The following is a 144,179-nucleotide window of genomic DNA, read 5'->3' as shown; positions in this document are numbered from 1 at the left end:
AGTTCAGTGGGGTGATTAACTTTCAACCCACATATCAACTGCTTTCATCACCAATATTTGAACTGACACCTCAACTCCTTTCAGTACTTAAACTTCAATTGACACTTCAAACCCTTTGAGTGCTTAAACTGCTGACTGGCATTAGACGTAAAATTCTGAGGTGCAGAATTGTCCAATATGCATGTAATGTAATGCATGTAAGGGGTTACAAGATGATTAAAGGAGTAAAAAAGAAAAAGTACATTTCTGTTTCACAAAATTAATTAAAAAAATGTATTTTTCTCCACTTGTCAAGTAGATAATGTTTTTTTTAAGGTGTGACAGGCTGGAAAGGTTGGGAACCACTGATTAAGACTATAGAGGAGACAATAAAGGATAATTGAAGTTTACTACAAATGTGATCTTATTTTTGTAGTTTTGCTCATCCTTCTTATCAGTAATGATAATACTGTACTTAATTGCATCACAGAAAATAAGTCAGAAGAGTCAACATGACAACCAGATAATCAGACAGGATGTAAACAAACCAACAGGTTAGTTAAACTTATTTGGAAGTGAAAACAATGGTAAAATTATTACCCAAACTGTCTGTTTTAAACATCCATCAGTTTACAGGCCCGCTTCCTGCTTCAGGTTTGACCTACTTACTGTATCTGTGCGTGTTCAATGAGGGATTATTAGTGACATTTCAGGTGCGCTCACTCTCAGTTTGTCCTCCATAATCTGGATAAATTGTTGGCTTGTTTACAACCGGTCTGTCTTACTTTGTTGTTGCGATGACTAGAAAATTAAGATTAAGTAATTAAGTTGAATTGTCCTTTAAAATAACTTAAATAGGACAGTTCTGCTATTCTCTTTTAAAGCATTGGGAGCATCTTTTCTCATGCCGATGTGTTGCTCCCTCTGTGGGCTGGGAAACATTACCTCACTTGCTGGTTTTGAAATCACAATGCAATGAATAAAGTCTAAACTCTAATGTTTTGGAAACCAGACTGCTTGTCTTGTCTTGAAAAGTTGCCATTTGGATGAAAGCACTGATATGTATTGTACACATGAATTACTCCCTGCATGCGCATACACATGCACCCAAACACGACCAGCACACCCACATTGACAGCTAAACCACACATAAACATTCACACAGCAGGAGGTCTTTTCAGGTTCAGGGAAAACAAAAGTTTTAAGAGGGAAACATGGGAGCCATTAAGTGTTAAAACAGTGAGAACACAACTTTCTGGCTTCAAAGGCCTGTTTCAGATTGCTTCGTCTCCAGGCCCGATTTTTGAAAGAGATGATATTCAGTAACGTGATTACTGCACTTCACTGTGAGGCTGATGATTTTCCAAAGCACCACAGGCACTTTTTTCAGTTGTTTTCAATGGTTTGGTCACAGCAGGTGTCTGGCTCCAATCAACGAATGGACAAGTTGTCTTGTCTTGTCTCAACATTTCAATGTGAAAATATCTCTTCAAACAGGCACCGCACTGCACCATTACAACTCTGTACCTTTTTTTCATCTAAGCCATCAACCTGTCTCTTAGACCCCATCCCAACTAGGCTGCTTGAAGAAGTTTTACCCTTAGTTAACACTTCTTTACTAGATATGATCAATCTGTCTTTATTAACAGGCTATTTACCACGGTTATCTAAAGATATAGTTACTCTAGATGGCACTGACCTGGCCTCCAGCACCACCGTAAGGAATCTCTGAGTTATCTTAGTCCTTTAACTCCCACATGAAACAAACTTCAAGGACTGCCTTTTTTCACTTACGTAACATTGCAAAAATCAGGCACATCCTGTCTCAAAAAGTTGCAGAAAAACTAGTCCATGCATTTATTACTTCTAGGTGGATTATTGCAATTCATTACTATCAGGCTGCCCGAATAAGTCCCTTAAGACTCTCCAGTTGATCCAGAATGCTGCGGTACATGTACTGACAAGAACTAGGAAAAGAGATCAAATTTCTCCAATATTAGCTTCTCTGCACTGGCTCCCTGTAAAATCCAGATTAGAATTTAAAATCCTTCTCCTCACCTACAAAGCTCTTGATGGTCAGTTACCATTGTATCCACAAGTAACCCTGCATTCTGGGAGTGCAGTGTTCCAGTGGGATAATAGTACTATGAGCTCTTTAAGATATGATGGATTCATTGTTAACATGTACAAACTGAGATGAATCTGATAGATAGGATTTAAACCAGCTTAATGCGGTTCCTTTAATGCCAATTAAATGTTACGGTCTCTGTAATAAGATGTGATGGTCAATGGTGTCTACATCTAACAAGACAAGTACAGAGACAAGTCCATTGTCTGATGCAATTAAAAAGTCATTTGTAATTTTCATCATTGCTGTCTCTGTGCTATGATGCACTCTAAACCCTGACTGAAAATCCTCAAATAAACTATTGTTATGTAGAAAGTCACAAAACTGATTGGTGACTGCTTTCTCAAGGATCTTAGATCTTATATACAACACTTTCTACCAAAATAATGGATGGTGACCTTTGACCCTAACCATCCCCTGACCCCGTCCCCTCTAGTCCCAGCCAATGAGAGAATAGGGGGTGGAGTTAGTCGTAGCCAATGAGAGAAGAGGGGTGGAGTTAGCCAGAACCAATGACAGGATTTGGGTGCCGCTACTGTGAGCCAATGAGAGAGGAGAAGGTGGAGTTAGCCAGAACCAATGAGAGAAAAGAAGGTGGAATTAGTATTAGCCAATGATTGGATTCGATGAAAATAAAAGGAGAACATAGAGTTAGTCTAAATCATTGAAAAAAACTAAAGATGACCAAGAGAACCGCAGACTTGTGGGTGATCAGCGAGACGCCTGTGACGTTCTACCAAGACTCGACACCAGGGGGAGCACCCAAGGAACGGCTATCTGTGCTGGATCCAGATGCCTCCAGCCAACACACTTCAGGAGGAATGGACTTTAGAAGCGGGAGGTGTCTGGGGGTATGTGTTCAACTATAGCTTAAATGAACTTTGTTTTCACCCTCGTTGGAGGAAGGGGAACCTTTTGTACCCCTGACTGTCAAAGCAAAGCTCACATTAACGGACGGGGCGGTGTTAAATCTGTTTGCTTCAAATGATCTCAGAGGTAGCATCGTACGACAAACAGCAGCGCAGCAGCAAAAAATGCGACAAAAGAAAAACAGACGCAAACAATTGCACGGATGAAAAAGGAGTTTCCGCCTCAACCCATGTGTAACCTCAAAAAAATTGTATCCAGCACCGTTTGGGAGATAAGAAGAAGCTCAGTCTCCGGCAGATGGTTCTACCCTTCAAGTGACGGCTTGAAGACCTCGTTTGGGTCTTTCTTTGTCTTGGAGTATTTCAATTCTGAATGCGTCATTCTCAATTGTGGAATTGAGAATGACTTCCGGATGGGAGCCGAAATGTCTTGATTCTGAAAACAGTGTCCAGATGATTACGACTGAAACCTTTTCTACGATTACCCTAAAAGCATCTTGCAATTTTTAGAAAACCGCTGTGAATCTATTTTATACGCCAACCAACAGTTTCAACACATTCTGTCTATGCCATGCATTCAGCATTGTGTTTATTATTTATGCCACAGAGCCTGTGGTCTATCTTTTGAAAATGTGCTGTCTTTGTATCAAGAAGATGTTATGAAAAATGATGCTATGGTATCAAAATGTGTGAAAAAATAGTAGCGTTGTATGAGGCTGCAAAGACCGGGATCTTTTCACCACACTGTCTGTTCTTTACAAATGTTTAAAGGTTGTTAGAACTTAGAAATAAAGATGGATCAGGAGATGGAGAAGGTTTTGCAGCACCTCGTTAGCAGTTTCGTCCAGCGTTACTTGTTTGTCTTCTCGCTGATCTTCTTGCTCCCCAGATTCTTTGGCTAGAGTCAAAGTGATACGACGGTCTTCTTTCTCATCTTGTTTGAGCAAAGCTAGGTATCTTTGCAGCAGAGCATTGTATTTTTTTATTTTTTCATGGGTGTTCAAACCGTTTTCATTTAACACATCCCTCATTATTACATCCAAATCATTTTCGGCCGTACGTCTCATCGTTTCCCTGGTGTTGGGAGCAGAAGCTACAGACTGACGGCTTAGCTGTTGAGGCGGAATCAAAAACATCTTTTGACTCATGATTTATCTTCTAATAAGCCCTCCAAGCAGCTCTGCAAAGATCAGCACCACCGCTGACAGCAAAAGTAAAAGAAAACCTCCAGACTGTTTTCTCAGAGCCTGATGTTTGGTTTTTAGGTTTTCTTTTTTATTGGCCAACAACCTAATTTTCTTTTGTATTCTGAGTTTTTTTATATTGAGCTGAGGTCAGGGGAATGTTTCCTTTTAAGGAGAGCTCGCACAGAGACTGAAGAATGTCCGATGAACAATGGTTGAGAATATCTTCATGTTTCCGAGGCGTGGCGTGACATAAAGCGTGTAGTAAAGGCGCGTTTCTTTTTAAACGTGCCAACATGCTGGATCAGGACTTGGATTTAGGTAGATAAACAATGGGCCACTGATGGGGGAGTATTCCTGTCCTTAGTCTGTATTGTTCTCGGCACCTGGGTGTGAGATCAATGATTAAATACCCGTGAGGATCTTTGGTAGCGTCTTCAAAACTTTCTAATAAAAAGGCTTTTCGTCCGGGAAACATTTGTTGCACTAATATATTCATCTGTAAGTGTCTCGAGGGTTTTTAAACAGTACCAGATAATTACTGTTTAAACTGATGGTGCGGCTGTGTTTACCTTGATGAAAAAGATTTTAAGTCAGCATCATGACAGACATGTTCTTGTGATGTCTGTGTGGTGTAAAAATTCTGACTGGTTTTCATCATCAAAAGAAGGAGGCAGGCCCTCTTTTGCAGTTCAGCATACAATGGTTGAAACAATGTAAAAATCCATGCATTGTTATCAGGCAGTATATCCATCACATGATTACAGTTTTTCAAAACAGTCTTGCCACAGCCATTTGGTCCCGTGACCAGACAGGAAAAAGACACTTTCAGTCTGGGGTCAAAGTCAATTACTTCGGATGAAAACATTTTCTCCTCAATAACCAAAAGGCAATGTTTGTCCTAGACTCAGCAGCCGTCTCTTATCATGTACAACTCTGAACTTTTTTTGGAATGATGTGTTTTTTAGAAGGAAGCCTTTCTTATCTCGCACAATACTGTGCTGAGGGATTTCAATCACCGCCCTCTCGCCAGAGTTGAAAAACATAATCCTGAACCAGGTCTTTGACGCTATCAAAGTTGACCCTTTCACAGCATTGGTGCATCTGCATAATGCCTTTTAAGTGTAAAACAACCTTGTTGTTTCGAGATTGGTAAGCATAACTTTTTGGACGTGCAGCCACAAATTCTTTGATGCTATCTCTCCCTAACTCGTCTGACAAATACACGGGTAACACGAAGCTTCCTGTTTACCTTTCAGAAAAGTGTGCATATAGTCGACAAATATAGAATCACTCTGTCTATCAAAGTGCCATACCTCAGTTATTTCAGCTATCTGATAGTCCCAGAGGATTGGCATAGTTGGTGTTACAGTATGGATAGAGAGATGTCATATCTACATAAGAGATTGTCTCAACTTTATAGCAGAGGTACATCCTCCGAACAAAGCTTCGCGGGGTGACAATGGCTGTGGAGCATTATATTGTTTGAGAAACTCCTTCAACCCCTGATGAGATTTCTTCAACATCATCCATGTATGCTCACGCATGATGATGTGTTTTACTTCGTGCACAGCTTCTAACTCAAGGAATTTCTCCTCAAAGCTCACCTGCAATTCTCCGAAGGGACGGCCCATCAGAGGACAGGTGTCGTGTGCTTGATAGCAAATTAAACAGCTGTGATAGAAACATCCTGTAAAGAGTTTCCCTTCGGGGATCAATAAAGTATTTCTGATCCTAGAAACTCATAGAAACAACATATTTCACTGCAGCGATCTCAGCATACCCATCTACAAAGAATCGCCTCAACTGTTTTTCCCCCTTATTTAAAGCATGTTGGATAGGGATGTCACGGGTGTGTGACAACCACTCACGCCGTTCTCGTTGACGTAGGTTTCAAAATCATAAAACACCACTATTTCATTTATGTTCAGAGGGTAATGTTTGGATGTAGCACTGATGAACCTCTCTCTCACAGTCAAAGATCAATTTCTCAACGCATATTTTACATTTCACATACTTGTGTTGTTTACCATTACCGTTCATGGCACAGTAGTACAGCCTTGCACATTTGGTAAATTTTTTGTACAAGGCACAAGTGCTGTCGTATGTTTGACCTCTCAATCTCTCTGTAGGTTCTTTGTGTTTGGTCAAACAGAAAGGTGAGCGACATGTTCTGTTGCATTGGTCACACACAACAGGTTGACATGGTCTCCATGTACAACCAGGGTCAAAGCATAAAATGCAACGATCGTCGCAAGTATGGCACAACACGCTCTTAAAACCTGTAAAGCAGTGCTCACAAACATAAGGCGAACTTAGAAAGGCTTTGAGATTTTAAACTGCATAGTAGTGATTTTGGAAGAGAAACAAAATCAGGGTTTTACTCCGTCTTGGGCTATCTGTCAAGAATTTGCAGAGAGCCCTGTCATCCTCGGTTCTGTAAAACACTACAATTTTACAGTCCAATGTCCTTTAAAATTTTGGGATGTCACTAAAGGTTACAGCAGTCTGATCGTCTAACCCTACTTCATTTTGAATCTGCCTACCGCGTTCAAGGGCTTCTTTATCGCTTATATCGGGTTGTAATAGATGAGCCAGACAGATGGCAAAACAGTCGCAGTCTAGCATTTTCCCCAGAATTCGTTTCCCACTACCCCTAAGGTTCTGGATCACTTCCATGATAAGTTCTAGCTGACCATTGGCCATAACGGCCCAGGTGGACTGCACAACACAGAATAAAAGCCTTTCAAAGTCAGCAAGGCTGGGGAGCTCGTCATTCTGTAAGACGGCCGAGATGTTAATATGGAAATTTTGCCCGCGCAGCTCTAACTGCACCACATCTCGAGGAGTCACATATGCCAATGCTTGCTGTAGCAATGCATCCGCTTGTTGCAAAGTTGTGTTGTAATATACACCGTAGTCCACTACTCCATCTGCGTTAAGTGGGGTTGGGAAGTTTGATTTGATTATTTTCAAATCGACTTCGCCGCACAACACTTTGTTGTGGTGAAATATGAGCACCTCCTTGCTGCACAGGTGGACTGGGTATGCTGAGATCGATATGGTTTGTGAGTGACTGAGGGTCTGATAAAGCAGGGCTTTGTTCAAGCTGGGCGTTAGTTATTCTGAATGGTTCGTCTAGTGATGATAAAAATCTGAAACAGTTTACAAATCGCATTTACAAATTCTCATGGTGTACACATCATTTCTGACACATGAGCCAAAAGGCTCTAGACATCAGAACCAACTGCTGGCATGTAGTTCTGCAACACCTTTGACGATCTGGACCTGGGTCTGTTTGCTGGAGACAAAAAAGAGAGAGAGCGAGAGTGAAACAAAGAGAAACATTAACTTCATAAAGGGACAGACCTCATAAACACAACCGTCCTCATGAACACAACTGTCCCCATAAGGTTGATATTTAAACAGACAGACAGACCTCATAAACGTGTGTGTGTGTGAGTGAGTGAGTGAGTGAGTGAGTGAATGAGTGTGTGTGTGTGTGTGTGTGTGTGTCACAACTTGCTGAGAAGACAAAGGGTAAGGACCTGGAAACAGCAGTTTGCAAATGCAAAAACCCTAGAAATTCACCTTTATAACAGCTTATCCCTATATATAAACACCAAGATAATACTTATGAGAAACACTGAAGAGCTATAACTCAAACCAACAGCAATAATAGGTTATAAAAACCAGAGAATCAAAAATACCTTATGAGAGCCAACTTTGTAGAAATTACATTTTAAAGCACTACTCTTTAAATTCATACGTACACAACCTTAGAAAATCACCTTTATAACACCTTATCCCTATATATAAACACCAAGATAATACTTATGAGAAACACTGAAGAGCTATAACTCAAACCAATGGCAATAATAGCTTATAACAACCAGAGAATCACAAACACCTTCCACGGAAATTACATTTTACAACACAGCCTCTTTAGTTTCGCGTGCAAACCTTCCGTGTTTGCTTATGATGTTAAATGAGAGAAAAGGAGAGAAAAGGAAGGGTACATGTGTTCCCTGCTGAATTATTACATTTATAAGGCAGAAATAAGCCTGATTGAATAGTCTCACAATGCATTGTAAAACAATTTAAAAACAAATAGACTTACAGCAGTTCTGTAGGGTAAAACAGGAAAATATAACCCCTGAGGTGGGTAGACAACGGCCTTGATTAACCCAAAGTAGCATTGAGGTTCTTTGAAATCTCTGTAGATGATTTCGGGGTGTCCTAGAGGGTAAGGAAAGTTGCAGTTGATGTAGGGATACAAGGATGTCACATCTACGTACTGTACAGTTTCATTAGGTGCTGCCGTGTACCTCAACCTCACGGGGCACGTCCTACTGCCGTACAAAGCATTGCGGGGTGAAAGAGGTTGAGGAGCATTGTAACGCTTGAGAAAATCTTTCAACCCCTGATGGGATTTTTTCATCTCTGTCGATGTATGGTCTCTCATAACGATCACCTTGACCCCGTGGACAGACTGTTATGTCTGTAATTTCTCCTCACAAGCCACATGCAACTCTTCAAAGGCAGTACCAATCAGAGGACAGGTGTTATGAGATTGAACAACGAGAACAACCTAGAAACTCCCACACAGATTTCACCCCTTTGATCTTGGTGTAGCCGTCTGCAAAATACTGCCACAGCTGTTTTTCCCCCGCATTTAATGCGTGTTGAATGCGTTTTGAATTGGTGCCTGTAATCATCGGGCGATGGCATCGCTAGGCTTTTAGGAAGTAGGAAGGTGGTGACAAACACCATCATGCACGCAGAAGCAATGGTGGAGCGGCTTAAAGGGTCTACGCCCATCTCTTCGATATACCCATTCCTGAAAAGTGTACAACCCTTAGTGAGAATGTCGACATTGTTTTGACAATAACAATGTAAGACTGAGGCGACGGGTAGGAGCCTATGTAGAAACAAACAGGCCTCAGAGCTAAAACCGTGAGGAAAATACCCCTTAATATTATCTCCAAAACCGAGGGCTTTTGGCATGTTGGCTAAATGCATGGAAAGAAAGGATAGTGAGTCAATGTATTTTTGTTGGAAATGTTGATCCGACAATAAAATGACTTTGTTTCCCTGCATGGTGACAGAAGGTTTTAAATCCTGCTCGATCATGGTGTTAAGAAGGAGGTAGCTGTCAAAACCTTTGGCATTTTGTGAGATAAACACCATGTTTTTGTTCAAAGGTCTCCTGAAATGTAGGAGAAACTTAATGGCACAATCTACACCCCAAGCATTCCACCTTACACCATTCAACATTTTTGTGCATAGCAAAAAAGGGACGTGAACACTGTTTTCATTGCCAAATGTTTTAAAATCATAGAACACCAATTTTTGTTTCTGGCAGTAACGTTTGTATGTAACACTGGTGCACCTCAGTCTCGTCTGTAGAGTCAGAGGATCATTTCTCCCCACAGATTTTACATTTCATTGGTTGGCATTTGTGTTGTTTACTGTTGCCGTTCATTGCTGTGTAGTACAGTCTCGTGCATTTTTTACATTTTTTATACAGCTCGCAGTTACTGACGTGTTTCTGAGCCAGTACAGTAGTGATTTTGGACTAGAAATAAAATTTGCCCCCAGGAGTTTTTCAAACATCATCAGCCTGTAAGATGACTGAGACGTTACACAGATGCTCGCCCCTCAACTCCCATTGTATCACGTCTTAACGTTTTGCCTGTGAGAAGGCTTTTTATAACAACTCATCTACACATTGCAATGTACCATTATAATATAAGGCATAATTGGTTACGCCATTGGGAGGAGGAGGAGGGAATCTCAAAACCTGTCTTATTTCATCGTTGTTAAATCTACTTTGCAACACAACCCTCGGTTGTGAGGAATCGTTGTTGGTGCTTTGATCCACATTTCCCCCTCGCTGTTTTGACTGAACAGATTGCTGTATCGACGGACTGATGGACACAGAGGTTGACATTAATTGTTCGACAGCGTTGTTTACGCCACCCAAGGGGTCTGGGGAGGCGGAGGAGATTAAAGGGTCCGTGGTTTGTAAGTTTTCAAGTAAAGGGAGAGCATTGTTTATGGGATTCAGAGGGTCTGAGAATTGATCTGTGATTGGTTCAAAGTTGGAGAGGGTTTCAGTTTGTTTATTGCATGCTGTAATGGATCAAGTTCAAGCCTATTGGTTTGTTTTCATCCATGATCCCATTAAAAGTCAACACATCACAGTGGTATAAATGATTCACCCATAACATCAACACATTACATTTTACAATGAATGATACATCCGTAGAAATCAACAACTTCCATCTTAAATGATAAAACATCAACACATTACAAATCATGACCACTATATACACCTAAGATATCATACCCTGATCCAATATTGGTCCTGTTCCCTGGAAAGAAGCAGAGATTAGCCATAGTGTGTATGTGAGAGAGAGAGAGAGAGAGAGAGAGAGAGAGAGAGAGAGAGAGAGAGAGAAAGAAAGAAAGAAAGAAAGAAAGAAAGAAAGAAAGAAAGAAAGAAAGAAAGAAAGGAAGGGGTGGGGTGGGGGTTGACGCCTCTGCGTGTGTGTGAGAGAGAGAAAGAGTGTGATGGTCACAATATTGAAACAGCATTTTAAAGATTTAGGCAAAGATTTAACAATTAGGTAATTGTAGATAGGCCTACATCCTCACACATCTACAGGAGCAATAATATGAATAATTATCTGAATACTTCTTCCACCATCCTGTGTGTGTGTGTGTGTGTGTGTGTGTGTGTGTGTGTGTGTGTGTATTGAGCAACGGATAAACACAGGCAATGATACAGACTGAGACGTTTGGTATTACATTTGCAGGGTTAAATTATATATGATGTATGTATGTATATATTTAAAAGACTTACTTAAAAAGTAGGCCTGCTTACCTTATCAGGCAATTCAGTCAGTGTTAAAATGTCACTGTGAGATGAATGTGTCTCTATAAAAGACTTAACGCCTTTTAGATCTGAGATGAAACACATAAACAGAATACAAACTAAAATGAGTACAGAGTGCAGATTAAGTATTACAATACAAACACACCATTTTGTGAAGGCAGTTGACTCACTGTGTGTGTGTGTGTGTGTGTGTGTGTGTGTGTGTGTGTGTGTGTGAGAGAGAGAGGGGTGTTACTCACGTGTGTGTATGTACTCACAGTCTTCTCACTGCTTGTTTAACCACAGGGACAGAGACACAGGATGGATATCCCAAAATCTGACTATTTAAAGGAACTTTCACAACACATAATTATAAAACAAAGGTATGAAGCCTATTAAAGGAGAAGACATGCAGAAGTGAACGTGTGTTGAATCCATTTCTCTTGCGCCCTCTCATTGAACTGATATTTAGGACCACCTCGCATTTCGGATAGGTCAGAGGTCAGGGGACAGACGCTGGTATGAACATTTATAAATGCTTCCAAGCCATGAAAATGTTAATGTGTAATCAGGATCACTTTCAAGAATATGTGATTATACATTTTTGTAGTAAAATACAACTCTTTTCTCCTAAGTTAGTACTGGATGCTCAAGTACTCAATGCATAGCTGTCAGAGCACCTAAAGGTACTAATGGCTGTTTAGAAATTATGCCTTAAGGCTTATGCCTGCTTGACCCTAACCCTAGCCCATATGTCACTTGAATTTCCCACGTTATACTGTTTATTATTATATATTGCAATTTTTTTGATCCAGCATGACACTTGCTTGCGTCTGTGTGTGTGTGTGAGAGAGAGAGAGAGACAGAGAGAGAGAGAGAGAGAGAGAGGAAGGGGTTTGAGTCAAATTCCTCACTCACAGTCATTTGAGCAGAGAACAGAGAAAGAGAGAGGAGGCATTTTGGAAGAGAGGAGAAAATCTGACTATTTGAAATAGCATTTTTCCTAAGTGACTTTCCTAAGAGGGACAATGAAGGTAAGTGTTTGACAAAGTGATCCAAAGCTTACCAAGTTTTACCATGTTAAATTGCATTGTCTAACTCATGGTTCTTCTCATTGTATTTTCTCAAGGTGCTGAAGCAGTGCTGGATTCATCAACAAAACCAGATCCTGAACAACTGTGACACAGGGACACAGACTATTTAATTCAACTTCATGAGTCATCGAATCCATTCATCGAATCCAATCAAGGGCTCATGCTAACTCCACCTTCTCTTCTCTCATTGGCTTTGTTTTTATTATCTTCTTTTTAGAGGGGCAATAGAGTCAGGTGTCGTTCGCAGTGAACCTGCAGCATAATCAACAAGATGATCAGTTTGGGAGGGGCTGAAATTAGCATGGGAGTCCTCTGTTATTTTGAGACATAGCACTGAATTAAATACAGATGGGATCGCTTCCTTAAATTTTGCTACAGCACTATCAGACAGACATCTAGTGTAGGAATGTTTGCCTAATGACGTGTAGTCCAGTAATAGGAGTTCAACAGTTATTATATAATAGTTTGTTAAAAAAGGATTCTGTGGAAAGACTGTTAAATGTTCAATTTCAATGCCATATACCAGAACAAGGTCGAGGGTGTGGTTAAAACAGTGAGTGGGTTTATGTACACTCTGACAGAAGCCAATCAAATCTAATAATGAGATAAACACAGTACTAAGGCTATCATTATCAATGTCCGCATGAATATTAAAATCACCTACAATAATTATTAGTTATCTGTTTTAAGGACTCAATTTCAAAATTTAGAATAAGGACCAGGAGCGTGGTACACTATAACAAATAGAATTGGCAGTAGTGTTTTCCAGGTCGGGTGCAAAACTAATGACATTTCCATTAGCCTCGGCTACACTTTGTGTTTAGCATGCTAACACGCTAAACTAAGTTGATACGGTAAACATTATACCTGCTAAACATCAGCATGTTGGCATTGTTATTGTGAGCATTGCATGTTAGCATGCTGATGTTAGTATTTAGCTTAAAGCACTGCTGTACAGCCTCACAGAGCTGCTAGCATGACTCTAGACTCTCAAGTCTTCTTAAAATCATAAGAAGCAGGTTCAACACAGTCAGTGTTACAATTGCACACTGTGTAAATTAAATTGTACCTTGGTTTTTGTTATGTAGTGTGTAGCAGTTAATGTGTTCACACTTGAAAAATAATAAAATTAAGTATACTTAAAGGTGTCTGTCTGCAGAATAAAATCATTTAATTTTTGCATGTGATGTTGATGTTGTCCAACAATCAACTGCGGAAAGTAATTTTGCTCAGTGCTGTACTCAAGTACTATTATTTGCTATAGTTACTACTTTTCAGGATTAAAATTACATACAAAACATATGATCATTATTGATTCAACCACCAAGCAGAAAATAAATTTGTGAAAATTAGCTCAACCCAGACCAGCTATAACATTAAGATGCAGCACTTAAATGCACTAATAGTACAGTATATTAATAATGATAATCATAGAAGATATAATCATTGACCACTCACATTGACATTTTTGTCTGCCTAATAAGTATATTCAGTCGGTAATACTTTCGTACTTTTACTCAAGTAAATTTATAAATGCAGCCCTTTTACTTGTAACAGAGTATTTTTTTTACATTGTGGCACTGTCAGAACAACATTCAACCACATACACACTCATGACTGTAGCCTGTCTGACCAGAGAACAGTGCTGATTTGAGACCAGATGACACATTGACCCATTGCTCAGAAAGACTATCCTATAACTAGAAAACCACAAGCTTCATCCAAGTTGTCATTAGTAGGTTCACTCCAAAGTTGACTAGCCCAGATGGTTAAGACTGATTGATTATTGTTTCTAAATTTAGATTAGAAAACAACATGTATTCCTGCCAGCACCCTGTGAGAGTGGCCCAGTACCAGATATCCTTGTTTGTTCTCTTTATCCCCATTCATATCATAGCCATAATCCAAACAAGCTGTTGACAAAAACGCAAGGGGACAACAAACACAAGAATGGCACAGGAGAGAAGGCAACAGAGTCATTAAAAGCTTAGGGTAAGGGTTAGGTAAAGCGTTTTTGGTTCCTGGTAAAGTGCACCTTTAATGGTGACCTCATGCCACACAAGTAGACATTTATAAAAACTCCAACTAATAAAACTATCACAAATGTTTACATAATCCTTCTCAGAGCTTCAGCCCTCTCTGTCAAATTACATTACCTATCTTCTCGAACTGATATCCTATGCTGGACAAGGGTCTGTTTCAACAGGAAACATATATGTAGATGATATTCAGTTCTACTTTTCCTTGAACCCTTTAACACCCACTTCCCTTTTGTGGTAGGCTGCCATTTTGATTGTTAGACTCTTTTGATGAATATCGACATTCATTTTGAAAGAAATGATTATATTGTTTGACTTTGAATGTAGGGAGAAACCACATTTTTGAGGGCGTTCATTGTGAAAAAAAAGCAAAAGTCAGTCTATCCACAACTCCAAATTAATGCTAATGCTGCTGCTGGATGTGTAAATAGGCAACTACGTTGTCATATTAACTTGAGCGTAAGGTGATATATGTCACTGTTGTGTTTTCAGCTTGTTCCACTGCCCTCAAGTGGCCAAGAAATCAATTAATGCAGCTTCAATATCGGAAGTATGGTAAACTATTCTTGAAAAAGTAACCTGACTGGCTTAAAATATTAAGTTCAGTAGAAACAACTTTATTATATTTGTGCAATTGTTTTGTTGGCTTCAGCTTTGTCACCCTGTCTTATTTTAAGTTACAGTATACATACCAGCATGTATGTTTTTATAGTATGGGAGACTCTGAACTGGTGGATAGTTGCCATGGTTAGACTCTACCACTGGTGGGACGAAGACAAAAATATACATATACGAAAACATATTAGGACCAGAACAATCGAAAGCACTTACTGCACTTTGAGTTCTGCCTACAGAGAGAAAGAGTTTCCAATGCTGCAGTCTTATATTCCACAGAGATGGTAATCAGATTGAAGTCTATATATTGAAATACCTTATTCAATGTCATATTCTGTCTTAATGCAGGTGTTGAGTGTATGAGTCTGATTAAAACTTTCCACATGTGAAACAGTTCTGTTTTGTAAAGAGCTCTCCTCACTGTGGCCTCAGACACTTGGAAGCCTCACCTGTTCCTTCTTACCCATGGAGAAAGAGAAAGGTATTTGTTACACTCAGCTATATTACTCCTAAGCCTCTGGCTTTATAGAGCAAAGAACGCAGGGCCAATGCAGAGATGGTTTTTATATTTGTAGAGAGGAGTGTGTGGATCAAAGCAAGGCCGGCGGCTGTGGGTTGCAGGTGACTGGGGAAAGAAAATATGTTTCATTACAGCATTCCAGGGCCAGGCAGGGAGCATAGAAACAGAATGAATAGAAGGGATACAAGGTACAAATTTACAACACAAGGTTGTATAATGAAATTAGTTTGTAGTCCCTTCATGCTACACACATAGAACATAACATCTAAATAAATTAATATTAAAATAGCATATAAAATAAATACAATAAAATAAAACAATATATACAGTTATTTATATACATATATACATACATGTAAACACCCAGGAAATAATTCTGCAGCGCATTTTTTTTAATTTGCGTCTGATGGAATGTGAACAGCAGATAGAGATAGTGATGATTATATGATTTACATCTTCACATAAAAAGTTCGACATTTGTGAGACAGTGTCCATCCACTTTTCCTGTGTTTGAGCACCAAGCATCATCGATGTAAACACAGAGTCCTCCTCCTTTCATCTTGCCGGAGTCTTGCGCTCCTTTAACTCAGAACACGGTTCGCCCATTGAGTGCTTGATCCTGGATGTTGATGAAGCAGGTCTCTGTAAAGATGTGGGCACAACAGTTTCTGATTTCCATTGCTTGGCCAGAGTCCCATTTCGTCCAGACCAGACATTAGCCAGGAGCAGTCTTAAGTCCAAGCTGGGCCAGCATGGCTCCTATCCCGGCTGTCTTTCCTCTCCTCCTGTGCGATCACAGCAGCCACCATAGTGCCTGCCTGGTCCGGTTGATTTGGCTCAAGGTCCATTGTACTGTAGGTATGCTTTAACTAACAAGGACCACTCCAGTAAACATGTGGATTTAGGTCTATGATGAGGCTCTTTTTTCCTGAATATTTCCGGGTAGCTATGCTAATCGGATTGATTCTGAATGTGGGGAAAGGTGGACTGGAAAATGGGCCGATCATGAATGTGTTTGTCGACTGCGTCAGGTTCGGAGATGGCTGACTGCAAGTTGTGGCATGTGTGTAGGAGGAGGAGCAATATAACCCTGGTTGTATTGCTGCAGGTTTCCAGCGGCTTGGGATGCAAAGAGGATGTGGTAGGAATAAAACCCATTGCCGCCAAATTGCAAGGCCAGGTCGAGGATCACTGAAAGATAATCATTCAGCTCTGACCTGCGGTCGGGGAAGGCGGAGCAAATGGTGACATGGTACAGGGAGAATGAGAAAGCAAATTTGGCTGCCGTGAGTTCTTTGGAACAGGTAGTAGATAGGAGCTGTGGTGGCCAAAGAAGATGGGATGGGAAAAGTAGGAGTAAGAGAGGATGCTAGGGTGGAGGGATGCATGTATTATCATTAGTGAAGCCTGGGGTAAAATAGAGGAGGAATGAGAAACAGAGGGAGCTGGTAAAGGGTTTGATACAACATGGCCCTCTGAGAGGGCTGATGTGGAGGACTGGGCTTCATCGGCCGTGACGTCATCGACGTTGCTCCAGACGCAATGCCGTGAACCTTGAAGTGCTTGGGAAGCTCGGCGAGGGAGAGTGGTGTTTTGCTGAGAGTCTGTAAGTCATTGGAAAAGTTTGGATTTATTGTCGGAGTGGCAGAAAGTGTTGTTTCAATGGCTGAGCGCTTGCTTCAGGCGAGTGACTGTCTACTGGGAGTGGAAGGACCATTGGTGTGATGGCGGGGGTGAATATGGGTTGCGATGGCTTTGCCTGTCGGATCTCGAGCAGGTCAGGGAGAGGCGAATGGAAAAGTCCGTCGAACGCCCAAGCCAGGATCTTCCTCTGGAGCTGCTGGGAGGTGTAGGCCCGACGTTATTGGAGAGCCTGGAGCACCGGGAAATGTGGATTGCTGAATGCAGCTGGGGTTGCTGACGAGGTTGGACAGTGGGATAGGGAAGACTTCGGGATTTAGTTGGTCTTCGTCAAACAGGTCTCTATCAGACGGTTTGAGAAGGAGCTTGTGGTCCATTGTTTTAAGGTAAATGGGTTTTTTTGTTGAGCTAGTCTGTGACAGGCCATGTGAAAACTGGGGAAGTGAATGGATGAGGTGTGCTTAAGTACTTTGTGTGCTGAAATTGGATGAGTCCTAGGGATGATCTTGAATCTAGTTCTAAACTTCATTTAATCCAAACTCCGGCTTCCTTTTCCAATGACAACGATGATGTATTACTCCCATAGGTAGGCAAATACGTGTTTCAGCAATAAAGCTGAAAAAAGAAAAATAACAGATGAAAAAAATAATGTAACTAGCGGAGTTTGAAGGAGCTACAGGCCGCAGCATCTGAATGCGCAGTCGTTATGGCTTGTTAAGGTTAACGGTAGATAATATAAGTAACTCAAAGGTGTTATTGATAACATTGATAACATCCAGCACTCCCCTTTCCCCCTTCCATTCCATTCCAGTTGTTGGGCCTTGCCTAGCCTCACCATGTGTGATGGACAAAAGACAGGCCTACCTGGAAAAGCCAAAGCCTTCACTAAGAGGCTTTTGACTTAAAAACAAAGAACAGACAATAGGAAGGTGCCAAGCCGACACAACCGTTAATTCACACCTGAATGTGAAAGTGAGACAAGATCTTGTTTGAACCCAACGCAAGACTTTAGTCAAATCTAAACAACAGACTCCTATTGGATGAGACGCGCGAGACAGCACATGAAATCTGAGTGCACAGCTATGACGACACCAACTCTATAAAGCCATTTTCACAGTAACCCGTTTATTAAAGGAGGCACATCACGTCTCTCTCCATGGTAACTGCCGTTACCACAAGAAGATGCTTTTCACATGAGCTTTAATTTCCCTAGGAAGAGTCTTAACTCGCTGGACTGTTTTGTGTTTGCTGAACACTTTTTCGATCCTAATCGTTTACTCCCCATAACGATCCCTTACCTGCAGAAGGAAGAGACACAGACTGACCATTTCTGTGTGTAACTGTGTGTTTTATAACTGTGTGTTATTTTAAGTTTCATTGTTGTGAATTGTGCTTTGTTTTTTGGAAAGGTGATGGGCTGCTGCGTCCGAATTGCTGTGTTTTTCTTTGTGTTAAGCACATTCCATTTTGTATCGGTACCACGCTGTTGGGCCATTTTAACTGTGTTAGCTTTAGCCACTGTGGGAGCTAATAACTGTGCTTTATCAAACTAAGGTCCAGTAACACGGCCATTGTATGAAAGTCTACTGCTGGATTACTGTGTGATAAAGGGACAGTTATTACGCTTTCCCACAGCATTTGAGATTCCTTGTGTCTTACTCTGTGTGCTTTCCTCTCTCTTCTCTCTCCACTAACTCACACACCTTTACACGTACATTTACACACTTACACATATCTCAAACGGCCCAGATAACGTGGTAGTTTAGCCAGCTAAGCTGCATGTTATTTTGAGGACAAATAGAGTTTTAGCTCTATCCCTTTATTTAAGATTCGTGGGTCTGTCCGCCATTTGGCTTTGTGTGTGACGGCCACCCACGTGGCCGCCACCTTCCTTGCACCCCCGTCTCTATTGTCCCACACACACACCCACACATATCTTATATTCTTGCTCATTGTTGTATGCTCGTTGTGTTTAGACTAGACAATAGTGGTTGTTGATCGAAGTTATTGATTGTTAATCAGTGCTGAGGTTAAATAAATGCTATTGTATCTTTTAAAGAGCAGTTGCCTGTGGTTATTGCGTGTACATGTTGTGATAACAGCTGGTTGCGACCGTCAGTGCTCGGATCTCACCCTTCACTGTTCTCCCTTTTAATGTAAGATAGTATCTTAATTATCAACATTTTTAAGTGGACAGCCACCTTTGAGACTGTTTTTCACATTTGGTTATTGGTCCCTGATCCCAGGGTGGTGCCCCGTAATTATTAATCTATATTAATAATTTTGAGAATATTTTAATTTTATTATATTAATATTCCTACATATCTTTGATATTTCTGCTAATAACCAAACTTGCCCTACCTGAATCCCAACACAGTGGTTGCCAGTCCATTGCACAACCTGCACATTTCATGGTCAAGAAGAGTGAGACTCAGACTCAGTCATATCAAGTGCTAAATCTTTTGTGATAGAGTAATGAATTAATTTTGCAACATACAGCTATACATTAGCTATAGATTTAGGTTGCTTTGCGGTGGTGTTTCATGTAACATTATCTATGGTAATTTTAGGATATGGCTAGCTAGCTTTAGGTAACCCTTTTCCCCCCATCATTTAATAGGGGCCCTATATTACAACACTTACCGTAAAATGACATTTCAATTATCCTTACAGGCAAGACATTAGGTAAATATTAAATTTTAATCTAATCAAACAGTACAGTGCAGTACAATGTAGGGATGCTATTAAAACCCACAGCACACAATATTAGACAAACAGCTACAGTAAAAGTTGGCGTTAGCTAGCGTTAGTGTTAGCGTAGTGTTGACCTAACATTAGTCAAAGTGTTTTCTTGCTGAAAACAAATCTCATAGCAGATTATAAAAAACAGCTGAGTGCCACACAGCAACAATGGCTACAGGGAGAAAGGACGACTGTAAGATCATATAAGTATTTTCAGATTTTTATATTAAAGTGAATACCATAGCCGTTGAGCTCAATGCAGCTGGCTACATGGCTAGCTAGCCACAACTACCTCAGCTAAGTGTCTCCTAATAGGGCTAACATTAGACTCCTACATGAGATGACACCCAATGACATGTCACGTTTTGGATCTAAACACTATAATGAGCAGATTACAGTACTTCTGAACTTTCATTTACCTTTGACATGACACAGTGGTAGTATAATGGGATCCCATTGTGAGAATGACCAATGTGAGAATCAAAAACTTAAATGAAGATTGCTTGTCTATTATATTAATACCATGTTTAAACTTTTGTACACACACACACACACAGGGCATGAGGTTTAACAATTCAAGTGTTGTCCTGCAGACTTGCTGACTGCAGGGAAAAGTTGATTAGCTGTTTCAAACAGGCTTACACTTATACAAAGAAACAGGGAGATCAGAAAGAACATCATGTACTGAGGACAGTATGTATTGTAATGACCATGAGAGGAAAAGTATCAGTTTTGTGGAACGAAGCAGAGACTTTAGCAACTTACAAACAGAGGAAGTGTAGGATTCCTCCACCAGGGCGCTGTCTCCACACGAAGGGTGGACTCGTGTGCCAAGAGGCTGGACCAGCCTGTGCACCACCGAAGGAAGAGCTACGTCTAAACCACAGCTCCTCCCCACCTCTGGAGAAACCTATCAGATAGTTGTACATTCTCATTTAAAACTCTGTGTAATGTTAAGAAAACCTTTCTTTTTTAGGATGATAGCTACAGATTAACTGTGGTTTTCTGAATAGAAAAGATCCTTGTACAAGATGCTTCTGATCCTCCAATGCTTTAATAAATGCCAAATTAAGGAATAGCTTCTCTCCAGACTTTTCTTTTGCAAACAAACGAACGCGCTGACACCATCTTTTCATAAGTGGACCAGTCCGTCACTGGACCGGACGGACCAGTGACTGGTCAGTCAACTTGCCCTGCATAAAATTGTAATGGCCCCAGGCCATTGGTTATGTCGGACCCTGGCCCACATCTAAATCCCCTCTGATACACATCTTCGTTATAACGTTACATTGTTTGAGGGAACTATAACGGGTAACTGGACGCAACCGTCACTAATGCTATCGTAGCTCCTCAGAGATTGAAGCTATTGAAGTTATTTTTCTAATTTTGACAATCTAACTGGTAACAGCACATTAGTTAAGGTTTTAAGGACTATGGCTGCCGATAGTTGTTATTTATTTTGTTTAAATATGCAGAACTGTAATTTTATGGGTTATTGTTGTTCGGACGGTTAAGCTAAGATAGCATATATATGCTAACGTCAGTGTCTGTTTTCTCCACACTAACTGGCAGCTATACCATGTGATATGTGCCCTTATACTATTGCCTCACAAGCCTTGTTAGAAGCAGGAACCAAACGTCAAACATTTCACACAGAGCTAAGCAAAACAGCTGGTGCTACACTGAGTGACTACTAACGGTAAGACACTGAGGTGATTATAAAAATGATGAAAGAAATACTATAAACAAAAACGAAAGGTAAATACAATAACAATATGTACAAAGCTAACTGTGAAAAGTGAAGTAACTAACTTAAAGATGAAAAAGCACTGTAAGGTGATCACTAAGGTTGGAGGCGAAGGTAAAGTTAGAGATGACAGGAAGTAAACAGACGTGCAGTTCATAAAATGGATATATGTCATGCTAAATTGTGCAGCCATGTATCGCCAAAGTCTTCTTGGCTTCACAAACCCGTGGACAACTTCCCTTGTGGCAATTGTTGTTAAAACAAACACATTTGTGGATGTGTTTCCTAATAAGATAAGATAAAATAAATCACTTTGCCAATTGCAACACTTCCGTTCTGGTAGATCGCCTTGATTGCCCTTATGGATTCTCCTATGTGGGGAGAACAAAAAGGAGATTTAAAGACAGACTGGGGGAACAGTAAACTGCTATTCACATAAAAAAATCCAAACAGTGCTATGGCCATTCATTACCATCAGGCGGGACACGGGAGCCCCTCTTAGGTATGACTTCCCTGGTTAAGTCATACCTAACCATATAAGAGGTGGCGATAGACTAAAAAAACTCCTCCAACAAGAAACATTTTGGATTGTCACACTAAAGGTCACTAAGCCTCCCCGACTGAATGATGAGGTCAATTTCCTGCCGTTTCTCTAATATCCTTTGGCTTCCTTTGTGCTCATATTATCCCCAGTAGTTGGAAGCTAATGTGAAAACGTTACCATTTGCTTATTTAAACATTACATCTATTGTTCAGTGACTATGATCAACTAATACCTATGGTACTTTTAAACTCTAATACTATCATGTAACTCACTTTAGCATAATATAATATCTTTCGATCTGTTGTTTCACAGCGAGTTTATTTGTACATATGTATAAAACTTCTTTGCTTGTTATTTTTTGCTTGTTTTTTTGTTGTTATTTTTCATATATAATTATATTTTATACTTTATTGAAATTAATTGAATTCATTCATAGTATGTGAAGTTGGTTTCACACAATTTTGACATGGACATATATTTTTTTAAACATTTTTTCACTCTATGGGATATTTTTGGTTATTAGTATTTGTTGGGGTTTTTTTTTAAGAATTTATATATTTTCGCTTTATGTGAATCACTTACTGCTTTAGTAGACTTATTCCCTATTTATTGAAATGTATTCATACTTCTATTACTGCTGTACAATATCCACTGTCTCATAATAATCTCAATAAGCTACACTTTACTTGACAGTTCATCCATTATTACTTACTACTTGTATTATTACATTGTATTATTATACCGTACATACTTATCATCAACCGGTAAATCCACTTTGTACTTTACACTTATTTTAATTTTATTATTATATCCACTTTGTACTTAACTTATCTTGCCTGTATTATAGTGTATTATATTCTGATTTGTTTAGAACTTCTGTTCCTGTGTGCACTGACGTGACAGTGAGCAGCTGTAACAAAAGAGTTTCCCCTCGGGGATCAATACAGTATTTCTGATACTGATTCTGATATATTTCTTTGACATATGTATGGGCCCATGGTATTATTTTAGCGCACTCTGTGGGTTATGTACCAGCATATCGGCATATAATTCAGACTGATTTTGTGCTTGTCAGACCCTGATGAAGACCCAAAATCGATACGCATTGGTCTATTTGATTGCCTAATGCTCAAAGAATACATTTATAATATTACTCAATCTAAAGACGGAGTGCCTTGTTTTTTTTTCCACGGTTGTCTGCACCACCCTATGTCTAGCAAGACTTCCTGGATTCTGTTTTTTGTATTTTTACCTGCCCCACCAAAGAGCACCTGTTGGATCAGCTATCGGAGCCATTCAGCGCTTCCTTCTTCTGTTGTAAACTATTGATCGTATTTATTTTGTATGTTGCTCTATTTTTTGTAAATGTCACAATAAAAGGATAGCTTTTTTGTAATAATGTCCTATTACTACTTTTATTGTTGTATTGTATTCATGTTTACAGTATTTTCAGTGCTGCTATCATTAACACTACAGTTTGATTATTACTACTGTGTTACACTAAAGGTACTGTTACCATCCATCCATTACCTATATCTGCTTATCCTGTGCAGGGTCACAGAGCTAGAGCCTATCCAAGCTCACTTTGTTCATGAGGTGGGGGACCGTACCCCCTAGACCAGTTGCTATTCTATCACAAGGCTGACACATGTAGATAGATCAAATCTACAGGCAAATTAGAAACTCAAACAAAGCTAACCTGCATGTCTTTGGACTGAAAACCAGCACAGATGCAGAAACTCTTTCCAAAAGAAACTTTCCAAAAGAAAAAAGAAAAAGACTGCTAACCCTACATCCCTAAAAAAGCCCAAATATAACACTTTATTCATAATAGATAAATACATTAGGAAGTAAATAATGTAACATAAGAAAAAAAGAAAAGAAAATTTACATGCAAATTGTGCCCTCTTCTTTCCACTCTATATTGATATAACTATGGAATCTTGATTATAAGATTGTAAGAGCAGGAGAACAATATACAGTATGTGTAGAACGACGACTGTGGATTTTGACCCCATCACTTAGATTGGAAGTGCTTTAGGAAGGGATCTATTAACGGCCAGGAGGACAGCAGGACTGATTACAGCAAGCAAAACCTGTTTCAATGTACATATGGGAACCTGAGTATTGTTTTAAGGTATTGATAATTGATAGGGGGCATCTCTTCATGATGTGTACTTGTAGTTGTGATAGCCATACATTCTACTGATAATACTTCTGTACATAAAAAATTAAAGGCAGGACTTTATAGTGCTTTGACACAGTGGTATTGCTACTTTTAAAGAATCTGAATACTTCCAACAATGAAAAGCGCTGCTACTAGAAGTGCCACTACAGCCACAGCTACTAATTCCACTGTTGCCAAAACAAAATACCTGGTCTGTACTGCATATTCTATGGTGTGGAATAGCTGCCTGCCTGTCTCACATGTGCACAGAGAGGCAGCGGAGGAGAACATGTGCTTTGAGTTTACAGAGCCTTTAGAGTTGAGGCCAGTTGGAGCAGAGAAACGAGGCATAAAGAAAGGAGAGGAGAAATGCCAGGGTTGGCTTGGCTTTAGGTGTGTGTGAAGACAGAGATCTGGGATGTTTCATCTCTGTTTCCATCAGTGTGCAAACAGTGGTTTGTGTCCATCTCTTGTGCAAAAATGTGATCAAATAATTCACCCTCATTATTCAGGATATTTTGTATTTTTGGAAGATGTTATGGAATATCTATTGTTATGTACAGCAGTGAAGAATATTGCAGCCCAGATGTGCAGTCAAGATGTTTGGGCCATTGTGAACAGAGGACAAGTTGATACATCACAAGCTCAGTCCCCATTCTGTATACTAGAAAGATTAATTTAAAACTGCTTACTTTACAAACAGGGACCCACACACAGTTTGTACACATTTTCAATATACATTACATGGCCAAAAGTATGTGGACATCTGAACAATATCCCCATTAATGGCTATTATTGTGCTGCTAAAACAGCCTCCACTCTTTTGGTTTCAGGCTTTCCAACAGATGTTGAACCTGGCTGCAGGGGTGTACTCCCATTCAAACACGAGCATTAGTGAGGTGCAACACTAATGTTGGGCGATAAGGCCTGGCTCGCAGTCAGTGTTCCAGTTCATCACAAAGGTGTTGGATCAAACCATTTATTTACGGAGCTGGCATTGAGCATGGGGTCATTAACATATTACAACTGGAAAGGGACAAACACAAACTGTTGACACAAAGTTGGACAAACGTCTAAAATGTATGCTGGAGCAGTAAGAGTTGCCTTAAAGGCATAGTACAACATTTTAGGAAATACGTTCATTTGCTTTCTTTGCAAGGAGGTTAATATCAATCTCATGTTTGTGTAGTAAGTACAGAGCTTCATACTTAACACACAAAGAAACAAGTATTTTGGACAGCAGAGAGATGACAGGAAACAAGGGGAGAGAGAGATAGGGAATGACATGCAACAAAGGTCATGGTCAGGACCTTAATCCTTCAGCCACAGGGGCGCTTCAACGCAGACATGAAATTGATATTGATCTTTTCATCTAACTCTCAGGAAGAAAGTGAATAAGAGTTCCTTTAATTGGAACTAAGGGGCCAAGACAGAATCATGAAAAACAGCCCCAGACAACTCTGCCTTCTAGAAATTACATTCATATCCTACTAATTTGCTATAGCAAATACATTTTGAAAGGAACACAATTCATATTTTCTATCAACATAATGAGGAAACATTTTAATGGACGCATCTGCCAAGTTGCAAAAAATTCATACAGAATGTTTTTCCTTACAATGTATTTCATTTGTTTTTACGACAATATCCACTCTTACAATCTGCATCATGTTGTTTTTTATGGTTCTGTTTGGACTCTCAAAGCACTTGGTTAAGGTTCGGAAACGATCCTTGTCTTGGTTAAATATTGATTTAGGATTTTCAGAAACCTTACACAAAAAGAAAAGTGCACATAATTGTAACTGAGCTGGTTGCTGTGTGATGGCAGTTAATACTCAACACATACAAAACAAGACAACCTTCCAATATCCACAGGTGGTTCAAATAAAGACAAAATGGATAATCAAAGCCTTGATCTGTTCTCTGGTATCATCTAACAGATTGATATTGCACTCTTTGACAGCGTGTGTTCTAACATCTGAACTCTTTAAAATACATGTGTCCAAAAAAGTGAAATACCACGCATCATGTGTAGGGAGGGTGGTTGTTTCCAGTAGCAACAATTGTTTCAGCAGCTATGCCAGCTGAAGCTGCAATATGATGGTAAGCTATAAGAATATCTGGATCTGTGTCATTTAGAGACCTTTTCTCCCTCTTTTGATCATTGTGGTCAAACAGTGTCAAACATTCAAGTCTCAGTGAAGATAATTATGTAAAAAGTTTTATTTGAGTTGAAAGCAATCCAATCACTGACTGATTTATCCCCACTGCTATTAAGGCTGTAGAAAGGTGCAATGAACATTGCAGCAGCGTCTGAGGGGCAAGCTAGATTTCACAAAAGGACACATTATGAACTACTGTACACTCCCCTAATGGTTCATGCACTTAATTATGTTTCAGTGGTCAGAATAATCCCTAGTGGCCTGAGGAAGGCAAACATGTTGATACATGTGGGGTACATTTTTGTAATGTACTGGGACTAAATTTATTAATCACTTTTTACTCTTAACCATCCATTTGGAATTGAACTTCGTATGCCACACCCTAGCATGCATGCAGGCATACTGTACCTGTTTAAAATGACACATTTACTGTGTGTTATTCTGTTACTCTTTTAAAGATAAATGTTTTAATAATTGGAACTAAAATACAGTCTGCATTCATTCAATGCAATTAATGGAAGCGTGTGCAGTAAGTATAATAAACAATATTGTTAATGTTAAATAATGACTTTGGAACAAATTCTATGAACCTAATCAGGCAATAGGACATACAGCTTCTATAAATCTGTTGGTTTGATACTAAACAAGTTATTTTTGACTGCTTGTAGGCCTATAGAACATATTACTCTCCTTTGATTGTGATTATATTTTGACTTTTGTTGCTCACTGATAGGTCTCCCTTGACAGGGCTGGATTCACCCCCTAGTAGGGTTCAAGGTTCATTTATTCATCATTATACAACACAGGGTTGTACAATGAAATGCAAGCTGTAGTCCCTTCATGCTACACCCCCCCCCCCCCAAAAAGAAAAACAAAACAGAAAAAAATATTTCAGGTGGAGAGCAGAGGATGAATTGAATGAATACCACAGCCTGAGGAAAGAAGCTCCTCTGTAGTCTGGTGGTACAACAGCGGATACTTCCGTATCACTTGCCAGACGGCAGGTGAACAGGCTGTGGCTGGGGTGGGTATTGTCTTAGTATTCTTTGGGCTCTGCACAGACCAACTCACCTCTCTGATATCACTGATGCTCGGTAGATGGGTACCAATGATGTTCTGGGAAATTTGTATCACCCACTGGAGAGCCTTCCTGTTCTGGGCTGTGCACATCCCATGGCAGTTTGTGATGTTTCCACTCAGGATGCTTTCTATTGCTCCTCTGTAAAAGTTAACAAGAACTTTGCATGAAAAATGCACCATGTAAGCTTCATTTTTAACTCAGGACCCCTCTACAAGATAGAGCTTCATGATTAGGTAATGATGCAGGTGTTGCTTTAAAGTTCCTATCGTTTCAGATTATAATGTACTTTGGTGGTGCATACCGCATCAACAAACACATTTGCAATAAATCAAATTACCACAAACTAATTGCCACATAGTGAACAACTGCCCCAGGGCCTTTGCCCTATTGGTAAGCCCATCTTGTCCCTTGAAAAAGTGTTTGTTCGTCTTAAACAGGAACAAATCGGTCCACATAAAGTATACAATGAAGGTTAAATAATAAAAGATGTTGTATTTTATTTTGTGTTTTGTTTGTAATTTTTAAAGTCACTTAATTTTTTCTTAATTGTGTTTTTGAGAGCAGTAAAGCATTCTGTTAAATAACCCTCCCAAGAGACCACAATTTGATAGACGTTTCGGCATCAGAAACTGCACACACTTGAAAATGACAAAACTGGAACTCGTTCTAAAATTTGAAATACTCATTATCCATTAAGGATTAAAGAACTCTGCCTGGGGATCTCAGGCAGGCAAACTCAGTGTCCTCTTTTAAATCTATTCTTAAAACTCACTTTATTCTTATGGCTTTTTCTTAACTGATGGTATTTGTTGTAACTATTTAAATTATTTTAGCTTGTTTTATCTCTTATGTTTTTGGATCTTATTGACTTTTATTATTGCTTTTAATGTAAAGCACTTTGTAACTTTGTTTTTGAAAGGTGCTATATAAATAAGCATCTGATTCTGAACCCATCTGTGATCCAAAGTGATTTGTTCTTAAACAAAATGTCTATGTTATTCCAAATAAGATACCTTTGTGGTGAGAAGTTGTGCTTATATACAAATACCAGACTAGAAGGACCTACTTATGGAATACAGATAATTTTACACGGAGTCTGTCTACATTATAATTACAACTTAAAATAAAGCTCAAGCCACCGAAACAAGAGAAAATGTACTGGGGAAAACAATTCGGGATTGAAATAGGATTTAGAAGAAAATGCTTAGCCCATTTAATTTTTAAGGTATTATTTACTTACCAGGAAATTAAGCCCTCCAGATAGATAATTATTCATAACAACACTTTTTTTTATATAATGAATGAATCCGATTTTTCCAGATAAAGTTAAAGAGCATCTGGTCAACAGCTTTAATGGTTTTGCTGTCAAGATGTAAAGAAAGAGCTGCATATGTGAGCCATGTTAAATCTAGGGGTCTTGCCATGTTTCATTTTGATTAAGCTATTTCCATTAACATACAAAGTTTTAATAGCCTTACAGAAAAAATCGCCTAATGTTTCTAGGGAGTGAAAGATGAATTGATGTTGGACTGTATCAAAGGCATATCAATGTCCAAGACAAGTCTAATATTATTAGAAATATGTCTATTTCTTCTAAAGCCTGACAGTGTCTCATTGATAATTGTGTCCAGGACTGCTTTATTTCTCTTGGCAAACATCAGAGCAATCATTTTAGAATCATTATTGAGCAGACAAATAGGTCTCCGATTATCAATGAGAAGCGCATCTTTTTTGGGCTTGGGAATCAATGTAATCAGACCTTGAGTGAGGCTAGGAGGAAAAGCATTATTTTCTCTGCTTTCAGAGAAAACCTGTAGCAGAAATGGGGCTAGCTGGATTGAAAAAGATGTATAAAATTCTGCAGTTATGCCATCAGTCAGGAGTTTTATTGTTCTTAAGTAGGCTATTAGAGTCAACAACCTCCTGATGCCAAGTAGGGTGTCACAGTGATTTTTTTTATCAGTTATGTCAATAGAGTTCAAATCCTTTACTCAATTTAGAAATAAAGTTGTGGCCTCTTTATTGTACTTTGAAGTATACACGTTACAATCGAAGTTACAGCAGACATTTGAAATGAGCTTGGCATTACCAGTGATGACACCATTAGTGGAATAATTACTTGCCGCCTCGTGTTGGATGACGTCACATCACGTTCGCCTGCCCTTTCTCGTCGTGCGCGAGCTCGACAGTCCAAAGTATAAAGTAGTGCGAGCGCCTTAACTGGGGGAAAAAAAGTATAGTCTACAGAGAGGGAGACACACAGAAACGCACCCTCACGTGTGCAGACACATATCTAGCCGTACAACGGAATACAGGCCCAGGTGTGTACATGTACACACGGAAAAGTGGACATCTTTACAACTTAATTAAGGAGTAAATATCCGAAAATGGAGTGGGAGTTATGGATTTAAAGCGTAGAGGACTTGAAATGGGCGGTCTGCTGGTGGTGTTTCTGCTGTGGAGCTGCTTGCTGTCGGCGGTTGACGGTACGTTGACTTTTTGTTCACAACATGGATCCTTAGGGAACAAGGACTGTGGAGCCACCAGGATGAAAAGAAATATAAGAACGTAGGACGTAATAGTTAACATGTTGTGCTCCAGTTTTATCTGTGTGCTTCACTCCCCCATAATGTTCCCCACATTGAGACGAAGTAGAACGCTAGCTGTGATTCCTTGTCTGAAAGTTGAGGTTTTTATGTCCCAAGGGTACAACAATACAGTAGTTGCAATGAAAGTCTCGAAACTTTGTATTGGTGTGTGCGACACACTGGAGGATACACCCAGTGTAACCAAACGGTTCCCCACACCGTGTACAGCCGGTGTAGTTTGAGTTTGTGTGTCGGAGCAGAAATTAAGTTTGAAGCCAGTCTAGGCTATTTTCTCGGGCCTCGGCTACTCCAGCCATTTCTGCTCGGTGTCGGGTGTCAAGCAGACTCTGCATTGATAGTGAAAAAGAAGCCGGAATGTCTATTTGGGAAACAAAATGCTGCTGGACATTTAAAGAGATTCTCCCTAAGGATCAATGTCTTTATAAGCCTTACTTTCTCCACTGCCTGATTTGCGGTTTTACTATTTAATCTGGAACTGCCCAGTCAGAGGCGGAGCTTAGCTTTCTCTCATATGGATGCAAGGCATTACATCAGGTCTTAAAGCTAGCTCGTATTTGTCTGCTTGTATCTTAAAACTAAAACTTAATAGTTTATGTTCTGAAAGCCCCTGTATAACCCACTGCAGATTACCTCCACAACTCCCTGTAAACTCACTCAGTGTTCTATTAAAAGATGCAGGTGTTAATCTCAAATCCATCTGGTGATGAGAATCTTCTTTGTCAGTATCATTTGGAAACTAGTTATCATAATGATGCACAACACTAGTGCACTCACCAAGTTTCATAGAAAAAGGATTGTTTACCCTTAGACTTAAGTATCCTTTTAGTGAGTGAAGGTTATGCTCTCCCTTCGGATTCAAGCTTGAAATGTTATTTTGACAAGCCTGGGCTGCCCTGTCCACTCAGTGGTATTTTGTGGTAAGTATTTTTTTCCAAAAGATTTTGTTGAGTCTGCTTCCTGTTCGCAAAACCAGTTTAAGTCCCAGTGGTCAGAACTCAAATCAGACTAAAGTGTCATTGTGTACTGGTAAAATTTTTAAGAGATAAAACAGTTGATCTTGGAATGCTTAAGTTAAACGGTAGAAATAATGTTAAATTAAATTTCTAACAAGACTGAATGACACAATTAAAGTAAAAGCAAAAAACCCTCCCCAAAAACATAACATTTACGCTTGACATCGTTGATGATGGTGTGAGTTTTCTCCTTTGGTGTAAATTATGAGGATAAAAGAACAAAGGAAATGTATCCATTGGGTCTGTGCCTATGGAGTGAGATGCTGTAGCCCTCAAAGACCTTTCTATACCCACACTTTCAGATTGAATCAATACACACATCATTTCGTGTCAGGTGTGTAGTAACACCCGAATGCCAGGATGACTGGGTCATATTTTCAAAAGAACATTTTGGACAAGTCAGTTTTTGTTTGTACTACCCTTCACTAAGAGATGAGGAATCTCAGTATTTTTTGAGTAGCAACAGATGTGTGTTCATACAGTAGCACTGAATATGGAAAACTGCATTGTACTGAAAGTTGGCACTGAATGCATGGCCCGCTTCTCATTCCTCTTTTACCTATTCTTTGATAAGACATTTTCTCATGATTTTGGTAATTTTACAGTGTTTTTGAGTTTGATTATTGTTTTTATTGGAAGGCTGTTTGTATTCAGATAATTTTGTATAATATCTTACAGAAAGTAAGAGCCCTATTTTCCTAATAGTGTTAGAAATTAACAACATTGGCACCATACTTATTTAGTTAACCTTTTGCCCCAGTTTGTGTTGTTCAGGTTAGGTTAAAACATTTAATATTAAAATGTTTTGGTTTGGTGATTAAGGTTTGGTTAGGATTTGAATTAAATTAATCTAAAAAAGTGCCATGGTTGAGCCCACACAGTCCTTTTCATCTGCTTCTCAAACTCTCGTATTAGCTTCAAATATGGATGTATTGCACATTTTCTTTTTCAGTATAACCAGGGCTGTTTGAAAATGAAGAAGCATTTGATGGGAATGGTTGCGGCCAATATTTATGATGGATTGCATACATGTAGAATTAGGTTTGCTGGGAAAAGTCCACTTACAAAATGCATTTATAATTCTGAAAGTGTCAAATATGACCGCTCAGTACAGAACAGTAAATCAGCTAATCAGTGAAATCTGTGAGGCTTTTGGTGCAACTGACATCAGCTATGGACTTACAACATCATAACCAATAAATATCACAGGAAAAAATATATAAAGTGCATTAACAAACTTTTACTCAAAGTAACTTTTACTCCAGTCAAACCATGTCACTAATCATTCTGACTTTATAAGGGTCAAGGGTCAACACTAGAAATGATTTACAAAAGCATCATAACCAATGTAGGCAACTACCGGTATTTACAATAGCAATAGTGAACTCTTTAGAACCTCTTCCCCCTCTTCAGAACACTGGGACACTGAGGAACGTTATGCACACATTACTCATATTGCCATAACAACAAAAGCATGATAGTTCAGTTTGCTCATAAGGATCATGGCTATAAGTTGACTGATAATGCAATAATTGATCGGCGTATTTCATTAAGTCTGACTTAAGCAGTGCGCAGAAAACTGGGACTAGTAGGGTTAAATACTGAATCAGTTGAAGTGATCGGCTCTTGTTGGTCCTAAGAGAAGACGAATGATGTCCTAAATTTGTCACTGAGGTGATCACATGTATGCACACTTCACACCCACTGGCCAAAAACGCCAGAGTAGTGTCAGTACACCGCCAGGCAAACATCACAGCTGCGTGTGTGTGTGTGTGTGTGTGTTGACAGACTGTCAGATCACAGACTGTAAATGATAGTGTTTTTTCATAAATGATAATCAGACTACGTCTGTGCTGTCTAATCTTTAAAACGCTGTTTTTGTGTGAAAATTACTCACTAGCGTTTCCAGGTTTTAGTAGAGACCTCTGTCCACAGTGAAACACCTGAACAAAAGAAAAACAGCCAGTCTAAATCTTTTCTTCTACGTCCTCTTTTCAGTTGGCAAACAACTGCATCACACCCAACTAGGACTGCAGCTATTGATTTATTCCATCGATTAATCAAGTAATCAGATAAGAAATACGTTTTCTTTATTAAAGAGCAATAGTAAATGCAAAAGTGAAAATACGACAGGTTTCTTAAAACACATAACAGATTGGTTTCCTTTTTAGAAAAATCTACATTTTTATTGCTTAAATTGCATACAATAATATGTCAAAACTAAACCCATTTAGTGCATTTAAGTGCCATATTACATTCTGGGTTTTAAAGAAAACATGTTCTGAAATGCAAAAACAAACACCTTTTTTGCTTTAAGAAAAGGTGTGTGTGACTTAAGTGTGTGTGTGTGTGTGTATACACAAAGTTTCAACCTAACTACAGCTCAGGCATAACGTAAGCCTTTGCTGTCTTCTTTGTGGCATTTGTAGAAGGCAAAAACGAGTGGACAGGAACTGTGATGATGATAATAATGATAAATAATAATGAGAAATAATAATAATGATGATGATGATGAAGCTCAGGCTTTCACATATTGACTGCAGCATTTTTTTTTCTGTGGTTATTTTCTTGAGCAAAACCTAGCTAACTTAGGGACATCAGAACTAGCCACTATATTGATTACGTAACTAGCCATTACATATAGCCATAATTAACGTAGCCTACATTTTTTACTAGCCTTCATATACCTTGTGTCTCTGACCACACACAGCGTAAGCGTATTGTGTGACAGTAATAATCATCCGTGCGAAACACAGTGCGCTGTATGTAATTATATGGATTAAACAAAGGTTAATTTTTAGTAATCGAGTTATTCAAGGAATCGTTTCAGCCCTAGACCCAACTTCTGGTAAGGAGCTGGACAGACAGCCGGCTGACCAAACCATTAATTTATGATTGCAACGTTGCCTGACAAAATCATCATCATCATAAATACAGGTTAATGACAACAGCTATGCTGAATCATTGGCTGCATCGACATTTAAAATTAGTGATCACAGAGAAAGTTAGAGATGTTGAGAGTTGTTCTAACTTCACTGCCACACACCGCCAGGCTACATACACAGATGTATGTTACTCTGCGTGTGAAACCAATAGTCAGTGTTGATTGTTTTCAGGAAGTAGTTAGTTATTTTAACACAAACTATGATCTTTTCCTAAAGATAACCAACTTGGAAAAACTTGAAAACGTGACACTGCCAGTGTGGACCGGCAAGTGTATTACACGCTTTGGTGTGATACTATTTTGCAGCAGCAGGCCGGCGGCAAGTGATAGTTTAGCGGAGTATCTGATGTCCTGTATGATAAACAGTGCCGTGAAACTAGGAGCGTTTGAGATGGTCAGTTTCACCGCACTGTTTAGAAGCGTAAAAACACATATGCTAGTGTGTGTGTTAAACTCCGACACAGAGGACAGAAGAAGCACGCCCTTAAATGACTCGAAAATGTGGTAGATGTAATAACAAACATTAACCCGCCAGTGTGGTGGATAGCCTTTTGAGATTTACTCGCCAAACTGAAAATCTGGTTTAATCAACAATGCAAGACCATCAGAAAAGACCTGAGAAAAATAGCAAATGAAAAACATCACCAACCAAACAACCCAGCCTTATGCATTAGGTACAAATAATTTGTACCTAATGCATAAGGCAACAAATATAACAAATATAAATGTACAATTAGGAACAAAAACAAAATTATACCCACACATGAAACTTGAAGATGGTGAGAACGCCATTAATCAAAATCACTTCTGGGATATGTGGAACAACTTTAACACAAAGCAACCACAAGTACTACACATCCAAAACGGTGACATCTGGAGAGCACATTTTGAAAATACCAATAAATCTAATTAATTTAGATCAATGTATTATAAAAGAAAGGTTCCAAACATTAGAAGAAACAATTAAAGACAACCAAAACCCCCTTGATTTCCCAATTACTTGGGAAGAATTGACCACACAGACAAAGTCTCCCCAGCCAAGGAAAGCTTGTGGTCCGGACAGCATTAAAAACGAAATACTCAAATGCAGCACCCTAGAGATGCAGGGTACAGTGTTTTAGTTGTTCAATATCGTATTACAGTCAGGATGTTTTCCTGACATCTGGTGCAAAGGGCTCATTTCCCCATTCATAAGAGTGGGGACAAATCAGACCCTGGTAACTACCATGGCATCTGTGTCAGCAGTTGTCTAAGTAAACTATTCTGTAGTATTCTAAATAAAAGAATACTAGATTTTCTTGAAGAACACTCCATCTTGAGTAAAAATTTAATTGGCTTTCTCCCAAAACACAGCACCACTGACCACATATAGACCAATCACACTTTAAGAAACACGTACACCAAACAAAAAATGGATATTAATGGATATTAAAGATGGTCAGTTGGTGCTGAGACTAACTGCCCCCTCTCAGACACACTTTTACCTGTCTCACAACAACACCAGTCAACACCAGTCAGAGTAAACCAAATTATAACGCAATGTAAAGAAACCTATTTGGAACATTGGAAAGAAGAAACTAAAAGCCAAAATAGATTAGAATGTTATCTGGTCCCAAAAAGAGATTATGAATTGGCATAATATTTCTCTACTGTCAGAGAGATATATATATATATATATATATATATATATATATATATATATATATATATATATATATATATATATATAAAGCAGAGACAGATCCTAACCACCTACACACACACAAACATTCATTAAAAATGCCGTGTTGATATAGTTTTCACTTATTTGTCTTTTTTAACAGCAAGTCTATTATTATTATTATTATTATTATTATTATCTAATCTTACTTAGACCTATCTGTATATATTTTAATAGCACATTTCTTCAGTTTTTTGTTCTGTTTATGCCACATTGAATTGAATATTGCCTTTGTTACATTTATGCCAATAAAGCATATTGATCTGATTTGTTCAAGTCACAGGGACACGTGTGTGCGTAGTGAGTGTGTGGTTGAACAAGAGAGAACGAGCAGCAGAGAGTGACTGTGAATGCGAGTGATGCAGAGGAAAAGGTGAGCAGTGAAGCTGTCAATCTGGCAGTAAATTTACAGTGTAGGTTACAGTTTGTCAGTGGATGACTAAACTTTAAGTTAGGCGGTGAGCTAAAATGTTCTCAATAAATAATAATGGTGAAATAAGTTTGGCTTTATTTTTTACAACTGAAATTACGTTTTTGTTATTACCGACAGAATAAAATACAGAAAAATGGTACTGTTGGGTACTGGTATTGGTTGAAATGTGAAAGATACCCAACCCTAGTGAATGCAGCAGTAATATTAATCCAAAAACATCATATAATAGTAAAACACTGACAGGGACCATTTTATATGCAAAATGAGTACTTTTACTTCTGATACTTTAACTACATTTAGCTGATAATACTTACATACTTTATCTTAAGTAAGGTTTTGCATGCAGGACTTTTACTTGTAGTGGAGTATTTTCACAGTGTGGTATTATACTTTTAGTTAAGTAAAGGATCTGAATACTTCTTCCACCACTGCTGCTCTGGCAAAGCCTTCAGGCCCTGCTACCATTCATCAGACTACCGCTATACAGTTTTATTTTCTTTTAATGAGAAGAGTTATGTTGTACTTGTTATTCAAATTAAGTAAAACTCAATAATGGTGTATACTTTAGTCTAGTTTGTCAATTTCTTTTGCCGCAGTAATGGTATTATTTTTTTTCCTTTAGAGGTATTAAAAAGGTCTTAAAAGTCATTAAATTTGTACTCACAAAATGTGCAGATACCTGTACATGACAGCTTTGCTTTGCTCTGACCATCTTTCGCTCTTGGGTGCTGACAGAAAATACGACTTTTGAATCAATTATGACTAGGACTGGATATCGAACCTCAGTATTTGGTGAGTACCAACTAAAATGTGCCTGTAGCATTGAGTTTTGAAATGTCTTGAAAGTTAACATTGAATGTTTGATAAAATATTCCAAACTGGGAAACTGGACTATATTTTATCATCATTCATAATCTTGCCAGTTCCTTCAATTTGTGGCAGTCTTAGGCAATGACCTCATTTAGGATCCTGGTGGCCTGAGGGTAGAAGCTCCTTCTGAGCCTCTCAGTGCTGGCCAGGTCTATCCAGTGCCTTCTTCCCAACCCGCAACAGGGAGAGAAGGCTGTTATCCGGGTGGTTGGGTTCCTTAATGATTCTCCTAGCCTTATTCTTGCAGCGCCTGGTATAAATATCCTTGAGGCAGGAAGGGCACTGCCTGTTGTATGTTCAGCCGAACGACCCACTCTTTTCAGTGTGTCCACCCACCCTCACCACCTGGGGTCTGCCCATCAGTAAGTCAAGGATCCAGATCCTTGAGCTTTGTGATGAGCCTGGAGGGAACTATGGTGTTAAATGCTGAACTGTAGTCAATGAACAGCAATCTTACATAGCTCCCTTTCTTGTCCAGGTGAGTCAGGGTGGTGTTGAGGGTGTGTGCTATGGCGTCTTCCGTTGATTGGTTTTGACGGTAGGCAACCTGTAGTGGGTCTAGTGTGCTGGGTATTGAGGAGCAGATGTAATCCTTGATCAGCCGTTCAAAGCACTTCATCACTACAGAGGTGCGTGCCACTGGGCGGTAGTCATTCAGGTAGGCTGGTCTAGTTTTCTGGGGCACAGGTATGAAGGTGGACTACTTGAAGCACATGGGTGTGACAGACTGAGCCAGGGACAGGTTGAATTTTAGGGATACCCTGATTGATCGGGCGCCGATCATTATTGGCCAATATTTGGTAAAAATATGTGATCGGGATAACGGGATTAATGCCTGTTTTCAGCTGAGTTGGTGTCATTGTCGCATGCTAAGCATAGATGTAGTGCTACCAGAGCGCACTGGAATGACGCTCCGCCACTTTTTTTCTCCAAGTGAGGAAATCAAATATTCGCAGTTTGCGTAATCCGATTTGAAATTCATGAATTTTTTTTAAGCGTTTGAAGAACCAATCATCACTAAAGCATGTCATGCTAGAGAGCCAATAAAAAAAAAATGGAATTGGAATTGTTTTCATATTGACATTTAAGGTGTGTTGATTGATTCATGACGTCCTCAAGCTCCCAGGCCTCTGGTAGAGGACCCGAGCTCGAAGGATGAGACCACCCGCGGAGGGTGAAGGATGAAGGTTTTTTTTTTTTGGTATATATATATATATATATATATATATATATATATACATTTATTTTTGCATGTTTGTCACACTTAAATGTTTCAGATCATCAAACAAATTTAAATATTAGTCAGAGATAACACAAAAGGCAGTTTTTTGTTTGGGCCACCCTTAGCAGCAACAACTGCAATCAAGCGTTTGCGATAACTTGCAATGAGTCTTTTACAGCGCTATGGAGGAATTTTGGCCCGCTCATCTTTGCAGAATTGTTGTAATTCAGCCACATTAGAGGGTTTTCGAGCATAAACTACATTTTTAAGGTCATGCCACAGCATCTCAATAGGATTCAGGTCAGGACTTTGACTACCAAAGCCACTCCTTTTTTTTAATGATTTATTTTAAATGATTAGAGAGGCTGCTGTCATTTTTAACGTTTCCATGCGTGCAGTAATGTCACAGCAAATATCATGGGACAATTAAGCAGCAAAACTAAAAACTATAGTTATAAACTTGAAGGACAGAGGAAACAGAATTCAACTTTTACCTTCTGAAATACATTTAGAAATGATTTCATTAGCAAAGTTTTTAATTATTTGGCTTCAAATAAGGCTTAACGTTCAGAGTTTCTCTTGACTGTCCCTCAATATTACAACATTTGTCCAACATCGCCCTAGCCTGTGGGAGTAGTCACATTAGCCGCACAGAATGCTAACACCAAGGTCAAAAGGCTAACCCACAAAATAAACAGTTAAACAACAAAACATGGCAAAACTTAAAGCTTTCAAGTTTGAAGTCGGGTCACGGACAGCAGTCCGTAGTAAAATGCACACACATATTGCCATCATAAATACACTTTATCCACTCAGTTCTTCTTTCCTCTGAGGCTGGGGGGTGATGTAATGATTTGTGCTGGTTGTATGACATGGTGTCAGTTAGTTTGAAGCTGAGTAAAGTTCATTAAGTTGTTAGGTTGGGCGAGTTCAGAGTTGTGAAAACTGAGGTGATTTGTCTTACTTCCTGTCTTATAAGTCTTATAGTCTATTAAACCATACGATTTATTAAAACAGAAACCCATTTGTTGAGAAAATATATGATTATTTTTATTCATAATTAATGTTATTTCTAACACAATATAGCCTATCACTCAAAAATAAAATACATCAGGTCTGCATATTCCTCTCGCCCCCTGAATAATGGATTAAGAAGCGCCTTTCTCCTTATGAAAGTAATGACCAATGAGAATTTGGTTGGACAAGAGTATATCGACCAACCGACCAGAAGGTGTCAGCCCTTGCAAAATCTACTGTTCATTAATTGCTGTGTTATATTAACAATAAAGGAAGAATGAGAAGTTTCATTCCAACATGCTGAAAAAAAAACTGAATCAACAGGAATGATACACAGATCCGCCATACCATTTAAAAAAAAAAAAAAAAAAAAAAAAAAAAAAAAAGATGTGATGTTTGGTTTTGTTTAAAAGGTAATGAAACAGGAAATGTGAATATGCATTTACATAACAAATTAATGGCTTGCAACAACACACGACTCCCCCAGAGTGCATGTGTGTCTGTGAGCTGCCTGCCCCTACTGCTTTTCTCATCCCTTCTCATTTATGACATTTAATTATCACTGTCTAGTAGGCCTACTCATTTTAAGGATGATCTTTTGTTATTCATAAAGTTGTTTGTATCTTTCAGCAACTGAAGAGTCTGAGCTTTTAAACATGCAAGCATTAGATATGTAAAAAACTTTACTATTAATTGTTTAGTAAAGATACTGAAACAAAGAAAATAATTACGACAAGATAGTTACACTGGGAGTGGTGAAGTTTCGTGCTGCCGCCATCTGACACCACCGTCCCCTGGAGAGAAGACTACAAAACCAAATTCTCCCTCTTTTGTGCTCTTGTTTTGTTGCTCTGTTTTTTTCACTGAAGTCTCTGGTGCCTTGACCCTGGGTGACCGGGCTGTGGTCCCGTTGGCCAGGAGAACAGCTTACTTTTCTTCGCCTGCAAATCAGCTGAATCCCGCGGCGAACCTGCGAATGCCGGCATCCAACCATAGACTGTATATAACATGGATGTATGAGCCATTTTCAAGCCCAAAGTGGGCATCGCCGGCCGTCGCCATCTTGGCAGTGCGTCAGTCTGCCCATTTTTGGTTATCCATGAGTTGGGCCAAGAGGTGGAGCGTGGGTGGAGCTGAGGTGCCTGGCTGCTGAAACACGCCCACCTAGCTCGAATTTACCAAGCTAACTAAGGCTAAGAAGCTAGGCTATATGCTACTCTGCGTTGCTAGCTGGCTAAAATATGTATGCGGTTGGCAGTCTACGGTTGGTACCCAGTTGCTGTCCCAGCTTACTTTTGAGGTAAGTTAACCTGAAACTATACAACAAAACTGGAAATAATGATTTATCTGTTACTTAGATTATACTACACAAGATTTAAAATGCCTCAACGTTTTTTAAATATAAAATTATGCTATTGCAACACTACTATTTTGTTGAGGAATTTTGCCACTGTTACCGTGAATTAGCGTAATGTTTATACATGTCTAACGGACAATGTAAAGCTAATCACTTAACCTGAATTAACCTGATTACCAGTTTACCTGAGTCATGTATTTGGATGTCACTTGATTATAACGTTACTTTTAATAAATTAATGTTAATAAGCTAACGTTATCTACATGTGATAGCATAGTCATAAATATTATTATTACAGCTTTTTTTTTCTCTTCTTTTTTTTTTAGCCTATTAAGGAATTATAGCAAACATGAAATTTGAAAATGCACAGTTCAATTCTCGGTGCGGATGTGTCGGTGCATTACGGCTTACAGATAGATTGTAATTCCCCACACCGCCATTTTGATTTGTGTACTGCTACTGAGAGCGCTGTGTGAGACAGGACTGTTGAGAAAGAAGGGTGCTTTTATATTTGTTACAAGATTTATTTCAGTCCTTTTTGAGGTCATGGCCACCTGTGATGCCTCCACCACACCTGCCATACACAGCATAAACTGCAAGTACCAGTCTTGGCTACAGCTAATTTTACATTGTCTGTCTTCAAAGGACAACAATAACAAAACAATTTAAAGACTGTCATTTATCTTTTGAAGTGTTGCCCCCTTTGTTTATTTTCTCCTACCGATGTGACATAATAGTATTGTAAACATGAAAAAACTGAGCCACCCTTTTATAGTTAACTTTATATTTTTCATTACCTGAAGCATTTAATACACAAATTTATTTTCCTCCCATAATCACAGTGTGGATCATTGGTGAGAGAGCTGCAGAGACCTTGGGAAGCTATCTCAGCGTGCTGGACTTCCGTGTCTGTTGGTTTGGCTGGGTGGCGGAAAGGCCTTCTTCCCTTCTTTTCCCTGTTCTTGCGAGGAAGAGCAGCACCGGATATCCTCATCATCCACTGTGGCGGCAATGACATGGGGGAGGTCAGCAGTGTCAAGCTGCTCAACATGATGGAGGACCTGCACCAGCTTCACCTCCAGTACCCTGGCATGAAGATGTTTTTTTCTGTGACACAGAATGTGCCGGTGGAAGGCTGGTGCTAAGGCCAGGAATTTTGTCAACAGTGTTAAAGCTATAGTATAGCTTAAATGCTGTAATGATTGAGCACCCTCACATTAGACATGACAGTCCTGGGCTATTTTTGAAAGATGGAGTTAATTTCACACCTAGAGGAAATACTATATTTTACTATGTTTTTAAGTACAGTAGCTAATTGCCTTAATTAAAGACCACCTCCAAACGCAATGAATTGCGTACAGTTGGCAGTGTCACTGCTTTTGAATTTGGCCTTTAGACCCATTTTGTTACATCTAAACATAGCCCTGACCGTCATGGCTAATGTTGAGTTTATTTTTTTATGTTCATTATGATTGTTAAAAAATTTCTGTAGCCATAACACTGTTACCACCTCTGCTCTTCCTCATCCCTACAATCCCACCCTTTATCCCCTTTTACCCCTACCACCCCACAGACTCTGCAGCTCTCTGGGCGTAGCTGTTACCTCTTACCTCTGGCCCAGTCTGTTGATTTTATTTTAATAAATATGTTTACTTTTACATTTAGTTTTAAATAGCTGACTTTGACGATTAATTCTTCTAAGCCATCAACCTGTCTCTTAGACCTCATTCCAACTAGGCTGCTTAAAGACGTTTTACCCTTAATTAGCACTTCTTTACTGGATATGATCAATCTGTCTTTATTAACAGGATACGTACCACAATCCTTTAAAGTAGCTGTAATTACACCACTTCTTAAAAAGCCCACTCTTGATCCTGGGGTTTTAGCCAACTATAGACCTATATCTAACTTTTCCTTTCTTTCTAAGATCCTTGAGAAAGCAGTTGCCAATCAGTTGTGTGACTTTCTAAAAAACAATAGTTTATTTGAGGATTTTCAGTCAGGGTTTAGAGTGCATCATAGCACAGGGACAGCACTGGTGGAAATTACAAATGACCTTTTAATTGCATCAGACAATGGACTTGTCTCTGTCTCTTGTACTAGGTCTTAGTGCTGCGTTCGACACCATTGACCATCACATCCTATTACAGACTGGAACGTGTAATTGGCATTAAAGGAACCGCACTAAGCTGGTTTAAATCCTATCTATCTGATCAATCTCAGTTTGTACATTTTAATGGCGAGTCTTCCGTGCACGCCAAAGTTAGTCACGGAGTTCCACAAGGTTCTGTGCTTGGATTGATTCTATTCACCTTTTATATATGCTTCCTCTAGGCAGTATTATTAGGAAGCACTCCATAAACTTTCATTGCTATGCAGATGATACCCAATTATATCTATCGATCAAGCCAGATGACACTAACCAGTTAACTAAACTTCAGGCATGCCTTAAGGACATAAAGACCTGGATGACCTGCAACTTTCTGATGTTAAACTCAGATAAAATTTAAGTTATTGCACTTGGTCCCAAACACCTCCGAGACAAATTATCTAAAGATATAGTTACTCTAGATGGCATTGCCCTGGCCTCCAGCAGCACAGTAAGGAACCTCAGAATTATCTTTGATCAGGAAGTATCCCTTAACTCCCACATGAAACAAACTTCAAGGACTGCCTTCTTTCACCTATGTAATATTGCAAAAATCAGGCACATCCTGTCTTAAAATGATGCTGAAAAATTAGTGCATGCATTTGTTACTTCTAGCCTGGTCTACTGCAATTCCTTATTATCTGGCTGCCCGAATAAGTCCCTTAAGACTCTCCAGTTGATCCAGAATGCTGCGGCACGTGTACTGACAAAAACTAGTAAAAGAGATCATATCTCTCCAATACTTGCTTCTCTGCACTGGCTCCCTGTAAAATTTTTAATATAATTTAAAATCCATCTCCTCACCTACAAAGCTCTTAATGGTCTGGCACCATCGTAAGATCTCATAATACCATATTATCCGACTAGAATACTGCGCTCCCAGGTGGCAGGGTTACTTGTGGTTCCTAGAGTCTCCAAAAGTAGAATGGGAGCCAGAGCCTTCAGTTATCAATCTCCTCTTCTGTGGAATCAGGTCCCAGTTTGGGTTCGGGAGGCAGACGCCATCTCTACATTTAAGAGTAGGCTAAAGACTTTCCTCTGATAAAGCTTAAAATTAGGGCTGGCTTGGGTGAGTCCTGAACCATCCCTCAGTTAAGCTGCTATAGGCCTAGACTGCTGGGAGACTTCACATGATGCGCCTCTTTCCTCTCTCCTTCTCTCCCTCTCCATCTGTATGCATTTTTATCCCATTACTGCATGTTACTAAGTCAACATCTTTTGTCTCCTGTAGTTCTGTGCTTTCTCGTTTCTCTCCTCTCTCCTTCTGTCGCTTTCAGCAGGTATTTCTGCCTCTGGAGCTGCAGAGCCTGGATCTGTGGTTGTGGGCCACCTGCTGCCCCCGTGTTCCTGCTCGACAACTGCTACAACAGTTGTTGTTATTGGCTCTGTTACTGATGCTGACATTATTCTTCCTATAGCTGTCATTCCTATTATTACTAATTAATTAATATTAACACTACAATTACTATTCTACTACTATATATATATATATATATATATATATATATATATATATATATATATATATATATATATATATATATATATCTATATATATATATATATATATATATATATATATATCAATCAATCAATCAACGTGGTCTTTGCATTGTGCCTCCCTAACTCTATCCCCTTCCCCCAAACTCCTCTCTCTCTCTGAAAACCTAACACAGCAGCGGCGGAGGGCCACCCACCATTGAGTCTGGTTCTGTCCAAGCTTTCTGCCTGTTAAAAAGAAGTTTTTTTTGCCACTGTAGCCAAATGCTTGCTCATGGTGGGATTTGTTGATCTCTGTAATTAATATTATAAAGAGTACGGTCTAGACCTGCTCTATAGGAAAAGCGCAATGAGATAACTTATGTTATGAATTGGTGCTATATAAATTGAATTGAATTGAAATATTATCCACCGTTTTGTGTTTTGTCCTTTTTATTAAAAAAAAACTTGGTTCACATTTGAATAAATTCTATTCATATTTTCACTCCTTTTGTCTTTACTACTGACTGAAAATGAATCCCCAAGGACGTATGATTTGTTTGCGACGTTGCAAACTCTGAGAAGGTCTTCCTCAGGCAAATACACAGGTATTGTGAGGCTTATATAGTGAAGCAAAAAGAAACCTAATCAGCACCTGGGGCAAATAGGTGCATTCTATCAGCCATGTGTTATTCTTTTGCCTCACTATACAGTATTGGTCTCACAATGCTTGTGCAATACCCACAAGACCTTGTCAGAGATCGCAAATGGATGGCACCTCCTAAGGGGCTTCAGAACTATTCAGTGTGCAGATAATTGTTTTCACAGAGTATAGTTTCTCAGTGAATGTTCCACATCTGTCTTAAAGAAATGTCCAAACAAATTCGGCACGTAACATTATCTTTTCATTTTTACTTTCTGCTAAGATCTATGCAAAATGTTAACCTATAAATACCATCTTAAAATTTTCATTTATAACTATTAACTGTTATTTTGTTAAACGTTTAGATCACCATTATATTAACAATTAACATAGCATAACATTTTATATAACAAATGTACCAGTATACAAGCAACAGTTTAACACATTAATATCACATCTTGCATTCATTAAAACATCAATATTAAAGGTTGCAAATTTACAAGTGGTTTTGTATGACTTAAGTACACTTGAAATAAATGAAAAGGTGTGTAACAGTAATTATAATAATAGAACCTATGGATAATAACCCAGTATCATAATTTGGCAAAATCTTTGTCTTGTGAAACAAGTGATACCGTCAACCGCTTTACCGTGGAGTACACACCACTTTGGCCTAGACGTTGTAACTTGCGTTGTGTGGACAGTGTAACAGGTGTTTGTGGAGTAAAAGTAAAACAAAATGCAAAGCAATAGGATGCAGGCGTTGACAGGGAAGAGAGCGAGCCACGCTGGAAGCTGGGACTTTTATATCCTGTAAAGCACTGGCCCCAGGTGCTCCAGATCTGGTTGGGTACTGTAATCAGCTCTCTGGCAACTGAGAAGACAACATAGGTGACACAGTTACAAAGCACACACACAAGTAAACTAAGCAGGGGCCGTCACACGTCCTAATGCTACTAATGTAACCTTACCTAACTCAGGAACCTTGCCCTACAGCCCAGCTACCTGTCTTCACTGCTGGCAGCCCTAACCAGCATGCGAATGGCACCCGCCCCAAGCAACTAGTGCTCTGCTAGGCTTGGCTGTCCGCACCAAGCGCCGCTCCCCAGAACAGTGTACCGACCTCAACTCTCTCCTTTTCAACACTTCGTAGTCCATCCCTCAAGTTCTCATCAGGCACAGGTGCAGCCACTTATTCTAATTAGTGTCTGCAGCAGCTCCCCTCCCTGATGACAGTTACAGTACTTAGCCAAGTCTAGCATTAACGTTACGTTAACGTTACATTGCCCATATGGTAAGTTTAACATTAACATTGCATAACGTTAACTAACTTACGAGATGGACCTTTATTTTCCAACCTCACACAGACGCCATTTGTTCAAAAGTATTATCGCCCTAAATTCTAACACTTCTCTATTATGATTTGACTTTGGTGCATGCCAGTATAATAACAGTGGCTAACATATGCTCCTGTTAGCATCGTTAGCACAGGTGGGCTTCTTGCTCAAAGGCTAACCCAAGGCTATTTCATTAGCTGGCTAATTAGCTAACAAGCCATGTATTGTCAGCACAGACACTGATACCTGCTAATTATAGCTAAGATATAAATAAAATACTAGAATTTCACTCACTGAAAAAACTGGACCACAGACTTCTTGGCCGGTCTGACGGTACAATTAACCGCACAGCAAGCCATTTTATTCTTCAGATATATTCATGAAAAAATCTCCAAAAGGCACAAACACGGTCGAGAGGTCAAGTTAGGTGACTAGCTGAGCTGGTAACGGGCAGCTAGCAGACAACAGACCGTTAGCAGTGTCAGCACCAGCTGTCACTCAAAGTGGCCACGCCCTTAATTATGCAGAACTTTAAACCTTAATTTAAACGGGTGAGTAATTAAAAAAAAAAAAAATTACCCCCCTCACAGTTGTCAAGAAGGGGGAAATTAAAGTTTAAAACCGTTTTTTCGTACCAGGCTGTAAACATGTTTATCTCTGCTGTTAAGTTGGGCATTTTAACATATTGTGCGCATGCGCCAACGTGCATGCTGCCTGTTGCTCCTTCTCGACGTCTTACTTTTTCCAACTTTTAGCGCTTCACTTTTTCCGCATTTTGTTATGTTACAGCCTTATTCCAAAATGGATTCAATTCTTTTTTTTTTCCACAAAATTCTACAAACAATACCCCATAATGACAACGTGAAAGAAAAAGTGAAGCGCTGTGAATACTTTCCGGATGCACTGTATTTAAGATCGATGTTTTAAGAATTGTTTAAAATACTCCTAAGGTCCAGAGGGACCAAAACATTAGTATGATAAATAAATTGTGATGCTGAGCAAGAGCAGTGTGCGGGAACTTTTCTCAACACTGAAGTGATACTTTCCAACGCACCTGCATCTCAAACGCATCTCTGTCTTCCAACGCACCTGCATCTGAGTAAGTTTTTAATATCTCTTTAAAAACCTAAAGAGGTTCTTAAACTTAACTGCTTTCAGTGAAGGACTGCAACTAATGATTGTTTTCTTTATGTTTTAATTTGCCGATAATATTCTCCAGTAATAGTTTGGTCTGAAAAATGTGAGAAAATTGTGAAAAATGCTCCCAGAGTTTTGGCAGTGCACCAGTTGTTGTCTATCAGCTGTAGCATGCTAGTCGTCTTAGCCCGGTTAGTCAAGTTAGTCAAGCTCATGTAGTGTCGCTGCCTCCGAATGGCAAACACAAATGAGAGACCAGAGCTGGAGGATCCTCCCATGACATTTAGAAGCATTGTATGGAAACATTGCGGTTTTCCGGTTAGTTACAGCTCAGTCTCGGAACCCATCGGCTATTGTCTGACGACAATTTGAATGCAGATAAATAAATAAAAAAATCGAATAAAAAGCTAATCTCTACGGTTCCGCTATTGATAAAAATCTAAATTGTCGAAAGACAATAGCCGATGGGTTCATATACCTTGCCTACAGATTCTGCATTCACATGCAGATATGTTTATAGAGATTAGTTACAGCTGTACCGAAAATGTACCCAACCGTGACCCTAAAACCAAGGTACATACCAAACCATGAATTTTGTGTACCGTTACACCCCTAATCAATACTTTAACAATACTAGTACTTTTTGATACCTTACTTTGAGAAATAGAAACCTGTTGTTTTTTTATTTCACAAATGAAGCCAAAGTTCTTATGTTAAATGTCTAAACACAAGCAGCCATACGGACATGTTTTGGTCAGTAGTAAAAATAAGTGACTTGTGAAGAGAGAAATTTATCTTTTTGGGTGGGGGCTAGTCTATTTGGGTGGGCTATCCAAAAAAACTCTTTGCCCTGGGAACCCTGTATTTTCTCTTTTGACTGCTGAGACCAACCAATAGGTGATTTCCACACTTCTCGCCATTAGCCTGCACAATATGGGGCATTGCATTCAGGCTTCATACACTGAGTCTGTTCTTTTGTTTGGATGGAGGCACACTCGACACTCAACAAAACAGGGCAAGACCTAAAGTACTGAGTGAAAACAGGGCAGCTCCTAATACTTTCACCAGACCACTTTTTTTTTAGCATTTTCATTCATTCATTAGGGGATGTAATATTTTTTTATTAAATGGAACAAACAACCAGAATGACACAATCTAAAAAATAGCTACTTTTAACTTTTATTTTTCTGAATCTGCACCACTTTTATTAGCAGTGTTCAACCACAAATATAACTTTGCCTATATTGAAGTTAGGAAGTTGAAGTTATCTCATTGGTCAGTACCAAAAAAAGTCTTGAGGTTTAATACCCAGCCCTACAAATACCCAGTGAATGAGATGCACAAGAATATTAGTTGGTAAGCTCCTGGCTGCAAGGAAAGGAAAAGAGTTAGGGGCTAGAAGGGAAATCGGAGGGGCTAAAGGTCAAGAGAAGAGATTTGGTGACAGTGCTGAGGAGGAATATAAGGAAGAGATTGATATCTTTTTCCTGTTTGTGTTGCTCTGGTGTGAAACTTATGGAGGTTCTGTTCTGTTTTTGAATTTCATGCAAACCTGATGGAGGGAGGATAGAGAGAGAGGAAAAGAAAGGAATGACAGAAAATTGCTGAGAGAAGAGAGGGAAATGATAAAAAGGAGAGGAGGAGAAGTGGGGAGGAGACAGAAAAGACAAAGGGAGGAGGAAAGGAGGAGAGAGGGAGCAACAGGACAGAAGGAGCAGCGGTGGAGAGAGAGAGAGAGAGAGAGAGGAAGTCTGTTGCAGTCTATCTTGATTTCTCTGGGGGTCCCCTCACACACACACATACACACACAAACACACACAGAGGCTGCATATTCTCCCTGAGCTCGTCACACACATTTTTCTTGTCCCAACTGGGGAGGTGTGAAGAAAATGTCTTCCTTCCTTGCAACCCTACACACACACACACGTGCACACACGCACACACAGTTGTGTTTCCATCACTTCAAAGGACATTACATTCGCTTACATTTATTTCCTGGAGACTTACCCTAACGGCCAAAATACATGGGGCACGGACACAACGCATCACGTAGGCGGGGCAGGGCCGGGTTTTTTGCCTACTACACAGACTCATTCTTTGTAGCGTGTGGTTGCGTGCCAGCTTCACCGTTGTGCGTATAGAGTTTTGCAAAGTGATAATGCAGGGTTTTGTAGCGTAGGCTATACTGGTACTGTATTAATTAACTGGATCGTTTTAACCGCAGCATCATGGATACATTTTTATTTTATTTTAATGTGAAATGTAAAAACACCCACAAGTTTGCTCTGCTGCGTCACATTGCCTCTGGTACAATGAGGTATTTACAGTGGTGTGAAAAAGTGTTCGCCCCGTTTCTGATTTCTTATTTTTTTGCATGTTTGTCACACTTAACTGTTTCAGATCATCAAACTAATTAAAATATTAGTCAAAGATAACACAAGTAAACACAAAATGCAGTTTTTAAATGAAGGTTGTTATTATTAAGGGAAAACAAAATCCAAACCTACATGGCCCTGTGTGAAATAGTGATTGCCCCCTAAACCTAATAACTGTTTGAGCCACTCTTAGTAGCAACAACTGCAATCAAGCGTGATAACTTGTACTGAGTCTTTTACAACACTGTGGAGGAATTTTGGCCCACTCATCTTTGCAGAATTGTTGTATTTCAGCCACATTGGAGGGTTTTCGAGCATGAACTGCCTTTTTAAGGTCATGCCACAGCATCTCAATAGGATTCAGGTCAGGACTTTGACCCCCCATTTTCTCAAAATCCTATTTTCAACATCTCATCAGAAATCGTCGGTCCAAAACCTAGTCAGGATCTTCTACAGACTTAGCTGATCTTAAGTTGTTAAATAAATTTCAATACCTCAGTCCGTTTCAATTATACAAACCAATACATTTTCATCAAAATAGCAACAAATGTAGTCATGTGAAACACACCTTCACTGAAGGTCATAAGCTACATCAAATGTTTCTGAAAGTAGATTTCTACCTCAACAGAGCATCAGTATATGATGACCAAGATTAATTATTTTAAAGAAAATCAAGAGTTTTGCTTCTTGTCAACTAAATAAGTAAGCAGCCAATTGCGCGCAATCTGCTTGGACCCCAATCATTGCCGCTTGCGGCTATATTTTATATTATAATGGAATTTTGGTTAATGCTAGCTAAATAAATAGATAAATAAAGAGAGACAATACACTACAAAACAATAGTGGTACATATTGTTATGCTTCCCGTTGATTATATTTTTTAGGTCGTTATGTAATGAGTGATAAAGTGTTGGGAGACAAATGTTGTCAGTGTTCTGGTACAAGAGATTAACCTGAGATGTGTAAGAAGGGTTTTGGTTGCATTAGTGCATTTTGGATGTGAGATTAACTGTTGTGCTGAGCTGCATGTTAGTAAAAAGAACTGTCTGAACAGTGAACCCGGTATATATAGAGAAATGTGTGTTACCAATTGTACAAAACTGTAGTAGATGTAAGCCCACCTCTATGGTTCTTTTGTATTTGAGGCCAGGAGGCAGCGTTGCAGTCTTGCATGCTTCTCTGTGCTTCCAGATCAGTTACCCATCCAAAACCCTATAGCGACGACGTCTGCCCCCCGACCACTTGAATTAATTAAATCAAAGTAAACAGAAGAAGAGTTATACATAAAAACCTAGTAAAAATTAACACCAGCGCTACAATAGTACAATAAAATAAGAAAATTAAATGTGGACTCTTAAACATCAGACCGCTGTCATCTAAAGCTGTACTAGTAAATTATTTAATATCAGGTAAGTCAATATCATATTGACTATATTCACCCCGCCCAGTCATATTAATACTAACATTCCTTGAGGCACCGGCCGAGGAGGTGGACTTGTTGAGGTTTAGTTGATTTCAATATTCACGTGGACGTCGATAATGACCACCTTAGTACTGCGTTTATCTCATTATTAGATTTGATTGGCTTCTGTCAGAGTGTACATAAACCCACTCACTGTTTTAACCACACCCTCGACCTTGTTCTGGTATATGACATTGAAATTGAACAATTAATAGTATTTCTCTAGTATTTATCTGACCACTTTTTAATAACTTTTGAACTCCTATTACTGGACTACATGCTATTAGGTAAAATCCCTACACTAGATGTCTCTCTGATAGTGCTGTAGCTAAATTTAAGGAAGTGATTTCATCTGCATTTAATTCAGTGCTATGTCTCAAAATAACAGAGGACTCCTATGCTAATTTCAGCCCCTCCCAAATTAATCATCTTGTTTATAGTGCTGCAGGCTTACTGCAAACCACACTCTATTGCCCATTTAAAAATGAAGATAATGAAGATAATAAAACAAAGAAGGTTAGCTCCATGGTATAACACCCAAACCTGCAAATTAAACCAAATTTTGCTGTAATAATAAAACATAGAAGTCAAGTCAAGATCCGCTAGTAAACACATACAATGTGCTTCCTCGATCGGTTTTCGCGATTGTGACTAAAAAGCATTAATTCCAATCTCCCGATCGCATATTTTTATAGAATATCAGCCAATAATGATCTGCGTCCAGTCGATCTGGGCGTACCTATCCAAAACCCAGAAATATTCAACTTACAGCACTGTAAGTTGTTAGACCAAGGAAAGCAGCAAACTTTCACATTTGAGAGCCTGGAACCATCATTTTCTTTACATTTTTGCTTGAAAAATGACTTGTGTGTGAAGGTGGCTGTAGTGGTAGAGCGAGTTGTTGACCAATTGGAAGATCGGCGGTTCTATCCTGGCTTCCCCCAGCCCACATGTCGAAGTGTCCTCGGGCAAGACACTGAACCCCAAATTCCTCCCGAGGCCTTCGGTCTGTGAGTGTGTGTGAATGATTAGTTTCTTTGTAATGATGAGCAGTTCTGCCATCAGTGTTTGAATGGGGTGAATGTGATATGTAGTGTGTGAAGCGCTTTGAGTGGTCCGAAGACTAGAAAGGCACTATACAAGTACAGTCCATTACCATTTACTTAAAATAATTGACGATTGACATAAAATTTAATGATCAATTGATTAATCAACAAATTTTTGCACCCCTGTTTCAGTTAGCTTCAGTCCTCCTTGTCATAGGTGAGAAACTCTACTGGAAGGATGAACACCATTCTTCCAAACATATTCCCTCATTTGGTGTTTTGATGTTGGTGGTGGAGAGCGCTGCCTAACATGTCACTCCAAAATCTAACATAGTGTTCAGTTGGGTTGCAATCCGGTGACTGTGAAGGCCATAGCATATGATTCACATCATTTTTGCACTCAAACCATTTAGGTAGCCCTGTGCCCTGAATTATGCATCTGGGGATGTTTTCTTTAATATGTCACACCTGTGTTTGCGCCAATAAGACCTGTAATGGATGGAGTGGAGTGAATGCAGTGCAGGAAAATATCGCAGCACAGTTGATTCTGGTAACAGCTACTCTGAGCACTGATGGTAGGATTAGACAATAGGATGGATACATTGCTTTTTTGTGCCATGTTATTTCTGCATCACCAGCATGTAAAAGCATAAACGTCACACAACAATTAACCTATAAAAGCAGAATCACTGCTTGCCATGGAACTGCTATATGGGGCTTCATTCTCTGATAGTCTACTAATAGTAACTGCACATTGTTTTACCTACATTATATAACTCACCCCTGTGCTCTACTGCCATCATGCGAGTATATGTTCTGTTTAAAGGGTCTGTAAGTCAGTGCAGTACTGTAGTCTAGTATATGTGACACACCTTTAGTTAAATGTCAAAAGAATGCTAAAAGTGTCACAACATATGCCTCAGTCTAGTTTTTGCTCGTTCATTCTCTCTGTCCCTCCCTTCAGTCACCTCTCTCTTCCCCCATGCCGATGCATTTCATTACCATTCTCCTTCCACCCACCAGATGCCCTAAGACTTTTCTCCTTTCATTCCAAATGCTGCCACTCCCATCTCCCCTGCAATCACCTCATTCCCCTCACCTGAGCTTCCCCGCCCGTCTCCCCACCTGCACTTCATGCCCTCATCAGCTGCTCATATATATCCCAGCACAGATGCATTGTTCCTCTGCCAGTTTGTCAAAGAAGCTATGTGCCTTATGCCTTTGCTTTCTAGCCTCTATAATCTGTTAGCTCCTTTCTGTAATCTATTACCTGTGTGTTTTTGAACCTTGCCTGATGTGTTTCTGCCTCCCCCCTTGGAACTGTTTGCCTATTTGGACTGCCTTCTCTGGGTTTGACCCTTGCCTGCCTCATGGTCCTGTAAGCCTTTAGACCTTATTTTGTAAATAAATCATTGAACTGATCCTTTCGGTCTGTGTTTGGGTCCTATTGCTGTCCCCTGTATTCACTGGCTGTGACAAAAAGCTTACTGAAAGACTGTGCAATTAGCTGCAAATGGATTTTCAAATAGATTTGAGAAGCAACGTGTACCTGTCCCAAAATTGGATGGATGCCAGATCACTTTGCTACACCAAGCTCGTAGTATACAAGAGATCACTCAAAAGGCCGATGTCAATCTGGACCTATGTGTTGTTTTAGTATAATTGTGTTACTGATACCACTTTCTATTTTTTACACACTGGTTCTTTTAGTTCAAACGTCCACCCACAGAGATTTGTCCAACTATAAAACAAAAGAATACACAGAGGATAGAGACTCTCAAAGCTTTCCAACTTGGCACCAAGGATAGGTCTTGGTACTGAGTGAAGAGCAAGAAATTTAGGTGTGCCCGTATAAGCATGCTTGTGCAGACTGTAAACAGAAGAGTTAAAAATTCAAAACCACATTGATGTCAGTCGCAAAATCCTTTTCATTATTACAGTAATGATTCATTAATTAAAATAATTGTAATGTAGTCTCTATAGTCTCTTTTAAGGACTGGGTGTTGTTTTGGGACAGCATCCATACTGACAGAAGCAGCGTGTCTTAATGCTGTGGGATTACAGTAGGCATGGTTGTGCCAAACCACAGCTCTGCCACCCTGCCAGGCCAAAACCACAAGCTTCCCCAGAGGCACTGTGGCAGCTGCTGTGACAGCTTCTGGCTCCAACAGTGGGAGGACAACTTCTTTGAGTTACTGAGCTGCGCACACATACACACAGTTATGGAATCTTGACCCTGACATACACATACTTTACAGGCATACTGTCAGGGTTTAAAATATTTATTGCCATACTGATTGAACGTAAACATTTACTTTTATATGTCATCCAGCTTTATTTTTTTTGTGTATAAAGCATTCAAGTAGAGAAAGATTAATGTAAAACTTTATGCATACAAAAGATCTTTTTGGTCTCAGTCCTTGTCTCTTTTCTTTTCGATTGCCTCTGCAGATTGTTGCCAGATGGTAATAGTGCTAGAGGTTTTGTGTTTTTGATAGCACATGGTTGGGCTATGTTCCAATGAGTAGCAGTTCTGTCTGGTGCAAACAGCTTTTTTATTTTGCCAAAGCTTATTTTGGTGACTTGCTGTAAACTTGACTGTAGCACTGTGGGGGTGTAGATGTAATGATCTGACAGGATACACTAGGACTTATAATAATCAGCATAACTAATTAGTGAAATTAAATTTATCTTAGATTGGTGGTAGACTGGATGATTGTATTTGAAAAGGTCAAAATCACCTTGATGTATCAACAAATTTCATTCTGACACATTTTGGATGTGAAGTTGATCAAAGTTGATTCATGATTTAGTGGTTGGCGATTCAGTCCAAGAGTGATTCTTATTTTTGATTTTATTCAATTCTAATGTGTGAATTATAATTAAAGATATTTTAGAATTGCACTTCCTCAAAAGTGAGAGACAGATTAAACGAATAATGTTCAAAGTCGAGGCAGCAGAGGTTGAGATATCCTGACCTTTTGTCTTTAGTATGGGTCAAGCTCCAAAACACTGGATCCTTTCCATAATGCAACTTGGTAGCATCTTTTGTTAGACCCTCCCTGCCAGGTAAATGCCCATATCTTTGAAACTCACCACCCCCAGTTTGTAATGCAGGCTTTTGGTCATCATCAGGGTTATTTTGTCAGACTTGACATAGCTCCTCCAGAGACACACAGAAGACATGATGCAACTGTTTTCACAGGCTGAGGAGTACTCCCCATGACTAGTAAACTGATGTTCATGTTTAAAATTGGTGGGGTGGGGTGCCCCTTAAAAACCGTCGGTGATCTCTTGAGCCCCTTCTTAAAACTTTTATTGGAGAGCTTTTCCTGATTTTACTTGAGTTTTAATTGTCTTTAAACTGGACATGTATTACCATCCATTGTCATTGTAGTAAAAGCTATGCTTGGTTTTTGTAAAGTTTTGAATGTAATGTTTTGAATTTTACTTGAATATTTTTTCCTTTCCAGGCTCACCATTCCTCCTCTTTGCCAACCGGCGTGATGTACGATTAGTAGATGCAGAAGGCGTGCGGGGTGAGTCAGCCATCGTTGTTAGTGACCTAGAGGATGCAGCAGCGGTGGACTTCCTGTACACTGACGGCCTGATATTTTGGACAGATGTCAGTGAAGAGGCCATCAAACAGACGCACTGGAATCAGTCATCCAACTGTAAGACTGCATACTGTTTCCTGTGTGTTTATTCTCATGATTAGTGAAGGTTTCCTCAGAAAGACCAACTGTAACTGTGGCTGCAAATGTTAGATGGTTCAATGAAGATGCATCCTCCTTCTTGTCACCATTTCACACTGTGTATGTTTTCTGGGTGCAGCCCTTAAAGAGGCGCTGGGAACTGGCCAGACTGTGGTAGTATCAGGACTGGACAGTCCTGATGGGCTAGCCTGTGACTGGTTGGGTAGAAAGCTCTACTGGACAGACTCGGAGACCAATCGGATTGAAGTGGCCAACCTGGACGGCACATCCAGGAAGGTCCTGTTTTGGATGGACTTGGACCAGCCCAGGGCTATCGCTCTCAACCCTGCTCAGCGGTAACAAACACGCACGCTTCATATTACTGTTAGACCGTAATGTTTTTATAACCTTACTACCAATGTTAATGGGAATAATAAATAGAACATCTGTTACATCAGCTGTGAAGGTGCATTCAGATAGAAAACAAAGTTTCAGCAGCAACATGTTTCCAAAATTATTCTAAATTCACATCAGAGGGCAGATGTGGGGGCTGTGAAAGTGCAGCTTGAAGTGTCCATTCATTCAAACCACAGAGACTCTCACCTTTGTTATTATGAAACATGGTCCTTGAATCAATCATTGTCATATGTTTGTCATAATCAAACGTAGTTTACAAGTTTACAGCATATAGACAACAGCTCCACGAATGTACATCAAGTTGGTGTGGACTGTTACATTTGTTAAAATGAAAGGTTATCATATCAAAGGGAGACAGACTAGAGTTTTAACTGTTGTGTCCCTTTGCCCAGGCAATACCGCTGCACATCTTACAGGCAGGTTGTGTGCTCGGCCTATAGCATTCATATGTTGTGTCTGCCATTAGAAGACAGTTTCCAGAAGAAGGAGGAATTTACAAAGGTTTTGAATGGCCTCATTTGGATGACAGTTAATAAAATTAATCACAAAGTCTTATTGTATAAAAACATTTTATGCAGTTAAGATCAGGTATATATCAAACAGATACTGCATCAGTGGGATACTTCAAATTACAGCTGTGCAATGCTCAATTAGCTATAGAAATGTTTTCATTTGCATCTGGCTCTACATCAAAAAACACACAGACAGTAATGAGATGCTTGTTGCTGACATGCTGTGGTAAGCGTAATGCCTCATTTCCATCTCGGTCTTGGGTGTTTGTGTGTTGTCGTATTTTTGCTGCTCTAGCTCATCCCAGTTTATTTTAATTATCTGCTATATATTTAAATCTACACTAGTTCTGCTCAAGCACTCATGGCGCGGTCCTAATCCCACAGTTTACACACTATTCACTTTTGCTAGCTACTGTTCTTTAGCTTAGCAGCTAGCGATGGGTTCTCTATTGCCCTCTCCTGCTGTCTCTTGCTTGGTGTGTCAAATGTTTAGCTATTCCTCTGCCTCCTTTAGTGATAATGGTACATGTAATAAATGTAGTTTATTTGTAGCATTGGAGGCGAGGCTTAGTGAATTGGAAACGCTGTAGGAACTCAATCATTAGCTGCTGTAGTTAGCCAGCCCCCAGTAGCCGGTGCGGACCGACCAGAGGTAGCTCCTGTTAGCCGTCTCCCGGCAGCTCCCGTGCAGCCAGGAAACCAGGGAGGCTGGGTGACTGTCCGAAGGAAGCATAGCCCTAAGCAGAAGCCCACGGTTCACCACCAACCTGTTCACGTTCCTAAGAAACCAACTCTGATTATTGGCAGCTCCATTTTGAGAAACGTGAATTTAAAACTGCTGACTAAGGATAAATGTAAATACAGTAAGATTGTTATTCACGTCTGCGGTAATGACTCCTGATTATGCTAATCGGAGGTCACTAAAATTAATGTTGAGTCAGTGTGTACAGTACATATGCAAAGACAGTGTCGGACTCTGTAGTTTTCTCTGGGCCCCTGCCAAACCTGACCAGTGATGACATGTTTAGCCGCATGTCTTCATTCCACCGCTGGCTGTCGAGGTGGTGTCCAGCAAACGATGTGGGCTTTGTAGATAATTGGCGGACTTTATGGGGAAGATCTGGTCTGATTAGGAGAGACGGCATTCATCCTACTTTGGATGGAGCAGCTCTCATATCTCGAAATCTGGTTGAGTTTATTAGTGGACCTAAACCATGACAACTCAGAGTTGAGACCAGGAGGCAGAGTTGCAGTCCTACATGCTTCTCTGTCCTTCCAGAGCAGTTACCCACCCAAAACTCCTTAGTGACGGTGTCTGCCCCCCGACCACTTAAATTAATTCAATCAAAAGTTAACAGAAGAGGAGTTATACATAAAAACCTAAACAAAATGAATAAAGGGGGAGCGATTAAAGAGGCGAACAGGCAGGTAGGGGGGCGCAGGCAATCTGACAGGCAGAGCGACAAGCAGGCGCGATCACGTGAAACTGTTACGGCCGTGCTCGTCTCACGAACATGCCTGCCCTCTGCCAGAGTTGAATTGTCTTTTTTGTACCGGACACGCAGTTTGCCGTGACAATCAATAGACGAGGGACTGATCCTTGCCGTTTGTGAGTTCCCTGAAATATATAGGCCTCATAAACAGGAGGGCTTTCGCATTGCATCGTGTATCGGTTCAAGACTGTATGTATCAGGTAACGTTATGTATAGTTTCAACTTAAGCTAGGCTATAAAGAAAAAATAGTTGTATTGGTAGGGATACAGTAGTGCACAGAAGCCGTTTCCCTGGTTACCAAGCAAAGACATCCTGGTGTTTAATCGCAGAGAGCTTGTCTGCCTGTCACATGAGGAACGCAGTACGACCCCGCAGATCCACCCAAGTACGCAGGTGGAGTGTCTGCCTACCAAAATTTTCAGTTATTTTGAATTTTTTGTAGCACATTTTTGACATCTCCTCCTAAGCTGTAGGTCCGATTGCTACCAAATTTTCCTTGGCTCATCATTGGACCAAGCTTATCAAAAGTTGCATAAGCCTTGTTGATATCTTATTTAAAAAGGCTGTGACTCAGCACATAAAAAGACCAAAGTCAAAAACCTCCAGGCCAATCATCACAAAACCTCCAGGATATGTCCACATAAGTACCTGAAAGAGAGAGAGAGCTTGTGAATTGAAGCAATTTTTAGCCCACTCTGAGTTATACATAGATATGCATGAACATTTACCAACAGTGTATTTTATGGCTGGAGTGCACCAGAACCAAAATAAACAAAGCACCAACAAGCACAGTGAAGATTAGACCACAAAAAATGTCCATCCACAAACTGCACACGGTATGTTTAACCTGGTTCCAGCCATTCTTTGGTCTGTGCTCCTCCCGCCAGATGTGGATGTGCACAGCAGGGCATTGCAGGAGTCCCGTGTTCATGGATGTCCTGAACTGGCTGTAGATGCATCTGTCCCTGCATTACTTGCAGTATCTCCCAACACCTTATAACACACCAACATTACACCACATGAAAATACATTACAAATGTATTAGCTGTGCAAACAAGTCACCAACCTATACAACTAGACTTCAGGGTTCTAATGTTAGCAAACTAAAGTTACCAATTATGCCTTATCAAATGGTAGGTTTTACAAAATAGGATGTTAATGCTAGCAAACAGCCATTATGCTATTATGCCTTATCACTCAGCTACACTGCCTTACAACAATAAATACTAACCACATGTTGCTTCTGTTGGGACACATATACACTCTAATTTGACTTGAACACAACCACACACACTGCGGAGAATAACTTTAAAGCTCCCGCTGCACAAGTTACTTTGTTGCTGACCATGTGGGTTCTTGCTCGTGCACGCGAGACATATGGAGACAGAACAAAGAAACATACACACATTACTTTTGGCGCACACCCAGACCTGCTCACACATACACACACACATACAAACCCATACACACACACCCTTTGTTCTATAGTTTAGTATTTAGAGTTTAGTTTTGTTTATCTTTTTAAATAAATGCTTGTATATAATTATGTTGGCTTCTTTAATGTTTCACAAGAGTGAGTAATTTGCCAACCTTTTCTATGTTGAACTCCAAATCCTTCAACCTACTAGCTATCAATGGTAATTATGGTTATAGTTATTAATTTATTTAGTTAGTTAGTCTGAGTTCCAAATTGATAGTTATTATGCTGAATAATTTGGAAGTTTGCAAATGTTGCAAAAACAAGACTTGTGGTGCGCAGTCCACGTTTTGGTTGAGCTGAATCTCTGACTGATCCGTGACCATTACTCCTGCTGGTGGCAGTACCAGAAGCTGCTGCTGATGGCCAAACTGATGAAGCAGCTGTGTGAATTGAAGGAACTACACCAGATATTGGTCTCACACGGTCCTTGCTTCGACATTCCATCCTGAACTCTGTCATATCGACAGGAACATAATCCTCCGGTCTAAATTGAGCGCCTCACACAACCATGTTTTTCGTTACAGATGCAACAGTGTCCTGTCTCTTCACCTGCACAACACACACCCAGGCACGAAAGCTAGCACCTTTGCTTTTCCTGTTAGGAAAACTGTGGACTCGATGTCCTGACAGGCTGAAGTTTGTGCAACCTGCAAAAACACAATAATTCACCATGACAAAAAATGGTGAAATGCAATGGAAAACTATCGAAAAAAGAGATTCACAAAATTACAACCACTCAGACTCACTACCACCTACGTGGAGGCAGAGTCATGGAAACCAACTCTCTTGTTACGTAATATGACGCAATGTTAAAATAAGTGTTTTTAGGAACATTGCTGAAAACGGCTACTTTTTCCTCTGAATTTTTGCCCTTATGTCTTGTAAAACATATACAATCCTGCTCTACTTTTCAAATGGTCATTTTCAGGAAAGGTTAAGTATAAATTTTGTAAAAAAAAATCTACCTGTAAGTTACTCTTTATAGGTATACCTTAGATTGTTTAGTAAGAACAAGACACTTTCTTTAGTCCCTCTACACGGTGCTTGTTTACACGAACATGTCCACCTAAGTATTTAAAATCAATTTCTTGTAGTGTAAACAATTCCTAAATATCCCAGCTAGCCTAGCATACTTGAGCTGATGGTGTGTAAAATATGAAAATAGGAATGAAGACCAAAACTACAAAAATTAGATTCAGGTTGTTCTCCTTAAAATCAGTATACAGTATATGAATTCAACTAAAGTCAATTTAGTTGAATTATCTTACTGAATTTAGTAGTAAGAAAACAATTACAAATAGCTTTCAAAATGCTTGATTGTAATGTTTTTAAAATCCTCAGATCTTTCAATCTAGAGGCTTTAAGGTGGAGGGAAAAGCATTCATATATACAATATTACCATAATCAAGTGTAGACATAATTGTAGGTTGTATGATTGTCTCCTAACTATCAAAAGAGAATTTTGATTTGTTTCTATACAGTTTGCTAGTCAGGTGCTCCACATGGATCTTAAAATGCCTCTTGGTTAGCCCGATTACCAAATATTTGTACATTTGACAATTTGAGAGCCCTGAAGAGTTTGGATATGACCTTTTTTATAACCTTGAAAATAGCATACAATTAATTTTGTCAACATTTAACAAGATACATTTGATATCTAAAATGCATCAGAAACAGACTATAGATTTGCAATGGTCATGCATATAAAATGGAATTATAGCCATAAAAACTTTATAATTCTAATGTAAGTGGCAAAGATTATATATGCATATAGTTAATGGATTTTATGGATAACTGGTGATATTCTATATTTTTCTTTGTCAACAACTCCCATGAAAAGATGAACAATAAATGTATCTTACTAACAAGTATTGCTTGTGTATTCAAAGCTGCCCCAAATACTCACTAGAACACCAAATGTGGATTAATCCATTGCTGAAAAAAGTCCCCAACAAATGCACCATTTCCTCCTGTTTGAGCAACATTTTCTAAAGTCTACACTGCCCAGCCGTTTTAGGAAATTACTGAGCCTTTTTAAAAATGAAACTATATTTTTGTGAGCCGTTTTTTAAGAGTTACGTCTTCAGTAAGAACCAATGGACTTGGGGCTGACAGCCACAGACAGGGTAGAGGAGGCAGAATGTTTTGAGAGATGTACTAACGCATTGTGGGTTTTGGTCTTTTCATGGGATTTGTTGCCAATGAGAAAATATAGATAACCCCAGACTTATCGTTTAAACTAACTCAGTCCACGCCAGCTCAAGTCAGGTCAGTTTCATTCAGGTCATTTGGTTTTGAGTTTTTCCTTAAATCATTCATCTTTCAGGCGTCTTCTGATTTAACTCAAGGTAGTCTAGTTGAAATTAGTTCTAGACAAGTTAAGTGATGCATAGTCAATTTAGTTGAAAACGTCCCATTCAGTTTAGTTCAAAACAGTAGTTCACTCTTGCATTGTAAATCTTGCAGAAGTATGTACATGCACAGGAATGAATCACACAAATGAAATCACACCAATAGAATAGAAAGAAGATACTCTGCTTCCACTTCATCTCCCTTCTTTTTTTTCTTTCTTTCCTCTCTCTGGTTCCCTGCTCTGTAATTGTTGTTTCTACATTGCTGGCCAAAGGAATGCAGATCTGTCTGTCATTCTGAAACTGTAGGTACACACACATAACTCTGTGTGTCTCTAGCTCTATCTTTCATATACACACAGATTTATTGTGCTTCACTTTATTTTATTGTGAACTCAACTAGAGCAGAGCCAGAGTGTTGGTAATGGTACGGTAGATATAATTTATGGTATAGAAAAAAACATATCTCTAGTACTATACAAAGTTACTGATATCCTTTTTTTGTTCTTGCACACATAATACAGTGGTGTGAAAAAGTGTTTGCCCCCTTCCTGATTTCTTATTTTGCAAAGATGAGTGGGCCAAAATTCCTCCACAGCGCTGTAAAAGACTCATTGCAAGTTATCACAAACGCTTGATTGCAGTTGTTGCTGCTAAGGGTGGCCCAAGCAGTTATTAGGTTTAGGAGGCAGTCACTATTTCACACAGGGCCATGTAGGTTTGGATTTTGTTTTCCCTTAATAATAACAACAACCTTCATTTAAAAACTGCATTTTGTGTTTACTTGTGTTATCTTTGACTAATATTTAAATCTGTTTGATGATCTGAAACATTTAAGTGTGACAAACATGCAAAGAAATAAGAAATCAAGAAGGGGGCAAACACTTTTTTTCACACCACTGTACCTCATTTGTTCAGAAGTTTTATTATAGTAATAAAACAATTCAATTTTTTTTACTGATTTAAACAAATACATACCTCTCAAAGTCTGGAAATGAAGGCTAGTAGAGAAAATCACTGACAAAATGTAAAGAAATGACATAGATGAGAAACAGAAATGGGGAGAGAAACATTAGGGAGGGAAACAAAAACATTAGAGATGGGTAGATTTAGTAAAATAACAAAGAAGGCAGGCAAAATAAAAAATAAAAAAAACCCTTTCACCCAGGCTTAGTGGACTGTAATTAGCAGAGTCTTACATTAGAAAGGCATAAGATGGCTAAGAGGAGCAGAAGATGAGTGTCCTAAAATTTTTGTGGATTTTTTCATTCAGTCATTAGTAGTGATCAACAACCTTATTAACCCTGTACAGATGCTATGGTGTTTTTCAGAATCAGTAAACTCATACTTACCTCTAAATTGCAAAATGGCCCTGTGTTTGTTTTGACATATTTCCTCTCTGTTTTTTCCTCCAGCTACATGTACTGGACAGACTGGGGAGAGGAGCCCAGGATAGAGCGTGCTGGTATGGATGGCAGCAACAGGTACTGTAACTATATAACCCTTAAACAAACCCAACTTCTGTATTTACAGTAATATTTTTATAGTGCAGTATCCCCAATGCATCTAGATGTACAGTAACAATTCTACAAGAATAACAAAACAAAAGTACCAGTTGTAAGATCATTTTGTGTGCCTCTGTCTTTAACAGGAAAGTTATAGTAGATGTAGACATTTACTGGCCCAATGGTCTGACGATAGACCTGATGGAACAGAAGTTGTACTGGGCAGATGCCAAACTCAGCTTCATTCACAGGGCTAACCTGGATGGATCAGCACGGTATGGACCTTTTTGTATGTGTGCATATGGGAGTGAATATAGTTTCATACTATACAGTATTTGCTGTATGCTTATATTTAAATTATACAAAATATTATAAACAAAAAACCTATTTTAATAAGTTACATTTAATATGTGCCTGTAATCTCAAATTAACTTACATTTGGAGAGTAGAGAGTATAAAGTTCAGTCAGCCAACTCACATAGAAAAGTTTATTGATGGGAGAATACAGCCTGGTGTATAGTTCATCTCTGGCATCTTGCCTCAGACCTCATCACTCTCTGTAGCATACACGTAAGCCAGCAACAGAGACAGTGGTGTGATGATATAAAATATCATCCCCCAGACTAGATATATAGCAATACATGCAGAGAGCAATGAAGCTGCAGCAGCGCTGGCAGAAGAGAATCAGAATCAGCAGAGGGAACAGACTGCTGTGGGCACTATCAAGCCTGAAGTAAGCTCTGAGCTCCAGGGATGCATGTTTCCAAACCTGCATTACTCTGACAGAGTCAAAGTTATGATAGAATTTACATTCAAGAAGGAAAACATCTCATAAACAGCTATTGGACTGTGGATTTCCATGTAACTTACTACTTACGAGGTTTGTAAAAGACCATTTTAGGATTTATAACTTCCTCTAATCTGAAATCACTGAAGATTGAAATGTTAACTGGAATCATGCATAGTGTGGTGGTTGGGGCCAGTTGCTTCCTAGGGATGTTAATCCTCAAATGACATTCACCTCCAGTTCTAAGTTCCACAGTAATTTATTTCATTTTGTCAAATTATTGAAAGTTTATAGATCTCAAGATTACATTTGATAGTTTATTGTGGATTTGAAGCAGTATTGAAATTTTATTTATTGTGACACAATACATTAAATTAATCACACAAAATAAAAAAACGCTATTTGTGTGATTAGTTACCAGTAAGATAAGACTTTGTTGATCCCGGGGGGAAATTAGGTGTCAGAGCAGCACAAGAACAAACACATACATAAAAGTACGTAGTAGTACGTAACAGTAAATAGAATGTAAGTACAAATGCTGCCATGAAAATGTCGGTACTCTCCATTGCTAAATTGTTAAGTGATCACTTTTCAATACACTAGTTTAAAACATTAAATCAATCTTTAAAGACTCTGATCAATGAAATGTTTTAATACCAGTAGCTTAGGGTTGTCTAAGGTTGTCTCAATTATCAGCTGATATTATGGACAAACTGCCTGTTCAATTAAGGTGGAAATAAAATACACTCCTTAAAAATCTAGCACCTATGAACATTACGGTACAAAAGACTATTTCAGGATCCCCTAGAGAAACTCAGATCAGCAGGAGTTTTCACTCACACACACACACACACACACACACACACACAGATGCATTTTAGTCAGTTCATTGTGCCTGCCCTATATAAATGAGCACAACCTACAGTTGATCTCAATGCCTTTAAGATTGGCTCTTTCACAATGTTTCCCCTTTTATAACAATTTGTGCATAAGAGATGATAATTGAGATTACCGTGATTTTAGAAGGTGGAACAAGACACACATTTAATGTCTCCTCCTCTCGCTTTCTCATATTGTTTCACCTTGTGCTGCTGCAACCTTTACGTTAATCTGGCGCCATTCAGTTGACTTGTGCCGTGTTGAAAGTGATAGAGAAATGTTTCAGGTCTGAACTAGTAGGATTGCCATCATGACTTTTACTTAAAAGTGATCAGTGTGTTTATTCAGACATGAGACTGACATGTTAAATTGCCATCAGATTAATGTAAAGGGGTGCAGGTCTGAAAGGGCCTTAAGGCAGAGTCCTTGATGCCCATTCTTCTTAGCCGATTAAAATTGTATGTGTCAAAAGCTGACCACAGTGTCTGACACACTGTCTTTTTGATACAACCACTAGGAGTCGCATAAGTCAGACATTTCAAATCCTACCGTGTTCCTGCTCAACAACTGATACTACAGTTGCTGTTATTGGCCTTATTACCACTATCATTACATTATTATTATTTTAAAATTCTCGGTGGAATTTGCATTGTGCTCCCCCAGCTATCAGAAAAAGGCATAAAATGCCCCAAAAATGTTATAAAAAAAACTCACATAACATTTCTCACACTTTTAGCCTTTATTCACACTCTATTGTAGCCCATTGTTCAATCAGTCTGCATCACAGAGAGTCAGTAATGACTGTAAAGGCAGCTTTTCTCTCGGAAACTACTGCTAGTGTAGTGTAATGTTACCTGCAGCTAATGTCTACAATTGTTACAATATGGTGTAGAGGTTGGATTAAATCCAAACCAAAATTTTGTGGAAATGTTTGACACTGTTGGAAAAATGTGGTAACCTCAGCCAGTGATTTTGTTCCTTTCTACAAACACTACACTAGCTCTCCCTCTTATTGCTTGAAGCTGCACAACGCAGTATTTTTATGTAACCACAGCACTCATTGTGCAGCCAAGATATAGAGTATGTTACAACATATGACATGCTGTTGTACTAATAGTCACAGTAGAGACATGTGCATGTACATGCAGTTAGGAGAGGCTTTAATCTGAATTTACCTGACAGCTTGAGTAATGAAATAATTTGCCTGTTTGCTTGTTAATTTGCACACATACCCACACAAAAGCTGAACAGAGCTTTGATATCTGGAGTTGGTTAAATTTGTTCTTTCTTTTCTTCCCTTAACCACTACTGGCAGGCACCTCTGCTTTTACAGCACACACACACACACACACACACGCACACACAGAGGACTAAAAATGATGATTGATGAAAGCCAGTTTCTGGTGTGTTGATATTCTAAATATAAGCCTCCTTTGATCCTGTGCCTAAGTGCGTTTCTGTGAGTGCATTTTCCTCTAAGTGATTCTAAAGTGTGTTTTAGAAAAGAACCACTCTCCCTTGATCATATCTAACACTTGATCTCATGAGACGCTTCTCTAGCCTTCATGCTTTTTGTAATTGTTTGGCCCTAAGTAGTAGGCGATTTGAGGGGCGATGCCATCCCCCTTGTTAGCAAAATGACCAAAATCCGTCCCCCTTGTTAACCTGTTGAAAAAATGCTCTGTGCTTTGTCTCGTAAATGGTCTCGGATCATGAGACATACTGGTTTTGAACTGCCTGTGGGAAGATTGGACATGTAAGAGTCTGTCCATTCTTGAAAAGCTGTGTTTCGCTGTCTGCTTTTTATAATATAATTATTTCACCAATGTGTCTTGTCTCTACTCTGCCTGTATGTCTGTGTGCTGTGTGTACCACCCACTGACTCACTCGAAACACAATGGTTATGCACAGATTTGATTGGCTGAGTAGCATCACGTGAGATGATTTACAACGCATGCAATTGGTCTGTGAGTTTTCTGGGCCGCTAAACTAGTTCCGTAAAGGCTAGAAAAGCTGCGCCGGATAAAATATAATCCCCCCCCCCCGTTGTTAAAATTAACAACTTGCCTACTGGCCCTAAGGATATAGAGAGCATACCTTCACCAAGGCTGCACAATCTTCTAAATGTGTTGTTATAATAATAAAGTGTTAAGAAAACTTGAATCTGCATTGTTGAGGTAAAACGACTGATCACATTGCCGTGGAATGTGGTCTAGGTATTCATCCTAGAGGAGGATTCGTAATGGTTTTCGGACCTTTCCTCTAGTGCCTCCATCAAGCCAAAATTTCACTTGTACACAAAAAAATCTAATGATCTAATGAGCACATTCATGCCCCCCCCCCCCAGAGAATAACAACCTAATTTCTTTCTTTTTTAACTCTTTTCTTGAAAACCACCCATATGCCAAAATGTTCTCTCAAGAGGACAGTCTTTTGATTTTAATGACCATTTTGGTACTGACCAAATGACATTTAACATTAAAGAACATTGGCTTCTTTTGTCAAATGAAAAAAGGATTTTATAGAAAAACAAGTTGATACTCTATGGCACCATTATCAAAACATTTCAAACAATATCCAGCCCGAGGTTGTGTTTAGGCTGACTGGGCAGCGTGGTGCAATTCTAATACTGGTTTTGGCATGATAGTGCTTTCTTCTTCTTCCTATGTTGACAAAATATCCCATTAAAATACAAAATTAAAATACATTAATTTGTCAAATTTTAGAAATACAAAAACACAAAACTTCCTCTTATTCTAAAGAAGCTTTTATTTTGTCCTGCAGTGAAACAGTGGTGGAGGGCACCCTAACCCATCCGTTTGCGCTAACACTGTCTGAGCAAACCTTATATTGGACTGACTGGCAGACCCGTTCCATCCACGCCTGTAACAAACACAACGGAGACAAAGCCAGAGAGATCCTCAGTGGGATTTACTCTCCTATGGACATCCAGGTCCTGGAGCCCTATCGACAACCTTACAGTAAGTGAAATGTTTTACTTATGTGTATGTACAGTACATGTGCATTAGAGTGAGATCAATATACCAGCAAACCATAACATTAAACTAATCCAACTGGAGTGAGTAGTGTTATTGATCTGTAATAATTGATAAATATAATAATAAATAACAGATAATCTAGTAGCAACATAAATTATAACATTTGAAAAGCTATCTGAATATGGTTCTGCAACACTTTCTACATCACAATTATTGTTTTATATACAGTGCTGTGAAAAAGTGTTCGCCCCCTTCCTGATTTCTTATTTTTTTGCATGTTTGTCACACTTAAATGTTTCAGATCATCAAACAGATTTAAATATTAGTCAAAGATGTCAATGGAGACTTTGGAGTGGCCTAGTCAAAGTCCTGACCTGAATCCTATTGAGATGCTGTGGCATGACCTTTAAAAGGCAGTTCATGCTTGAAAACCCTCCAATGTGGCTGAATTACAACAATTCTGCAAAGATGAGTGGGCCAAAACTCCTCCACAGCGCTGTAAAAGACTCATTGCAAGTTATCGCAAACGCTTGATTGCAGTTGTTGCTGCTAAATTAGTTTGATGATCTGAAACATTTAAGTGTGACAAACATGCAAAAAAAATAAGAAATCAGGAAGGGGGCGAACACTTTTTCACAGCACTGTAGCTCTGTAATTTCTAGTACATCACATCTTATTCACATCCTCATAATGTCACCTTTTCAGAAACAAAGAAGAATGGACTTGTTTCTTTCAACTGAGGAGCTAATCATATTTTCTCCTTCACCTATCTATTCTTCTTTCTCTCTCTTTCTCTGGTCTTTTTGTTGGTCTCACTGCAGTCCAGACTCCCTGTAGTGAAAATAATGGAGGCTGTAGTCATCTCTGCCTGCTCTCTCCAGTCCAGCCTTTCTACAGCTGTGTCTGCCCCACTGGAGTCCAGCTTAAACCAGATAGAAAGACATGCAAACCAGGTATGGATGTTATTTACACCAGAATGACCACAATCTAAACAGTCACTGGTAATCCCTAAGAATAAAATAGGAAAACCTGTGAGAGGTGCACTGCTAGCAGTTTTCTTAGAACCAGTAAAAGTTAGTCAGTGCTTTAAAAAGTACATCAAATAGGTTGGATTTTACTTTTAAACAAACCCTCCCTTTAGAACCCTCCCTCAGATTTATAAAATGCACAGAGGAGTGAATCACAACTCTAGGAGGCGTGGCCTCATGGCTACGTATTGTGTGACGTGGATGGTCAGGGGACACAGGGGAGACCACCGCTCAGTGTAGCATGGACAGCATCATAAAGCTTGAAGCACGTCTATGTATGTGTTATGTGTTAGGGAGGGGTGAGAGAATTTCGTCTAAACTGAATTTTCAACTCAGAAGCAGAAAAAGCTGTTTTTACACACAATATGTGTTCTGCTGGCAAAATAACCTGAATTAATGTAATATGCCAACAAGGATCTTTGTGATTATGTGTACAGCACAAAAAAAACCTGTTTACTTTTATAGTCACCCTGTTGTTAAGATGAGTCACTGACTCCTGAAATTTCGAGTCTCAATGATGCTGATGAGTAAAACTACATAATTGACAAGAAGTAATAGCCAAAACTGTATAAACAAAACCTATCTATTTACTTGTAAACATAATTACAAGTAAATAGATTAGAAATACCAGGATAGTGTCATTTGCTGACCCAAGTACAATTACTTCAGAGGTGGATTACCACTCTACAGCATTGCCTGTTTTTTATACTACTGTTGAAATGACAAACATTGTGAATGTCAGATAGCTAAATGTTAGATAGATAGATGGTTGTAGTACATGAATCTTAATTCTGTAAGTAAACTGCTCAAAGGCCCAATTGAAACTTTTGACTGTCACATTGAAGTGGTCTGTGTAAGATGGTGTCTCAAAGATTGTTGTTAGAGAAAGAAAAAACACTCTAACACCCCTGTACGACCTTGAGTGGACAGTGCATTTTTTGTAGTTCAACAAGACCAACAGAGTGGTGAGTTTTCTGGTGAAACGATCAGCTGATTGCGTCACTTCAATCTCACCGTTAAATTTATATTATGTCATATAACAACTTCAAACTTTGCGATTCAATAGCCCTAATGTGGTACCTCCATTATTTGCACTATGTAGCTCATGAAAAATAATGTACTCAAGTCAGGAGGCTACAGCTGACTTCTGCTGCTCATCTCATGTTTAGATTAGATTGTTGGTTGTGAACATTAATTAGGCTGCCACTAAAAACTGTTTCTGTCTTGTCAGCCAACAAATGCTTTTTACAGATGTAAATTGAATCTTTGAGTTTTAAAACGCAAACATGAAAGTTTATTCTTGATCTTGGAAACAGTAGTTTGACCAAACATTGTCCACTCACTAGTTTTTTCCAGAGCTTTTAACTGATACTGAATCTCCCACCATATACGAAGTTCCATATTTAGATCATGAGACAACAACTGTGCATCTCCATGACAAATGAGCAAGTCAGCTAAGGAAGACTGTGAGATGTGGTTGAAAGCTTCAGAGAAAGCTAATAAATGGACTGAGGTTAAAATTGTTTTGTCAAACTAGTTATGACTTACAAATGTTGAAAACTAAACCTTAAATGGATTTGACAATCGGTTTTGAAGGGATTCAGATTTGATAAGCACACAAGATGCTGGAGTCAGATTTGATACATTCTAATGTACCCAACCCTATTAGTGGATACACAAAGTAATATTTGCTGTTGCTGACCTCCATTACCATTGTCTTTGGTGTGTAATGTAGTGATGCAGCATAGTGTATCAGCTTGAAAACAAGTAAGAAGGACCTCTCTGCTAGCAGAGTGGGACATTAACTGACCATCCGCCATGTTGATTCCCACGATGCTAAAACAATAGAGCCTTATTCTGCAAAAACACAACACTGTGTTAGAGTGTGTCTGTTAGGCTGCGTTATGTGAATGTATTAAATTTGAATGAAGCATGCCAACCAATCACTTAGCCACTGTTGACAATAAAAACAACAATGCTCTATTGTGTCAGCCAGCAGTTTGTGTGTGTGTGTGTGTCTGTGCTTCTAATTTGTTTGGCTTGGCTGATTAAATTGAAGGCGTTTGTTATTGCGCTGGCAGCAGTGTGTGAGTGTTTGTCAGGGTTCTTAATGTCGCAGAATGAAGTCAAGCGACGACAAGAGTGGAATCACAGATGTTTTCCCTCCTTCCTTTTCATTTTCTATCCCTTCATTTATCCCCCCTTGCCTCAGTCATTTAGGTAACGATGGAACAACTATTGATTGGTTGTGAATTGCAGATTGCAGCTGGAATGAGAGAGGGAAAAAGATTTACATGATTTGCAGAACAGTGTGTTTTTGCTATCTGAGCTATCTGACTTTATTTTAGATATTGGAGATTATGTACTATAATGTACTATTGTGGAGACTTTATTGTCTTGTAGGTTTTATAAAATGTAGATTTTTATGGATCTACTTGAAATGTCATTATGTCTGCTATACAGTCATGGCTTTCTTAAGATTCAAGTGAACTGATTTGAAATCTGAGACAAAGAAGAGAAAGAAAGATAAGGCAGATATGGGAATAGAAAGAGAGAGACACTTTGAACTGCTTTAAATGTGAGCTCTTCAGAGTCCGAGACTCTTGTCTCTCACAGAGGTGTGAGACACAAAGAAAAACAGTTAATTGTCTCCCACGAGGTGAGTTTGGCTCCTGTTAAATCTGAACCACCAGCCAAACACAGTCGATGATCCCTCAGGACAGCAGAGCCCTTTGTTTCCAGACTGGATGGAGCAAGGAGGGGGCAAGAAAAGGGATACTAGTAGAGCTTGGCTCAGGCTTGGAATTTTTTTCACCACAGATTGATGTTTTTGGAATTCGTTTCTATGACTTCATATGTTTGGAGGACATTATTATTAGGCTATATTGCGGCTCTTTGCCACTGCGGCTGCTTGTTAATTGATCATCATGCTGCTGTCGGTGTTGGTGTTCTTTAAATTAGTTTGATGATCTGAAACATTTAAGTGTGACAAACATGCAAAAAAATAAGAAATCAGGAAGAGGGCAAACACTTTTTCACAGCACTGTAGGTCACAAAGGACATTTACTGCACAACCACTGCTATTATTTAGCTGATAATACTTTTAGATTTTAGATGCTGAACTTTTACTTGTAGTGGAGTATTTTTACATTGTTGTATTGTTACTTTTACCTAAGTAAAGGATTTTAGTATTTCTTCCACCACTGCTATTAGGGTCTGTTCAGGTTGAACACATGTTCTATCGGGTCTTGGGTTAATTCGGGTTGGGTCCGACTGTGCTCTGGTCTAAGTTGGATCAGACCTCACTTTTTAAAAGAAAAATGTATGCATGTCGGGTTTGGGTAGGTTTACCATGGGTCTATGGAGATATTGTTAGCTCCAAAAGCTAAATTGCACAGCTGTCAGCAATATCATTAGGGGTCAACAGTCAGATATCAAAACCCTGTTAGACATGACTTACCAGCAGTTTGTCATTATTACCATAAGTGGACAACCATATAGCTGTTATCAATAAATATAATGCCAATTTTAAGTAATTATGTTTATTAAATGTTTATTTAATTATGTTATAATTATATATGAAAATGATTGAGTAATTTGATTTGAAATTTAATTTGTAATCACAATATTTGTTAAATACTTTTACTCATTCTGTGATGATTCATAATAGACATCAGAATATGTGGCATTCTACGATTTTAGTGTGAAAACATATAAGGAAAAAACTATCTGAGCAGTTTAAAAAACATTGCCATTTACCAGGCAGAGACGGTCTTGACACATTACTAGGGACTAAAAGTCAGCCTATCTCTGCGAATGCTGCTTCGATTTTAACCATTATTTTTTATATCTGTCTCTTGTTCGTCTCTCAACTTTATGGACATAAAATACCGCATCACCTAAGTGCCTCTTTAACTGGAAGAAATTCTAACACATCCAACACCTCTATTTGAAAAATAGTATATGATGCAAGACTCGTCTGTTTTGCTAAATTTTAGCAGGACATAAAGGTGAACGATGTCAGCATAGAAGCAGAAAAATTATATTGTAGAAATGGAAAAATCACCACTATGCTGGTGTTCATATGCAGTAAATCCATGAGATCAAAGTAAGACCAGCTGTCTCAGAGCTAAATCAACTCTGTCACAAACCCTCCAGGGAGCACTTTTTGACTGCACATAAGTGCTGCTAAAAATCAACATGAATTAACACTTAATTAATAAAACTTGTCTGGTCTGTTTAGGAGCAGAGCAGGTTTTGCTGCTGGCTCGACGGACTGACCTGAGGAGAATCTCACTGGACCTTCCAGACTTCACTGACATAGTACTACAGGTAAACGCACACATACACAAACTTATCAGTCCTGTCTTCTTGCACTCTCATGTATTCATCATTGTTCCTCTGCTCATGCAGGTTGATGACATTCGCCATGCCATAGCTATAGACTATGACCCGGTTGAGGGTTACGTCTATTGGACAGATGATGAGGTTCGGGCCATCCGGCGATCCCACATCGATGGCAGCAATGCGATGATGCTGATTACCACGGAAATCAACCACCCAGATGGCATTGCTGTAGACTGGGTGGCCAGAAACCTGTACTGGACTGACACTGGTACTGACCGGATTGAGGTACATCTGAGACTTGACATTAGGGTTCTATTTATTGTAGAAAGCTGTCTATGGGAAAACACTGTTTGAGAGTTGTTTACTTTGTTACATCACCTAATTTATGGAATTTTAAAACCACTGATTGAGTCACTTGTAATGAATCTCTGCAATACTGACTGTTGTATGACCAATCACAGCATCCCTGCCCATGATGTAATTTTATATTGTTATATAAATATAAATGTAGTCCCATTCAGACCTCGCTGGTTTATCCCTGTGTAGCTTAACACTGAAAACAACCAAAATTGGGTGATTCTTAATAAGGAAGAAAGAAAGACAACCAAAGAAAATAATACATGTGTAAAAACGTTGTATAAACAGTGTTGTACTATAAGTATGTATGTGTCATGTGGTATTTTAGGTTACCAGGCTGAATGGAACCTCTCGGAAAATTTTGATTTCTGAGAACCTGGATGAACCGAGAGCCATCGTCCTGGACCCTGTTAATGGGTAAGTGTTAGCGTGTGTGTATGTACTGGAGTCCTCCCAGCAGGGCTGTAGCTACCATTGAGGACACTGAGGTCATGTCGTCTGTTGTTTTTTTCCTGACAATTTGGGGTTTTTAGGAATCTGGAGGAATTTTACACTCCAAAATTTAAAAACGAGCACTTGGTGACTATTTTTCAGTGTTTTTTTTAGACTCGGCCTTGGATTTGGCTAAATATATTGACCAAAACTGAAACAAATCCACTTACAAATTCTGACAACTTTTAGGCTAACCCCTAAAAAGCTAGTGTGGACAAGACTATGTTGCTGCATTTAGATGTTCATGGTTAGAAATAAGAGACAAATAAATAAAATATGGATATTTGATCAATTTTAGAGACTGGCTATGGCCCTGCATCCTAGCATTAGGAGCGACAGCAGGGAGAGAAAATGCCTGTCCTTAACAAGCAACAACAAGAATTTCAACAGCAGAACATCTCATTGATCAAAAAACAACAAGGGATTACATGAGGTTTAGATAAATCCAAAAATATCGATAGCAATAAACTCCACTGGTAATAAGGCTTATTACTTTCTTCTTTCTTCTTTAGAAATTATGAAATTATTGACTGCTGTAGGTGTGTGAAAATGCACATTTTCTATTCAAGAAAGACTTAGACAGACTTAGATAGACTCTATCTAATCTACAAATTAGCTAGGAAATGTGTAAAACTGGAAGTAAGCTCCATCTTCTCTCGTTGCCTCTGTCTCTCTCAGCTACATGTACTGGACTGACTGGGGCGAGCATCCCAAGATCGAGCGCGCCAACCTGGATGGAACGGACCGGGTGGTTCTGCTCAACAGCTCTCTGGGATGGCCCAATGGACTGGCTGTAGATCATGCAGCAGAAAAACTATACTGGGGAGATGCTAAAACTGACAAGATAGAGGTACGTCTAATAGCAGTCTATACAACATCTATATATAGTCCCACTAGCTCCTTCTCAGCTGGGAGACAGCTGAAAGACAGGACAGAAAGGAAAAGGGAGAAATCAGAAAAAGATGATGTGGAATGAGGAGAAATTAGATGTGTGTCTTTTAATAGTGATCCAAGGGAATGTGGCGTTATGCAATAGCTGGACAGACTTATGCACCTTGTGTAAGATTGTCATCTGGTTTGGTCTCTACTGGTCCGATGTGATCTGGCCTGTCTTGTTCTTGTCGGGTTTGGTATGGTCTGTACTGGTCTAGTCTGACCTGTTACACATTTTGTTCACTGACAGATACATTTTTAACCACTGTACATAATGCCAAGTAGAGCCTGTCTGATATGGGATTTTAGAGGAGAAACATTCACTGATTACCGATATGGCGGCTGATATAGTGAATTTTTGAGCTGGAATGAAAATAGAACTTTTCTATGTGGATTGTGCACCGATAAGCCTATGCAAAGGTACTCAGAAGGCTTTCTTAAACAAATAACTTTATTATGAATAAAATAAATTAAAAGAATAATAATAAATAATGAATTAAGAATGAATAAATAAAATAGTAGCTAAATAAACATCAGTACTGTTCAGTATCAGTCAATTGCTGAAGTAGCAGAAAATGCCATGGAAATACTCATGTAAAGCACAAGTACCTCTGAATTGTACTAAAGTACAGTACCAAATGTACTTAGTTACGTTCCTCCACTGCTCTCTACTAAACCATATATTCTCTACTCAAGATGTATGCTACAGCTTTGTTCTGATTCTTAATCATTATTTCAATGAATTGAACTCCAATCAAACGCTTTTTTTCTTGCTCATCAAAACATCAGCTGTTAATGTAACAGTCACAAACAGTAACTCATGGTTCGCTGCTGTCGAGTCAAGAGATAAACAGCGCATCTGCTATAAATGTTCAACGTATCTGGTGAAAAAATAGGCTCCTGTGACTCCAACTAGGTGACAATGTACACTCAACAGACTCAAACCACCACCACACCGTTGTCTGTTGAGCTGCAGAATGACGAAGAGAAGCTGTGATGCTTACTGTTCAGTCTGCTACTCACTGGCAACTATAGCTGGTTAGCTCCCTCGCTAACACAACAAACAGTTGCAATAAGTATGAGTGATGTGACGGTTGTCAGGGACACGTTTATATTAGTCATATTGAAAATGATGGTTTCATTGTTTATTAACTTTCCAGCAATGTATTTCACAAACTATTTAGCAGTTTACCATGAACATGCCGCTTTGACACCACTACGTGCTGCCCGGTGCTAAGATTATTGTAGGGTTAGCGACAGCCCACATTTCCCAGCATGCACTGCCTAATGCTGAAAGTTTCTTAGCTGTCTTATGTTCCAAAATGCAAATGTTGGTTTTTGTTAGTGTTTGTAATGTGTCTGTTCAGGACATGGTGGTTTATGTTGGTAGTTGTCATTTTTGTGCTGGTTTATAGTTTTAACCATTAGTGAGGTGGCTATTACATTTCCTGATACCAGCTGTATTTCAGTGGTATAATGTGAGTTCTTGAGTGTGGTCTCTTCTCTCGCATGTTAGACTTCTAGCCATTGTAATGTTGATGTACTCTGCTGCATAAACTTTGTATTGACACCAATATGTTAACACAGACCTGTCTTTCTGGCTAATATACTGAAAAGAAACAGTTTTATATCGGCAAGTATTGGATAACGTATACATTGGTGTGAAAAAGTGTTTGCCCCCTTCCTGATGTCTTATTTTTTTGCAATTTTGTCACACTTAAATGTTTCAGATCATCAAACAAATTTAAATATTTATTAAAGATAACACAAACACAAAATGCAGTTTTTAAATGAAGGTTGTTGTTATTAACAGGAAACAAAATCCAAACCTACATGGCCCTGTGTGAAATAGTGATTTCTCCCCCCCCCCCCCCGTTAAAACATAACTGTGGTTTTTCACACCTGAGTTAAATTTCTCTAGCCACACCCAGGCCTGATTACTGCCACACCTGTTCTCAATTAAGAAATCACTTAAATAGGACCTGCCTGACAAAGTGAAGTAGACCAAAAGATCTTCAAAAGCTAGACATCATGCCAAGATCCAAAGAAATTCAGGAACAAATGAGAAAGAAAGTAATTGAGATCTATCAGTCTGGAAAAGGTTATAAAGCCATTTCCAAAGCTTTGGGACTCCAGTGAACCACAGTGAGAGCCATTATCCACAAATGGCGAAAACATGGAACAGTGGTGAACCTTCCCAGGAGTGGCCGGTCGACCAAAATTACCCCAAGAGCGCAGCGAGGACTCATCCAAGAGGTCACAAAAGACCCCACAATAACATCCAAAGAACTGCAGGCTTCACTTGCCTCAGTTAAGGTCAGTGTTCATGACTCCACCATAAGAAAGAGACTGGGCAAAAATGGCCTGCATGGCAGAGTTCCAAGAAGAAAACCACTGCTGAGCAAAAAGAATATTAAGGCTCGTCTCATTTTTGCCAGAAAACATCTTGATGATCCCCAAGACTTTTGGGAAAATACTCTGTGGACTGACGAGACAAAAGTTGAACTTTTTGGAAGGTGTGTGTCCCATTACATCTGGCGTAAAAGTAACACCGCATTTCAGAAAAAGAACATCATACCAACAGTAAAATATGAAATTAGGGCTGCAATTATTTTTTTATCATAGATTAAATGGACTGTAAATGGACTGTACTTATAGCACCTTTCTAGTCTTTCTGACTACTCAAAACGCTTTAACTACATATCACATTCACCCCATTCACACACATTCATACACTGATGGCAGGTGCCAACTGCTTATCAGTTGAAAGAAGCTAATCATTCACACACACACTCACACAATTTGGGGTTCAGTGTCTTGCCCAAGGACACTTCGACATGTGGGCTGGGGGAAGCTGGGATCGAATCGCCGACCTTCCGATTGGTGGACGACCCGCTCTACCACTAAGCCACTACCACTAAGCGACGATTACCACAGTCGCCCGATTAATCTGCTAATTATTTTTTGTTGGTCTACAAAAAGATCAGAAAATAGAAGTGTTGCCCCCTCAAAGTTGATGATTGGTAGGCTGTAAACTTTACAAACCAAGTTGTGTCTCAAAATTACCTACAGTAACCACAAAACAAACTGTGATGGAAGTAGAGAAGTGTAATGGAAACAGAGCAGCGCAATGCCGGACAGTGTAAGGCAGGGCAATGCGACTCGTGTCTGTTGGCTGCTCCGATTCTCTCAGCTCTGGTGCTGTCAGTGAAGTTGGCTCAACTACTTTTGACCAGATGCTGGTACAAACTCGACTGCCGACCAATGTGACTGCCTCTTCAGCTGACAGAGATGTCAGCAGCAGGGCAGGAAAGACTCTCTATGGTGCGCTAGGATTTTATAACTGAACTATGACCAGGACACACCCTTTTACTTTCTTTGACTGTGTGGAAATCAGATTTTTTCACATCTCAGATGATGAAAAAGGCGTTAACCTGGGTCTTACAGGTAAGACATGAGACAAATGTAGGCTGATACCGAACACTTCCATCACAATTCCCTAAAGTCTAAGGTGATCAAATTCAAAACTTTTGTCTGTGATAGGTAAATAGTGACACAAGTTGAGTAGTCTGACTTAGGTTTTAAACATCACAGGGCATGACGGGCTCGACAGCGATGCATGTCAATAGGTCACACTATGTGACAGAGTGCTAAGAAAGTTTCTGGCCTCAGAAACCAGGTTACTGCCAAAAAGCTGAGAATGCTTAAATTACTAAAGAACATGTGAGTGTGGCAGTAGTAATTTTTTTTCAACATAAGAAGAAGTCAAATTTATACTGAATAGTGGCTTTAAACCAGAATTAAAACTTATGTTCAAAGTGCTTCAAACCACTTGGTCAGCTTGACAACCAGCGCTGAAAAAACACACATTTACCCAGAATTCCTACATGTTTCCCACTTTCTATAGATATTCTTTTACATTTTGTTTAAGTGTTACTCAGTTGAGAAAGCAGTAACAGTCACATTAACTTGTCTGATTTTGGGTCTCCACACCCCAGTCTTAGAAGCAGAGGACAACGAAGTGAGGCAGGGCTGGTGGGTGGTTGTTGTTTTTATTGCCCTCCCCCCTCTCCCCAAGACTTGTATAGCTCCTTTTAAAGCAGGTGCTCTCCATTCTCCTTCACTCTGTTAATATCACACACTGTCTCTTTCTTTAGACATTATTATTTTATTTCCCCCCAGCTTGTTACTACTCTTTGATCTGTATTCTTTTTCTTTCCATTTCTTGCTCCTCAGCATTTGTCCCTGATTTTGTCTGGCTTGTCTGTGATTTGGTGGTTGTTGTGGCGTGTGCAGAATTGGATGAGTTTACTAGTGTTAACATATTTTCATATCAGCAGAGAGAGGAAGAGAAAAGACTAGAACAAAATAGTGAATGCCTGAGCTTTCTGGCTGAATGCTTTCCAATTGGAAAGGGGTGGCTCTCTCTCTCTCTCTCTCTCTCTCTCTCTCTCTCTCTCTCTCTCTCTCTCTCTCTCTCTCTCTCTCAGGACCCACCTCAAAGGGCTTTTTTTCACGTTTCAGCCTTGTTTTTATCCTGTTGAAAAGAAATTGCTGCTGGGTGTGAAGACATTTCCATTGTACGTCTGCCTGCGTCTCGTGTGTGTGTGTAGTCTGATTTTGTTCAGTGTTTGTTATTACACACATACATGAAATTATTCTGAATGCCCACTAAGATTTTAAGCCATGTCCCATTTTTCAAATTTACACCTCGATGACAGAACAGTATATTCACTGGAAGTTGTTTTAAAGGATAATTCTTATTTTTTTAGTTTTGTCATAATGCCGTCAAAGCAGCGGTCCCAAGAAAAGCTGGGACAGATGAGGGAACCTCAAATACTAAATACTAATACACCCCCCCCCAAGAAAGAAATAGAGCTTGTAATATATGTCACACCAGAGAAGGCTTTTATGGTGAAACTAACAAGTTGAGAGAAAAATTGATGTTTTTATGTTTTACGTTGACAACGACATACTTCAAGTGGTGATTGAAAAGTATGGATGGTATGGAAGTATGGAAAATACATATGTCGAAATGCGTACCATGGACACCAGTTGAAAAAGATGAAATGAAGGCTGTCCTGGGAGCCCTGTATCTATTGGGTGTATATCTTGTATCAGCATGAGTCCATAAGATCGCTGTGGTCCAGCAGTCACAGTGGGAGACCGCTCTTTAAAGCTGCATTCAGCATCAACAGGTTTGAGCAAATTGTGGCATTCTTGGGATTTGATGACTGGGACACATGTCATGTGTGTCACATGTAAGACCAGAGTGGGAAATTATTTGTTGCATTTCAACAGCTGTGGAATGTGTTAAAAATGTGTGAAAAAATGATGTGGTTGATAAATACATGACCATTGATGAACAGCTCATCCCGTTCAGAGGACACTGCAGGTTTCGGCAATATATTCCCAAAGAAACCAGACAAATATGGGATAAAAGTTTCTGGTGTCTGATGTTGCAAAGGTGTACACATTCAGTGGTTTGCCATATGTGGGCCATGAAGGTGGACAACAGTACGTCAGACTGGCACAGAATGTTGTAAAGACATTGGTGGGTCCGGTACATAACTTGGGCATAAATGTCACCACATTTTGCCAGAAGCAAGCAATGGTGTCTTATGTCACCAAAAAGGGACATGTGGTCATTCTGCTGTCCAGCATGCATGACAACAAGGAGGTTGTGAGAGATCTGGAAAGCCTATGGTGATCATAGACTATAAAGTAAGTGCGCAAGTGGTTTTCCTGGCCAAATTTCCAACTTGGAAAGCCAGACAATCTCACAGGCATTGCACTTTCCTGGAAAGCCTCGGATTTAAGCTGCTGTGGCCGTGTCTGGAGAAAAAGAATGAGGTGCCACGGCTTCCAAAAGCTACGATGGGTGCTCTGAAAGTTTGTGGTTTTTCCAGAAGCAGAGGGGCTCAAGCTGAGGAACTCCCACAAAAATGCCAGAGATGCCACTGTCAAACCAAGCTCAACTGCAAAACAGTAGCGTTAAATGCAACAGTTTATGCCTAAAAATATTAATGGCATTAATGAAACATTTTCATTATCTTCTTTAAATTATTTAAAAAAAAAAGGAATAAACAGCAAAAATATACTTTGTGTGTGTTTACTGTTGTTGATATGTTCTGAAAAGTTTACAAGAAATATGATTTTGATATGTATAGCTTATTTCACATTAGATAAGTACGACCCGAGGTAGGACACCCCCAATTTAAGGATTAAATGTATATTCTGACAATTTGACTTGTGTCTCACTTGAATACTTGATAATTGTTGAAGCAAAGATGCCAAATATTTGATGGGTCCAGGTTCTTTTACCCTGTATGTGAGAATACATTGCTTTTCTTGGTCTTACTTTATTTACTATAAAGTGAATATTGATATGTTTTGGATTTTGGGTTGTTGGTTATACAAAACAAGCTATTTGTAGATGTCACCTTGTGCTCTAGGATTTTGTGATCAGCATTTTTCATTGTTTTCTGACATTTTATAAACCACAATTAATCAATTAATTGATAATATAATAGATTAATTACTAATAAAAATGAAAAAATAATAGTTAGTTGAAGTCTTAAAACAAATTCACTGCTCACCCAAAATAGCTTTTTGGAGATGCTGGAGCTAAGAGACTATGTACAATAATTAATCCTTTATGAATTGTTTAGTTTCAAAAGCAGCGTGTTGGAGGCCCTGCTGCTTTGTCATGAGTGCCAGTTGATAGTATTAGTATGAATTGCAATGTCTTTAATATATTATATTATATTATTTACTATTTTAGTCGTGTGTACATGTATTATGCTTAGATATTTGGATTGTACCTCTGCTTAAGACAATGTGTGTGTGTGTGTTTATGTGTGAAGCGAGCCTGCCAAACAGCTGAAAACTGAACAGCGCCCAGCATTTTACTTTTTGAAAGAGAGAAGAGAGAGAATGATAAATGACTAAGGCAGACTGAAGACTTTGTCCAAGAACACTGGAGGAATTCTCTCTCTCTCTCTCTCTCTCTCTCTGTGTGTGTGTGTGTTTTCAAGTCTTTTTTAAAGAAATCTGACTCCCCCTCTGCAACCTCTCCACCTCCTCCTCTGTGGAGAAAAAAATCCCTCTGAAGTTACCGCAGAGGCCCCCTCCTGTTGAAAAGGAGTGTTTGTGTGTGAATGAGAATGTGAGTGTTAGCTGCTTTGACTGATGTGTTGCTTTCTCGAACACATACACAAAACAGCTGCTTTGTTGTAATATGCAGATTGACTATGCATAGTGCCATTCAATCACACTGCAGAGCCATATGGTAACTGCTTGAGTGTGTGTGTGTGTGTTTGTGAATGTGAGGTAGAACTCAGAGAGCAGGGAGGTGTACAGTATATGGTGGAATTTCCCCTGCTTAAGGCCCTGCACCGTTTCAATAGTCTAGCTAGTCTCCTTGACTGTGTCTTGTTTCTGTAACCATCCGGCTGGCTAAGTCTCTACAACACCAACTGAGACTTATGTGTTAATGTCAGTGGTAGAATGTAACCAAGGACATTTACTTAAGTACTGTTTTTAATACAATTTTGAGGCACTTTACTTGAGTTTTTCTGTTTTTATAATTTAATTAATAAAATTTCTACTTTTACTCCACTGTATTTATGACAGTTGAAGTTGCTAGTTTCTTTAAAGAATAAGATTTTACATATAAAATATATGTTTATAAATGTTTATATGATGCATTGTTATAGATAAACTACCCAAAAGTACACAATTTAAAGTTGTTCAAATTAGCTCCACATTAACCAACCACAACAGTACACTGCACAATGTAAGATGTCAGTCAAAGGCAGTGCAGAACATAAAAGTTTTTAACCTGGATTTAAAAGTGGTCAAAGTTGGCCTGCAGCCCTCTACCTGATGACTTGACCTTAATACTGCTGTGCAATATACTCTTTTCAGTTTAAAATTCCCTATTTATTGATATTTATTCATACCTCTGTTACTGCTGTGCAATATCCTCCGTCTCATTATATCTTAATAGGCTACACTTAACAGTTCATGCACTATTAATTTATACTGTATTATTATCATCAACCGGTAAACCCACTTTGTACTTCACACTTATTTTAATTTTATACTCATACCCGCTTGGTACTTAATTTATTCCTGACCTGTATTATAGTGGATTATATTTTTTGCTGTCCTTCAGTCCGGCCCGCTCTAGCCATTGGTAGGATTTCTTGATATCAGCCACTTCAGTTATGTTCCGGTGGTACATCCCATGTAGGGGTTTGTCCTCCCATGATGGTCCCTCCTCCAGCACCTCTTCCTCTGTTCCCCATTGCCTGAGACATTCACTGAGCACGTCATCTGTTGGGGCCTTATCTTTGATGTACTTGTGGATCTTGGATTTTTCATCCTGGATAGTGGCTCTCACACTCACTAGTCCACGGCCACCTTCCTTACGGCTAGCGTACAGTCTCAGGGTGCTGGATTTGGGATGGGGTCTGCTTGGTGGGTCTGCTCTGCTGTCATTACCCTGCCATTGAGCGTACACTTTTGCAGGTTGAGTTACGAACAGCCGGTATATATATTAATTGAAAATGTGCATCCACTTAGTCTCCAGCCTCCAGTTTAGCATTAATATTTGCAAAGAGGTTACAACTTGTATTAGAATCAATCTTCAGGCTTTATGCATTAGAGACACATTTCCAGTAATATTCGTCTTGTATTTGACTATTCTGATGTAATTCAAGATGTTCTTAGCCTTTTATAAAGCCTTTGACACTGTTGAGCATGATTTTATTTTCTTTTGCTTAAAAAGATATGGCTTTTGAAAATATTTTTTGCATCGTCCTCAAAGCTCTTTATACAAACGGCAATAGCGCTGTCAAAATAAGGCATGGCACCCCTTCTAGATTGAATTTAAATAGAGGCATAAGACAAGGTTGCCCCATCTCTGCAATCCTCATTCTCCTAGTTTCCCAGGTTCTCTGTGAACATAAAGAATAGCAACATTAAAACCATCTCAATTGCAGACAAAGAAAATGTGATAAGTCAAGTGGCAGACAATAATAATAATAATAATAAATAAAACTTTATTTATAGAGCACTTATCAAAATAAAGTACAAAGTGCTTCACAACAAGAGAAATAAAATACCACAGTGAATGATGAAATATAAAGAAATAAAATACATAAAATACACAAAAGCAATAAAATAAACCAGTTCAGTTCAAAAGCCAGTTCAGGTAAAATCAGGATCTGCTTTCAGATAAAAATTTGTTTTGAGAAGAGACTTAAACGAAGACACTGACTCAGACAACCTAATTTCTTCGGGCAGGTTGTTCGAGAGCCTCGGGGCCCTGATGGCAAATGCTCTGTCCCTGTTAGTTTTCATCCTGGACTCAGGAACAGACAGGAGACCCCAGCCCGAAGATCTCAAACTGCTGGAAGGTTCATAAGGGATTACAAGGTCTAAAATATAGCCTGGAGCCAGGCCATGAAGAGCCTTAAAAGTAATCAACAAGATCTTAAAATCAATCCTAAAACAAACAGGGAGCCAGTGTAAAGAGGCTAAAACAGATGTGATGTGGTCGTACTTCTTGGTCCTGGGTAATAGCCTAGCAGCTGAGTTCTGTACAGTCTGCAGTCGTGTCAAAGTTTTTTGATTAAGACAAGTGAACAGACTGTTACAATCGTAGAAAAGGTTTCAGTCGTAGTCATCTGGACACTGTTTTCAGAATCAAGACGTTTCGGCTCCCATCCGGAAGTCATTCTCAATTGTGAAAAAATTGGACGGGAACTGGAAATTTAAGCTAATCTGAGTTACATAAGCCCTGCCCTCAGGAGGGAATCTGCCTGAGTATCTGTTAATAGCTAGTTTCACCTGAAACTGACCTAATAGTTGGCTTCACAATGGCTTGAAGCCATTTTTGTGAAGAAAGAGAACCCCTCTTTGAACAGAAATGGTGGTCTGAGATTTAATCTGCCCAAAGTCTATCAGAGTGTATTATCACCTTGGTCACGCCTATCACATGCTAATCAGGCACTTAACAGTGATGAAGTAGATGCAGCCAGAGAACAATAGGCCTGATTACTGAGCACTGGGCCATCTTGAAACTATTAGGTCAGTTTCAGGTGAAACTAGCTATTAACAGATACTCAGGCAGATTCCCTCCTGAGGGCGGGGCTTATGTAACTCGGATTAGCTTAAATTTCCAGTTCCCGTCCCATTTTTTCACAATTGAGAATGACTTCCGGATGGGAGCCGAAACGTCTTGATTCTAAAAAAACAGTGTCCAGATGACTACGACTGAAACCTTTTCTACGATAGAACACTCCTGGACGAATGAGGCGCGAGGAGATAAAAGCATATACAACAGTTTCTGCATCAGTAAGATTTAAAATAATGCCATTCTGTTTCTAAAGAATGCACTTCAACTTCCCATAGTGGTTTTTATTGAGTCTTTCTCCAAAACATCTGTCTTAAGCCTGCATATTAATAAATGTGAACTGCTAGCAATTAAAGATTCTATGTCTGATTGAAAAAAAATAGCATTTCTATCAAACAGCAGGTTACGTATCACAAAAATATAACCAAAAATCAACAAACTAGATGCTCCCTTAACTTTGACCCAATTATGTAAATTACAAAAAAGGACAATCAGTGGCTTCAAAGAGATCTGACATTATAAAAGGAAGAGCTTTACTTACTATAGCTGCTGGGATCTTTAGGTTAACTTACCCACCCCTCGGGCTTTTTGCCTTTATTGGATAGGAACAGCTGAAGAGAGACAGGAAAAGGGGGAGAGAGAGGGGATGGGCTCAGGGGAAGGTGAAGTGAGGACATCAACAAAAAACAAAACTCTTTTCTTAAAATGACCAAAACATTATTCTAGTCATTATTTACAAATACTTACAAATGCAATTCCATCTGGTTCTCTGTTATTTAAGGATACAGCGTGTCCCATTCAAATCTCTTCCATTAGCCCCACTAATTCCTTTATAGGAAAAATATGTTTTTCCTCTTAATGGAAGAATAACAATAGAGCATCAGGTCTCTTTTTCAACATGATGATGCATCTTTGCCAAATGTAATTGTTTATTGGAATAGCCATTTAGAGCATTTACAATGGAAGAGTATATGGATATTATCACAAATAACATGTGTATTCATTGAAACTGTAAAATAAAGTTGTTGTGTGAAAACCAGACCCTTCACAGATGCATTGAGGGGCTCGGAAACCAGATTAGAGAGGTGTCTGGTCAGGTGCAGTACTGGGTGAAAAACCAGACCCTGCTCCAACAAATAGAGAACCAGAAAAAGGAAAACAAGACAGACAGGGAAGCCATGAGTTGACAAATTGAAGCCCTGAAAGATCAGATTCAGGTGCTCAACACAAAGCTGCAAGATGGAAATGCATTGAACAACAAGTTTAATGTACTGAAAGAAGAAAGAGGCCATGAGCCTACATATTTCTTCCCAACAGCAAAACATTCATGAGCTTAAAGAAACTGTCAAAGAATTGAAAGTCTTTGAGCAAAAATATAATAAAATAAAAGAAGAAAAAGAGGCCATGAGACAACAGACTGACACCCTGAGAATAAACATTAAGGTGCTCAAAACAAAGCTCCAAAATGTACAAAACTTAATTGTCCAGGAGCAGGAGGAGGCTGCTGAGATGGAGAAGACACTTGGACAGCAGGAAGAGGGGAAGTCATCTTCCTTTAAAAAAAGGAAGATGAGAAGCTCAGGGGCTGGATGAAAAATATAACACTAAGAGGCCATGAGCCAAAAAATAGATGCTCCACAGCTAGAAATCCAGGGGCTCAGAGAAAATCTAATACAAAAGCTCAAAGAAGAAGAAACGCCACTTGTCCAAGAGCATGTGACGACCTCAGAGAGAGAGAGAGAACTTCACCCACAAAAGGAGCTGATGCCTAACATATGAGAAGAGTGAGACAAATTGATCCACCCGAAACAGCAGCGCAATGAGAGTGAAGCTGAGTTCTTGTCCAGTTCTTGGACAAACTGTCAATGCCTTGAAGCGAGATAATGCTGCTCTGCTTCAGAAAATTAAGGAGCAGGAGGAGGTGTTGCTGAAACTGATGGATGGGTACGAAGAAACCATCAAGCTTAAAAAGAGAATCCATGAAGCTACAGTTCAAGAGTTTGCCACAGAACTCAAAACCTTGATTGAAAACTACAACGCAGTGAGATTAAGATGGAGGCCATGATGCAAAAATATGATACCCTGCAGAGAGAAAATCAGGAGCTCAGAGGAAAGCTGAGAGGAAAAATCTCTGCGAGTGAAGGAGCAGCTGAAGGCCTCAGATATGGAGAAAAGACTTATCCATATATTCTCTTCATAAAGACCTGGTACAAAAACTGAGAGAAGAGTTGGACAAAACGATCCGTCTGAAGCAGAAGCTCTATGACGGTGAAACTGAGTGAAACTGTCAACTCGGTGCCACAGAGGAAAAGAGTGAGACTGTCATGGTTCAGAAAGAGGTTGTGAGCCAGAAAAACGCAGCTCTGCTTCATCAGATCTTGGAGCAGAGCAGAAAGCTTTGGGGCTCATTTATTCAGCAGCAGCTGGTAACCACTCAGAGTGAAGACATGCTCTGCAATCAGGTGGAATCCAAGTTCTACTCCAGCTGAAGACCAGGGAGAATGCGGACCTCCAAGCCGAAATCCAGTCACTGAAACTCAAGATGAAACCCCCCGACAAGTTCAATGTAGGGAAGTTGGACAGAAGCAGTCACCGCCAAGAGGAGTGGACATTACGCTACAGATCCAGCCACCTAGAATTGCCGCCTGGGGCATGTTAGGCTGGCCCCAGCAGGGTCTCTGCTGGGTACTTGGCTGAAATTAAATCCCCCTTGACGACGTAGTGAACACGCCGCCGCCTCGTACTGCCCCTAAGCACCATGTGTGGAAACCAGTTGCAATGATTTTTCCAACCACCGGGAGGAGCAGTGATTATCAAAGCTGCAGGTTACTGCCATCAGACTGCTGTGACTTCATAAGTTTGCTGCTGGACATTTTCATTGACCAAGTGCGTCTGAAATAAGCTGAAATAAGCCCATCTCGCTCTCATTGAAACCGATTCAAACAGCAAGTTAGCGATGACACACAGACACAGTGTTGCCAACGCAGCAACTTTTAAGACCCTCTTAGTGACTATTTCTAAAAAGCAACTAACGACAAATCTCGTGACTTATTCAGACCATCAGGGGTAAAGTGAGAAATATACACAAATCTATTATATTGTATCCTAATTTATTCCCATGCATGCTGCTCAGAGTAATCTCAGTCAGTCTCATGCAGGAAGGAGTGACAGTGAGTTACTATGGTTATGGGATGCTCTGTGTCTCTGTTGCTCTGAAACTTCGCAACAACACAGAAGGACAAGGTGGGGTGGTAGAGAACATAGACAGCAGACTTTGTAGTGATGAAAATATAATTTATTGTCCCCCCTAACAGTGACATGAAATAGCCGCCGCTGACCTTTTAGAGGGCCTAATGCTTTAGACGGGGCAAACTGCACTGTGCCTTAGTTTGCCCGTTTTTTCTTCTCACTTTCCTAGACACATCATTAGCACTTGAGTGTACCTTTTGTTTGCACTTAATGGGCCATCGTCATGTCATCCTAACAGGTCTGCCATCCCCCACTATAGCCCAAACATATGCAAGCCTGACCCACTGAAGAAAAAACTCCACAATTTTATTTGGAATCCATTGAATGGCAAAAAATACACTTCAAATGAACACTAACTTCAAAATGGCCATCTTCCTGTTAGGCGTAGGGCGTGGCACCAAAAGACTTTTTGTAAGTCTGGAGATGTTACATGTGCCTACCAAAATTTGTACATCTAAGTAGATGTGGGGGCTTCTTATTTAAATCTTGTAGGGGCCCCCTTGCCACACCCATGCCCAAGAACCATATTAGATAAAAATTTTCACCTTCTGATGTGTGTGCCAAGTTTTGTGAGTTTTCGAGCATCCCTACCCCTCAAAAACATCTGCCCGTTTCATGATGAAACATGCAAATTGTCCGCCTCGCCATGGCAAAGCCGTTCCATGAAAATGTTTGCAATTTAACATCGTGAATTTTTTGAGCTTACGCTGACCAAATTTGAGGAGGATATGGTTTACCTGCTAAGAGGAGTTTGTTAAATTAACATGCCTTTAAATTATACAAAATTCACTGATATTGCACACTAAATTCAAAAAGGCCGATTTCCTGTTGGGTGTAGAGCATTACACCAAGAGACATTTTTCTGTCTGGAGATATCACATGTGCCTACCGTGTTTTGTACATCTAGGTGAAAGAAACTACACACTTAACGTTGAATTTTTAAAACTATCACTCAATTTTCGTCAAAACTGATGTGTGTCCCAAGTTTCGTGAGTTTTCGAGCACCCCTAGCCCCTCAAAAATGTGTTTGAGTTCTAAAAATAAAAATCATAAATAATAATTACTTTGATTACACCACTTGGTGCTCGGGCCCTAATAATAATTATTCCTTGAATTACAATATGCTTTCCCATCACTTTTGTGCTTGCACCCTAATAATAATAACTCTTTGGATAACAATAGGGCCGTCGTATCACTTGGTGCTCAGGTCCTAATAATAAAGTAAAAATATAAAAAAAATTTAATTTCCTGGTGAAAGGATGGATTATTACAGAGATTTTAGGAAATCATTAAGTCTACTGCTCATTTATAAACAGCTCAATTCACTGAGAAAGAACAATCAAATACAAAAACACTTGAAGTTGCAGGGGGAAAAAAATTACCAAACAAAGTTTCCAGGGGACAGTAAAAACTAATGAACACATCCGGCCATGCCAGTTGTTGCCATGGTTATGGCTCATGACGTACTTACTCCATGACTAAGCAAGCCATGGGCTATGTTGAACTGTATAATATATGTATGTATAATATATGGCACAACATTTGACTAACTGCATCAGGACAGAATAACATTAGAACACCCTGCTGGATCGCAGCAGCCCCCAGTCCCTGGGCACCCTGCTGGATTGCAGCAGCCTCCTGGACTCCCTGCTCGATTGCAGTCGCCTCCTTTCCCGGCTGGATCGCAGCAGCACCAACCCCTTGCCGCTGCTGCGATCCAAGCCATCCCTAGTCGCCACTGGATGGCAGCCGCCTCCTGCCCTGGTTGGATCGCAGCAGCAACAACCCCTTGCCGACGCTGGATCGCAGTGGCTTCCCTTCCCAGCTGGATCGCAGCAGCACCAACCCCTTGCCGCCGCTGGATCGCAGTCGCCTCCTTTCCCAGCTGGATCGCAGCAGCACCAATCCCTCGTCGCCGCTGAATCGCAGCCGCATCCTGCACCAGTGTCGCGTGCTGCGACCCTGCAGACGGTTCTCCCACCGCACCACGCCACAGAATTCTCTGCTGGATTGCAGCAGTATCCTCCTTTTCTGCCGGAGTGGCAGGCTGCGGGTTCCCAGATATCACTGGTTCTGCCAGCTCCTCTACCAGTCTCTCCATTGCCGGCTTACTGTCCTGCTGTCCCGTTGCCGGCCCCCTGTCCTGCTGTCCTGTTGCCGGGCCCTGATCTGGTTCTCCGGCCTCCTGAAGGGTCCCGCCTTCGCCGCCGGTCTCCAGAGGGACTCCGCCTTCGCCACCGGTCTCCCGAGGGACTCTGCCTTCGCGGCCGGCCTCCAGAAGGGTTCCGTCTTCGCCGCCGGCCTCCTGGGACCTCCCTCCTGTGCCACCGGCACCCGAGGTCTTCAGCTCCGCACATGCCCAGATAGTGTCCACTCCCTGAACATGACAAACTTTATCGAATAGTATAGTATTAGACACCATACTCCATCATAATCATGCCACATACTGTTCTATATCAAATACTGTGATCATCAACCTGAAAGTTCAGAGGTTTGGAGTTTTTCCTGGTCATGATATGATGACTGATTGTTTGCTCCTCTGAAACTGCTTTGACATGTTTCCATAAATCCTGATTGAGCTTACTGTGTGACTAGCTCTCAGGTTAGAGAAATAACAGAAACACCTGTCGTTGCTCAGAGTTTCCATAGTGTCCTGCCAGCTCTCTCTCCTCCATGTTTCTTCCATCTTGTTTCCCTCTCTCTGTCTCTCTGCTGTATGTACTCCTCCATCCCTGTTACCACAAAGTGACAGTAGCTGCCTTATCTCCACTGGGAGGTCAGTCTTTGGCCCACATCTGTATGTTGTGGCTGATCTTATGTATCCCATTAGAATGGTAATATTGTGGTCTGATGTAAGCACTGTTGTGGTGAGCAAGCAATAAAAGCTACTAGCCAACAGCTATGTTTGTTTCTACTGTGGAGGAGACACACAATAGATGGTCAAGCTAACTTATTTTCTTTACATGCTACTTAAAATGGTCTCTCATGTTATTACTAATAACAAAGCTATTTCTTATAAAATATGTGTATCTTTTTACCTACTTTTTACTACCTATTTATTTTTTAATAACCTTTACTACATTTAGATAACTATTTTTAAACTGTTCTTTTCAGTATTTATCAGTAGTACTAACACATTACATTTGTGCAAACACAAAACAATTGATGCAAAATTTGTATTTTGCACATTGGTCAAACAAAATTAAGTACTTAAATCTTTTGATTTAAACATTGGATCTAAATCAGTGTATAACGTGTGTTGGGATTTACAATGGTTAAAGGGTCACCAAATTGTGTAGGTGCAATCAATTATCAATTATTAATTATCAAAGATAATCATAAATAATAACTTTAATGAAAGAAGTCCCCGGGGCACCACCCTTAAACAAGGGAAAGGATAGCCAAATTAATTGATTCAGTCTCATAAAATACACTAAACTATCAATGTGTAACTCAGATTAATAATTAAATTAATAACTATAACCAAAATTACCATAGATACTACTACTACTATACATAATAGATAGTAGGTTAAAGGATTTGTTAAGTGTTGTTGAAACACTGACATGGTTGAAGTCACCTGAGATTAATATGAGTGCACTCGGGTGTTGAGTCTGGAGTTGTGCTATGGTGGTGTGAATGGCGTTGCACGCCGATGCCGGGTTAGCGGAGGGGGGGATGTAAACAGCCACAACAATGGCATGTGAAAATTCACATGGCAGATAATATGGCCGGAGTCCCACAGCTAACAGTTCAATGTCCGGGCTACAGATATTCTGCTTGATAGTAACGTGACCAGGGTTACACCATCAGCAAGCCCACCGCCTTTCCGCTTACCACTCCCGGTGTGATCCCTGTCGGCCCGAACAGTCTGAAAGCCGTCGATGGAAACGTTATGGTCCGGGATATCCTGGTGTAGCCATGTCTCTGAGAAGCACATCAAACTACACTCACGGAACTCCGTCTGACTCTGGGCTAACGCCGTTAGCTCGTCCATTTTATTCGCCAGCGATCTCACGTTGCCCATGATGAGAGAAGGCAGACACGGCTTAAATCTTTTTCTTAAGTCTCTTTTGTCTGCACCCCTCTCTCTTCCCTCGCCGCTTCGTTCCACCTCTGCATCCTCGGTGTGTCCTCCTCCAGATCTCAGTGGGGACATCGGTAGTCCTGGGCGCCAAAAGTACCAAAACACTTTATCTCATTTTCGTAAAGAGCGTAGTTTAAATTATACTTACACACAAGTTACTTAAGTTTGTAAGAAAAGGGAAAGCTAAAAGTTGGAAAAAGTAAGATGACGAGACGGAGCTACGGCAACAGGCAGCATGCGGGCTGGCGCATGCGCACTAACAAATATATGCATATATATATATATGTATATATATGTATATGTATATGTGTATATATATGTATATGTATATGTGTATATATATGTATATGTATATGTGTATATATGTGTATGTGTATATGTGTATATGTATGTGTATATGTATATGTATATATGTGTATATATGTATATATGTATATGTATGTATATATATGTATATGTATGTATATATATGTATATGTATATGTATATATATGTGTATATGTGTATGTATGTATATATGTATATGTATGTATATATGTATATATGTGTATGTATGTATATATGTATATATATATGTATATCTATGTATGTATATATGTATATCTATGTATGTATATATGTATATATATGTATGTATATATGTATATATATGTATATATGTATATATATATGTATATATATATGTATATATATATATATATATATATATATATATATATATATATATGTATATAAAAAACTTTGTCCTTCACCCTCCGCGGGTGGTCTCATCCTTCGAGCTTGGGTCCTCTACCAGAGGCCTGGGAGCTTGAGGGTTCTGCGCAGTATCTTTGCTGTTCCCAGTACTGCACTCTTCTGGACCGAGATGTCTGGTGTTCTTCCAGGGATCTGCTGTAGCCACTCCTCCAGTTTGGGGGTCACTGCCCCGAGTGCGCCGATGACCACGGGCACCACTATTGCCTTCACCTTCCAGGTCTTCTCCAGCTCTTCTCTGAGCCCTTGGTACTTCTCTAGTTTCTCGTGTTCCTTTTTCCTGATGTTGCCATCGCTTGGTAATATACAATGCTGTTTTGTCCAACCAACAGTCCAAACCTCAACATTATTAACAATAAATTAAAATAATTTAAAGGAAAGTTGGGTAGTTTAATTTATAACAAAACATTTTTATAAGCTCTTCACTTAATAACTATCTTATATCTGAATTTGTAAAGTAACTAGTAACTAAACCTAAATGTAGTGAAGTAAAAAGTATAATATTTCCCTCTGAAATTTAGTGGAGTAGAAGTAGAAAGTGACATGAAAAGAAAAAACTCAAGAAAAGTACCTCAAATTTGTACTTAAGTACAGTACTGGAGATAATGTACTTAGTTACTTTCCACTCTTCATCCCTCTCAGGGGGAGAAAACAAATGCATTCCTGTGATACAAGGAACACTGACATGTATTGAGCTTTATTTTACTCATTAGTTTGGTGTGCATATATGAACAGGTATGCATGTATATAGACATACACTTTATCTGCCTCTTCAACCTGCTCAACAGCAGTGGAAAGCATGCTTTCATTTCGGGTCTACACCTTACACTGGGTCATGGAATTGGCCGTTTTAGCAGGCTCCTCAGCCTTCATACCTGGCTCCAGTCTGTCTGCAGTACCCATGACATTGGTTTTATTCACAATTTTAACTTTTAATTCTGGGATTGCTCTTATTTACACAAGACAGTCTTCACCTGTCTCCCCTTGCTCTTCTTTCTCTTCTCTGCCCACAGCCATAAAAAACAGCCATGCACCCTCTGCTGTCACTACCTCCCCCTTGTGGAGTGATCATAGTGCTGCTATTTCTATTTCTGTTCATATTTGTAGCCTGGATCCTTCTAGCGCTCCTGTGGTCATTTCGCATAGGTCTCTCAAACGCAACTGGCACAGCCCACACAGCAATATTAATAGTCTTATTTTAAAGTATGATAGAATTGTTCTTTGTGGTGATTTCAATATTCATGTTGATGACTCTTCTGATGCCCTTGCTACTGATTTAAATATCACTAACTCTTAACTTTCAACAACATGTGTCCTGCCAAACTCATTCTCGTGGCCACACCTTATCTTTACTTTAGGCCTGAAAACTCCATCTGTGGAAATCAGGGACATGTTTGTATCTGATCACCTATGCATTGTTTTTAACTGTGAATTACAGACTGCTAGTACTGTCTTATCCCGCTCTAAGTACACACACGTCCTTAATGAGCATAGTGCCTCGAAATTTTGTACACTGTTCAATTCTCTTGGCAATGTGTTTCCTGATTCCTCCTACACCAACGATTTGATTGATTCTTTTAATTACCTGTGTTCTTGAACCTGAGATCTCATAGCTCCTCTGAAAAATAGATCAAACTCTAGAAAACAGCCATGGTTAAATGACAGTATTCGAAGCTGTTAAAGGAAATGCAGAAAGCAGATGGAAGAAATCAGGTCTCGAGGTCCACTTTGTAGCTATGAAAGAGTCATTACTCTTTTATAATGGGATGGTGAAAGATGCAAGAACATGCCATTTCTCTGCACTTATTTCTGCCCATCAGCACAACTCCAGATTCCTATTTAAGACTGTTAATCAGTTAGTTAACCCAGTCTCCCTTCTGTCTGATCTCTATACTGCCTTTTATTTCCAAGGTTCTCAAAAAAATTGTATCTAAGCAGCTTCTTGCTGCTGTGGACAATAATAGTACCTTTGAAAAGTTTCATTATGGTTATCGTCAATACCACAGCACTGAGACAGCCCTTCTGAAAGTCACTAATGACCTTTTTAATGAATGCCGACGCTAAACTGAATATTTTTGGGTTTTGGACTGTTGGTCGGACTGTGGCTTAGTGGCACAGTGGGTTCTCCACCAATCGGCAGGTCGGCAGTTTGATTCCGTCTTGCCTTCCTTGGGCAAGACACTGAACCCCAAATTGCTCCTGAGGGCTGTGCCGTCGGTGTGTGAATGATTAGTTACTTTCATCATTGTGTGAATGGAGTGAATGAGATATGTAGTTGAAGCGCTTTGAGTAGTCAGAAAGACTAGAAAGGCGCTATATAAGTACAGTCCATTGATTGATTCCATTCCGATACCCAGCTCTAGTGAATGAGTTGAAGCAGATTGGAATTTTGCATATGGACACACAGTAAGCAGTCAGATGAATCCCTGGTTAATGCAAGGTTTTAGGGTTCTGAGTGAAACACTGTGCGACCCTCCTGTTTTCCTGTGTGTTTAATTGTTTATCAGAGAATATCCGTGTGTGTGTGTGTGTGAGCGTATGTGAACTGTCCTGCGATGGTCTGACTTCTCCCAGCGTGTCCAATGAGACCTTTGTTAATTTTCTGTTTGCTCTCTTTCTTTCTTTTTGTCCTTTTTCCCCCGTGTCAAGAAATGAGACATTCTCACACCCAAAATGAAAAAAGACAGAGGAAAAAAAATCACACTCCCAGTGCATAATTCTTCCTGAAAAGGCCAGTGGAGAGAGAAAGCGAGAAAGAGAGGAGGAGAGGGCAGGCAAACGGAGTCTCTCTTCCATCTTTTCACTTGGATGGCCATGTCTAATTGTGTCACAGTGATAAATGAATAGGTTTTTTGTGGAGGGGTCAGGAACCTCCCTTGGATCAGAGGCCCATCAAAGTGTATTTTTTTCTCTTTGCTCACCCCCTCACCCCCACCCTCTGAATGGATATTTCACTAAATGGATAGCTGGATACACTGCTGCTCATTGCAACAACACTAATTCTTATTCTGCATTTTTTGTTGTAGATATTATCTTCTAGCTCATAGCAACACAAGGATGTGAGTTGCAGAGTTAATATTTGATGACAAAATTAAATCAATATATGTGGTACATTTGAGCAAATGTTTAGTGATGTTAGTGTGAAATCCATTGTCACTGGAACAGTTCCAAACCAAACTCATTCTTAGTAGTTCCTAAGTAGTTCCCCTTAAATTGTGTGTGTATGTGGATTGAGGAGTCTGTCTGTTCGCATCCATGTGTTACAGTGACTTTTTCTCCCCTTTTTTGTTTCTCTTTCTCTAGTCACCTGCTATCCTCTTAAAATGCCTCATTTTGGTATACTCACTTGTTCCTTTCTACTTCTCTCTTCCTTTTCTTCTTCTTTGGTATTACTATGTCAATGCACAGGGTGTAGACAAACAATGTAAACACTTCTTAATTAAGACAACATTGGAACTGTTTTCATTAGACGCATCCAGCTGTTGTGTCATGTACTCTTTTAACCTCCTACAAATCTATAACATCACCACGGTACTGACGTTAGTTTATGAGCGTGATGAAAAGTATTGGAGGTGAAACACACCAGAGCATGCACATGTAACTTTTTATTAAGAAATAGCCATCCACAAGAACCCTGCCTGTCAGTCAAATATCATATAAAAACTAAAATAAAATGAGGATGAAAATTAAAATCAGAAAACATTCAAGTCAGTCAATTAAAAGATATGGTTGGGAGTTTTTCCAAACAGCCAGCCAAAAACTAAACAAAAGTTTAGCCTTGACTCGTACATAGTATTTAGGATGAACAACTTAGCATTGTCAATACATTTGCTGTCTGAGAGGGGAACCATGGTGGATTAAGGTTTTCTTTGATTTCATAACAATTGAAGTGAAGGCCATAGATCTGAACTCATTAAGTTAAGTGTTATTTGTTTGGAACCCTGTTTCCAGACAAATAACACTTAACCACAGTGGAAGATCAAAAAATTATGGAAACTTAAAAGGAACCAACTGCAATTTGGAAAATACATGACAGATATATGAAAGACACTGCCACACTCTTCAGTGCACTGGCACCCACAGCCTTACAGGCTACAGCAATATGGTAACATATCACAATGTCATAGTCTGGTGATCATTCTAACATGGTGATATTATCTGAACAGTCATTCTTGTGTCATTGTCAGCTGTCAAGACAGGTTTAATTCCTGGTAAGTCACTCAAAGGTCACCTCTATTTTTCTGGAATTCCTGGAGAATTTCTGGAGTCTCTTTGAGTCACACAGAGGTGAACATTTCTGACATGAAAACCGACTGTAGATGGCTGCAAAATACAAGCCATTTTTGTGTCTGTTTTTCATGGATGTAGCTAGATAGATGACGTTCCCTTTCTTAATCCTGCCAACAAAGCGCTGATTGGTCAATTGTTTTTCCAACCAGAACATCAACTGTCAATAAGCATCTAACACCTATTTGAATTACTGAACAAATTAGAGATTTGGGCAGTGATTTAGAAGTCTGAAACCATGTTGGTTTTGTAGATTGTCTTTATTGTCTCTGGAGGGAAATTTGTTTTCACAATCTGCAGATGTTCATCTGAGGATAATAATTGTATTCTCTGTCTCAATGATCACAAGGTGAACAGCAGAATAACACTGTTCATGTTACAACGTAATCTACTGGAAATGTGCATGCATTTGATTGGCAAACACAGTGCATTGCTAGATGATGTTGCATTGCGTTGCAGCAAAAGGGGTGCCCAAACCTTTTCCCTTGGAGGGCCAAAACTGAAACTGTGGGCCACAGGCCAAAAGCAAACACCTATTGCAGGCCTATTCAATTGGCGGCCCGCGGGCCACATCAGGCCAAGAAACATCCAAGTGGCCTAGCATACATAAATCTGATATGACAAAATAAGTAAACTACATATATAGGCTAGTATATGGAAGTAGCTAACGAGCATCTCGCTTCCTTCTCATCTGTTGAGAGTTCCACATGCGCAGTACTGATCGGGCAGAATGCTTACGGATGTAGCGACACTGCCAATCATTTCACAAATCAACGTTTTCTCATGTGAGTTCCGACCACGCTTAGTTGCTTTTTAACACATCTGGCTGTTGACAGTCACAAGTAGGGAAGTGCTCTACTGAAAATATATCTCTGTCAACCCTGAAATGTAAATGTGACAATGAAAACCCTGCATGGACTGGCAAGTACTTGTTGATTTTACCGCCATCTTCAAACGCCTGATATTTTTTAGAAAGAAAAATTATGAATAATTAAGGATTCTACATATATAAAGAGCCTTTTTACCTCACCAATTTTTTATAAAAAAAAAAATTCCTGCTAGAAACATCTGGCGGGGCAAATCACACCTTATGGCCAGCTTTCGGCAGCCCTGCCTTATACCCTCCAGTACTCATACTGCATGACCCAGACTGCAGTGAGAAAGACAAACACAAGAACAGCTATTATATTTCATAAATTGGCCTGTGATTTCACTATGTGTGGGAATCAGATTCTCTTTCTCTGTGCTTTAACATGGAAAATAGCCTGTTAGCATCTTAAACCTGGCTTACTCAAACCAATAGATCCCACCAGCTGCAGGCTTGTTATACACTGTACTGCACCAAAGTATTTCCAAGCATTCAGTTATATTCAGTTTTGTATCTGTGTGTCATACACATTTAGTGCATCTGCAAACTGTCCAACAGAATTCCTCCCATTTGTGAAATCTCTGGCATGGCACACTGAAGAACTTAAGGCAGCGTGTGACAGACACATACACCCTTGCGCAGGCTGTAGATGACTGTAGTATGTCTAAAATAAAAGCATGCATCTATTTCAGTCAACACCAGTCCAGTAATAGCACAGGCGATGAGGAGGGCTGGACACAAGTTCTAATTGCAGCCTTGCCAATTGCAGCTCTTACTTTCCGCTCATAGAAGCACGCACACACACACACACACACACACACACACACACACACACACACACAGCAGGGGTTTTGTTGGCAGGGGTGCCTGTATCAGTTTTCAGCAGCCTGGTAATAGATGCCTTGTGACTGATATGCACACGCACACACAAACATACGCAGAACAGAGACAGGTTGTGAGAAATTGTGTGTTATGCATTTATGTGAGTATAAGTGTTGTGTGTTTCACTGTATTTTGCCTGATTTTGTAATCTGTCAGCATGGAAAGTTCAGATGACAAAATGTTGTCTCTTCGTCTGTTACTGACAATGTTAATGGTGATTTAACAAGAATCTCTAAACTACATTTTTTTGGAACTTCATTAAAACTGAGCAAGTTACACAAGAACCAGAAAAGCAAGGCAAGATAATAACATACATCAATCAATTAAAAGAATACCTGAATATAAGAGAAATCCCAAAGATTAATACCATGTGAACCATGTAAGGGCTTTATTAGTAGGTTCTGTGTTGTGTTTCCACTGTATTTTGTAGAATCGTATGTGTGTTGTATCCCTATTTCTGCCAGATGCTAAGAAATCTTATGGTCCACCTTTTGGTTTCTAACTGCTGACTCCAGCTACCTGAGGGCCTGGACATCCTCATTTGCCCAACAAGCAGTCTCTCCTTCTTTTTTAATGTAGTTGGGGGTTTTCCTGCTCAATACAGATACAGTAGTAACATGCAACTAATTAGTAAGAGGCTTACGCTAGATGTATATTTAATATCTCCAGTAATCTCGGAATCTTTAATAAACATTATTAGCTCATTGTTGTCAGTAGGGCTGCAACTAAAAATTATTTTCTTTGATGAACCTGCCAATTATTAGCATTATTATTATTATTATTATTATTATTATTATAATGTCTCGTGCAATTTCCTAGAGCCCAATGAGAAGTCTTCAAATGTCTTGTTTTGTCCGACCAACACTCCAAAACTCAAACATTGATTTACTGTAATGTAAGACAAGGAAACCAGCAGATTTGCACATTTAAGAAGCTGGAACCATCAAATGTTTGACATTTTTGCTTGAGAACTGACTTAAGCAGTTAATGGATTATCAATTATTAGTTTCCCATTCATTTTCTGCCAATCAACTAACTGATAACCGACTGATTGTTTCAGCTCTGGTTGTCAGACTTTTTGTGTCCCCTGGGAATTTCTCTTGTGTTGTAACTCAGTTCTGTACAACTGTATTTGCTTGTGTTTTCTGTAACTGCTAAACCTTTCTTTAAATGGACTGTACTGTACTTGTATACAGCCTATGCCTTTCTAGTCTTCCGACCACTCGAAGCGCTTCACAGTGGCAGATGCTAACTGCTCATCAGTCAAAGAAACTAATTATTCTCACACACACACACACACCAAAGGCACAGCCCTCGGGACCAATTTGGGGTTCAGTGTCTTGCCCAAGGACACTTCGAACCGCTGACCTTCCGATTGGTGGACGACCCGCTCTACCACTAAGCCACAGCTGCCCAACCTCTTTATGTCACGGATGTGTTGTCAAATGGATTTTTAAATTAGCTTGTGTTTTGCCAATTTGCAGTGTATTTTTTTTCTAAATGTGATATGTGTTGTCAAAGTGGTGACGTTATTTTCTTGTCTTTTTTTGTGTTTTGTTTATTTTTGTGTTGTCTTAAGGTTTTACATGACTTTCTATTTAGATGGAGACAATAAAACTGTAGCAGGTCTGTTGCTACCGTGGGTTCCCCTCGTATAAACACTGATGTAGCAGGGTGTTCTATAGGTCACATCTTTTATTTATTCAACCGAATCACACACACATACTTTCAGCAAGCACCAAAAAACACTCGACCACAACGCCGCTTGGTCGCGCTGGTCGAGATCCTCTTCTTCTTCTTATCACCGTTTAAACCAAGAGTCCAAAGTTCCACAGCCAGCCTGGCTGTCTTGTCTCTGTGTGAGAGAGCCTCAGGTCCAGCATGCTACTGCATATAAAGGGGAGAGCATAATTAGTCAACAAGACACAGCTGTGACAATTAGCTCTCAAGGTCAGCTACAGAATAGCAACCATGGAGCTGGTGGATTTGGTGTTTTGCTCAAAAGAAGTTGTCATGATAGTGACAGTGAAGTGTTTTACCTTTCCAGGTAATTTTTTTTGAGTGATGAAGTTACACCATTGGTCGGTCAAGTGTTGGAGTTTCCCCATTCACTGTTATTCTTTCAGAAATAGTAGGTGCGAACGTCAATTACGTAGTGTAACTCCAGATTGTATTTCGTATAGGTTTAACCCTATAAGGCTATTGCTAGTGGGATAAGGCTGAAGCAGGATGGGGTCCATGCCCCGCTGGGTCCGTCTGGTACCCACAAGCACAAACACACACCCACTTCACGAGAAATTAATAAATAATCCATCCCTCGCCAATGCATCATGGTGCATCTAAGTACATCGTATGGGCATAAATGGCACAGAGACAGTACAATACCTGATATTCGAGGGAATAAAACATGAAAACAATATAAAACCTACTGCTGTCAGAGGCTGAGATGATGGTTACGCACTAACAGTCCAGCAGAGAGCAGAGTAGAGAAAACAGCTCTCCATGCGTCAAGAGGCATGAGGGAGAGTGCACAGTTAAAGCCCCCCAAATAACAATCACTCTGACAAAGCACCCAATACAGAGTGTTGTATTGTTCTTGCAGCTGCATTTATAAAAAAAATGACTCAAATGTGTGATATTCTACTTCAGTACACATTAAGAACAAATATTACTGGGACCACTACAGAAAATTGCAGATGACCATTTAATATCCAGGAATTCACATTTTAGACACTACCAATGACTATCTGTGTAACAATTTAGCCACAAAGTATGGTCAATTTAGCACATTGACCATACTCGATCCAGCCTAGGTTTTGATTCTCCATACAATTGTAAAATCTAACTATTAAGTATTATATTTTACCATAGCTGGCAGGTTTTTTTTACTGTAAGGCCATAAAAATGTGTTTTTAAGGTGCACCCTACAAGCTCTAAACATTTCCCTGTCTCCTCTTTCTGTTCCCATCTTAGGTGATCAACGTGGATGGCAGTAACAGACAGACTCTGCTGGAGGACAAGCTGCCTCATATCTTTGGTTTTACTCTACTGGGTGATTACATCTACTGGACTGACTGGCAGAGACGCAGCATTGAGAGGGTCCACAAAGCCACGGCTGTACGAGAGATAATCATTGATCAGCTGCCAGATTTAATGGGGCTGAAGGCCACTAAAGTGACAGAGACATACGGTAAGGAGGATAGGTGATTTCTTAACAGCAGTAGAACATGCTGAGCAAAAATGAAAATAAGAAAAAGATGTGAAATACAGTGTGAAAGAAATGGTAAAACTTTCCCTCCTTCAATCGGTGTCCAGGTACAAATGGCTGTGCGGTGGATAACGGTGGATGCAGCCATCTGTGTTTCTGGTGTCGGCAGGCTGTCAGCTGTGCCTGTCCCATGGGGATGGAACTCCTCTCAGACCTGCAGACCTGTGTGGTGCCTGAGGCCTTCCTGCTCTTCACCAACAGGTAGCCTATGCCTACCTGTCAATCTGCACTGTTCCTGTTAACCTGCTGCTAGTACATATTCCATTCATGTTCTCTATATAGGCTACATTAAAAAAAAAGTATAAGCAAAAAACAAATGACAAGAACGAGGACAAGGACACAAAACAGCTGAATGACAACCGTTCCCTGCTTCCTAGGTGAGGCTCCTACTTCTTTGGAGGGCTGCACTATTCGAGTCCAATTTTGGTCTTGCATGAGTCTCAAGACATTCTTTTTGTTATCTCAGACTTAAGTTGTTCTAATGGGTGTTTTGACTCTGGTGTCTTGGTCTGAGCCAGTGGTCCCCACTATTACAGCATGTTTGTTTTACACAGGAGGCATTTCAGCCGCGTTTTTCAGTCGTTATTCCCATGCACGTCTGACAGAACCGATACGCTTCTATTTTAAACAATAGAGCTGTCTACACAGGCCGTGTAACAGCATGCATTTTGCTCGCATGTAAATGCGACCCAAAGTCGATTTTCTTATGTTTACGCGCATAACTACAGTGATTGTGTGTTGGGCTCTGAGTGCTGCCAAACCCCGAGTGACCTACATTCAGTACTGTGCCGGAACGCATCCTGTGTAGACACAGACGGAGGACTGAAGCTGCTGCTGCTCTGCTAATGTGTTGCTCACGCTACGCAGCCTGTGTAGACATTGTGTGCCATAGAGTTCTCCACAGAGAGTCAAATTCTTTAATATCACCTTCAATGTTCTGCTCTGTTGTTTACAACTGCAGGTAGGTTAATGCTTATGTTCCATAGTGTGTCTTTGCCATGTAACAACTAAGCATCCTCTTTTTAGATGTATAAGTTAGTCTTGTACAGAAACGTGTGGAAAGATATCAAACTTTTCATAGTTACCATTTGTGCAATAATATTTCGTTTCTAATGGAATTGGATAGTTTCTAACAATAGTAATCACAACTTTAGCAAATAATGCAACATTTACGCAAATTCCGTTTTTCTATGCTTTCATCACATTTCAAACTTTTCTAAAAACAAAAAAAATTACTGATTGAAGTTTATCATAGCTAATGTTCACTATGAACAACAGTAAGACAAAAGTATGAAGAATATTGAATGGCTACTGTTTTTGTTCTTGAGAAACCATAGACTATCTTGACCATAGACTGTATGGAATTGACTTGGTTTTACACCCGTTTTGACTGGGTCTTGACTCGATATCAAAACTGCTCGAGCTTGGACTTGTCTCAGTGGTCTTGATTATAGCCCTACCTTTTTATGACCCTGAACCGGAATAAATATGAAAAAAATGAATGATTTAGTGTTGATAAGGTCCTAACTTGCATTGAATTTGCAAAAATGAAAGCAGCTGGGTTTTTTTTTTAAAACATTGTCTTGTGTTTTTTTTTTTCCTCAGGGACAATATCAGGAGTATATCTTTGGGTACTAACAGCAACGACGTGGCCATTCCTCTGACAGGAGTTAAAGAGGCCTCCGCTCTCGACTTTGATGTGTCCGAAAGGAGAATATACTGGACAGACATACAGGCCAAGGTGGGCTGGGCTGTAGAAATTTACTGAAGTTTGAGTTTGCATTTAAGTTCATGTCAGATTAAGTTAAACACACAGACAAATGTGTTTATGAAATTGTATTTAAAATGACTTTGGTTGTATATGTATAATTCTGTTATGTATTCTGTTGAATACATGTTGTGGACTGTTTGTTTATTTTACCTGACCTTACTTTGAGAGGTAATTTATTCCTTATTTAGGATTTTGGTAATTTCATGACTTTGAATTGAACTATGGTGAGAAAGGTAAGTAATTCAAATTTTATTTATAAAGCACCTTTCAAAATCTAGGTTACAAAGTGTTTTACAACAGGATAAAAGGTTAAAAGAGAAGGACACACAAACAGAATAGAGTACACGACTCAAGCACAAAAAAACTTCTTCCCACGTCCTCAGCTGTGACTTAAAACATGCAAGGGAGTTTGCTGACCTGACTCCCAGGAGGAGGCTGTTCCACAACCTGGGAACCAGGACAACGAACACACAGTCCCCTCGTGATTTCAGTCTTGAATGAGGTACAACTAGGAGGCCTCGGTCAGAGGACCTGAGAAGCCTAGCAGAGATATAAGGCATTAGTAGTTCACTAATATACTCTGGAGCAAGATTATTCAAAGCCTTATAAATGAGGAGGAGGATCTTGAATTGAATCCTAAATTTAATTGGAAGCCAGTGTAGTGACATCAGAACCGGGGTGATGTGAGAGCGATATGAGGTCTTAGTGAGTAATCCAGCTGCAGAGTTTTGTACTAACTGTAATTGGGCAACTGCATCTTGACTTAGGCAGGAATACAGAGTATTACAGTAGTCTAAGCGAGAGGACACAAAAGCATGGATAACCATTTCCAACTGCTGTAAAGATAACAGAGGGCGCATTTTTGCAATATTCCTCAGGTGAAAGTAACAGGACTTAATAACTGTCTGGACATGCATCAAATTTCAGTTGGTAGTCAAAAATTGTGCCTAGGTTTTCTATTTGTAGCCAATGAACCAAGGTGTTTGAGGATGTTAGAAGACACCTGATATGGGGCAAAAATCAGAACTTCAGTTTGTGATTTAGTTGAAGAAAATTATGAGATATCCAGTTACTAATCTTGGCTGGACACTTGTGCATAGTAGTTAAATTTGAGGGATCACGGGGCCTAACGGTTAAGTAGCGTATCATCAGCATAGTACTGATAAAACGCACAGCTGAAGGTGGACACCTTATCAGCAGATACTAAAAAAATTCCAGTTGATCCAAAACACACCAGCAAGTCCAACTCTGAATGGCTGAAGAAGAACAAAATGAAGACTTTGGAGTGGCCTAGTCAAAGTCCTGACCTGAATCCTATTGAGATGCTGTAGCATAACCTTAAAAAGGCAGTTCATGTTCGAAAACCCTGCAATGTGGCTGAATTACAACAATTCTCCAAAATTCCTCCACAGCGCTGTAAAAAACTCATTTCAAGTTATCACAAACACTTGATTGCAGTTGTTGCTGCTAAGGGTGGCCCAAACAGTTATTAGGTTTAGGGGGCAATCACTTTTTCACATGTAGGTTTGGATTTTGTTTTCACTTAATAATAACAATCTTCATTTAAAAACTGCATTTTGTGTTTACTTGTGTTATCTTTGACTAATATTTAAATTTGTTTGGTGATCTGAAACATTTAAGTGTGACAAACATGCAAAAAAAAAAAGAAATCAGGAAGGGGGCAAACACTTTTTCACATCACTGTAGGTGTGTTTTTTTTAGAAGCAGTTGAACTCCGGCCATTTTAAAATATTCAGGGACATAGTCTGATGCGAGTGACTGGTTCATTATAGCAAGTAGCGACGGTCCAATGTCAAGGGGACACATGGAGGAACGAGGGTGGGAAACAGTCTCAATCAAATCCCTGAGGGAGATGGGGGAAAATTGATCTATTAGGATGGGACAGGTGTGAGACAGCTCAGTATGAGGTCAGGGGTGGCTGGGGTGCACGGTAGATGCTCTTATTCTGTTGATTTTGTCTACAAAGAAGGATAAAAAATGTTCACAAGCTACCACCAAAGGTCATGCTGGAGGCTGGGTTATTTAGGAGGCGGTCAATAGATTTAAAAAGAAACCTAGTATTGTTTTTTTTTTTGTGGTGATGAGATTATTGAAATAAGCAGTTTGTGCCTCCTTCATTTTTTGATTCAGCAAGATCATCAAGTCTTTCATTTGATTATAATGGACAAGCAGTCATGTGGTTTTCCACCTACGCTCTGCTAGCCAGGGAGAAGAATTGGTCTTAGAAACTGATTTGGTCTTAAGGGGGGCAGCAGCTTCTAGAGCAGATGCACACATATCATTGAAGTGGTTAACCATGTCATCAATATGTGAAAAGGAAGACCCACCTTTTATCCAACACAGAAAGAGTGGAAGAAAAGGTGGCTACAGTGCATCTGGAAAGTATTCACAGCGATTCACTTTTTCCACATTTTGTTATGTTACAGCCTTATTCCAAAATGGATTAAATCAATTTTTTTCCTCAAAATTCTACAAACAATACCCCATAATGACAATGTGAAAGAAGTTTGTTTGAAATCTTTGCAAATGTATTAAAAATAAAAACGAAAAAATCACATGTACGTAAGTATTCACAGCCTTTGCTCAATACGTTGTTGAAGCACCTGTGGCACCAATTACAGCCTCAAATATTTTTGAGTATGACGCTACAAGCTTGGCACGCCTATTTTTGGGCAGTTTCTCCCATTCTTCTTTGTAGGACCTCTCAAGCTCCATCAGCGTTGGTGCGCAGCCATTTTCAGATCTCTCCAGAGATGTTCAATCGGGTTCAAGTCTGGGCTCTGGCTGGGCCACTCAAGGACATTCACAGAGTTGTCCCGTAGCCACTCCTTTGTTATCTTGGCTGTGTGCTTAGGGTCATTGTCCTGTTGGAAGATGAACCTTCGCCCCAGTCTGAGGTCCAGAGCGCTCTGGAGCAGATTTACATCAAAGATGTCTCTGTACATTGCTGCATTCATCTTTCCCTCGATCCTGACTAGTCTCCCAGTTCCTGCCGCTGAAAAACATCCCCACAGCATGATGCTGCCACCACCATGCTTCACTGTAGTGATGGTATTGGCCAGGTGATGAGCGGTGCCTGGTTTCCTCCAGACATGACACTTGCCATTCAGGCCAAAGAGTTCTTTGTTTCATCAGACCAGAGAATTTAGATTCTCATGGTCTGAGAGTCCTTCAGGTGCCTTTTGGCAAACTCCACTGAGGAGTGGCTTCCGTCTGGCCTCTCCACCATACATGCCTGATTGGTGGAATGCTGCAGAGATGGTTGTTCTTCTGGAAGGTTCTCCTCTCTCCACAGAGAAACACTGGAGCTCTGTCAGAGTGACCATCGGGTTCTTGGTCACCTCCCTGGTTAGGCTCAGTTAAAAATCTGGGCCTAACCATATTATAGTTGGTTTTGCGTGGTGGTCTGTTATTGATTATAACAATCTGTGTTATAATCAATAACAGACCACCTACACGCAAAACCAACTTTAATCAGATAGAGAGGCTTGCTGGATTGTCACAAGAATTATTTGAGCTGGTGTAGACTGGAGGTGAAGAGGTCACTGGGGAGGAAGAGGAGCAATTAGTGACTGGTGTGTAGTTCAGAGCAGTTGTGGAGCAAGTAGCAGTGAGTGGCGTGAGGCTGTTACTGCATGGAAAATGTTTGCTAAAAGTGTTCTTGTGCCATCTCTGTGGATACCATTTCTGCTAAAAAAGGAGGCTTGTTCCCAAAAAAGGTTAAAATTTTTGATATAAAACAAATTGTGAGATGGATCGGCTGCCTTCAGCCATGTGTGGAGAGAGAGCAGTCTGCTAAAACGTCTGATGCCCTGGCCCAACGTGGGAATAGGGCCTGAGATGAAGACAGACTTCCCACAGTTTTTGAGTTTTTTTAAAAAGACGTTGGTGAAAACGTCAGACGTTGGTGCTATGGTTAGTGCCAATATGGATGATAACATTGTGAACATGTAGCCAGACAAGGGGGAGTCCTGCAGGTCAAGAATGTCGTATTAATTTTCCAGCTGGATGTTAGTGAGGAGGTGCCAGAGTAGAGCGCCTCCCTCTCCTACTGCGAGCGGCAAGCAGCTCCCAGGACACGCGGTGGGATGGAGTGGAGTTGACCAGGGCGTTAGGCTTATCTCCAAGCCGTAACCAGGAATCGTCGGACAAGAGCGAGCAATGGTACCAGACTCATGGGCACGGGTTGAGTCAGCTTGTGCTGGACCGAAAGTGATGGTATCTAGGAGTTTTCTGCTTCCTGGATCTGGTACATCATGGAGATTCTGGGGAATCTGGGGAAAATTTTATTTCACATAAGAATCATTGTTCTTACCCTCTGATTCTGAATCGAGTCACAAATGCCAAAAGTTGATTTTTGTGCGTTGGTAATAAAGTTATGTTGACGGAATGAAAAAGCATAAGAGCATAATGCAGCTCCTGGACCACATATAGCGACACACGCTAGAGTTATCTCGTTGTGCGCATTTTGGATTTAATAACTTCATAATTAGCTTTGCATGACGAAAGTGAAGTATAACGTGGACACTTTGTACCCCATTACCCAGAGGCTAGCTAATGTTATGGAGTGGAGCACCGAACTCCAGCACTAACAAAAAAGACCAGCCGACCAACTCACACTGCAGCACTTTTTCACAATTTCCTAGCCAACTCTGGTCGGGTGAAGAAAATAACTCGATCCACAGTCTGTTTCATTTCAAAAGACCAGCGCCTGTATGGCATGTTGGATAACAATTGTAACAACTGGGGTAACAAAGGCAATGGACTCAAATGCATGACTTATAGACCAGGAAGCTGATAAGAAACACTCTTTACATGCCAAAGTTCAAGGTCGGTACACAGGTAAGCAGTCAGGAGAGGATAAACAAATCCAAACAGGAGTAGGCTAGAGACAAGGTCAGGTACAGGCGGGAATCAAAAAACAGAAAACACTACACTAGGAGACAAAGACTGGAACGTGAGACACAGAGGTACAACAACAAACTGGCACAGACTGAGGGGAAAAACAGACTAAATACTCTCGTAAGTGGAGACTAGGCCACAGGTGCAACAGATTAGGGCAGGGCATGCAGTGAGAACTGATGGGAGACATACAAGGGCAGGAAGTGAAGTGATCTGAAACGAGAGGAGAGGGGAGTAACAGAATAAAACAGGAAATGACAAGGAAAAACATGATCTAAGAGGCAGGACGGTATATGTCAATGGCTTTCTCCGGTACAATGCAGCAGAGAGACTGTTCACCACTACTGGAGATGTAACGTTAATAACACAGCAGACAAAATTGGGAGTTTCCTCTTTCTGTTTTCCTCTCACTCACTCCCCTCTCAATCCTTTCTCTTTCTTTCAGACAATCAGCAGAGCATATATGAATGGCAGCTCTGTAGAACATGTCATAGAATTTGGACTAGACTACCCAGAAGGCATGGCAGTTGACTGGATGGGTCGTAATATCTACTGGGCCGATACAGGAACTAACCGTATCGAGGTGGCCTGGCTGGACGGTCAGTACCGGCAGGTTCTGGTCTGTAAGGATCTTGACAACCCGCGCTCACTGGACAACCCACGATCACTAGCACTGGACCCAGCTAATGGGTAAGAATGGGAACTACTACATAAAAAAAAAAACTGGTTGACATACTGGCCTAATTTGCTAAATTGTGCAAAATTTACAGCCTGGTCATTTGACTTCCCTCATTTCTTATATGCTTTAAATGCTCCACTTTCAACATGGTGTGTGAAGTACATTATATGTCATAACAAAGCTGTGGCTGCAAACAGCTGAACAGTTGAGAAGATAACAGTTTGTGTAGCAGCCCTGTAGTCAGAGACCTGTATTACGCTGAAGGTCCACAACTTTCAAAGGTTTGAGTTGAATTCATGTAGTGTGTCTCTCTATCTGAGGTAGTCACAGTTCAATTCAATTCGATTTTATTTATTTATATAGCGCCAATTCATAATAGAAGTTATCTCATTGCACTTTTGCTATAGAGCAGGTATAGACCGTACTCTTTATAATATTAATTACAGAGACCCAACAAATCCCACCATGAGCAAGCATTTGGCGACAGTGGCAAGGAAAAACTTCCTTTAAGAGGCAGAAACCTGTGTGTGTAGCAATGTTAATGTGTTTGTATGTAGGTACAGCCAGCATCCCGCCTCTTTTCCCCCATAACCTCCAGCTGAGAGAGGGATGATGCTATTAAACCTGTTTGTTAACAAAGCTGACATTATCACTGTTCATCCCTGGCCAAACCACCACGCAAATTTCCCAACACAGGTCAATCACTTGGTGATGTCATGACCCAGAGCTGTCCACATGCTTGCCGGAAGCTTTTTATAATCACATGCTTACACATTAATAAAGCCAATAAAAACAATGTTATTTTCTTTTGTAGAACTTAACAAAACAAAAGTAAGAAAAAAACTGATTTTACTAAAACCACTTTCATAAGTGTTTTACATACAGAGATGGATAACTTGCCCGTATGTATCCCAAGGTGAAATAGTGTTTTGTCTCCGCAGCTACATGTACTGGACAGAGTGGGGTGGTCGACCTCGTATAGCTAGAGCCTACATGGATGGCAGCACCATCACAACCCTTGTGGATAAAGTGGGCCGGGCCAACGGACTGACCATTGACTATGTAGACCATCGACTCTACTGGACTGACCTGGACACATGCATGATCGAAAGCACCAATATGCAAGGTTTGGACACTTGCACTGACACTATGAACCAGGCAGTTACCATGCAGGAGCAATAACGACAACACACTTCATTGTAGATATAAAATTTACACCTTAATAATAAACTTTAAACAGACAAAGTAGTGGGTGCTGCTTGTCTTTGTACAGTCATGGTTTCTGCAGATCCTTAATAGATTTCATTTTCAAAATTTAAGGTTATAAAAAGTCAATGTCTTGTTTTTAGTTATGATAGGTGTTGAATCTTGAGATTAAGGTTAGACACATGAGACATCTTTAAATATAAAATACTCCAAACATGTTCCAAATATACTCCAAACAATCAAATTTAGTTGTTTTTTAACATGCAAGTTACTATGTGATGGTTGCATTTTTTGTGTTTTGTGTTTAAAGCCCGTCTATAAGTTGTCCAAGCACCACTAAATTCTGCAGCTCCTTCTCTTCTTCACCCCTTTCTCATTTTTGCTGAGCCAATTTTCTTTTGTTGCAATTTTAACACAGGGAAAAAACATTAACAGACTTAAGCCTTCTCCCTCTAGATTATCAAGTTTACAAAGAGTGACCAGAGAAATATGAACACTTTGAATCATTAGAATTAAAACTCTACAATTACTGTACAGCACCTTTTTCTATCAAATTGTCCACATCAGAGCACAGCTGCACTACATAGGCCAAAACTTGAATGCATACCATATGGCTTCTATGCTTACTTCATAGCTAGCAAATATGGTGGTGCAATATGAAGCTTTGTAGAGGACTGTTGACCTCCACCCACACCTCCTTTGTTGGATCAGAGTGAAATTAATAAATTAGACCTCAACCATGCTCTTTAGAAAATGTAAACAAAAATTTTGCTGAAACACAAACACACCTCTGACCCATGATATTACTGTGCTAGCTACTACAACCCATGAGCTAACTGTCAAGTGTGGTTTTATGATGGGTGATGTTAGCTAGCTAGCTAAAACAAGAGAGAACTGAACAATTGACATAAAGACACAGGATTAAACTTTGTGTTTTTATTTCACTGTCTTCAACATATACATCAACCAGGTTATTGATTACTTTGCTTAGGGTGAAAGTAAATTTGTGACCTTGGAAATAGTAGTAATAAAAAAAAGTTAAGGTCCAATCTGTTGTGTTGCCAAGCATGGAACTCAGGGGAAACAAGGGGTTGGACCCAAATGCAGACACAAAGGCAGGGCAGGTGCAGTTCAAAGATTTAACGAAAAAATAACAAGGCTTACACGGGTTGCCAGGCAGGCAGTGGTCAGAACAGAGAACCAGTCCAAACAATGAAAACAAGTCCAACAGTGAGCAGGCAAAATCCAGAGAAACAGGCAAGGTCCAAGAACACAAAGTAAAAGTTCACACAACACAGAGAAAACACTAGGAAACTGTCTGGAACGCTTGACACATGGGTACAATGACGATCTGACAAAGAGACGAGGGAAACACACAGACTAAATACACTCAGGTGAAGGGAGACAATGAGACACATATAAGACTAATCAGGGCTAATCAGCAGCTGTCTAAAGCACAACTACAACTACAACTAATCAAGACTTTCTAACTGTCTTGATTACCTCCACCAAGGAGTACGGGTTATTGATGCTGTTTCTTTGTTTGTTTGTCTTTGCAAGACTAATCTCTAAAACTAATAGCTGGATTTGAATCAGATATGCTGTTTACATTGTCACACAAAGAGAAAGGGGAAACATAATGATTTTGGAGACTTTATGACCTCAATTGTCATTTGAGTGAATCTCCTGACTCCAAAGTTTGCTCTGCACTACATATGCTGCCATCTACATCCCAAACTATTACTACAGAACCGTATGATGTTTTTGACACATTAATTGCAGGCTTCAATTCTGATATTCTGTACACACACTAATCTACATTTACTTAAATGCAAATCTGTAATGATGGTGAAGCTTTGCTTGATGCTTGGATGATGACATTGTTTTAGTTGATCACATGATGAAGAGCCCTTGAGCAGGTGTATAGATGTTGTTATATCTTCTTCAGGCCTTCAGAGGGAGATCATAGTAGATGACCTCCCTCACCCCTTCGGTCTGACTCAGTACCGGGATTTTATCTACTGGACAGATTTTAACCTGCGCAGTATTGAACGGGCAGACAAACGCAGCGGACTCAACCGCACTGTGGTGCTACAGGTATGGAATCAGTTTAATTTGATCACTAAAAATGAGCTTAAAAAATCCAAAGATACTGAGCTTTACCGTTGTTACATCACTGTGTCCTCAGGGCCAGCTGGAGCTGATGCTGGACATCCTGGTGTTCCACTCCTCCCGTCAGGAGGGTACCAACGAGTGCTCCCATAACAATGGCAACTGTGCCCACCTTTGCCTGGCCACACCTGCTGGTGCCCAGTGCCGCTGTGCCTCCCACTACACTTTGAACCTTGATGGACGAAACTGTAGCTGTAAGTACAGAGCTGCTTGGATCAGGAGAGAAACACAAGCATGTCTGGGAATGGAAGGCCGCTGGTTTGAATCCCAGGACTGGCTATCTAAATAAGGCTATGTCAATGAAACTCAACACTTTGTGCATATTTCATATTAAAATCCTACCTAAAGGGATCAATTATGCCCTTTGAGCTTCTGGAGGGCCTTTAATGATAATAATGAGAATAATTAATGAATGGAAATAGTATTTTGTTGAAAAGCAGAAAGTCAGAGTAGTGACTATGACATGACTCTGTTGTTGTACTGATAGAGTTAAAAAAAAGAGTAAACATGGAGGAAGTGTGAGTTTGCATTAACAGCAAATTTAAAATAGGAGCAGATCAGAAAACAGGGTGCCATCTTACTAAAATATGATAAAATATACTCATAAAACAAAGGAAATAAGGAACAAAGGCATGTCTCTTAAAGAAGCTTGTTTCAAATAAAGGCCTGTGTCTCTATCCAGCTAGAGTAAATAAAGGCCACTATTTCAGAATTTAATGGCACAGAGGACGTTATTTACTTCTGTCTTTTTCGCAACATGCACATCGCCCAAGCGAGCCCTATCATACAATATGACAGAGAACAACTTTTGCACATCAGATTGTTAGTGGACAACACTTGTTCACCACAATCAACCATCAATAAGGAATACCCATGGCTTGGATTACCTGTTGCCATACCTGGGAAAATAGAGGAAACGAGGGTCGCAGGCCGGGGTCCTGGTAAGGTTTAGGAAACTTGAAAACCAGCCTCCTCTACCGAGTATTCTTCTAGCAAATGTCCAGTCACTGGATAATAACTTGGATGACCTCAGGAGCAGGATGGCTTTTCAATGGGACACTAAGAACTGTAACGTTGTGGTTTTCACAGAGACTTGTCTTGACCCTTCAGTCCCAGACTCGGCCATTGTTATAAAGGGACTCTCCATTCACCACCAGGACAATAGAATCAGGGAAGTGCAAGGGACAAGGTGTTTGCTTCATGGTAAACAACCAGTGGTGCTGAGATGTGGAGATTATTTGTACAGGTTGTTCTCCTAACCTATAGCACCTTATGATGGGATGCTATCCTTATTATCTCTTGAGGGAGTTTACATTGGTCGTTCTTTCAGCGGTGTACATTCCACCACACGCTGACACCAACCAAGCCCTGGACGAGCTGTATGGAATTATCGACAGGACTGAGACCTTATGGCCGGGGGCTGCTTTTATTGTGGCCTGGGATTTTAACAACGGCAACACCAATTGTACAGTCCTGCAACACATCAGCTGTCCTACATGTGGTGGTAACACACTCGACATTGTTTCAGCTACTTTCTGGGACGGATATAAGGCCCTCCTTCGCCCCACTTTTGGCAAATCAGATCAGATATCAGTTCTGCTTCTGACTGCCTATAGACTGAAACTCAAGCAAGAGTCACCAATGACGCAGACCATTCAGCACTAGTCCGACCAATCAGACTCGCCGTTATGTCAGTGCTTTAGAATATTTTATTAGGTTTATTTTATTTAGGTATGTGTTTCAGGACAACAACATTAACACATATACAGACATGGTCATTGGCTACATCGACAAATGCATCAATGACATTGTACCGGGGATTACTGTAAGGACATTCCCGAATGAGAAGCACTGGGTTAACAGGGAAGTCCAAGTCCGTGCCAAACTTAAAGCACGGAACGACACTTACAACTCAGGTGATTTGGAGGAGTACAGGAAATCCAGGTATGCGCTCCGGAGAGCTATTAGCAGTGCATCATGGGAAGTCTCCCGGCAGTCTAGGCCTATAGCAGCATAACTAAGGGATGGTTTGGGACCAAGCCAGCCCTAACTATAAGCTTTATCAAAGAGGAAAGTCTTAAGCCTACTCTTAAATGTGGAGATGGTGTCTGCCTCCCGAGCCCAAACTGGGACCTGATTCCACAGGAGAGGAGCTTCATAACTGAAGGCTCTGACTACCGTCTAATAGCACTCACCTCCACCATCATGAAGCGCTTTGAGCAGTTATTCAAAATCTTCATGACCTCCTCCCTCCCAGGCTCACTGAACCCACTTCAATTTGCATACAACTGACGACGCCATCACCCTAGCCCTCCACACTGCCCTCTCCCACCTGGACCAGAGAAACACATATGTTAGAATGCTGTTCATTGACTATAGTTCAGCATTCAATACCATTGTGCCCTCTAAGCTCGCCATCAAGCTCAAAGTTCTGGGACTTAGCACCACCCTGTGTGATTGGATTCTGAACTTCCTGACGGGCAGACCCCAGGATGTGTGGATAGGCAGCACCACATCCTCCACCTTGACTCTCAACACCTGCGCCCCTCAGGGCTGCGTGCTCAGCCCTCTCTTGTACTCCCTGTGCCACTGCATGGTCACCCACAGCTCCAACACCATCAAGTTTGCTGACGATACAACTATCATGGGACTGATCACCAGCGACCTGGGACTCAGCCCTCGCCCTGTGTGATCCTGAACATCCTGATGGGCAGACCCCAGGCTGTGCAGATAGGCAGCACCACATCCTCCACCTTAACTTGTGGAACAGAGAAAAGGACACACCCCCATCACCATCAATGGGACTACGGTGGTGAGAGTCAGCAGCTTCAGGTGTCTCGGGGGTTTACATCAGCGAGGACCTGACCTGGACTCACCACACCAACTCAATCACAAAAACAACAAGACAACGGCTCTTCTTCCTCCGCAGGCTGAGAAGGCTCAACATGGACTTGAGGATACTCTGCAACTTCTACAGGTGCACCATTGAGAGTATCCTGACTGGGTGCATCACCGCCTGGTATGGCAGTTGCACTGCCCTCAACCATAACACTCTACAGAGGGTGGTGAAAACTGCTAAGCACATCGCCAGGACGGAGTTGCCATCCATGAAGGACCTCTATACCCAGCGGTGTAGGAAGAAGACCAATAGGATCATCACCCCAACCACTCCAGCCACAAACTGTTCTGCCTGCTGCTGTCTGGAAAACGGTACCGCAGCATCCGGACTTGCACCACTAGGCTCAGGGACAGCTTCATCCCTCAGGCCATAAGACTGTTGAACTCTTGAGCTCTCAAGCTCATTACTGTCACTTTACTTTACTGTCACCTTATTGACAGATGTCACTTTACCCTTATACTACTATTACTTAATGGTTACTACCTGTTTACATCTCCATTTATATATATTTATTACTACCGTTTATACCTTTATACATCACAGTATGTATTTTTAATTTTTTTACTACCTGTTTACAAGCTGTATAACCATAAAAGCATATATATTTATGAGTGCACTGCCTGTCTAAAATCCTGTTCTTACCTGTCTATAACCTGCCTACCACAGTATTATATTTTATTTTATTGTATTATATTTTATGTTATATATATTAAATTCCTTTTTAACTTCTGCACTATTTTATGTTTTATGTCTTAGATTTGCTTTTTACTTGAATGATTTTCTTTTTATACATCTTGTTTGAGCATTGTTAGAGGGAGCCTGAGAATTAAGAATTTCATTGCCAATGACTGCTTTACTGTAATTGTTGTGCATATGACAATAAAAAAACTTGAAACAGTGGCCAAGAGTAGAAGAGTGTGGTTGAACACAATAAAAGCACTTCCATACAGGAAGCTTCAATACTATTATTTTTAACATCAGTGAGATTTGGTAACACTTCTCTCCCTATTAAGCATTTAGAAATGGCAAAAAGTTGTTAAATAATTGTTAATGTTATTTACTACAAAAAAAGCTATTTAGCCAAAGGTTCCGCGTTCAAGACATAATTTTCGGCTGATATTGTGAAGGACTTGTCTAGAAATTAGTGTAACAAAGCGACTAAAAGATTCTAGAAAATCCTTCAAATAGGTTGGTTTATATTGGAAACAGATGAAATAATTTCACCTCTTTGGGAGATTTTTTCGGTTGCTTTTAAAGGTTCAGGTACTTATAACTGTTCACAGAGTGATTGTGTGTTTGCCCTATGATGGACTAGGTCCCTGTTTAAGGGTTCTCCCTGCCTTTCTGCTGCCATGCAGCTTTAGTTGGGAGTCCAGAACAAATGGAACAGAAATGACTGAAGGTAAAAGGATTAATCTCAATTGCCTCTATGTGAAAATTTGCACACACACACATGCAAACGTACGCACACAGAGACTGTGAAATCCAGCATACTTTTGTTGTTTCCAAAGAGTGGAGGCACTCCACACTTCCTCAGCTTTTGGGACCATCATTCAGAGTGGTTTCAGTTGTTCTGATGGAATGATGTGTATGTGTCTTGAGGCTTGCCGTTATGGGTTTTGACCCTGCGTGGTTGTCTTTGTATTTCACAATATGTATTGAGCAAACGTCAGCCTTCCTTTTGCCAGAGACAATGCTGTGTCCTCTCAGTGTGTTCACTTCTTCTCTTCATTCCTTCATCCATCCCCCCATCCTCTCTGTCTGCAGCTCCCTCTAGTTTCCTGCTCTTCAGTCAGAAGGCCAGTATCAGCAGGATGGTCTTGGGAGAGCAGAGTCCTGACATCATCCTGCCCATCCACGTCCTGAGGAACGTCCGAGCTGTCAGCTACGACCCGCTGGACCGCCTGGTCTACTGGCTGGACGGACGACAGAATATACGCAGGGCCAGAGACGATGGAGCCATGGTAAAAAATCACCCTGGAACACACACTGACAGCATATGAGACATATATGGATGCTAATAGGTGGTAGTGGATGCTAACATGTTATATCTTAAACATGTTTCTCCTTGAACTCAGTTGCTTGCTATCGTGGAAACATACAATCAAACCAACAGTGAACTTGTCCTCCTCTTAAATAATGGTGGTCTGCTGTAGGCCAGTAAATTACACATATTAGCTGTGTCTCAGCCTCCTTTGAAAGACACAACCTACAAAAAAATGTCCCTCAGAGGACTAAAGGCTAGCAGGTTGATCCTGCTCCTCCTCCCCAAACAAAGTGGTTTATAGAAGCTTCTCCTCTCCTCACAGAGACCAAAGCTAATTGTGCAATCAGGTGGTTTTCATCAGTTGGATCACCTGGAAATTACCAGATTTACTGCCAAGAAGTTACATCAAGTGTTGCAAAATACTTGCTGTGAAGTTTTCAGGTTGTAATTATTCACTTCATTACATGATAGACAATTAGCAAAGGTCTGTCAGGTTAATGATAAATAAATACATTTAACTTCCACGTTTCTATTATAATGTTTGTAAATGATTAATACCCTGTCCAAGCTGCTAACAAGAACAAACAGTGGAGTTTGTCTGACTTACATTAAATACACCCTGCAGTGGCTATTTTGTTGATCCACTTCATGTGGTGATGATCAATACATCACAAAGGCATGGTAGATACATTTACTAGCGACTACTGATGAGGACAGCTTGAACATACAAACTTTTAACAAGGAAGCAATTCATAAATTCAACGTAAAAACATAAAACTCTACTAACGTAGGAAAGGTTTCAGTCGTAGTCATCTGGACACTGTTTTCAGAATCAAGACGTTTCGGCTCCCATCCAGAAGTCATTCTCAATTGTGAAAAAATTGGACGGGAACTGGAAATTTAAAAACTCTACTAAGTCTTTGTGTATTATCACCTTGGTCACGCCAATCACATGCTAATCAGGTACTTAACAGTGATGAGGGAGGTGCAGCCAGAGAACAATAGGCCTGATTACTGATTACTGGGCCATCTTGGAACCATTAGGTCAGTTTCAGGTGAAACTAGCTATTAACAGATACTCAGGTAGACTCCTTCCTGAGGGCGGGGCTTTTGTAACACAGAGTAGCTTAAATTTCTAGTTCCCGTCCCATTTTTTCACAATTGAGAATGACTTCCGGATGGGAGCCGAAACGTCTTGATTCTGAAAACAGTGTCCAGATGACTACGACTGAAACCTTTTCTATGATCTATGAACACTCCTGGACGAATGAGGGACTACACCGTTCTACTAAGTCTGCACATTCCTATACATTTTTATTTTAATCATTTAAAAAAATGTTGACGTTTTTACTCGGCATTTGGATATGATACAATCACACTGATTTTTGAAATGAAAAACACAAATCCTGGGAATAGTAGGACTTTGTACAAGGATGAATTGTGAACTTCAAAATTTTTCATGTTGCTGTAGTGCCATCTGTATCTAAAATTGCATCAAAATTTGAAGCATGTAGTGATATGTGCACATCATTTAGATTTTGCTGCAGCTGCACAATAATGAGTTACATGTCAAAGAATTGGGCAACTAGTTACAGAAAAATGGTATTAAATATAAAAAAAAAACATTTTTTCTTCATTCTTATATGTTATGTTTGAATTTTTCGTGAAGATGGGATAACATTTGTTGGAGGATTGGTGAAAAAAGTTTTGCAAAAAAAAAAAGTCAATGGTGAAAACTTTTTGTGATGGGAAATGGTTTGGGCTTAAATGGATAGGTACATGTTGGACCAAGGAATCAAGGAAAAGGCTTGTATGCCCCGTAGTTTTCTTTAAAAATGAAGTGCTTTATAAATGATCACATGGTACACTTTTGGCCTGTAATTGGAGTGTCCCCAACAAAGTGAACAGATGGAGACTCCTAATAACCGTAAAATAACTGTACTGTAGGAGGATTAACAGCTTTCTGAGGCCCAGTGAAGTTTCACTCCAGCTTTACATGAAGTTGAGGAAAAGCCTCCCACATCACAAGGATTTCTCCGCTTGGGAATCTGAGGTGTATATATAAATAAACAAACACATTGCACTAGATATTGCCTTAATTTGCTCAGTCAGTAACCTCCATCCTATCAGAGGTGGACCACAGTAAAGACTAATATCAGCCATGAGGATTATTCTAACCCTGTACAGCTTCATAGAAAGATAAACACTGTAGCTAGATGCAGATTGATCGATTTACTTTAGTAGTGAGCCAGAGAGCAGTTTGTCAAGCTTCACATGACTTTCAGTAAATATCAAAATGAGTCAAATGTTGAACTTACGGTCTTGCTGTGTTTGCCTCCAGTCTTCCATGATAGTGAGCAGCAGTGTTCAGCCAGTGGACAACCAGCTTCATGACCTGAGCCTGGACCCCTACAGCCGCCATATTTACTGGTCCTGTGAGACCACCAACACCATCAACGTCCAGAGGTTGGACGGAGACACCGTAGGCGTGGTCCTAAAGGATGACACCGACAAGCCACGGGCCATTGTGGTCAATGCTGAAAAAGGGTGAGCTCATTTTTATTTTGGTGGCTGCAGTTGGTTCCACTAAATGCTTAGTTACATAAAGATATGTTGTACTCTGTGTATGGAAGGAAACAAGTAACATCCAATAAGTCAGGAGCAGTGGGCCTCCCCTCAGACAAAGCTTGGAAAAGGCCCCCCCTCACACCTTCTTAGTTTACTTCCTTAGTTTCGCTTAATTCCTGGATGCCTATGGGATAGTGATTAGGTTATTTGATCCCATAGACACTCTAGCATAATATTGCTGTTTGACATAACTTCAGACTACACCAAATACATAAAAGAAGTTCTGTCCTATGGCATTTATTAGTTTCTGACCCTGGGAAAGTGGGAAAAACAGTAAAATTGAACTCTCTTTAACCAAATCACACACATTTAGGCTATTCTATGTGAGCTCCTTTTGATAACTAATGTAATAACTAATGTAATATTTTTTCACTTCCATTCACTGAGCCTCCCACTTTGAAAACCTCTGCAATAAGTGATTAGAACTGTATAACTGTGTAAATGAAGTTACTGGGTATACCAGTGACACAGTGAACATAGGCAATAGCAATGTGCTATATAAGTGTGTCTGTATCCCCCTCTGTAGGTACATGTATTTCACCACAGTGCAGGAGCGCTCAGCTAAGATCGAAGGAGCCAGTCTGGATGGGACAGAGAGAGAGTCTCTGTTCACTACTGGTTTGATCAGACCAGTAGCTCTGGCTCTGGACAATGAACTCGGAAAACTGTTCTGGGTCGACGCCGACCTCAAACGCATCGAGAGCAGTGACTTGACAGGTGAGTTACCATAAACAGAAATAACTCAAATAAAAAAATGTGTATATTAATGCACATTTTAATGAAATGATTGAAGAGTAGAGCTTCCAGACATACCAGAAATGTAGAATATATACACAATATGACAAGAAATGATAGATGACTCAGATGTCTAATGTGACACATATAGCAATAATAAAAGATTAAAACATAACATAATGTATTGAGCCCCTTTCAGACACGCAGTCTACATTAATCTGATGTCGGTCTCATGTCTGAAAAAGCGCCTGAGTCACTTTCACGCAAAAGTCAAGACCGCAATCTTACTAAGTCAGACCTACTGTATTGACATTTCTGTATCACTTTCAACATGACACAAGTCTGAACTGAATGCCGTCAGGTTAACGTAAAAGCTGCAGCAGAACAAGGTGAAATATGCAGAGACAGACAGAGGTGAAATGCACATCCTGTTCCGCCTTCTAAGATCACTGTAATAAATTTGTTATGTCAGTCATCGTCAGTTGAATATATCTTGAAATGCTGGGAAAGAGCCAATTTTAAGTTGTTGAGGAGATTCTTCTCAGATCAGTATAAAAAGTGTTTCCCCGCACTATGTGGCTGGAGCAAACAAGGTTAAAAGAACCCTAGTTCAACCGCAGTAATAATCTGACTTCTAATTCACTTTTAATTCATGCCAACTTTAATAGATGAATATTCAGCAAAACTCTTTACATACAGCTTGTGAGCAAATAGGAATTAAACAAGAGTCCTGTCTCATTGTCAGATATAATAAAACAGGCAGCAGAATCGCTCTCTAATAGTGTTAAATGATGAAATGGATGCAAATGTATTGGATTTAATGTGAGAAGAGGAGCCGAGCGTCCCTCGGGCTCACAATGGTCATTAATTAAGGCTTCAAAGGCAAAATAAGTTTTAAAATCCATCAGCCCTGAAATTTGAATTTATTGGCTTATTGCATTTAGAACAGTATCTATAAGTAACAAGAAATATCAATACAAAAATGCCAAAGATATGTTTGAGGTTATAATCACTGGGCCTCATGCAAGAACATTTTTGTATTCTTATTCTAAACCGGTCTTTTTTTTCTGTGAGGTTTGCTCAAGTTTCAAGTTGATTCACCAAACTCTCTTAACTGAGCAACCTTGTTATAAATCACTCATTTCAACTTGATGAGTTCCACCTGTTCATGATTTCATCGTTAGTATAATTGACGCCCCTAAAATTGACTACCTGTTCCGCAAGTGTCATTCACAAAAATGTTACCAAAGAAGAACAGTAGAGCTTCAAGTCCTGTTGTGGGAAATCAGTAAACAAATTCAGCAGTGTCAGTAGTAGTATGAGAGGACCCGAAACAATTCTAAAATATTATATTGCACCTGCTAATAATATGTCATCAGAGCAGCACTGTACTGTGACAGAAGTAAAGAATGAATAGTTAGACGTGACGTTAGATGCTAAAAAACGTCTTTCTAAAGCAAAGCGGTCCATTATATGACAGGCGGTCAAAAAGATGTTACAATCAGAGATATCTGACAAGAGAATATCAAAGCATACAGCAGGTGACGTTACACTTACAGGTGCAACAGAGGATGATCCTGGAGACGTGTATAAAAACCATGAGGCAGTTGTTGGAGTGAGGCAATTGTCCTAACATCTACTGAACTGTAGAAGCTGGTGTGTCAAATATTCCAATAAAAATGATAAAAATCTATTTAAAAAACTCAGTCAGTTGGCAGCCGTGGTCTGGACCACTTGTGAATTTTGTTTCTAAGAGAAAGTTCTATGTATCAGTCGTAAGTGCCACATAAGAGTGCATCTGTTTAAACGAGTGCTTCTTGCGTGAGGCTTATTGTCTCTATTATCATTGTCCACCAGAGAGCACTGACAAGTTTATTTTAAAAATGTAAAATGCCCTGCTTAGAGCATATCTTGATCACGATTCTTTAGAAAAGCAAGTTTAAGGGATCCTTATCCAAAATATTACTTTATTTAAAAAAAAAATTCATTATCTGTATCAGCTTCAGAAATCCAGAATTGGTCGGGATATACTATTTTCTTTTGACATCATTCCATCTCCCCCAGGAGCCAATCGCATCGTCCTCCAGGATTCCAACATTCTTCAGCCAATGGGGCTAACAGTTCTGGGAGATCATCTGTACTGGATCGACCGGCAACAGCAGATGATAGAGAGGGTGGACAAAATGACCGGAGATGGACGCACACGCATACAGGGACGGATATCATACCTGACCTCCATCCATGCTGTGGAAGAGATGGATCCACAGGAGTTTAGTATGGACCTCTGCCTCTGGCTTTCAGGATTAGTTCCTGCCATATACATATATTTAGTAGTTCATTGCAACAGGTTATATTAATAGGGCTTTATTGAGGTAGTGGTTTAACAGGAAAGTGTGTGTTAGTAATGACAGTTTCTTCTCTTTAGCATCCCATCCTTGTTCCCGTGACAACGGGGGCTGTTCTCACATCTGCATTGCTAAGGGTGACGGCACACCTCGCTGCTCCTGTCCCATGCACCTGGTGTTACTGCAGGACCTGCTGCACTGTGGAGGTGAACAACAAACCACACCAGCAGGATGATTATTGACCCCCCTCCTTTGCTTTTGCACAAGTTCAATCTGATGGAACTTTGACACACAAAATCGCGACGCACTCATGTTTCAGAGAGGGGGTGGGACCTCTCATTCAGAAAATACTTTGTTTGTATTTTTGTGTCATAACTACATGGTAAAATAATACAGGCAGCATAGAAGAGGGGATGCTGATTGTCTATAGTAGGTGCAAGGACAGTGACAGAGGTTAATGACAGTAAAATGTTTGATAAACGCTTTATAATTAACAATATTGTGCGCTCCCGCAATTTATATTAACAACCCAGCCTACACTAGTTCCTGTCCCCCCTGCTTTTGGCCACACCACATGAGTAAATTTTGCCAGGTGGATTTCAGTCTGACTGCACCAGAATACTAACACTCAAGGCTCTGATCTCTGTGGCCTCCTGAGATTCAGTGCTCACTCACTGCGCCTCCCTCTTTGTTCTTTTCTCCTCTTCTCCTCCTCCTCCACACTGTGAACATATGTTGCCTACACACTCTCTCTCTGTCTCTCTCTCTCTCTCTACGTATATATATATATCTATATATCTCTCAGAGCCTCCCACCTGCTCCACAGAGCAGTTCGCCTGCTCCACTGGAGAGATCGACTGTATTCCTGTGGCCTGGCGTTGTGATGGCTTCCCTGAATGTGACGACAGCAGTGATGAGGAGAACTGCCCCGTCTGCTCAGCCTTCCAGTTCCAGTGTGATAAAGGAGGCTGCATTGATGCTCAAAGGCGCTGCAATGGTGAACCCGACTGTGCTGATCACTCTGATGAGCAGGACTGTGAAAGTAGGTTTAAACTTACTTACTCACTAAACACTTGACACTTTCACTGTAACAGTGAACATTAGGTCAGTTGACGTGCAGCTTTTAGCAGCTACACTATCCACTTAGTAGGTCTATGACTAATACATAATGTATCATTTTAGACCAAAGCTGCTGTTGGCTGCTGTGTAATATTATTACAAGTCTTTTCTCTATATAAAATGGTAAATCAGTTGGTAAAGTTGAGAAATAGTGCTGCTTCACAGATACAGGTAAAGAGAATTTTGCCACAGCTGAAAGGCATTTCTCACCCGATTATTTAATAAATGCGTTTTATTAAGACGAGCGTAGTTAACAAAAGCCATGATTGCAATGCTCCACATTACCTACACTCATCGCTCTGGATGGTATTTTATCCAATACAAATTTAAAGCAGGTGGCTCTAAGAGACAACACATTCCCCAGCCTGTTAACCCACACATCAAATCAATTATGAAATCAAATGTTTCTACATTTTTGGGAGAGCACTATTTGTGAAAATGAATAAATGACCAAATATTTTTTTTAAAAGTACAATGCATGTTTAATATAACACCTTCAGCAACCTTTAAGCTGCTTTCATGACATTTTGACATGTGACAGTAGGAAAAGCACAGGTGTAAATAGTCAAATGAATGATGTCTGAATTTCATTTAGCTGCTTTATTTAGTGGAATAAATACATAGGCAGCGGTGCAAAGTAACTAAGTACATTTACTGTACGTAAGTACAATTTTGAGGTAGCACTTTAACTTGACGGCCTCCACTTAACTGTTATGTTCTTCTACGCACAAAATTTTTGAATTTTTACTTTATTAGTGTCACACTTTTGTTCTCTTCGCTCTTGATTGCGATAAAGAGGGGCTGACTGTGGCTTAGTGGTAGAGCGGGTCGTCGGTTCGATCCCAGTTTCCCCCAGCCCACATGTCGAAGTGTCCTTGGGCAAGACACTGAACTCCAAATTGCTCCCCAGGGCTGTGCCTTCAGTGTGTGAATGATTTACTTTCTTTGAATGGTGTGAATGTGATACGTAGTTGAAGCGTTTTGAGTAGTCGGAAAAGACTAGAAAGGTGCTACTGTATATAAGTACAGTCCATATACCATTTACCATTGCTGATTAAGCATTCCCACAATTGTTCTTCAAATATTTATTGGGTTAACCTATGTTCTTCTACAAAAAATTCTTTATTATTATTATTAGTGGGAATGCTGAGTAAGCATCAAACTTTTACTAGTGCCAGCTCTCACACTTACGTTATCTTCACTCTTTTTTATTATTATTATTAGGGTTCAAACCGCGAAGCCGCGGCTCATATTGCCATGAGTTGGAATGAGCTAGAAACACGGAACTTGGCCCAATAACTGGAAATGATGTGCATGTGCTTCCATAGAAATACAAGCCCAATCAGCCACATGGTGGCGCTGTAATTAAAGGCCACGTCCCTCACACCATGACTCCAATTGACTTGACATTTCTCACACAAGTCAAGCTCAATGTGCTCTACAAAAAAGCCTCTTGGACCATTAAAGTCCGCCATGATGGATTCTTTGCTAATTTGCATACTTGTGATAAACAGTAAAATGAATAGAACTTTTTGAATTTTGAGTCTATCAACACCAAACTTTTGATACAGCATTGCGAGACTGAGATACACGTTTCTATTTTGAATGAGTAAGATTGGTCAAAAAACATGGCTGCCACCAACCAAAATATCTTCGCAAAGGGAGGGGCTTAGCACAAAATTGGCCATAACTCATTAACGATTTGTCCAGTCATCATAATTCTTGGGAGATATCTTCAGTCCGTGTTTGGGAATAGGCGTGCCAAAGTATTTTGAGCTCGACCTTTAGGGGGCAACACAAATGCCAAAAAACTGTACCTCAAAACCCGGTGGACAGAATTTCACCAACTTTGGCATGCACGTTCTTAAGGCAAATATTAACCAAAATCTAAAGTGTCATTGATTGGTGCGAGTGGGCGTGACCTAGCTTTGCTCATAACTTAAGATGCCTTAGAGCAATCCTGATTAGACATCCCACACTACCTCCTGAACATACATACCAAGTTTCGTTCACATCCGATGAAGGGGGGATGAATGGTGGAACTTTTGAGTGTGCAATTATTGAAACGCTGAAGGTTTTGTGATGATGGAACAATTGTGTGATTGGTCTCACTCCTTTAAACAGAATGAAACTAGCTGAAGGGACTTTGCTCGGCTTTGTGAAGCCTGAAACCCTTTAATTTTAGCCGATTGACCTCCTTCCTTCCGTTGAGCGAAGAAAGGTTTGAACCCGCCCATTGCAGCTTGCAGCTATATTTATATTTAGCTGGAAGCTCTCACACTTTTATCTTCACTCTTTATTATATATTTTATTATTTCGCCATTTTTTGGCATCTAACTATTATATTAAAACATGATACCTATAGCACCACCATGTGGTCAGTTATTACATGTTTTACATTTTGGCTAATAACTCATGAACCGTGAGGCGTAGCAAAACAATATTTGTGCAGCGTGTTCCTTGGATGATGCCAATTCGACGGATATAGGCCACGCCCATTTGCACCTAGAATTATTATTATTTTTTTTTTTCTTTTGGCACATACTTCGTCCAATTCATCTGAAACTTTGGCAGGATCATCTACAGGCTTTACTGATCTAAAGGAAATTTCTATAAATCAGTTCATTTTGAAATTATACATTTTTAAACCTGTGTCTTTAAGGTCAATTTTACATAAATTAAAATTGGTTTAAGCTATTGTAACCAAACTTTTTGCACGTGTTTGGATGCAAACCTTGCTGAGCAGTCCTGGGATTTTCTACCACTACCCAGGTAGCCAAAATGGTTTGGCCCCATAATGGCCCAAATCCGGCAGACCGGAAGAAATAACCCGGTCCAAGTACAGTTGCCAGAGTCTTGCCAAACCGGGTTTGAACGACACCTCAGAATCGGCCCAAGCTACATGCCATCTTGGACATTGTCTCCCACCCACTCCATGTCGTGCTTGTCAAGCAAAGGAGCACCTTCAGTGGAAGACTCATCCCCCCACAATGCACCACAGAGTGCCACAGGAAGTCATTCCTGCCTGTGGCCATCAGACTCTTTAACTCCTCCCTCTAAGTGTCAGTCTGTATGACCCGAAGTCACTAAACTGGACATTGATCATTAACATCTCTGCAATACTTGAATAATTGTGCAATATTCTGTGTACTACTCCCATGCAATATTTAGTTTTCCTATTTTAGTTTTTCCTATTTATTGATATTGATATTATTCATACCTCCATTACTGCTGTGCAATATCTTAATAATCTCAATAAGCTATACTTAACTCGACAGTACATGCACCACTACTTATTACTTATATTACCCACCTGGTACTTAATTTATTTTCTGACCTGTTTTTATAGTGTATTGTATTATATTTTTTTGCTAGTACTTTCTCCTGTGTGCACTGACGTAAAGGCGAGCTGCTGTAACAAAGAGTTTCCCTTCGGGGATCAATAAAGTTTTTCTGATTCTGAGGTACACTGGTCTGGCTGCTGAAACTGAACCGACATTGCCGGAATAGGGCCGCAATCACCCCAACAAAAATGGCAGACCTGGCCTACACTGGTCCAAGTCTGGGTCTGCCAGAGCTACCCCAATCCTGTATACTGCCAGAAGTAGAAAATGTTTAATTAGTAATACAAAACCACATATATTTAATAAAAACAAGGGCCCTTCCCTTTACCAATGCAATATTAGTTTATTAGTTACATTAAGTAAGTGTATATTAAATTTAACACAGAATTTTATTTTGTGTTCTGAATCTTTCTCTCCACCCCTGCATTACCCCATGTCTACCCCCATAACATCCATTCATGTGTTACGTTTTCAGTTAAAAATGACACCATGAATATCGGTTATAAGAATTAATTTTAACAAACTAACAAGTAACTCATGTAACGTACATACTGTGCATGAACTAACTAAGAAATAAGGCGGGACCTGTTTGCAGAAAGTGGCCATGAGCGAATCTTGTGGCACCCTCCTCAAGCAAGCCTGTGTGATGGATAGATGTGGGGTGGGGGGGCAAAGACACACAGACAGTCAGATAGAGAGATAGACGGATGGATGAATATAATTTCAACATTAGAGACTTGAGTTGTGAGCATTTCAGCCTTTCCAGTAAATCACAGTGTATTAAAGCTGCAGTAGGCAGTCTGAACATACACGCAAAACCTTCCACGTCTCTCTCTGCTGCTTGTATCACTCTGCTAAGCCCCTCCCACCAAAATATTACATTGAAATTACTTACATGGCACAGAAGAACACTTTACAGCTGTTGCCAGGATCTTGACCAATCTAAATGTGACAATAAATGGAGGAAGGGTAATAAGAAACAAAAGATGAAACGAGTTAACAGAGTATGTGGGCAGGCACAATATTGTTTTTTCCACAGGTAAATGCTGTATGATTAAAGTTCACACCAACTGGACAATAAACATTCAGTCTATATATTCAGGTCTTTTACTTAAGTAAAAGTAGCAATACCTGTAGGTAAAATCTGTGTTCAAAATCTTAGGTTAAAGTACAGTAGTATTAGCAGAAAAATTATACTAAAGTAAAAGTACTCCATTGGCAGAAGAATGACCTCTGTCAGTGTGAAATTATATTATGAGGTTATTATTACAGATGCATTATTGTGGATGCAGCATGTTATGTTGTGGCTGGTCAAAGAAAAGCTATTTTTAACTACTTTCTATACTATATATTCAGATAATATCAGAATCAGAAATACTTTATTGAAACTCTTTTGTTACAGCTGCTCACTATCACGTCAGTGCACACAGGGATAGAAGTTCTAAGCAAATCAGAATATAATACACTATAATACAGGCAAGATAAATTAAGTACCAAGTGGATATAAGTATAAAATTAAAATATGTATTTCTATAATGTTGTATTCTAGAAGAGTCAAGTGTGTTTCCCTTATAACTCTGGACCTTATCCAAAAAGTTAAATTTTCACTCACATTTTCACAAATTACCCTTTAAATTCAGTTTGGAAAATAACCTTTCACTTGCTACCACACTCTCACTGCAACTGAAATAAAAAAAAAGTATGTGCTTTAAAAACAAAAACACAATGTAGGCCTAAGTGTGGCTCGGGAGCTTACGGCCTAAAACAAATGGCAGCTTCACCTGCTAGTGCAAACTACAAAAAAAAAAACAACCCATATGCAATATTAGTTTGTGCTCACCAGTCCATGGGATGTTACCTGAAGCATGGTGGGAAAGATGAACAGATGAGGGATGGTGGAGCGAGCATGATGCTCTGACTGGTGGCGACAGTTCACAACAAAGACACAGTCAGTTTAATAAACGAAAAGCCCATATACTATATCATACTGGTAGTTTTAGCTTCAGGTCTTAGCTAACAGCAGAAAACACACAACATTATACAGTAATATTGACTGCTACCACACTGAGAGCTATTCTAATGTTGCATGCTAACGTGCTAATCGCGATTAGCATCACAACTTTTACAAACTGCATCGATCTGTATAGTATTAAAAATACACGTGTGTATTTACCTTCTGTATGCCGCAATAAGTCTTCAACAAGGTGGTATTACTCTCCATTAACTTAAGTTATGGACATATACAACCCCTTTTCCGACATCAACTGTGTTCACATAGCTAACGTTAGCTAGCTGCGTCTGCTTTAACTAACGTTACATCTGACTAAGATAGCCTGCAGCTCAGTCTGTGGTGTTATCTTTACAATTTGGCTAAAACTTGGATTTAAAAAGTAAAAAGGGAAAAAAATACTTACGTGTCGTTTGTAGCTAGCATTCCTGGACGAATCCACAACAGACCACAACAAAGAAACTGCACTGCTAGCAAAACCAGTTCAAACATCAACATTTAATTTGCCAAGGAACAATCTGTTTCCTTTTTATAACTTAAAAATATTATTAATTTACTATATTTTAATTTACCTTTTCATAGATCTATAAGTTTAGAGGCCATTTTGTGAGTTGACAATTTTCAGCCCTTCTGAGATTTTTGCATTAGTGTGTATTGGGTGGAATGTTCATAGCTAGAGTGCAGAGGAGCTTTAAAATCTTCTTAAAAATTTCTCTTTAATTTGCTGTTATACCCACAATTTTCACTCTTCATACATAATTTTACATCAAACCGTAGGAAAATTTGTGCCTGTCGCAAACATGAAACTATGGAATCAAACAGACTCACACAGTTGGCACAGTCAGCTTCAAAGTGACAGCACTCCCAGCCAACTGCCGCACAGACTTCCATATTAACTGAGACCATAATTTTCAGGAGGGAGGCAGAAACGGGGACATTTCTAACCTGCTCTAATTCCCAAATTTTGACACTACACACACAAATCTTACACAGTCCCTTCAGCAGTGTCTCCTCTCTCTTACAGTGTTTTAACTTAGGCGATAAGAGTTACGGTCTTTGAGCTAAAAGCAGAACTTTGAGAGGTGTGCCTCAACTAAAATCTATAAGATCTAAAAGATATGAACTCTCTGAGCCTGGAGTCACACACAGCAGTTAGCATCACCATGGCAACCTTTGATCTCAGGGGAGACACACAGCTGATTGAGATGAGCTAATTAGTGCAGTTTGATACACACACATATACAGGAGCTAGACATCCTCACACTTTTTCAAGTCTTATCTCTTAATTCATACTTAAGATATGAACTACTGTACAAGTGTTCCACATCGTTCATGCAATATGAGGTCTATACTACTTTTAAATCCCATTATACAACAAGTGGTTCTGACCAAGCAATCTTATTGGTCAACTATACATTTAGAACGTGATCAAATCAGCATGACAGCACACTGTGCTCATCACTAAGAATATTACTCCGTCATTTCCATGGAAACATTGTAACTGCCAGAGCTGGAGCAAAAACCAGTAGGCTACAATACTGATACAAAATGAATATTTTTGTTGTTAATTTTAATTTATATGGTGGACTTAGTTTTGATTAATGGTTGGAAGAGGATGAGAAGAACAGAAAACCAAAAAACGAGAGATGTGTCGCATTGTCAAATTAAGAGCTCAATCAATTAGAGAAGTCTAGGAATTAAGTCAGTACCTTCCGGTAAACTTCATGGGCTGTCAAATGTTTCCAGGACTATCTGAAAAACACTAAGCAAGCTGTGGATTTTGCAACTATTACAAAGAATAATTAAATCAACTTTCTTTAATGAATATATTTTATGATGCTGTTAAATTGCTGCTAGACCGCCCCGTTAATACAGGTGTGTGCCTCCCTTGTGTGTGGCAAGCCAGAGAGCAAACAATTTTGTGACCGCAGTGAAAATTTTGTTTTTGAAAGGCTAAACAGCAACAAATATGCATTGAAACAGAATATTTCGTTAGATAAAAATATGTTGTGAATCTATCTTTTTTTTATTGACTTTTGGAGTTATTATTGGAAATGTTTGGATCACACGGAAACTCTGTTCAGTCTTGATGTTACTAGACACTCTATCCTCCATCAGCTGTGCCGGTGAGTCTGTGACACGGCACTACTAGCTTAAAAATACATGTGAAGTTTGCGGACGTCGTAGCTAAATCTGTCCATCGGGGAAAAAAATTCACTAGATATCTTAGTTACGACAAGATTATAGCAAGGCAGTTTTGTGTTTATGTGTGGTATGTAGTTTGGGAAATCCCACAATCTCTAGAAAGCATTACCGTTAGCTCAAGTTGGCTGGCTGACTCAACAGGGACTAAAAATCCTCTCTGTTGCTAGGTCATTACTAAGGTTTGGCCTACTTGCTGGAGTAGTAAACTTGGTTTCATTACATGGGAGTCTACTGACGTGACTGATTGTTTTCCAGTTATTAGTCAGACCCCATGTATTTCCAGGGAAACAGATAACACTAGCAAAAAAAATAAATAATTTTGAGAGCAAATTGCCCCACAATATGAATACATTTTGATTATATCTTTTATTTTGTTGGTAACCATTCTATAATGGCAATATTACACAAGAGGGTGAGCTTTACAGCCATCTTTAATGGCACTTCAGTGATGCTCTGCAGTGATGCAATCAGGACTGAGGCACTTGCCGTGCACTTATTGTGCCAATAATGACGGTAAAGCACGCCCTCTCATGTATTATTGCTTAATTCATACTTTGAAGTTACTCTGAACGGCGTTCACTTACAATAGAGCAGATTAAAGTACTTTGTGAGTAAACACTAAAATAAGGTGGAGAATTAAGTAGAATTAAAATGGTGAAATAAGAAATAACCTACTAGAACAAGGGTCATTTATTAATGTATTCTTTCAAATAATAACTTACACACACACAGTGTAATTTCCGATTTTCAAATTAAAAGCCCAAGATGGTAACCTTATCATAACAGGAAAGTCAGGATGAGCCAGGCTTTTCAAAATAAAAGTTCCCAACTGTCACTGTATGTTATTAGGAACCTAGGATTAGTTTTTCATAATAAAAGCCTCAGACAGTAACTGTATCTCAACAGGGAACTCAGGATGGGGCTCTTTTTTCAAAATAAAAGCTCCATAGAATATCTGTATTCTAACAGGAAGCTCAGAATGAGCCTTGTAAAAAAGCGCCCAGCGGTCGCTGTATGTTACCAGGAAACTAGCGATGGACCCAGTTTTTCCAAATAAGAGCCCAACCATACAGTATAGGAGAAACACATGTAGGCATACATGTGTGTCCGAGCAGGCACCCACACACACACATACACATAACCTTTGATTGGGGACACACAGCTGATTTGAGATGAGTCAGTTTGACACACAGGTCTTAGACATTTTCAAAAATTGTCAAGTATTTTATTAAGATTTATCTACTTCATATTTTCAACTACAAACTCAACAAATAAACATTCAAACCTTAAAATGCTCCACATTTTTCATACATTATGGGGCAGCATTCAACTTTTAAATCCCAGGCCTACTAATTTTCCACTTTTCCAACTCTTCATACTCCGTTCTAAACTTTTTCAACTCATATCTTCACGACACTTGGGACTTTCTCACATTAATTCAACTTTTTCATGTATTTCAGCTAGAAACTCCATTCAAACCTTAAAATCTTTATACATCATGGGTATTATTCAACTTTTAAATCCCATTCATACTACTTCCACCCTTTCCCCTATTTCCAACTATTCAAACTCCTTCAGCTGCTTCTTCATACAACTTAAAGCCAACAATCCAGTTTGGCGTCACCTTTTTAACAATCCTTAAACCATTATTGGTACTATTCAACTTTTAATGCCAGAAATCCAGTTTAGCTTCAGAAATTCAGTTTCTTCAGCTAATGAGTACTTACTTACTTTTGATACTTTAACTAAATTTTTCTGATAATAATACACTTGCAAAGTGTTTTACTTAGAGGATCTGAATACTTATTCCACCGCTGGGTATAATGGAGGTTGATCAGATTGAACTGGAGGATTTTCTTTTAACATGTTGCCATAAGAAACTGACAAGGATCTCCATCTTTGTGTGTCTTATACTCTGTTTCTTGATGTCTTCCAGCCATCTGCCCTCCTAATCAGTTCCGCTGTGGTGACAACCAGTGTATCACTAAGAAACAACAGTGTGACAATTACTCTGACTGTCCCGACGGATCAGATGAGCTAGCCTGTGGTAAAAACATTGAAATATACATGAACACATGTATTGTTTCTGGTTAAGTACTTCTTCTGTTACTTCTCGTAAACATGCCCCTGACTCTGCAACTCCCCTTCTTTTCTTTTCCTTTTCCTTTTCCTTGTGTAGAGTATGTGTCTCCTCCCTCCAGTGGCATCCCTTACACTGGGCCTAACACCATCGGTCCAGTCATTGCCATCATCCTACTCGTCTTCGTGATAGGGGGAGCTTATTTTGTCTGCCAGCGTGTGGTGTGTCGACGCTACAAGGGTCCCAGTGGGACTTTTCCTCATGAATACATCAGTGGTACGCCCCATGTGCCCCTCAATTTCATCGCCCCCAGCAGCTCCCAGCATGGCACCTTCCAAGGTAAGATCAGACACATCGCAGCAGTGGTGCTATACTTACAACATTACTCATATGTAATGGGATTTGTAAAGTGTGAATTGCTGTGTGCAGGTATTTCCTGTGGGAAGTCTATGATGAGTTCAGTCAGCTTGATGGGCAGCAGCAGCAGTGGAGCTCCTCTATATGACAGGAACCATGTGACTGGAGCCTCATCCAGCAGCTCATCATCTACCAAGGGAGCCTTCTACCCTCAGGTCACACACACACACACACACACACACACACACACACACTGCACACTGTTGGCTGTTTCCTCTCCACAGTCAGATAACACACAGATATTTTCTGTTTGTAGATCCTGAACCCTCCTCCGTCCCCAGCTACTGACCGCTCTCTCTACAACACAGAGATCTTCTACTCCTCCAACAGTCCATCCACCACCAGATCATACAGGTAACACACATACACCGTATCCATCTCACCAGCAAACTTTGACAAAGATGCAGCTGCATCAAGGGTTAGCTCTATTGTTAGTTTATTTATTCCACACTGCTGGGTCAGTCATTGCACACTCATGCTGTTCAGTCAAACTTTGCCCAATTCCGCAGAACTTTATTTTAAAATCATGGTAGAGATCCCAACACACCAAAAATTAGATGTTAATTTTGTGTCTAAAATTATGCACAAATGTTTAGAATATTTATATTTGATGTAATGATACAGTTTACATAAAAAACATATAGGTTCAATGAAGAGCTGGAACAACTTGATACAGAATATATGAAACTGTGTGACAGTGTGGAATAAGATGATATTAACAACCTTAAGGGTATGTTAAGGGGAAGCAAAAGGAGAAAACTGTATCTTAAGCAGTTAAGTTACCTTCTGCTCCCATCAAAATTTGGAATTTGCTGGAAACTACTAAATCTCATGTAAACAAACGTGCAGAAAGAGTATAAATGTTTTAAATGTAAATAAGTATGCATGTATTCATGGAGTGGATTGTGAAAAGTTTAAACCTCATTCATTTGAGCCAAATTATTCTGATGGACGTGTTTATATGAGACACTTAATAAGAGTGAGATCTTATTCAGTTTATTAGGATGGAATGGCTCCAAGTGAACACAGCTATAGTTGAGGTATCTTTTTGATAGCTACAGTAGATTCACTAAAAGAAACAACTGAAATCCCTGGCCAGTCAGCCTCTCCTCGCTGATTATCAGCTTGCTCCAGGAAAAGGTGCAGAAAACACTCCAGGACTAAGCTAATAATAAGAAATACCACTTAAGTACAAATATACAAAAAAGGTACATTATTGACCATTATAATATATATATTATATTATATATATCTCATTATATATTATAATATATAATGAGAATGTTATTCTATATTTTTTATTGTCAACAAATCCTATGAAAAGTCCAAAACCAACCATGTGTTAGTACATCTCTCAGTACTTTCTGACATCCTGTCTGCGGCTCTCAGCCCCAAGCCCATTGGTTCCTACTGAAGATGTAAATCTTCAGTAGGAACCAAATCTAAAAACAGCTCTCAAATATATAGTTTCCTAAAACAGCTGGCTACTGTAGATTTTAGCAAATGTTACTCAAACAGGAGGAAATAGTGCTTTTGTTGGGGACTATTCTAGTGAGTATTCGGGGCAGCAGGACGGTGTGTGTGGGACTGAGTCAAAATAAACAGTGTGTGTTTTCATGGTAATGAAGGAACATGTCACCCAGTGGAACAGTGCGGCTCGCTGATGGGTTTTAATTTTAGTTTTTGGACAACAATGGAGCTCTATGGCACAGAGGAATAAGATATATCATGCTTTGGATACATAACAATACTTGTTAGTAGCATACATTCAGTGTTGGTTTGACTCTGCACATGGGATTTGTTGAGAATAAGAAAAATATAGAATATGACCAGACTTTAAATCTATAGAGCCTGAACAGACACGTATACTGTCTGTCCAGAAGTTAGGCAGATCATAGGATAATAGATAGATTCTAACTATCATGCTTCTATAGGCTTGTCTTTATAAAAGACAATTTTGTTAAATGTTTTTCAGTCTGAAAAAACTAACATCAAGGAAGTGACCATATATAGCAAATGGTAATACATAATGGTAATAAACATTTGCTCCATTGTTTTTATTGTCATGATTCCAGGCTTGTATTCACTTCCTTTTGCAAAGCACATTTTAACAGTTTCACATGTTGGTTGGAGGTGTGCGGGTGAATTTTAAGGACTTTAATCCCCAGAAATCATATGTAGGTTTCTTTTTAGTGTGTAGTTTACAGAGCACTCACTGTTGTTGAGGAGACACTCCTGTTTGATTCCACAGCATCTCAGTTAGTGATGATGGGACAGAGTTCAAATAAAGATTAAATGTAATAGAAGTGAACCTGAACCCTGATCTAAACTTACTCTGTGCCTCCTCCCCATCAGACCCTACCACCCTGTCCGTGGTGCCGCCCCACCTACTACTCCCTGCAGCACTGACGTCTGCGACAGCGACTACACCCCCTGCCGCCCGCCGTCCGGGCTGGTGTCATCTGCGGGCCGCTGGAAGGCCACAGGCCACGGCAGCCACGGCAAACACAACAAGTACTACATGGACCTTAACTCAGACTCGGACCCCTACCCTCCACCTCCCACCCCTCGCTCTCAATACCTGTCAGCTGAGGAGAGCTGCCCCCCCTCCCCTTCCACCGAGCGCTCCTACTTCCACCTGTGCCCCCCTCCTCCCTCGCCCTGCACCGACTCCTCGTGACCCTCCAACCGCCCAGGAGCCAAGTGAGGAAGGAAGGGATGAAGTCCACTTGCCACAAGAACTGGCCTCGTCTGGCCTACTTTACCAGGGAAAGAACTCATATGCCGACTTCCAGGCCTGACCGGCTTACACTTGCTGCTTTATATCAGCTGGTTAGGCTCAAGTGCCTTGCTCAAGGTCCATATGTCCCACAGTGGTCATTTCATCATTCCAGTCATCCTGGAGCTCTCAGGATGACCATCATCTGATCAGTTCTGTGTCTGTCTTCCATGTGTCCTGCTCTAACATTCACTCACTCGTGGCAGGTTGAAGGTTTGAGGCCATCCCTGCCTTGCCACAGGGCAAAAAAAGGACATGATGAGTGAATACAGTCAGCAGTTCACTCTTTAATTTTCATTCCATCAAAAGAAGAAAACTTCCTTTGCTGGGCCACTTCTTGATCACAAAATTTCCAAGACCTCCATCTGTCCAAATATGAGCCTAAATCCTCGCCTCATGCTGCTCCTGCCCTCCCCTCAACATATGCATTGAACTTACTAACCGAAGGTTACCAGTAGGCGTGTGAAAACCATGATGAGTCCAATGCCATGAATCATTCATTAAGACTGAAGCCAAGGCATGGACTGCCACTTGGCTGACCCCCCCAGTTTCATACCATTTGTCTTCTCCTTCTTTACAGCGCCTTTGTTGGCAGACCAGCGGCAGGACTGTATATAGTGTTAAAATAATATGAACAAAAATAAATGAGAGAGGAATTATTTTTACTATTTTATTCACGCTGGCTGATCCACCGCTCCACAGAAAACAAAGGACAGATAGAGAGTGGACGTATGCTTGAGTGAATGATGGATGGATGAATGATTGGACAGCTGTGTATGAGCACATGTGACTGTTTCGCTTGATGTAGGAAACAGGGGCGGAGCTACCGGGGTGTCGTGGCAGCTGCCACCCCTAAAAAAAAAAAAAAGCCTTGCCACCCCAGTTTTGGACAATCTAATTCAAATATATATACTCCAATGTGCTGATGCACGCAGTAATATCACAGCAAATACTGTGGGACATTTAAGCAACAAAACTAAAAACTGTAGTTATAAACTGGACAGGACAGAGGAAACAGAATTCAACTTTTTTAACCTTTTGGATGTGTAGAAGAACACAGAACATTAATATCGGCGTGTCGGGAGATTTAAATAATCAATGAAGTTACGCTGCTGTGCCTTGTGCGTAAATGCGCACAGCTTCTGTCTTAATGAGGAGACGCTTCACCCTATTTCCCCCACCCGCAACCCATCCGTTATTAATCAGAATGTTCTTTTCCGATTCACGGATCGTCCGCGGCCTGGTAACGGACCGATTTCACCCAGCTGCCGCTTGCCGTCCCTGCAGCGGGCAGCCACTCCGTTTTCTCTCGGCCGCGACAGCTTTCTGTGCAGCCTCTCTCGGTCCCGACTGCTGGGGGCTTTATTTTCTGCTAAATGTGTGTGTAGGGTTGCCAACTTCCACTAGTAGAAATACAGACAGGGTTGTTTTGTTGAAGCATGTTGTGTTTAGTAATAGTAACTCGTGTTTGATTGTGTGAGAGATTAAAACTGACTAAACCCAAATATTCGCCGGTGCTTACGAGTGTTTCAAGAGTGTTTCAACATCTCTGAAACTGCTCATCCTGCAGACAAACATGTCCAAATTTCAGATCAGTCATGCAAGTGCAACATACAAAAGCACCCGTAAAAAGCACTAAAATCACTCGCTCCAAGCCCCAAACAAAAAGCCACATTAGTCAGCAATGCAGTCAGTTCATTCAAAGCTTTCACCGCATTTTCAAATGGAAGAGAATCATTGGCAACACTAAATGTGTGGCTTCACAGAGTTTATGTGACACAATTGGTGAATGTTGTCTTTATGTAGGTCTATACCAAGGAGCCAGTTTAAATCCTTAAAGAAAGCTTGAATTCACAAAAATATTGTTCACTTTGAATCAAATTTTAGAAGTCTCTTGGGAAATATTGAAACTGTATATTATAATAGTATATTGGGGCTGTCAAATTTAACACATTAATTTAGATCATAAAAATAATGTGTTAAAAAGCATAAATTAACACAGTTGAATGATCTGTTCCGGCCACATTTTAGGCTAAGTGATGGGCTTATGTTCAATGAAAAAAGACATGTATTTGGAAAAATATCTGAAGATTTGGAAATCAAAGAATTTATTGATTTCTAATGCCACCACATATTTCTATTCAATGATTTACTCGTACCATAATAATGTAATGTTTTGAGTTAAAATATCAAATATCCATTTGGGGGCTTTTACAAGCAAATACCGATATATGTGATTGTTTGCGATTAAATCAGCGTCTATATTTCTGCCACCCTTTAAAGTCTCCGTACCACCCTCTTGCCACCCCATGAATAATTCTCTAGAGCCGCCCCTGGTAGGAAATTAGATACATTTGTAGATGATGACTGAATGAATGTGTAGAAGTATGAATGAATGGCAGGATGGATGGAATAGGGCCAAGATCAAAGTGTGAAATATTTTGTATGTTTTGTGAAATTGTGTCCCTTACGTTTCAAATTGGGAATTCTTTGTAGTTGAACATACTGCCTTTGGAAGTGGTAGAGCTTTCTCCCAACATCCCTTCTTTATCCCATGAAATCACCACGTGACAACATACCAAATGAATATCAACATGTAAAGTTATTGTACATATTTGTAATGAAGTCAATGATTGAGTTGTGAGAAGTGAATGCTTTTCATTGTGAATCTGAACCTCTTCCATCACATTTACTTTACCCTCATCCCATTTACCAAAAGTATGTTTGCTGCTATTGTGTACATACTATCGGTTACTATGACTTATAATTACACAGAATGCCCAAAATTACCACTCTCGTACTGACAATAGATCATGAAGCTATTATATGGTTAATAACAATTATTCTAATAGCGGCTTTTCTTCTTTGTATTTCTGTTTGTATGTAGATCATTATGTAAGTTTCTATGTCGGCCGCCATGTTTGGTTAGAAGGAGTCTTTTTGGAAATAGAAAAGTGAAAGGTTGAAAGAGTTCCCGCTGAGACATTTTATTTAGAGCTGTTCCACAAATGAACTGAAGGTATCAGTTTGCTTCAGATGAATCTTCCCCAGTCTCTCTCCAAGAACTGTGTCTTCTGTGTGTTTCTGTAGTCTGACCCTGCCTACTTTCACACCTCCACACACCTGGCCAGTCACTGTGCAGAGTGGGCTTGAAAAGGGGTTTTAGACACTGTTAGACAGTCCGATAAGCACTTGGTTTGAAGCAGACTGAGGCCTTGAGTTGTGCAACTGCTCACCTCCAGTATAGTGAACCTGACTTGTGAACCCTGCTGTGGCGTTTGAATGCTTTCCTACATAAAATATCTTGCAGAAACCTCGCCACTGCAAAACCAAATTCAAAGGTTTGACTGACATGATTAATACTTTTCACTCTGCCTTTGATCTTTGCCACATTTTGCAAGATATCTGAACAATTACCTGACAGATTTCTATGAAATCCTAATGACTTTGGTGAAAGCCTGATCTTTGCTGTTCAGATCAGAGTGAATGTCACTTTTCTTTGTACTTAAGGGACGTTGTGGACAAGACAGTGTCAGATTTTTGAATGGTATAGAGGACACAATTCCTTATTTTCTCTGGAAAAATACAAAGCACTACTGTTCCAATAAAAAGTATAGACTGGGACTACATTCAAACTCCAAGTGATTTTAGTGTTAGGTTTAAGTGTTAAATATCAACTCTTGGGACAAACTTTACTCTTAGTCCCAATACTATTAAGGCTTTAAGAATATAACAATCAGCAGCATGTTTGTTCTGTCCAAAACTTTTGTATCGTGGGGTGTACTGAACATTGTAGCCTCTAGGGGGCGCCATCTGGGTTTTAGGTCTTTTTTCAATATGTGTAGTGGTGCAGGGTGTTTTCATTGTTATTTTCCCACCTCTGAGGTCAGATATGCTCAGATAGAATTTCAATAATTCTCATCAGCCTGCTATGTGGAGACAAACTGAGTTCATACAGCACTTATTATTATTATTGTTATTATTATTATTATTATTATTATTATTATTATGTTATCAACACAGGACCTAGCAACAGAATGTCGGAACACTTTTTATGCACTTCCAAAAAGAAAAGAGATCTATAAATTAGTGTTTTTTTACGAAGAGGAGAGTGTTTTGGCTTCTCACCTGTGCTGTGGAGTTACAGCAGTATAAATCAACGTTAGGTCATGCTCACAAAAGTTGGAAAACGGTGTTAGGGTCAGAGAGTTCTAGCACAGACTGCCATATCATCTTTTGGACAAAGAGAACACACCAAGCTTCCTCTAAGCTGGCCTTGCTGCCATCTTTGTATTACAGTAATGTATGTGTCCACAGGAACATCTTATGTCATTTAATAGTAAAGTGTCGGCAAAGATTACAGACAGGTAAGAGGTCAGACGTCTGTTATTGTGTTCCAATCACCAAGCAGAGGTGAATGTAGCGATAAATTAAAGCGTGTGTCTACTACATAACAGTCAGGGTTGGCCATTGTACCTAGAAGAGGTTCATCTGTGTTAGCCAGGTTAGAAAACATTGCAGTTTCCTGATAGAAGAGTATACCAGCACTTTTGGGAGGTGTGGAACTTTTGGAACTTGCAGTAAGCTTGTTGCTGTTGTCTGATTAATCCATCTCCTACCACATTACAGCTGATGTCTGGTGACTGGCTGGAGATGGATTTCCAGATAACATAGCTGAAGTAGCGTCTATATGTGTCAGTGGGAACTCTCTGAGCAGCGCAACGCATTTATATTGAGGGCTATGGGCCCCGCCTCAAACCACTGTGTCAGTAAAACTCCTTAAAACCCTGTATTTGTTGTCTCAGCAAAAAAATGCTTTGTGTAATTTACACTTGTGACATTTTTTGTATCAAAAGCATTTTTATATAATAAAGGTTCTATTTTAAGGAATGTTGTGTCTGTGTTAGCTTTAGCAGTAATAGTTAACATCAGTAGTAATCACAGTAGAACAAGATATAGTAGCAGTAGTAGTATTTTTGCTACCAATCTACGCTAAGTAACAGCATTAGTAGGAATAGGCCTTATCACAGCAGACATTTTGACTTGTCATTGCAGGAAAAACAGAGGTGGAACTAATAAGATTAATGATGGTAAACCATGGCCATAAACCTGCATGTACAATACCGGAAATGGCACACCTAAACCTAAATGGAATGCAGCTGTTATTAATCTTATAGATTACAAACTGTGCTTTTCCTGCTATAGCATGTCAGCATGGTCTATAGCAAAAGCAGTATCAACAGCAGTAGGTGTAGTAACACTTGTAGTAGCTGTAGCAGTATTAGTTGAAACGGCTGTAGCAGTGTTGAGAGCGATTGTAGTAGTAGCTGTGCTAATAGGATTACTAGTATGGAGACCCAAAGTGTACATTATTATATAAATAAATAGGACATTATAAAATAAATAATCACATGAATAAATACAGGCAGAATGCATAATGTAACCTTGAAATTGAGAAATAATCCAATACATTTTTAAAACTCAGCTCATTGTTAGGAAATGTTATTTCATCCTGCTTCTTTTCACAAGACAGTTTGTCGGTCAATTTTTCCAGATTCAGTTTTTAATTCACAATACCATTTTTCCTAATGCCCATTTAATTTGCCACTGTCTGTCTGTCAAAACAAACAAAAAATGGGCTTGTCCAGGACCTCTTGCACCCAAAGTGAGAATCATATCCCTAGACCACCATAATGTTGAGGCTGGCAGCTACTTAAATATGTTTACACATCACTGTCTGATATTGCTGGTGGTGTAAGGATGACATCTACTGGTAGAATAAAGTAACCGCAATATATTTGATTTTATCTGGTGTGATTTTTGTCAACATCCCTGGACAGGAGCTGTCCCATTCCGATGCTTA

The 144,179-nt window shown here is 39.8% G+C and overlaps 1 protein-coding gene and 1 long non-coding RNA gene across 4 annotated transcripts; one reads left to right on the top strand and one right to left on the bottom strand.

The window, feature by feature from the left end:
* Positions 1–29,574: 29,574 nt before the first annotated feature.
* Positions 29,575–143,206, top strand: lrp5 (low density lipoprotein receptor-related protein 5). Of its 2 annotated transcripts, none has more exons than XM_044192320.1 (29): positions 29,575–29,878; positions 55,679–55,879; positions 56,040–56,256; positions 63,570–63,638; positions 63,806–63,934; positions 68,110–68,306; positions 69,134–69,277; positions 73,596–73,684; positions 73,766–73,984; positions 74,385–74,473; positions 75,227–75,398; positions 102,725–102,941; positions 103,067–103,220; positions 104,625–104,760; positions 110,159–110,403; positions 111,334–111,518; positions 113,547–113,695; positions 113,787–113,964; positions 118,437–118,633; positions 120,998–121,203; positions 121,811–122,001; positions 124,084–124,293; positions 124,445–124,570; positions 125,170–125,406; positions 134,977–135,087; positions 135,220–135,459; positions 135,550–135,692; positions 135,794–135,891; positions 137,893–143,206. In XM_044192320.1, the coding sequence occupies exons 1-29, from the start codon at positions 29,794–29,796 to the stop codon at positions 138,215–138,217; spliced, it is 4,959 nt and encodes a 1,652-aa protein (XP_044048255.1). In that variant the 5' UTR covers positions 29,575–29,793; the 3' UTR covers positions 138,218–143,206. The 2 variants fall into 2 exon arrangements, with proteins under 2 accessions (XP_044048255.1, XP_044048256.1); XM_044192321.1 differs by having other exon boundaries at positions 29,576–29,878; positions 69,146–69,277.
* Positions 128,838–134,970, bottom strand: LOC122874448. 2 transcript variants are annotated; one of them, XR_006377613.1, is made up of 3 exons: positions 131,408–134,970; positions 131,242–131,305; positions 128,838–130,745 (listed from the first exon to the last, which is right to left on the bottom strand). It is a non-coding gene; the product is annotated as an uncharacterized LOC122874448 (long non-coding RNA). The 2 variants fall into 2 exon arrangements; XR_006377614.1 differs by having other exon boundaries at positions 131,242–131,302.
* Positions 143,207–144,179: the final 973 nt, after the last annotated feature.

Source organism: Siniperca chuatsi, linkage group LG4 (assembly GCF_020085105.1).
Source record: "Siniperca chuatsi isolate FFG_IHB_CAS linkage group LG4, ASM2008510v1, whole genome shotgun sequence".
In the NCBI taxonomy this organism is placed as follows: Eukaryota; Metazoa; Chordata; class Actinopteri; order Centrarchiformes; family Sinipercidae; genus Siniperca; species Siniperca chuatsi.
Note: the sequence above shows the minus strand (reverse complement) of the source record. Positions and strands in the feature narration are given on the sequence as shown.

Coding starts and splice junctions, on each gene's coding strand:
- lrp5 (XM_044192320.1), top strand. CDS start 29,794: ATGGATTTAAAGCGTAGAGGACTTGAAATGGGCGGTCTGCTGGTGGTG. Junction 73,685..73,765: donor TCACTGACATAGTACTACAG/GTAAACGCACAC, acceptor CTGCTCATGCAG/GTTGATGACATTCGCCATGC. Junction 118,634..120,997: donor CCAGAGACGATGGAGCCATG/GTAAAAAATCAC, acceptor GTTTGCCTCCAG/TCTTCCATGATAGTGAGCAG.